Raw genomic sequence first — 144,179 nt, 5'->3', positions numbered from 1 at the left:
ATATAGAAGTGAAAAACCATAATGCAGTATGGCCAATTTCAGGATCAATATAAAAGAGCACATATTATGCTAATTTTCATGTTCATAATTGTATTTTGTGTCTCTACTGTGACATGTCTCCATGCTTTAATGTTCAGAAAGCTATTTATTTTCTCATACTGCCTGTGCTGCAGCACCTCTTTTCACCCTCTGTCTGAAACGGACAGCTGGCCTGCTGTCAGTGCATTCACCAGAATTATTCAGGGAGTGATAATTAATCCACAACCAAAGCCTTTAATCACTGTGAGCATTCCTTAGTGAATGGTCTGCCTCCATGACCAGAAATCATTTCCATTAGTTTATCCACCCTGTTGAATAGCCATAATTAATGATGATATGATCATGCTAGGGGACAGGATGACATATGGTATGAAACACAAACTCTTCATCTCTCTTTTTCTCTGCCTGTGTCTCTTGATGCTAGATCATATAATATCATAATAAAATAGAAACACAGATTTTTGAAGAGGTTACGTGTCTGAAAAACGATGGTTGTTAACAAGTGGCTGAATAGGACTACAGAAGTTGTCCAGGCCGTTTTACGTCATTACACCGAACACGTAAACATTCCCGCTAAGTTTGTTTGCCCTGTTCTGCTTGAAAGCAAGTACCTGCCTCCTGCAAACTGTTCAAACAAACGCTTCAACTTGTACCATTTAGAATCTGTATGTTTGAATATGGATCTTAAGTTGGCGTGACGTTGAAGCAGCGACCCTGCTGTAGTTAGTTTATAGCATAACGTTAGCATTTTGCTTCTGGCGACTAGATTTATGATTTGAAAATTATAAAAGTAGGGTAGACATGTGGATATTATCCGGCTGAACAAAACGTGATCCGTCTCTTAAATGTGTGTCAACCACAGACCTTATTTCGAGCTATTTTCCAAAATCCTATGGAGAAATTGCATTGCGTTTTTGACGAAGGAACCGGAAGGAGTTTACTTCCGGGTTTTAGGACGCGTCACTGCGGTGGGGCAAGCCTCAAACCTGAAGATGAAGAGCTTTGAAGTTGCATTCTTTAAAACGGCCAACAGGGGACCCTTCTGAATCTGAGTCTGGTATCCATAGAAGTCTATGAACTATCAACTTTTTTATAACCTGGGGTAATATTTTGATATACGTATTAGGGATGTGAAAGTGTGTGTTGATGTAATGCTCATTTTAGCCACTACAAATGTTTTTGCTTCCCAATTTTTGTATTCACCTGTTCTGTATTTAAAAACACACTTTTATTTTTTTCATTAACCTTACCGAGCTTCGCATTGACAGAAGGCAAACCAATCATTCACAATATCCTTAGATTTATTTTAGATTAAGAATAAACTATATTCAATAATATAATAATATATGTCTTACATGTTATTCTATAACATTTCCCTGGTTTGTGTGAAAAAAGTCGACCAAGCTGAAACACAACTCAAGACACAGTTAATTACATTTGACAGCAATAATGAAGTCAGTCTTTATTCCTTTAACTGGAAAAAAGGTGTTTTAGATTTAAATTTTCCGTGGCTCTCACAAGTCAGGACTGAAACAACAAAAAACATGCATGAGTACAAAGCAAGAATGTACCGGGCACAGACTGACTAACCCCAGTGTGTTTGTTCCATATCTGGTATTTCCGTAGTAATCTTCCAGCTGTTTTCTTCACTGGGATCAGAAGTCTGTTCAGACTGTGGGAAGATCTGCCTCTAAAAAGTCAAAATCCCATGCAAACTGTGCAAAAACTGAATTTGTATGGACAGGAAATAGGTGCCACAGATACTAATGTTGCCAGTACCATTGAGATCATATGCTAATATATTGTATTTTACAACACAAAGGCACATTGGAGAATTTACAGCTGCGGTCTGGATGAGGTGCATACCTTTAAAACACTAAAAATAGAAATAAACTGCATGTTCTCTCATAACTTCTGGAAAGTGTTCATAGTTATATTTCACATTGTCTGGGGAGAGATGTCTGTTTATTCAAACTGGAAGAGATCGTTGTGCTTCTCTATGACAGTTTAATGGTAGTCTGGGGCTATATAAGTCTGTTCTGTGTTTGAATTACTCTCATCCTTACCTAGAACAGATTGTCCAACTCAGAGAGAATCCAGACTACAACAGTGAAGGATTTAATGTTGTATCTGCAGTGTCATATTTTCCATCTTGTATGATTTTATTTTTGGGTTGGAAATTATTCAATTATTATGTTTTTGTCTTTAAAGAATGGATGAACAAAATATTCATGATGGTAAGCAATTGTAGTTTTGCCAATTGGACTTCTGTTAAAGAGAACAGTGTCGGATACTGCTGGATTATCAGCTCTTTAAAATGTAGTGGTTTATATGCATTATAATTAAGAAATTATTTGTGAATAAATAAGGTGAGCTGAAAAACAAACCTTGTTTCAAGCTGTAAACCTTGTTAAGCTTCATATTCAGGCATGACTTGACTGTATTATTCATTTGTGCATGATTACCTGAAAGTAGATAATGTAGAATAATTTGTTTCTCCCCCTTATAGGAACATTCCTTATCGTATTTAAGTAAGAAGCCTCCCTTGTTTCGGTCCTACAGACTGATTTATGTAGTTTGATGTTATTGCAATCTGAAAACATTCTCCATGTTTTCCTGTTGTCTTGCGAATATAATTAATGTATTTTTCCTGAAATATAATTCAATACAAATTCAATAGTAATAATTGCGCTAAATGCCGAATCCAGAGTTTTCTCTCTCCATTGATTTGACTGAGTCAGACGAGACAGGACGGAGCTGATTGGAGGTGGGACTGCTCGTGTTCTATGGGTGGAATGGATGCGAAACATTGCAGACAGATCCTTAGAAGATGGGAATATTACCTACAGTCAGGCCATTTTGGCTTTATGCACCCACTGAGCAACTTTCGTATCGAGTTCTCTTTATACATTCATGGCCCCAAGGGCTTATCAACCGCAGTATGTAGAGTTGTTTCTGCCACTTTGGATTTAGTCAAATAACCAAACCACAAAATATACACAGATGGCTAACATAACATATAGCGGGAGAAACAAATGATTGTAGGATGGCATTGTTATTTTGACAGGCTCTTAGAATATCCTGTAGTTGTTTTCTTTAATAATGGATGACTGTTAATTTTGCAGTATGTGAAAGGCTGCCCCCTATTTCAGCGCACATGGCCACAAAATTACACATTTTCTTTTAACAATTTACAGCTTCAACACAATTTTTATGGAACAATGCAGTCATTAGGAAACTTCCTACAGTCCAGTCTACATCTTCAAGACGGCGTCACAGATTGCCTGACACTGGGCACTCTGGTAACTGTGACTCAAAACAAACAACCACACTTTCCCCTTCTGACTTTCCCAACCCATGCACCACCTCCAAACAATTCCTGCTTTCCCTTCTTTCGCCATCAATCACACTCCATTTGTTTTTTAAACATTCTTCCCCTCAGTGACTCACAGCACAGGGCTACAGTTCATCCTCAGCCACCTGTCCAACACTTGTAGCTTCAGCATATGATGGGAATCAGTAACATCTCTCTTGACACTGAGAACAATCTCCTCCATGTGATCCAAAGGGCTTGAAAGCAGATGTGGAGCTTCCGTTACACAGTGTCCTATCACACCATCGTGCTATTTGGCCGCGCCAACATATACAATAGACAAACCCTGAAGCTTGATTTACTGCTCTGATGGAAAGAATAAGCTCCTTTATTCACGTTTCTTGATAAATTGATAGTTTTTTTGTTGCATGCCGAAGCAAACACAACTTTTTTTCAGCCAGGACAAACTTTGTTAGGTCTAATTTGCCCGGGTGGATCCAGAATATGCTTCTTGAAGTTATCAGTTGAAAGTAGACGGATCAAAGCTGTAGTCTGTCTGGTAAACTCGATGTAATCACATTGAGCTCAAATGGGACGGGGGAAATGTGGGCTTTCCACACTGCAACTCACTTATGTCTTTCCTGCTCCAAAATCAAGATAGATTTGAAAACCCTCCAAGCACAACAACAATCTTATGCCTAGGATGAAACTGTTCCTCTGGAAAGAAGTCTGGAAGTATTTCCAGTCCAAAATGTCACATTTAGCAGGAACCTTAAAGAGGACATATCCTGCTAATGTTCACGGTCATATTTTTGTATTTTGTTCCTCTACTGTGACATGTCTCCGTGCTTTAATGATCAAAAAGCTCTTTATTGTTCTCATACTGCCTGTGCTGCAGCACCTCTTTTCACCCTCTGTCTGAAACCAGAGCCCAGTCTGCTCTACTTGGTTAGCTGGCCAGCTCTGTTGTGATTGGTCAACAGCTTAGAGATGTCCCGCCCCTTAGCCTATCACGTACAATATCTTGGAGCGCTAGCCAATACAAGTGCCAGTGTTGCATATTGCGATGTCACAAGTGAACAAAGGAGTCCAATAGAGGCGTTTCACAGGATTTTAGCCTTTACAGACCATTTACATGCACACAAACCTGTATAACATTATACAGGAAAGGGAAAACCCCAAAAAGTACACATTTACACATTCTGTATCGCTTATCACATTAAGACGAAAAACTGCTAAGACTACAGTCATATTAAAAACCAGCAGTTTCAACTATGGAATTTAGATTTGAGTGGAAAAAATACAAATAATGATCTAAAAGAGAAAGTCACAAAGCTTGCCATAGCTTTCTGATTGTGAAGTTTGAGAAAAAAGCTGCAGAAAAACAATTGTCTTGTCCAGTTTTTAATATCTTGTTGTCAGATAATGTAGCTGTTGCATTGCCTGGCTTTGTTTGGTAGACACTCCTACAAAACATATTCAAGTGTAGCTAGACTACATGATAAGGTAATTAGATTGTAGTCAAGGTTTACAGGCCCCATCTTACATTAGGACAAAGGAATTTGGGGAGGGGAGACTCTGGGGTTTCTGCCTCCGAAGCTGCTTCCCCTCTGCACAGATTCTGCATTGATCTCCACAGAATATTCTTAGAAAATAACCTAGATCCACAGTTGTTGGGTTTCACATTTTATCAGTTGGGGATCAGGCTAATCTCTGGAGCAGCAAGTGTGAGGTCTTCTGTGTTATTTCAAACAAAAAAATATGCTGAAAAAAAGTCACTAAAAACTAGAAGATTATTGGAATAAAAGGGAATATATATCAGTGTTGACAGACGCAACAGGAAACAACTTACTTACAAGTCAAATGTTTGACTGATAACAGAAAAGATCCCCCATAACACACCACCAACTCCCCCGCTTACCCTTGCATTCACACTCACACACAGTTATCAAATAACCCAACACACACACGTACAAATATACACACACATTCTCCCATTTCCTGGCGTGAACGAAAGGCTGAGGTGTCAGAAGAGAAGAAGGCGTTCTCTCATCTGCTTTCACTTACTTCTCGCCCTCTCCCTGTCAGGACCCTGGCACACAGCTCTGGCTCGGGAACTCACTGCGTGGCTCCCTGTAGAGGTTTTTTAATCTGGAACTCCATGCTCTGTATTTGTCTGTTTCTTACTCTTTTTCGGATTTAGTTTTCCACTTTTTATCTAACCCACATCATGTCTCTTTCTCAATCACCCACCCTTTGACACATTAGCTGTTAGCCTCACAGGTACATACACTTGGTGGTTTATGAAGTAATCTACTGTTTCAGTACTGCACCGTGTGGTTTAAAGGGTGAAATCTGCAGCGATAGGGTCACCCAACCCAGTCTCAGGGCATTTCGTGTTATAGTCACAACATTTAATCTATTGATTCGTGTTCACCAACACGATTTTCCCCTTTTTTTCGTGTCACAAAGAACGATTTTAAAAGCAATGTATTTCTATTGGTATATGTTTCGTGCCTGCAACACGTTTTTTTGTCCGGTCGGGTCGTGGAAGTTCTTACTCAATATCAAACCACGATTATTGTTTTTTATTTTAAATCGTATAATGTCTGACTTTTTTTGCCGTCCGTGAGGAAAATAAATGGGGCTCAGAGCATGGATGTATAATAAGAACTGGATACAGCGTCGGAGACGGGGCCTCGTTCATTCCTATGAGAGTTGCTCATTGGCGCATGAGGACAAAATGGCCCAACTTTTGAGAGAGCTAAAAATCACAGATTACCCATCATGCCTAGCTGTCAGAGCAGAAGAATCCGTATGTGCGCTCACAGAGCATGCGCCCCTTAAGCCCCGCCCCCCGAGCTCCCACTCTCAGTAGGCTCAGTAGAATGAATGGAGACAGAAAATAAATCTAGATTCGGCTTTTAGTGCATTTTACAACTTTAAGGACCTAATGATTCTAATAAAGGCTATAAAGTAGTTCATACTGGGTAGTTTATTTAGTTTAAAAAAAAGTATCCGCTGATTTACAGACGTCTCTTTCCCAATTTTAGTCAATGGGAAAAAGTATTTCCGGGCCCAGCGACTGATACGGAAGTGTAGTACCGCCGTTTGGCCACAACGAATATTTTCCTCAGAGTCCGGCGCACTTCCTGGGGGCTTGGCTCAGAGCCTCAGAATACTGAAATCTGTATTTTTTAAATCTTTTTTTCCTTCTAATTTGTTATTCTTTTCATAATAACACACAATTATCCTTGTTTTTATTTATTTGTTTAATTCTATCATCTCTAGCTTTTTTGGCGTCCGTCAGGAACTGAATTTCAAAATAAAATAACCGGAAACAGATACACACCCACTGAACTGATTACCCAAGATCCTCAGCTATGGTTTAAACGCAGTGATTGGATTGTTTAGCCGCAATGCACGTTGGGACATGGTGTTAATGCGATATGAAATCCGAAAAACATTTAAAAAAAAAATAAAAATAATACTTTATTCCGAGTGTACTTGCTTTTCTCTTTGGAAGTCATCACATAACGGCATTGTAATACACGGTTCGGCTGCATTAAATATTACACATCTGCAATAGTTCTTTATTTATAGAGCCCTGATTAGAAGACTTCTAGACAAACTGGAAGAACTGCCACTGAAACTGAATATGTGACGTGGATCATAAATATATCAGCAATTAAACAACATCTTCAATTTCTTTTCACACAATACGTCTCCTTGCAGTATCAACACTAATTCGGCTGACTTTTATATTTGATCCTATTGGTAGATAGGCTGTATTTACACCATAACGGTGCACAGCTGATAGAAAAGGACTTTTTAAAGATATTACTGATTTTCTTTGAATATAAGAATGTAAATACTGAGTTGAAAGAATAGTCAGGGGTTTTGGGTGATGGGAGACACATCTATGGAATCAGAATTTCAATAAAGTAAAACATGTCAAATAATATAGCAATATCCTGTAAAATTATGTGAAAACATGAATAAAACTACAGATGTTATACATACATAAGTGTCCTACACTAATAATAAAAAGTTATTATGGCATTGCATGCTGTGTGTACCTTGTATGCACCGCCTAGTGGTTAAAGCACGTGACTGATTTTTTTTTTAATATGTTATATTTGATGAAAAAAATATTAAGAGTACATACAAAATAGGGGGAAAGTAGAAGGTCAATGATAAATATAAAATATAAAAAATCAAGAAGATACTGTAGTGATCTCTACAATAAAACAGTTTAGTGCCGGATGTACAAAGATATTAATAGGATGTGCAAAACAGAAAAACGAATTAACCTTTATTAACACATTAAAGAATGCTTTAGGTTAAGGTCTTCTTTTGAATAAGAAAAAAGCTTTGGGGGTATCTACAGATAAATATTATGCCTGACAAAGTACTTCACGTCTAATATATTGCTTTCCTGCAATGTTAACTATGTTGAAGCACTTATTTTAACTGATATTATACATATGAATTATACTCTTATGTATGTAGATAGTATAAGAAATGTGCAGAATTTGACAGTTTAATCGTGGAGGTATACACACATATTGATAGATGTCTTGTAATGCACTGTTGAGGAACCTGTGACCCAAGTTTTTAATTCATTGCATAACTTCAACCTAGTTGTGTATATGATATGTCAATAAACCTTAGGAAATCTTGAAATCTTGAACGGTATGTGCAAAATAGCTATTATATACAGTCTTCAATTAAATATTAGTAGAGAATAACGAGTAATGAATATACTTTATAGGGATCTGCAGATAAATGTTTAGTCTTCTCAAGCACCAACTATCAAATATCTCGCCTGATTGTTGGCACTTGACAATCACCTTCCCTGAATTTTACTCAGGTGTAACTAAAGTCTGATTTAAGGGTTGTTTATATGTCACATCATTAATAAGAATCTGCAAAGTAACTAAAATAAATGTAGTGGAGTAAAAACTGTCAACTTCTAATTTTGGGAAAAACGAAAACGTCTTTTAAAACTACAATTAAAGTAGAGACGTGCCATAGAACATGTTGCGAAACACAATAGCCAGCATGTGTAGTTCTGGGAGGGCTGGGGGCTGGTCCCGTTCGAGTCCAGTTTTGGAAAGTCTGCCGTGGTTTCATTCCATTTCAAAGAGCTGTTTGACGCTCGGCGTCACCTTGGCACACTGCCACTCCAACATCCAATCCCAGAGCTTGAAGATTAATCACGGGGTTTGTCAAGCAAAGGGACTGTAGTCCCAAACGATAGCTGAGGATTATGGGTAGTGTAGTGTCTTCGGCCATCCTAAACTCTGAAATGTTTTTCGGATTTCATATCGCATTAACACCATATCCCAACATGCATTGCGGTTAAAACATCCAATCACCGATCTTAAACCATAGCTGAGGATCTTGGGTAATCAGTTCAGTGGGTGTGTATCGCAATGATGCTCGAAATGTCCCTTATAGGCCGACGTCTGTTTCCAGTTATTTTATTTTGAAATTCAGTTCCTGACGGACGCCAAAAAAGCCAGAGATTATAGAATTAAACAAATAAATAAAAACATGGATAATTGTGTGTTATTGTTGAGTAAATAACAGTGTGTTATTTAGAAAAAAATAACAAATTAGAATGAAAAATATATTTGAAAAATACAGATTTCAGTATTCTGAGGCTCTGAGCCCCATTTATTTTCCTAACGGACGGCAAAAAAAGTCTGACATTATACGATTTGAAATAAAAACAATAATCGTGGCTTGATATTGAGTAAGAACATGTTTTTATGAACCCCACAGCTTCCGGTCTTCCAAGATCTGACCGTACAAAAAGACGTGGTGCAGGCACGAAACATACTACCAATAGAAATACATTGCTTTTAAAATCGTTCTGTGTGACACGAAAAAAAGGGGACAATCGTGTTGGTGAACACGAATCAATAGATTAAATGTCGTGACTATAACACGAAATACCGTGAGACTGGGTTGGGTCACCATGTGACTGCTGTTGGTTCTCACTACAGGCCATTTATTATGTAAGCTACAGGACACACTAAAGAGTGGTGCAGTGAAGACATGATTTAGTGGGCTAACTCAGATGTTAGTATTAAAAGGGCTCCCTCTAAAAAAAGGAATATGATTTTTCCATTGGATTTTGGTTTATTGCCAAAAAAAATGTGGCGGAAAACACATGTTTATACTCACATGTTTGTTCAGCAGGTTAATCTCCACATATTAACACAACTTTTATGATTGTTGAAACAGAAATGCTGTAACTTGAGGTAAAAAGCTAACTTTAGGCTATAAACAAACTACATCATGGTCGCATGACTGTGCATCACCACAGCTAAGCTAAAGGCGGCTAATGTTCAGCAGCATGACGTTAAGTAGTCTCATTTAGTCACTTGTTAAACACTTTTTTTATGACACATAGAAGCTTCAGACATTCCCCAGTGGATTTACTGTAATGTTTTATGTCGTAAAACCTCTTAAGCTTGTATTAACCACAGACCTTATGTCAGTCTTATAATCAAGAACACATTTGAAAAACCCAATCTTGAGAAGAAGTTGTAAAAGGCTAACTCACTCTTCGGTTTTAAGACTCATTCCTGCATAGCTTTATTCATCATTACAGAAGGTACGATACAGGTTGCATTTTTGTAGCATAATCCATAACAATTAACTCTAAAAAAGAGGTATACTTGTCCTGAGATTTGGCTGGCTACTGTCTAACAACATTTCAACATTTCATAACTACAAAAATGAAGGAGTAGATTTAAAAAACACTATACCAATATCAAAAATACTTGTGTAATAATGTGTAAAATATATCTGATTTCAAATTAAACTGCTGTGCCGTTTTTGTGCAGCAATGTTCATAATTGTCCAAGGAACAAGGAAGGAAAGGTGCGCTGACCACTGACATATTCTCATTTGGTCCTTTCCCAACAGGCACGTGTTGTTACAGTTAGCTCAGCTTCTCTCTGAGCAGAACCAGCTGCTCCATGTTGTGGCTCTGAGCACGATGAGGTCATCTGTTTTAACACCAGCCCATTACATAAGGGATGTTGACGTAAATTGTACTTTTCGACATTTCAAACAATGGGATTTCATAAAAGACGTGCTCTGCTGTTAATTTGTGTTCTCCTGGTTGCTATGTCAACCCCTGACAAAACCAGACGTTCTTCATTCGGTTTCCTCTGAAGAATTTGTCTTTAACTGCAGACAACAACAACCACAAACATTTGGCAGATCTGGAAAGCTACCATTAAAGTGATAGTCTTAAAAGGTTACCTTTAAGAATACAGTAAACATGTGAAGAAGCAGAAATTGTGCTGGTGAGTGGTTTTAAAGTTCACATTTTATAATTAGCTTGTTTTTTGGGCTGCTTAAACCCAACATACTATCACTGTGTAAAGCTGATATAGCAAACGTGTTAGTATGAGTCACATATTTACAACCCAGTAGAAATGAGTAGCATTCATTCAAAGCTGAGTTTCTCATGCAATATTCACTTTAATGGGTAGTTCTGTTTTGGACAAAAAAAAAAATGATATATCAATTTTAGCTGCTAAATAGAGTGATGCAGGAATGAGTGCTTAAACCCAGAAAAAAGAGCATTTTGCCACTTCTGGTTTGCTTTGTCCTGAAGTCGATGTTTCTTTGAAGGTGCTTTTTGTTGGATGCTTGAAATAAAGTCGGTGGTGAACGTAAACGTAATAGATTTCCACGTTTTGTTCTATGACATAAAAGTAAATTCCTCACTCGTGAATGTATTGAGCTTCTGTGTCATAAAAACAGCGGTTGCTAATAAGTGACTAAATGACACTGCTAAACGTCCTCACTCCGATGACCACAGATCTTATTTTCTGTAATTCCGCAATCCAATGCAAATTCTCTATTTCTTTTTGTGGCAGGAGCCCTTTGAATGCTAACTTCCAATTCAGCCAACACAAATACATCACTGCACAACTCTATCCTCGACTTTGTTCACAAGCTAACTGCTAACTGTGTCTAATTATAGGTACAGTAGCTTGTAGTAAATGTTTTCATCATTCAACCCATTTTAAATTGGAAAAATATACTACAAAACACAAAATAATTGCATCCATTAAACTTTTACAGGCAGGGTTTAAACATGAAGTGTTCTCTGTGGTCATCAGCGCTGCCTTGAGTGTGTCATTTGTGATAGTGAATACAGAGGAAGGTACAGCCAGGGTTAAAACCTCCTCTGCTAAAAATGGAATCCCCCATTGCGGCCTCAGTGTCTCTGGACAATCCTGTCAGGTCCATTTTCAGCGTTTTATCTCTCTTCAAACTTGTGAAAACAACTGTTACATTACAATGAAATGAAAACAGCAGTTAATCCCTGTCATGCGTTCAGCTTGGTTTCAGCATTTAGGAATGTTTCTGGAATCATTCGTCACAATGAGCTCAAAGACTTCATGCTGAGAATGAGATTGTGTTATTTTATTTTATTTTACTTCTTTTTTTTGGCTGTGACAACAGCCAACAGTATCACCTCAAAATACAAGATATGAAACATTTTCAATCATGCAACAACATTTAAATAGTCCTACAAATACTTTTATTTTATTTCCTTCTTATTTTTGTCTAAGCTCAAGGGAGCCAGAGCAGAGGGCTTAAAGAGCCGCATGCGGCTCGAGAGCCCGACCCCTGGCTTAGTGTCGGGGGACACCTTACTTCTTCCTTCTCTCTGTCTGTACCTGTGTACTCTCATGTTCCGAATAACCCAGCTTCCCCCAAATTTCTTTTTGGTGTCTATCTACGCTGGGATCCTGAGTCGTGGCTGATCCTGAGTCCTGAGTCCTGATCCTGAGTCCTGATCTGAGTCCTGGACTTCGAGTAGTGGCTGAACCTGTCACTGTGGTCCTGCCCGACTCTCATCATACTGCTTCCCTGATGACTCCCACAGGAATGTTGACATCCTCGTGCATTTCCAAACATTTGGTCTACCTATGTTGTAAATGTATTATCTTTTCGATTTACACACGGCATCTATTGCACGTCTGTCTGTCCTGGGAGAGGGATCCCTCCTCTGTTGCTCTCCCTGAGGTTTCTCCCATTTTCCCCTTTAAACTCTGGGGTTTTTCCTTTTTTGGAAGTGTTTCCTTGTACGATGTGAGGGTCTAAGGACAGAGGGTGTCGTATTGTCATACTGATATTCTGTACAAACTGTGAAGTCCACTGAGACAAATGTAACATTTGTGATATTGGGCTATATAAATAAACATTGATTGATTGATTGATTGAACACTGAAGCTTTCCTTGTGTGCACACCACATTTGCACCATATATCAAAACATGTCAAACTGGCCTCAATGAATGGAAATGACCAGAAGATATTATCTGCACTCTCAACATAACAATGACATTTAAAGCTTCCCAGCATAGGGGTCAATGTTTCAATGATTACATTCACTCATAAAAGGCCTGTTCTATCCTTCACTTTACTTTGAGTTGTTTTGTTGTTGCTGGAATACCAGGAATGTGGAATGTGCCAACGATAAAATAAGTTCAGTCAGACAACTCACATGTTTCTTAATATGTTTATTAGAAGCAGCATATAGTTTGAGTTTGGCGTCTAGGCTCGGGCCTCATCACTCCACAGATGTACATAGAACATTGAGTGATGATGAGATAACTATCCCCCGAGTCTACAGGTGGAAGCTGGGATGGAAGCAGGGGTGGTGGGGGGGCAGGCATACAGCAGCAACATGAAACACAGCAGCAGCAGCATGAGCGAGGCAGAGGCAGGAAGACCTGGCAGCTTAAATAGAGCGGCAAGTTTAGGAGAATGTGTTTGGTTGGTTCTAAGAGGGACGAGGCGCATCACGTGTTAATGTAGCATTGGTGCTCGAGGCATGTGGCGCAGTGGACTAGTGCGTTGGTGTTCGGATCAGGGGAGCACAGGTTCAAACCCCACTGCAGTCAGCATGTCGTTGTGTCCCTGAGACACTTCACCCCAAATTGCTCCTGTGGGGATTGCCCACAGTATTGTGTATGTAAGTCGCTTTGGATAAAAGCGTTTAACAAGTAACATGTCATGTGTCACGAGTGTACAAGGAGTGGACCCAAAAGCACGAATGCAGACACAGGATTCAAGTATCAAAAAGAGTCTTTACTTGAAAAGTAGTAGGCTATAGTACAAACATATAATGAATATCAAAAACACAGGATCGGCAGACCCAGAAAAATACATACAAAGGTAAATCTACACTAATGCTTACCTAACAATATACCTAGAAAAATACTACTACCTGATCTTACCTGACTATAACTATATATGTGAACAATGACCGTAACGATAACTAGAGGAATTTGGATAACGCTGGAGAGTTTGGCACAAGACACAAGACAATCTGGCAACAAACAAAGGGAGACAGGACACTATACAAGAGGTAAGTGGACACAGGTGGAAACAATCAGGGGCGGGGCAGACACTGACGATGGCGGGAAAATAACCAAGACAGGAAGAAAAGGGACCAGAAACGAGACAGGGGCCGTTTCTCAATGTCGAGTATACTTGCTGCAGAGCCACTATTTCAAGTATACTACGTCATCGAGTGGCGCAGAAGGACTGTTTAAATGTATGTTAAATGCCCAGCATTCGGCGCCACTTGATGACGTAGTATACTTGAAATAGTGGCTCTGCAGCAGGTATACTCGACATTGAGAAACGGCCAGGGTGAATACAAAATAAAACAGGAAGTGGAACATAAATATCTAAACTAACAAAAAACATTTAACACAGTTGCCGACGCACAACATCATGTCATGAGTTGACTGCCTGAACTAGCTCGCAGGCTTCGCCCCATTTGTGTACAACTTTATAAACAAATATAAGAATGCATCTACAAAGCATGAAAATGCAGGAAAACATATTGCTAACTTTGTTGTTTCATTCAAATAGACAATTAAAAGGATAGCAGCAGGTGCAGATATAAAATACATTTGTGTCACAAACAAAAAATGTAATAGTCAATAAGATTATTATTTATTACAGTGACATGTACCATTCTCAAATTCATATCCTAAGGCTGTAGCTAACAATTATTGTATTATTTTAGTCTTAAAATGTCCAAAAATATATCAAACAACAACAATCTCAATCACATATTCCCAGAGCCCATTAAAATGTCTTCAAGTGGTTTTATCCGACCAAAGACAATGGCGATAAGAAAAACACTCCATGTGGACACTGGCACTTCTTCCAAAGTCCCTGCTTTTATATTGATCTCAACTACACACCTGCAAAGTGTGTATAGTCGTTTTCAAAATGTAGTGCTTTTATCTTGGCCTGCTGTCATCATACACCGATCATCCATAACATTATGACCACTGACAGGTGAAGTGAAGAACATTAATTTTCTCATTACAATGGCACCTGTCAGTGGGTGGGATATGTAAGGCAGCAAGTGAACACTTTGTCCTCAAAGCTGATGTGTTGGAAGCAGGAAAAATGGCCAAGCGCAAGGATGTGAGCGACTTTGACAAGGTCCAAATTATGACGGCTGGACGACTGAATCAGAGCATCTCCAAAACTGCAGCTCTTGTTGGGTGTTCCCGGTCTGCATTGGTTTGTGGTCCAAGGAAGGGAAACCGGTGAACCGGCGACAGGGTCATGGGGGGCCCAGGCTCATTGGTGCGCGTTGGGAGGGAAGGCTGGCCCGTGGTTCGATCCAACAGAAGAGCTACTGTAGCTCAAATTGCTGAAACAGTTAAAGCTGGTTCTGTTAGAAAGGTGTCAAGACACACAGTGCATCGCAGTTTGTTGTGTTTGGGACTCCGAAACCTCAGACCTGTCAGGGTGCCCATGCTGACCCCTGTCCACCGCCCGAAGCGCCTACAATGGGGACGTGAGCATCAGAACTGTGTGAACATCTTGGTGCCAAACACCACAGCACAGCTTAGAGGTTTAGTGGACACCATGCATCGATGGGTCAGGGCTGTTTTGGTCGCAAAACCTGCACAATATTAGGCAGGTGGTCCTAATGTTATGGCTGATCAGTGTAGATTTATAGTAGTGAATCTGAGTTTACAAAGGCTTCTGTATAGGATGCTCTTAGGAATCCTAAAGCCTCCTCCATGAGGTCTTCTTCACTTTTAACTCCGAGCAGCAGCTTAGCAGACAATTGGCCAGCACTTCAGAAGTGAGAATCTATGAAGAGCAACCCCCAACAAAACAGAGGCCCTGTTAAAAATAAACAGGAATCAATCTATCATAGGTTGCCAGCCAATGGGCTTTTGGTAATGCTAGCTCTTGGAACTGAAACCAGATGGGCCAACTGGACACTGTAATGTCTTTAGCTTCATAAATATGTGTTTGTGTTTAATTATATATAATTATATCATGTGAAAATATGATTGCTTAATATGCAAACATAAGGGTGAGTTTTTCATTATGATACATTGGGTGCAGTTATTGAGCTACAAGTTGATACACGGTGCCTGATGAAACCTCACGAGTGGTCCAGTGAGCTTTGATATGATATGTACACAGGGAGGATTACTTGGAATTCTGGGTTGGCTGGTAACATGAAGACTGTACATTTGTTTAATCCAATGTGGAGACATCCCTGCAGAGGAATGCTGTTTGTACGGGTCAACATGTTGAGATACACAAGCATACACACTTAGTCAAGCATTTGAAACAAATGTATGAAATACAACAACGTGTCTAAAGAGAATCTTCTCAGCTGTTTGGTTATTGAACATCAATGTTTTTATCCAAACTACTGTGCTGTGCTATAACGTAAACAGAATAACCCTGAATTCAAAACCCTTTTTAAATTGCATTGCCCTCATACCTCACCGGGTTGTTGAAGGAGATATGCATATGTGGCTTTTTTTTAACAGTATGTTCTAGTAAACAACATTAACTTTAAAAGCAATGGACCTAAAGGACATCTGAATGACTTTGCATTATGGTACATGTGGGGTCCAGTGTTTTGGACCCAAACGAGGGACTACTGTAAATGTCGAACCTTTTTCAGATTCTGGGGCTGTAACTTTGAACATTCTTAGTTGTATCTGTCTCCTCTAACAATGCTGGGCAAATAGTTCCTTGGCACAGACAGGTTAACATCCAAATTAACATAGAAGCAATTCCTTCATAGTTTCATTTTGCATCGCTCACCTTGCATCTCTGTGTAGTCCTTTTTCAGGTCTTTTTAGTTGTTTTGAGTATTTTGCATTAATTGTGTTTTTGCTAGCAAAGTCTTTCTTGTTATCGTGTCTTTTACATGTTTTGTGTGTCCTTTTGGTCTTTACATCTTTTTGTAGTAATTTTTTTATCCTTTTTTATTGTTTTGAGTCTCTTGATGTCATTTTTATTCTCTTTTTTTGGTGATGTTGCTTCTCCTTCTAGTTGCGTTGCATCTTTTTTGGTCATTTTGTATTTTTTGTTGTTGTTTTCTTTGTTTTGATTTGTATATTTTGTGTTTGTAGTCATTTTACATCTATTGTTTTGTGTCTCTTGCTTACTTTTTTTGTATTTTTTGTATATGTTTGTGTTCCCCAGGCGCTGTTCAATCGCTGCTCACTGCTCCTAGTACTAGGATGGGTTAAAAGCAGAGACCACATGTCACTGTGTGCTGTGTGCATGTATGTGTGACATTTAAAAAGGGTTTCTTCATACTTCGATTCTTAATGTACAACATCTTTGTAGTAGTATAGAACCAACCCAACAGCAGGTGGTGCCACAATGCTATCAGAAATCAACCGTTTTTACAATATCAGAGACTTGACAGATATTACTATCAGTCATTTTGTCAGGGGTTTTGATCTAACAATGAGAGGGTTAGCTGTCTGAACCCAAGTTAATAACACACCAGTTTGCTTTTTGGATTTATGAGAAAAAGGGCCACAACCCCCCTCCGACTGAACATCAATCAATCAATCAATCAATCAATCAATCAATCAATCAATGTTTATTTATATAGCCCAATATCACAAATGTTACATTTGTCTCAGTGGACTTCACAGTTTGTACAGAATATCAGTATGACAATACGACACCCTCTGTCCTTAGACCCTCACATCGTACAAGGAAAAACTTCCAGAGAAAAACCCCCACAGTTTAAAGGGGAAAATGGGAGAAACCTCAGGGAGAGCAACAGAGGAGGGATCCCTCTCCCAGGACGGACAGACGTGCAATAGATGCCGTGTGTAAATTGAAGAGATAATACATTTTACAGCATATACCAAATGTTTGGAAATGCATGTGTCTATAATAAGAAGATGAATCCACGAGGATGTCAACAATCCTGTGGGAGCCATCAGGGAAGTAGTATGATGATAGTCAGGCAGGACTGCAGAGACAGGTTCAGCCACTACTCGAAGTCCAGGACTCAAATCCAGAACTCAGGATAGAGGATCCAGGACACAGGACCGCAGCAACAGGATCTGCCACAACTCAGGATCCCAGCGTAGATATAGACACCAAAAAGACATTTGGGGGAAGCTGGGTTATTCGGAACATGAGAGTACACAGGTACAGACAGACAGAAGGAAGAAGTAAGGTGTCCCCCGACAGTCTAAGCCAGGGGTGTCAAACTCAAGGCCCGGGGGCCAAATCCGGCCCGCGACTTCATTTTATGTGGCCCCACAAGAGCTTGCAAAGAATATAATATGTTTATTATACGGTTACATGCTACTTTACAGAAGCACGTTGCCCATAAACGACATGTCCCACAATGCATCTCAAATTTGACTTTTTCTCAGAATTTTACTTTTTTTTTCCAAATATGCCTTTTTTCTTAGAATTAGCCTTTTTCTCATAAATAGATTTTTTTTTCAAAATGTCACTTCTCTTTTTCAAAATGTCACAATCAATGTTTTTCCAGAATGTGGCTTTTCTTTTAAAATCATATTGTGACATTCTTACTGAAGAGACTTGCAATTATTTGCTCTAGACTTCTGCTTTCAGACGTAGTTAATTATGAAGTTATATTAATTAATGATATAGTCTTAAAGTTACAACCGGCCCTTTGAGTGCAACCATAATGCTGATGTGGCCCGTGATGAAATTGAGTTTGACACCCCTGGTCTAAGCCTATAGCAGCAAAACTAGGGGTTGAATCTAATCAGCCCTAACTATAAGCTTTATCAAAAAGGAAGGTCTTAAGCGCACTCTTAAAAACGGATAGGCTGTCTGCCGCCCGAACACAAAATGGAAGCTGATTCCACAAAAGTGGAGCTTGATAAGAAAAGGCTCTGGCTCCCATTGTACTTTTAGAGACTCTAGGAACAACCAACAACCCTGCATTCTTGGAACGCAATGCCCTAGTAGGACAGTAAGGTATAATTCTTTAAGGTCAGATGGCGCCTGCCCATTAAGGGCTTTGTAGGCGAGAAGAAGAATTTTAAATTCTATCCTGTGTTCTATAGGGAGCCAATGTAAGGCAGCCAGATCAGGAGTAATGTGGTCCCTTTTCCTAACTCTGGTTAGTACACGTGCTGCAGCATTTTGAATCAGCTGAAGCGACTTAACTGACTTCTTGGTACACCCTGATAATAAAGAGTTACAATAATCCAGCCTTGAAGTAACAAATGCATGGACACAGTGACATCAGTTACTGTGTCCAGTATTTACTGTGCCTGGACAATTGCAAGGCTGCAACAAATACCATGACCAGCAGAGACTGTAAGGCTTAGAATATTAGACACCAGATGTATTAGACACGAGATGTATTAACAATAATAAAACGTCATATTTTAAATCACCAAATTGAACTGTTTCCTGTATTGGTGTTTTCATCAAATAGTATTAAAGCGATTGATTCTACTACACAATGTTATTGTATAGAGCATTGGTTCCCGGTAGGGGGTACAGGACCCCTAAGTGTATTTGAGGGTATTACAGGGGGTTGTAGAAAGTTTAGGGATTGCAATATAGCCTATTTCCACACAAAAAAACATTTTAAAATCAATTTTCATGGTGTCCTGCCCCAAGAACTATCAAAGTGTCACAACATCAGAACTGTGTGAACATCTTGGTGCCAAACACCACAGCACAGCTTAGAGGTTTAGTGGACACCATGCATCGATGGGTCAGGGCTGTTTTGGTCGCAAAACCTGCACAATATTAGGCAGGTGGTCCTAATGTTATGGCTGATCAGTGTAGATTTATAGTAGTGAATCTGAGTTTACAAAGGCTTCTGTATAGGATGCTCTTAGGAATCCTAAAGCCTCCTCCATGAGGTCTTCTTCACTTTTAACTCCGAGCAGCAGCTTAGCAGACAATTGGCCAGCACTTCAGAAGTGAGAATCTATGAAGAGCAACCCCCAACAAAACAGAGGCCCTGTTAAAAATAAACAGGAATCAATCTATCATAGGTTGCCAGCCAATGGACTTTTGGTAATGCTAGCTCTTGGAACTGAAACCAGATGGGCCAACTGGACACTGTAATGTCTTTAGCTTCATAAATATGTGTTTGTGTTTAATTATATATAATTATATCATGTGAAAATATGATTGCTTAATATGCAAACATAAGGGTGAGATTTTCATTATGATACATTGGGTGCAGTTATTGAGCTACAAGTTGATACACGGTGCCTGATGAAACCTCACGAGTGGTCCAGTGAGCTTTGATATGATATGTACACAGGGAGGATTACTTGGAATTCTGGGTTGGCTGGTAACATGAAGACTGTACATTTGTTTAATCCAATGTGGAGACATCCCTGCAGAGGAATGCTGTTTCTACTGGTCAACATGTTGAGATACACAAGCATTCACACTTAGTCAAGCATTTGAAACAAATGTATGAAATACAACAACGTGTCTAAAGAGAATCTTCTCAGCTGTTTGGTTATTGAACATCAATGTTTTTATCCAAACTACTGTGCTGTGCTATAACGTAAACAGAATAACCCTGAATTCAAAACCCTTTTTAAATTGCATTGCCCTCATACCTCACCGGGTTGTTGAAGGAGATATGCATATGTGGCTTTTTTTTAACAGTATGTTCTAGTAAACAACATTAACTTTAAAAGCAATGGACCTAAAGGACATCTGAATGACTTTGCATTATGGTACATGTGGGGTCCAGTGTTTTGGACCCAAACAAGGGACTACTGTAAATGTTGAACCTTTTTCAGATTCTGGGGCTGTAACTTTGAACATTCTTAGTTGTATCTGTCTCCTCTAACAATGCTGGGCAAATAGTTCCTTGGCACAGACAGGTTAACATCCAAATTAACATAGAAGCAATTCCTTCATAGTTTCATTTTGCATCGCTCACCTTGCATCTCTGTGTAGTCCTTTTTCAGGTCTTTTTAGTTGTTTTGAGTATTTTGCATTAATTGTGTTTTTGCTAGCAAAGTCTTTCTTGTTATCGTGTCTTTTACATGTTTTGTGTGTCCTTTTGGTCTTTACATCTTTTTGTAGTAATTTTTTTATCCTTTTTTATTGTTTTGAGTCTCTTGATGTCATTTTTATTCTCTTTTTTTGGTGATGTTGCTTCTCCTTCTAGTTGCGTTGCATCTTTTTTGGTCATTTTGTATTTTTTATTGTTGTTTTCTTTGTTTTGATTTGTATATTTTGTGTTTGTAGTCATTTTACATCTATTGTTTTGTGTCTCTTGCTTACTTTTTTTGTATTTTTTGTATATGTTTGTGTTCCCCAGGCGCTGTTCAATCGCTGCTCACTGCTCCTAGTACTAGGATGGGTTAAAAGCAGAGACCACATGTCACTGTGTGCTGTGTGCATGTATGTGTGACATTTAAAAAGGGTTTCTTCATACTTCGATTCTTAATGTACAACATCTTTGTAGTAGTATAGAACCAACCCAACAGCAGGTGGTGCCACAATGCTATCAGAAATCAACCGTTTTTACAATATCAGAGACTTGACAGATATTACTATCAGTCATTTTGTCAGGGGTTTTGATCTAACAATGAGAGGGTTAGCTGTCTGAACCCAAGTTAATAACACACCAGTTTGCTTTTTGGATTTATGAGAAAAAGGGCCACAACCCCCCTCCGACTGAACATCAATCAATCAATCAATCAATCAATCAATCAATCAATGTTTATTTATATAGCCCAATATCACAAATGTTACATTTGTCTCAGTGGACTTCACAGTTTGTACAGAATATCAGTATGACAATACGACACCCTCTGTCCTTAGACCCTCACATCGTACAAGGAAAAACTTCCAGAGAAAAACCCCCACAGTTTAAAGGGGAAAATGGGAGAAACCTCAGGGAGAGCAACAGAGGAGGGATCCCTCTCCCAGGACGGACAGACGTGCAATAGATGCCGTGTGTAAATTGAAGAGATAATACATTTTACAGCATATACCAAATGTTTGGAAATGCATGTGTCTATAATAAGAAGATGAATCCACGAGGATGTCAACAATCCTGTGGGAGCCATCAGGGAAGTAGTATGATGAGAGTCAGGCAGGACTGCAGAGACAGGTTCAGCCACTACTCGAAGTCCAGGACTCAAATCCAGAACTCAGGATAGAGGATCCAGGACACAGGACCGCAGCAACAGGATCTGCCACAACTCAGGATCCCAGCGTAGATATAGACACCAAAAAGAAATTTGGGGGAAGCTGGGTTATTCGGAACATGAGAGTACACAGGTACAGACAGACAGAAGGAAGAAGTAAGGTGTCCCCCGACAGTCTAAGCCAGGGGTGTCAAACTCAAGGCCCGGGGGCCAAATCCGGCCCGCGACTTCATTTTATGTGGCCCCACAAGAGCTTGCAAAGAATATAATATGTTTATTATACGGTTACATGCTACTTTACAGAAGCACGTTGCCCATAAACGACATGTCCCACAATGCATCTCAAATTTGACTTTTTCTCAGAATTTTACTTTTTTTTTCCAAATATGCCTTTTTTCTTAGAATTAGCCTTTTTCTCATAAATAGATTTTTTTTTCAAAATGTCACTTCTCTTTTTCAAAATGTCACAATCAATGTTTTTCCAGAATGTGGCTTTTCTTTTAAAATCATATTGTGACATTCTTACTGAAGAGACTTGCAATTATTTGCTCTAGACTTCTGCTTTCAGACGTAGTTAATTATGAAGTTATATTAATTAATGATATAGTCTTAAAGTTACAACCGGCCCTTTGAGTGCAACCATAATGCTGATGTGGCCCGTGATGAAATTGAGTTTGACACCCCTGGTCTAAGCCTATAGCAGCAAAACTAGGGGTTGAATCTAATCAGCCCTAACTATAAGCTTTATCAAAAAGGAAGGTCTTAAGCGCACTCTTAAAAACGGATAGGCTGTCTGCCGCCCGAACACAAAATGGAAGCTGATTCCACAAAAGTGGAGCTTGATAAGAAAAGGCTCTGGCTCCCATTGTACTTTTAGAGACTCTAGGAACAACCAACAACCCTGCATTCTTGGAACGCAATGCCCTAGTAGGACAGTAAGGTATAATTCTTTAAGGTCAGATGGCGCCTGCCCATTAAGGGCTTTGTAGGCGAGAAGAAGAATTTTAAATTCTATCCTGTGTTCTATAGGGAGCCAATGTAAGGCAGCCAGATCAGGAGTAATGTGGTCCCTTTTCCTAACTCTGGTTAGTACACGTGCTGCAGCATTTTGAATCAGCTGAAGCGACTTAACTGACTTCTTGGTACACCCTGATAATAAAGAGTTACAATAATCCAGCCTTGAAGTAACAAATGCATGGACACAGTGACATCAGTTACTGTGTCCAGTATTTACTGTGCCTGGACAATTGCAAGGCTGCAACAAATACCATGACCAGCAGAGACTGTAAGGCTTAGAATATTAGACACCAGATGTATTAGACACGAGATGTATTAACAATAATAAAACGTCATATTTTAAATCACCAAATTGAACTGTTTCCTGTATTGGTGTTTTCATCAAATAGTATTAAAGCGATTGATTCTACTACACAATGTTATTGTATAGAGCATTGGTTCCCGGTAGGGGGTACAGGACCCCTAAGTGTATTTGAGGGTATTACAGGGGGTTGTAGAAAGTTTAGGGATTGCAATATAGCCTATTTCCACACAAAAAAACATTTTAAAATCAATTTTCATGGTGTCCTGCCCCAAGAACTATCAAAGTGTCACAACATATGTTGACACTGCTATAAATGAGTCTTAATATGATTATTTTTCACTTACAATAAGTATATATTCCTGCTCTCTGGTACTTCTACTTTTACTTAAGATCTGAGTACTTCTTCCACCTCTTCCTGCATGTGTATTGTTGTTCTGAGTTTGCATATTTGTGGTTTATTGCACTTATTGTTACTTTTGGGTTAAAGCTTCAGCTAAATGTAATGTAATGTAAACTTAACTTAGATGCAGCAGGGCATCACACAAGTCAAACGAGAAGTGTTTAGGTGCTCTGCTACCACCTAGTGGCTACAATAAAAAACACTACCATTTAGTCATCAACACAGTTCACTGTCTAATATGAATAGAGAAACACAAAGCTTTAATCAACAACATTCTTTATCAGTAAACACTATTGTGTTGTGTGTAATAAATCATACTTCACATCATAAAGAGTTCAGTAATGTGTGGAACATTCCAGATAATATAAGGATCGATGCATCACATTCATGAAATCCTTTTATTTAAAGCAGAGAGTTTCACAGAAGAATTCTCAGCACTGTGTGCCACTGAATCGCAATGACAGGAAAACAATCATATATCATATTTTAGTTGATTTTATTTTTGTATTCCTTTTTAGTTATAATGAATGGCATTCAGAAAGAGTTGTGAGAGCAGGCAATTGCACATTTTGCACGTGTGATGGTAATGGTGTGGGCTTGGCATGTTTCTGTTGCCCTGCAGGAAGCACCTGCACTGGGCTGCAGCTGCTCTGCTAACAGTTAAATGCATCCTAGTTTGACAAGTCATTTCTAACTGAGCTGTGTGAACCAGAAATGTAGCTTTTCAATTCCAATGCCTGTAAATGCAGGTCTCTAAAAAAAGATAATGGATAAAGGTCTATGGCTTTCTAATTCATTTTACCAAGAGAATAGATAATTTAATTTCACAGTTAATAATGGCTACTTATTTAATGTAGTCGCTGTGATGACAGAGGAAGAAGCCAGACTTATTATGAAAAGTAGCAATCATATTCTAAAAAATAGTTACTCTGGAAAAACAAGATTTTGTATTATTATTTTAAGCTTTCCTTTACAGTTGCTTCATAGCAAAACAATCTTTTTCAGGCAATTATGTTGTGTATTGTGTTTATAGAGTTTTATTGTGAAAGGTGGCAGATAGAGTTGGCTTATAGGGAACCAATCCAAATGCTGATGGTTCATTATTCTACAGCCACTATTATTAGTCTACAATGTGCAATCCAGATGTAGCCAAATTCATAATGGTAAATTAAAGCAAAGATGTAATCCAGTGCCACTTAATGTGCAATACTGTAAATGTATTGGCTCTGTCTCTTTATTATGCATGCTTTTCAATGCATGCAACATCCGTCAGAGTTTTAAATGATCTCTGTCAAAGCTGAGCACTGGCTCAAGAGATGCTCAAAGAAGTAGCAGCATAAAATAATTGTGTGTTGGCTCTAACATTGGCTTGATATAATCAACAAAGAGGCTATTATCGTCTGTTTTTAGTTCATGTTAAAAGCTGCCGTGAGTTGCAACCTCTGCCTTTGAAAACATTTTGAAGACAATGCAGCTCCGTGGCTCGAAGTTGAACTGCCCTGTTAAGAAGAAACATGAATCACTTCAACGCAGAAAAACAAAAACAGTCACACGGAAAATAATAATAAAAACTAACAAAACATGAGTTATGATTTGGCCGTGGTCCTTTACTCTCCAACGAGGAAGTGAGAAATATTTTGTCATGTCAGTTTTTGTGTTTTTTAATGACTTTTATGGATAGGGCTTGTAGAAACTAAGAGAATAAATCACAAAACTAAATGACAACCCCTTGCATAGTGTGGAAAAAGGCCCTATAAAGTATAAGCCCTGTGCATTTGTCAGGCTCCATCAACCGTAGCAGTCTCGGTTGATGGAGCCCCCCCCCCATCATGTGAGCCACACATGAAGACTGAAGGCTTCGTACTGCAGCAACACCAACCAAATGTCCATTTTAAAACTCTGCATCATTTTACTGGAATCTGTGCAGGACGCCAGAAGAGTCATATTCTGCGTCTACATTGTGTGTCATAGTTGGTGACACACAATGTAGAGTGAAATAAATTGATGTTCAAGTCTTGTGAGTCTTGTGAGTCTTGTGAGGTGGTGGAATGCAGAGTGTTCCTGGCTGAGACTCAGGGGGCTCCATGAGGAGCCGACAGGACATGACAAACCCCAGCTGCAATGGGACCGGGCCTCTTGGGTATGACTAAAGCCTGGGAAAATCTGAAATAGTGACCAGAAATGCTCATCCCTATAAGGTTGTATTCTATCCCATGGATACATATATTTACAAACCTCCATTACCTTTTTGGAGCAGTTAAAAAAGAATACTTTACAAACAAAATTACCATTTGTATATCAATTACTCACCCCTTGTTAGCTTTTAAGTATTTGTCCTGCATGACTTTATGGTGGACTAAGAATCCAAAACTGAGAAAAGATGATTTAAGAATTGAGATAAATGTTTTCCCTCTTAAACAGCAAAACTAAATTATATAAAAACATCTGTTGACAACAGTTTTTTTTTAATATTTCTTATATTTGTGAATCTTCAAGAATCCAAGGTAACACAGGGGGAGTAATTGATGGACATTTTGAAAGTAAGGTATTATTTTAGGATTGCTGCAGGCATTGTTTCAAGAGTGTTCCACAAAGTTTGCAGCCTGTTTTTAAAGGTTGTGCTATGTGTTTCTTCTCAACACCAATCTCAATCCAATAAATCATTTGCAATTTTATGAGAAAATGGCAACATTAGGAGAGACTTAAAAATCTGCTCTCCATACTTTATCATCTCTGATATTTCATAAAACCTATAAAGATTACACAAAAAAACCGTAGCATATTTTATATGAATATTATGTGTTAAGGAAACAATGCAAACTGCTTTTGTCAAGAAGTCACAAACAAAGAAAATAATAGCATTCAGAATTAAATTCTACATAGCTTCTTCATTCTACATTGCCTAGTTCCAGAGAGATATCATTTAGTTATAGGTATGAATTTGATGTCGACACCTATTACAAACTGCTACAAAACTCCAATGACAGAAATCCAAATAGACACACACAGAACACAGAAAAAGTCCTGGTTCCTCTGCAAGAATCTCAACAATGATATGTCAAAATGAGTTCAATGTGTTATGTATATCTGAAAGATGTTTAGCTAAATACAGTCTGTAGCCATGAGCAACCTGTTGCACTTATTTGGAATTTGGGAGGGGTCATGCTGGGTAAAAATAAACACCAGTCGCAGCGCAAAATGAATATCCATTGTATTTAACAATGTTTAATGGTTTGCAACTGAGAACAGGAAGACAGGAACAGAGAATACAGGCAGCTCACAAAATACCATCCAGGTTGGGGACCAAGGTTATGTGTGTGTTTGTTTGTGGGTATAAGAAAACAATACAAAGAATATAGAAAAAGTGCAATACATAATTGATAGTTAGAATACAAATACTAAAAAGTAATTAAAAAACTGAATTACACAACCTTAAGGTTAAGACATCCAAAATGTTATCGTTAAGGGAATGAATAATACAGAAATAATAGATTTTAGAAAACATTTGATTGGGATATTTTTTTGCATCACCTGTATTTTCTTTTTTACATGCATAGAGGAAATGTAAAGAGGAAGAAGACATGCAAGAAAAACTCCCGGAATACATTTAAATTGGGCATGATGCAGGTTACATGGTATTCCCAACAGAGTATATTTCCCCTTTGATAATTCTGCTGAAAAAAACAGCATAGACCAGCATGGTGTTGACCAGCATAGACCAGCATACAAGTGACCAAAACACAACATATGCTGGTTTTGCTGGTCAACACCATGCTGGTCTATGCTGGTCTTTTCAGCACGGATGTATCTATCTATCACCAGCTTATGTTAGTATTAAATATACAATGTATTCTGGTAACTATCAAAATAAAGACATTATATAGTGTTCATAACAGTATTTTTATTTAATAAATTATACATTAACAATACAATAATATTACAAAAAAAACCTACATCTAAATAAATATATAATCTAAAATGGATGCATTTGATTTAAAAATAAAAATAACAAATATAATTCAAAATTTAAATAGCAACAAAGAAATTATTAAAAGAAATATTAAAGTATTTTTTTTATTTTTCTTGTTAATATCCATTATCTTCTCTGTTATGTATCTTCCGGTCTTTGCCAATCTGGCCAGCATTTCTTGGTCCTCCACGTCTTTCTCGTACAGCCACTGCTTGAAGCAAACTGAAAATAAATGAAAAGATCAGAGTATCAAATATCGTCTAAAAATGTACGGTACTACTACTTTTATCGATACCGCTTATTGATCCGGTCCTTTAACGGTACTCTTATCGGTTCTTTTGAACAAAAAAAAGGTAAATGAACTAAACATATTGTGAACAAAATGAACATTGCTTTTTATTTAAATTAAATAAATAATATTTCACATCAAAAGAAACAACAATGTTTTAACAAATCGTATTAAATAATGTGATGACAGAACTGTAAACAGAGTAGCTGAAACTTTAACAAAATAAATAACTCAGTTACCTCTAATCATTAACCCATGTTTGTATCATTGAGTTAGCTCCGTGTGTTGCTGCTAGCACACATAATACCTGACGTGGAAACTTTACTTGTGGATGGGGCTACAGAGCTACTAGAAAGACAGTCGAACCCGGTGCATTTCTCCGTCTGGATGTGGTGCACTTTTGCTAAATGTTTAGACAAATTGCTCGTGTTACCGCCCTTACATGCTAAATTCTTATTGCATTTTTGGCAACGAGCATTTTCCACCTCAAGACCAAGACCCCAGGAAGTGCGCCGGACTCTGAGGAAAATATTCGTTGTGTCCAAACGGCGGTACTACAATTTCCTTATCAGTCCGTGACGTCGACCGGCTCAGAAATACTTTTTCCCATTGACTAATTGAAAGAGACGTCTGTAAATCGGTGGATAATTTTTTTGAAACTAAATAAACTACCCAGTATGAACTATTTTGTAGCCCTTATTAGAATAATTCGGTCCTTAAAGTTGTAAAATGCACTAAAAGCCGAATCTAGATTTATTTTCTCTCCCCATTCATTCTAGTGAGCCGAGTGTAAGGTGAGATTGTGGTCACCTTCTCCTGATTGTTTTCACCTGTGCCCCATTACCTATTGTGTGTATATATAGCCCTTCTCTCCTTTTGTCTTTTGTCGGTTCGTCTTGTCTAAACACCAAGTCCATGTCTGTATTCCCCCGTGAACTATTGAGCAACCTAGTCGAACCTAGAGAACTTTTGAGTATCCTAGTTGATCCTAGTAATCTTTTACTTTGAAAAGTCTTTTGTAAAATAAAAGATATTTTTGAAGTCAAAACCGAATCGTGCATCCGAGTTCCTGTGAGTCCTTCGTGTCACCGAGAGTGGGTGCTCGGGAGGTGGGGTTTAAGGGGCGCATGCTCTGTGAGCACACATACGGGTTCTTCTGCTCTGACAGCCAGGCATGACGGGTAATCTGTGACGTTTCGCTCTCTCAAAAGTTGGGCCATTTTGACTTCATGCGCCAATGAGCAGCTCTCATAGGAAAGAACGAGACTCGAAAATACATCATAGACGCATTTTGTAGTCTTATTGCATATTAGAAACGGAGTTGGCGACAGTAAGACTGCGATATAATGTTTATGTAGCAATAATACATATGTCTCCAGTACCGATAAAAAGATCGATAACGTTGGACCTTAACGGTACAACGGTCTTTAATAATTCAGCCCCGGGGCCCCGTTAATACCGGGGCTCGGTACCCATCCCTAGTTTTAATTATTACATCATCAATATTACATTTCAAATAACCAAGTACTTGGTATCTCACAAAGAGCAAGTGGCTAGTGCTGCTAAGAACATACCTTTCAAAACCGATAGCTTCTGCGGGGTTAGAGGCTGCCTGGTGGTCTTGGTGGTGGGGCATTCCTTTCCAGTCAGGCTCCTTGCCCCAAAACGCCACAGCCAACTCCTTCACGAACATGGAGTCCCTTGTGTTGTTTTTTATTTTTGCCCAGACCTCTGGACGCACTGGAATCTCCCCTTGCAAGTGAATCTGACAAAAATGAATAGAATATCCCCTCCCATCTTCAGAGCAATCTGACTATTATAACATTAGCGTTAAGAAAGCTTAATTAAATATCTGCCACAACATAAGTAACCGGATCGAAGTAACAGTACAGTCCGCGGCATATCACATCATAATGTATCATATATTTCCTTATTTGAGTCAGCTTCTTGAGCCGTATCTGGCCGTGCAAACACTTACAGTGTCACATACTGTATGCAGAAGTATTATTTTAAGCAACACATTAAGTTGACGAAACACTCGAGTCAAATGTAATTAAAGTCAGATCCACTCGTGTCTTAACGGGGCAGTGATATCATAAACCTGTTAATGTACGCATTCAAAGACTTTTTCTTTTACCAGCTGTATTCACCTTGCAGGTGCAGCTATGTGGCTTTTATCCTGGATAAAGTGTTTAAGTCATGGATGTTTAAAGTTTAACTTCTTCATATGTCTAATATTAAAGTTCACTTTTCATTCAGGAAGTATGACGCGCTGCGCTGTCAGTACGCTTCTCCATGTTTGTGATTGGTCGAATGCTCCAAATACCACCCCTTTCATGTGAACGCGCACCTAACTAGATAGGACACGGCTGGCTTGAGCGATCCACTTGATAACCCGCGTCGTAGGACCGTTTAGCGAGAGCGCGTATGTTTTGGATTAGGCCAACCGGCTAACTCAAACATATCCAGGTTATGTTGAACCGGCTTCGTAGTACAGGCCTCTGGTGTCTCAGATTGTTCTTCTACAGAATGTGAATAAGACACAAAGAAAGGGTAGCAAAAACATTTCAACAATAGTATAAATTCATATGCGTATATCTTGATGGGCTGATTGTTTACACATTTCACTGCCACCTTGCCCTTATTCCACCTAGCTTAGCACTTTCTACTTTTGTTGTTACACAAACATGAAATGTACCTTCTGTATTAACGTCTAAAGATGTTTCAGTGTCATACAAATGAGTTCCTGTTGTAATTTTGTTCACCATTTCTTACTTTTGTTTGTGATGCTTTTCTGCCTGAAGATTCACAAGTTCTTGATCAGGTGTTTGATGTGGGCTGGCATGATCCTTTCTGCAGCGATAAATAAAGAAAACAAAGAAAACAATATTAATAATAGTAATGATGGTAACAACAATAATATTAGTATAACTATTCATATAGCACTTACACAATTGCAAAAATAAAGAACAAAACAATATCATCAATACAAAAACTAAGCATTAAAGAAGTTCAGAGACAAAGAAATTATAAACATTTTGAGAGGCCGACTACAAAAGGTAGACTCAATGGCTCTTGATGACATCAATGAGCAGTCCCAATACATGCTGTTGTATAAAAAGAAATAGAATAGGTCCAGATTTCTTCTATTTTGTGTTGGATGATTTGTTGTATTGATTGCTGATGGATGTTAAGATGTGTTTTACAATTATAACAAAAATATTATTGTAATTGGAATAAAGAAGTTTACAAATCGTAGTTGTAATAAAATCACTAGCAATATAGGATTTATTCAACAGCAGTAAAGCATTAACTTGCTAAATTAACATACACTGAACTGTAAAACTTACCACTATTTAGGAAAGGACCTGATCAGAAGGGTTGACTAGTAGGACAGCAAAGAGGTGGAGGAGGTCTATGTCATCTACAACCATTGGTAGATGTTACACCTGAAAGAAATATAAGGAAATAAGAGAAGACAGGAGGACAAACATTCTCTTAAAGTGGACCTATCATGCTATATTTGAATAATATAGTGTAGGACCATACCTATATAAGGCATATTTATACTTTTTTTTTTTCAAAATACCAAACAGATCATGCATTTTAGCCATGCCTCATTTCGCTCAATTTGACAATTTCTAGCTCTGTTTTTGCAAGGGCTGATTCTGTGAGAACAGCACCATCTACTGGCCTGGCATATGTACTACATCGTCTCCAGCGCTTTCGACCGGCAATGGACGTGGCTGTCTCCTCCTGATTGGTGGAGTTGGCCCAATAGCCGTAGCGCCACTGTCCTGACGTCAGGACAGTGTTCAAATCTGGATCAGTTTTTATCAGATCCGTTGCAGCCCCTTTTTTAGAGATTTGGGTATGGAGGAAAATAGAGAGGGTTGTGTTTTCTGACACTTGGTGAGTTCCCTGGAACACCGGGGACACATATTCATGTATAAAAGACGTACAAAAGTGCATTTTGCATGATAGGTCCCCTAAGTAAAATACCAAATCATGTCAAGCTTTAAATCTTTCAGTCTTTACAATGCGCAGTTGGAAATTACATTCCAAAGGCTAAATTCAAACTCAATACCATAAATAACTGGGTACCAAAGTGCTTTACCTGATAGAACACGTTCCACATGGAGGAGCAACCATCCGGCTGGGCCTTTTGCTGCATATCATCTCCCCCCTTTCCACTGTTTCCAGTAGATCTCTACTGCCTCTGTCCTATAAAACAGAAATGCCCCAAAAAAACATATTTAAAAAGTTAAAAACAATAACTTACTTTTGGCATTAAAATGGATTAGAATCTCACAATTTTCCTGGATGTCAGGAAGGCCAGAAAGTCGTTCCCTTCAAGTCCACAACTAGGGATGGGAACGATTAATCGAATATTCGAAATTATTCAGGTATTCGAATATGAGAATATGAGTTATGAATATATATTTTTTTTAAATAATTTTTTTTGGGTGGGGTGCCTAAGTTGATTACATATTATCAAATGGAATAATTCAATGTATACGACAGTGCCATAGCTAAATGTGTTAGGTCTAAAGGTGTGTTTTGCTCCACTCACCGGTCCCTCACAGCAGGCAGAGCTGCAGGTGCTGATCTCTCTCTCTCGCGTCCGGTTATACTTCACTCGCGTTTATGTCCAAATCCATCAGAAAACCAAGTTATGTTTTAAGCATGAAAGCTCTAGGTCTATAGCTGTCAACTGTTCAAACTGTGATCACCAGTTCAATACATTTGACAAATTCGACTTGGTTTCTATACTTATTTGAACATGTATTTATTTATTTTTCAAAATTAAAATATTTCTTTTTTTTTGTAATTTTTTTCCCACATTTTTTTTTTTTTTATAGGATAGGCTATGTACATTTCGGTTAATCGGTTAACCGTTTTTTTGGGGGTCGAATATTCGAATATACATTTGCTTTCAAATTCCCATCCCTATCCACAACCATTCATAGGAGTCCAAATGCAAAGCCTGAACGATGACAAGAGCGACAGACTTACATTTTACAAGATAAGTAATACCAGAGCAGTGTGTACATAGACATAATCCCCTGACAGACTCACACACTTTGGTGATGTCCTCATTTAATAATGATGTTTAATTTTTTAGCAGCAAAGTAACATTACTCAAAGTATATGTCGGACCCAACTCATGTACAGTATGTTTTGCATCTCCTCAACAATGGTCAGTTTAAAGTAGATTAACAAACATTTGTAAGAAAAGTTTACAATGCACAAAGCCCCTCTTTGTATTAAGCGAGCTGCCACAGAAAGTACAGCTTAACATGCTAACCTTTGGTAGAGTTAGCTAACGTTAGCTAACTTCATGTCCAACACAAAACCTCTAACGTGCATTACATTGACGATTTTTAACAAAACTTAACTCTCTCAACTTGTAAAATAACGTTAATTTAACTTACCCTTAAATAACTACATCACATTTTTCAGGGGCAACACAAACTGCAGAAAACGTTAGCTGCTAACTGTTGTTAGCTAAGACAGCTAGCTCTAACTCAGCCGGACAGAGAAACCCTGGCTTGAGTTACCGAGTTGATAACCAGCGTCGTAGGACCGCGAGCGCGTTTGTTTTGGCTTAGGTAAACCAGCTAAACTAACTCAAACATATCCAGGGTATGTTGAACTGGATTCGTAGTACAGGCCTCGGGTCACCTTCCTGATAATTTATTTGTCATTTCCTTTCTATAACCTTTTATTTAAAAAACAATGGCATTGCACTGTAACTGTTCCTTTCTGCTTTCAACTAGTGCATGCTTTATACTTTATTTAGGAGGTATTTAAAAGTATCTATAACTGCACTGCAATACTAATTGTGTAGGCTACAGGCAAACATAAATTCCATTCAAAGTACAGAATCACAAAAATAAACGTTATCAAATCTAAAACACACTTCCCAGGGTGCTTTTAGCCTAGCTTTTAAAACATTTTAATTGAAAGTATGCAACGGTTTCTCTGACCACCATAATTCACTATAATACACTTATTCACTGTAACTAGGTACACTTTCAGTGAAAATGTTTTTTGTTCTAGGGTTAACAACATGTGTTACCTGCTTTGCTGCAAACCAACCACAAGGGGGCATTAGTGTAACATCATGATATAATTACATTGAGATTTGCAATTGAAATACAACCTTTAGGCTTTATTTGTTGATTAAATGGAAGATGGACACTTATAACAGGACAACAAATTAGGGGATACAATTTAGGGAAATGTTGGAGACTTTTGTAACACATGACATCTCAAGATAATATAGTTTCTGTGCACATAAACAGCTCGAATTCTGTATGTTTGGAAGTCTAGTAAAAGTTTGAAGACTAAATGACAAACACATTTAATTCCCAGCTTCAGAAAGGTGTATCTCTAATGCACATACATTCTGCAGTACTGTTCAGAATGTCCCTGATTATGATTATCACTGTTTTGCTTACTCAATTTCCATAAAGTATAGATAGTTTCTGCCAGACAACACAGGCCACATGATTTGAATAGGGAACTATTTGGTGTTACGGTTTATCTGGGAACACGCACACCCATTTCCACTGTCATGAGCGTGGTTTTGTTATCTGAAGGAAGTTGTCCAGCAGCCTGAGCAACAACAGGCCTGAAGTGGCCCAGGCACAGCAGTCTTTTGGAGCTGAATGCTCAAATTAGCAAGCTAAAAACATTTGAGCAGTCAGTAGGATTTATCCTCTGAGGACCATGAATGACAATATTTCATAGAAATATTTTAAAAAGATGTTGAGATCTCAGACAAGCAAAATAGAAAGTCTGCATTAATGCGTATTATATATATAATACTGTGCATTATAACTCATAATAAACCTGCAAAGGGTTCAAAAGAGAAAAAGGCCTTTGCTAATAGCATCATAAGCCTAGTATGAACTGCTGTATTCAAGCATCTTACGCCTGTGTCATTGTGTCAGTCATGTGATCCAGGAACTCAAATAAAAAAGGTTTATACATCACATTTTATGCCACAATATAACCCAGAGTGATTTTGGAATATTGTCAACAAGGGTCTTTGTCTTAAAAAAAATGCATGGGGTATAAAGAGTACAGTTTTGGAATTTAATTAAGTACATTTGCTCTGTACTGTGTTTAGGTACCTTAAAAGTAACTACAGTTTGTACATGGTTATTTCCATGTAATGCTTTATACTTCTAATCTGCAGAGAATAATGTTGTCCTTTTAACTCCACTTCATTTGTCTGAATGCTTGAGTTACTTTGAAGATTACAATATTTCTTCCCCTTCCTGTCGAGACAAAAACCATCTTGAAATTTGGTGAATGTTTCTGAATTTACCAACAATTAAGTGTTTTCCATGTTGAGAAAATGTTCCTCATTCTTAAGCTAAATATGTTTTTGAAAACCTCTTGGATCAGCAAAGATAAAATCAGGGCTGTCTTTCTGAGAAACTCATGAATACGAAATAATTTTCACCCCGAAGGAAAGTTGTTAGAGATTCTAGACATGGTAAACAATTAAAAGGGCATCTAAATATTTACACATGACTTGCGTACATATACACAGTTTGCATATGTAGGGAGGTAATTTGTTATTCAAATTTATTTTGAAAAGATATATGGTTCTCACAGCACAGTGACACAAATTCTACAAAGATATGATGACATATTGTAAAATTTGAAATACTTTTGTGTCATGAGTCAAATAATGTAGATGTATCTAAACAATGTATAGTAACACAATATAATAACACATGTTCACCAAATTGCTTGCATGGGAATTAGCTTTTTAAGACAGGACAACAGTTTTATTGTCATTGAGCTGTCCCAGACTTTTTTCTATCGTGGTTTTATGACATAATGATGAGACGTTTAGTTTCAGTAGGAAAAACCCATCAGCTCTCTTGTTATGGTGAGTTCCTCAAAAACTGTGATTAGGTAGAAAAAAAAGAATATGGCATGTTTACACAGTTCATATCTTATATCCATCTATTAGATAACAGAGAGATAATGGCGAAAGCTTTCGTCAACTTCTTCTCATTTGGAAGTTATAGAAGAATAATCAAAAAACAACAAAATACCTCACATTGATACCAGTTTTCTCGCTGAAGATTAAAACTTTAAATTCAATTAAAAAAACTGTATAATTGTTAAAAAAGACTGGAATCTAATCCCTGTTGCCATGTTAGACAGGTGATTTATTGAAATTTTGGATACCATTTTTGCTTAATTTAGTAAGCTCTTCGCAATTATTTACCACAAGATTAACGATATCATAGCTATCAGCCTCTAGTTAGAAAACAACATTTGTGAGTTATCTACACTGAATATCTGAATATTATGCATGGTTTGACAAATAACACATGTATTCTTCCACATAACAGTGTCCTATTTAAGCTCAATACAGTCCCAGTATCTGACACCGGTGCAGCAGCTCTAGTTTCATGTCCTGTTTGAAAGTCATTTCACAGGTTTCACGTTTTCTAGTTTCAGGGATGACACCCATCACCCCTTTTGTTATGTGTTTTGGTGAGATTTTAGAAAACAGATTCCAATTCAACCAGTCAAACCTGAACTTGCCTGAAAAAGTCTGTTGACGTAAATAAAGTTTCCGAAACCTCATTTCAAAAACACAAATGCTTTTTTCTTATTTCATTCAACAGTCTAGCTATGGATCCAAACCAAAAATGGTATGTCAATGTCAGGAAATAATAGGCCTAAAAAAGATAATAATAAAAAAAATACACTCATTTTTTATTTCTGCATAAACAAAGTATTTTACTCAAGTACTGTATAGGTAAAATGTGGGTGTAATTGTATACTCGTATTAATTTCCTGGTTCTTTATAATTTTCTACTTCAACACATCGCAGTGGTTAATATTGAACTTGTTACTTTAAGTAATCATACTCAAATTAATAATACAAAATGTATAATTAATCACGTATCATTACAGATTCACATAACTGATCCTTTGTGGAAATTCACAAGATACCTGACAGTATATGCAGTATAGTAAACCTACCTAGATACATGCTGAATTAAATAAATACAAGTATAGATACATATGGAAATAGAAAAGAAAATAAATAAATAAATATACAGTATACACACATATAATTGCTAAAATGAATACTGAAATAAATACAATTATAAATAAATATATGCAAATATGCAGGACAGAACATTAAATAAGTATAAACAAATATGTAAATTAATACAGAAGTAAAACAATAAATACAGAACTAAATGTCTAAATGAATACATACAGAAATAAATGAATAAATACATAAAAAAAAGGAGAAATAAATGTTGAAATAAAAACAGAAATAGAAAAAAATGAAATAAATAAACAAAAGAATAAACGTATGTGGAAATATAGGAGAAAGAAAATGATATTACTGTAAATGAATGCATAGCCAACATTTTGTTATTTAAACATAAAACAAACCACATTTAATACATAGAAAAATACCGGTATAGTTTAAGTGCTTTTTCCCCCTTTGATACTGTGATAGGCTACTGTAGAGTTAGCAAAACAAACATTGTTACATTTTAATGCACGAAATGTAATAGGAGGTTTTCCCACCATCCACTATTCAAATCTGGCTGATTTACATGTCCTCTCGTGTTACACAACCATAGGTAGGACAATGATTCGTTGAGCAGCAGCTCACTCCCCCCCCCGTCGGCTGGGTAGTACACGTCAGCAGTGAATGAAGTTGTACCCAAGATGTATCATGTCCTATCATCCTCTTCCTGGTGTGAGCGTGTTGACACATTACACCTAGTTTGGGTAAGTTAAATGGAGCTAACGCTACTTAGCTTCTACTTTGACGCCGACTTTAAAAACACAACATATACATAACGCTTTGTTCTACTTTTCTACAGGTGGTAAAAACAAGCGACTGCTCTGGCAAATGGCTCGGTTTTGAAGAGGAAATACAGTCATGCGAGAAGAAAAGCAGCCGTCATAAAACGTTTGACATTTAGTTAAAGACACGCATCGTTGGACAGTAATAATAAGAGTTTCTCCGCACGAGGAAAACTGTCGCGAGGAAGTTTACAATGAAGGCGCTCGCGATAAGGTGAATCCAAGCCATTTCTGTTGAAGTCCAAAGTCTGTTTTTACTTTAAGAAAATGAGGTTTCGGGTGCTCAAAAAGAATCTGCTCGCGCTGCTGGGTGTTTCCTTTGTCGTTGTGACTCTGCTTATTTCCACACGTGTGTTATTAGTCAACGATAATGACACAACTGGACCTAATAACGTCGAGCCGGGACACCAGGGAATGCATTCTGGTGACGCGGTAAAGTTTAAGTTTGGCTCGCCTACAGAGTTGACTCAGTCCGTTTACAGTGCCAATTACAAGCAGTGTGTTCACAACGCGGATACGTTTCCAGGGGAGCCTCTGCTGGTGCTGGTAGTTCAGGTCCACAACAGGCCTGAATACCTCAGACTGTTCATCAAGTCACTGGAGAAAGCTGCTGAGGTCCACAGCTTCCTCCTTATTTTTAGCCATGACTACTTTTCAGAGGAAATAAACGCCATTGTGCAAGGGATAACTTTCTGCAAAGTACTGCAGATTTATTTCCCCTTCAGCACTCAGCTGTATCCCAGCGAGTTTCCTGGGAAGGATCCAAGGGACTGCCCTCGAGACATATCCAAGGACAACGCTCGCAAAACAGGATGCCTCAACGCAGAACACCCTGACTCCTATGGACACTACAGGGAGGCCTTCATCACTCAGACTAAACACCACTGGTGGTGGAAACTGCACTTCGTGTGGGAGCGAGTGCCGGCCCTGCAGGGCTACAGCGGCTTTGTGATCTTCCTGGAGGAGGATAACTACATCCTACCTGACTTTTTCCACTACTATAAATCAATGGTGGAATTCAGGAAAAGCAGCTGCCCCGATTGTGACATGCTAGCCTTGGGTAACCACAATGGCCTTACTGATTTCAACAGACTGTCCAATAAGGTGTTGACCACTGGGTGGATGTCCACTAAACACAACATAGGCATGGCCATCTCCAGAGATGTGTACTACAAACTGATGGGCTGCCACGAGGAATACTGCACCTACGACGACTACAACTGGGACTGGACTCTGCAGCACCTCTCGGGAACCTGCATATCAAAGCCCATCAAGGTGCTGGTGGCACATGGCTCCAGGGTCCTCCACACAGGAGACTGTGGCCTTCACAAGAAGGAGAACTGCAGGCCAGAATGGGCCACACAGAAGGTGGAGGAGAGCCTTAAAACGGCCAAGGAGGGTCTCTTTCCTCAATCTCTCGTCCTTCAGGGTGCAGAGGCAGTAGAGCACAAGACACACATGAAGAACGGAGGATGGGGAGACGTTCGGGACCATATTCTATGCAAGAACTACGCCAAACGTCTTTGAACTGTAACTTTTCTTGGGTAAAATGTTATTTGGTATTCTGCAGACGTGCCATTCATACATAACTTTTCAGGGTTTCGGAGGCTGCACTGGGTTGTGTTTTCACTTGGAGTGTTCTCTATTTACAGCAAGGTCTTTCACGGAAATTGGACCAAATCAAGTCCAAAAATGCTGCATGTACACAGCTAGCTTTAACTCTTTTTTTTAATCACCAAAGCTGCACAGTTGCCAAAGATTTTGTTGATATTTGTGTTGTTTTAAATGCAAGCTCGGCTCAATTTCATTTCACCAGGTTTGTTATACTCTGGGTGCCTTACAATCCAAAACATTAGATTTATTGCACAGTGCTGGGTATATCTATATCAGAACTTATTTGCTACTGTGTTGCATTCATGAATCATTTATAAGCATTTTACATGTGCCTTTACGGTACGGGTTTTAAGTGCGACAATAAAAAAGGCACGTGTAATGTACTGTACAGACTCAATCAAATGTGTATGACAATCTTACATATGATGGGGAACTCGTTTATACAACTGTCTTCTTAAAGTTGAATGAGAACATTATTTCATGCACATAATGGTATCTGTGTTACTGAATGTAACCTTCACTGTAACCAGGGGGCTTTTTTTGAGGAGAGGTCAGCTGACACCACTTACTTACTCAGTCTCCCACTCCCCACTGCATTGACCCCTGGCTACAAAAAGAGAGCTTGATTGAAATTGATTTTTTTCCTTCTTCTGTTGTGACTGTATATTTGCTTTCTGATAGGTGAAAGCGACCTTTTGGAGTCTTGTTCAAGGTCTGTCTTCCTGCAAACACGAGTCATCTGGGATTCAGCATTTTCTATATTTGCACCTTTGTTAGAGTTTATTTTGGGATCCTTACATTGGGACCTTATGACAAGGTGTTGCTGTTCCTTTTCATTCAGCTGTTAGGGACATTTAAAAACACATTCACACTAAAGTAACCTTTCTTTACAGTAGAAAACTGAGAAAATTAACTAAATATATTGATGCTATTATAGCCTTAAAGCTGACCAAAAGTGCCTTTGATTGTTACTTTGTGCCTAAACTTGTTTTAAAAGAGATTTTTAATGGTGCACTGCTAACATTGTTGTTCACATTATGCGCCTGTCAGTGCTAGGGACTTGTAGTTCACCTCATAAATATATATATTTTTGGTATTGTCTTTCTTCATGAGATGTTGAGGGAAAAGTGAATGGTAATGTCACAAAAATCTTCATTGTAAAATTATGTTAAATAATTGCATCGCTGTGCCCTTTTGCTCGCAAAAGGTGACAGTGGCTCCACTCAGAGTGGTTTAATCTGATATTGGTGCATGTCAGCGTCCCTAATGGAGATTCCTGGTAAATGAATATGAAGTGAATGTGATAATGAAATAGATAAATCTTATGTTATGTTGAAAAGCACAATGCATTCTTAAGGAACATGTCAAAGATAGCCTTATACACAAAGATGTACTATGTAAAAATGACTCGTATGTTTGTATGTGTGTGGGATGTGTAATGATTCTTTAGTTTGTTGAGAGTGAGTTTTTTTTGCTTGTTTTCTTTTCTTTCTGAGTATCACTTGAAATAGCTGTTTGTGGTTCACCTAATGTTTGCCAAATGAGGAAAAAAATAAAAGGCAGAATTTTCAATGTTTGTCTCTTCATGGAAAACTATGCACACTTTATTTTAAAGCCCACCTTTTTTGAAATACTATAACTTTAATGAAACATAATTATTGTGGAGGTTTGTTTAAAATGTGTACACTTTCACTAGATTCCAGCAACCTGGAGATTTAAGATATTGAAAATAAAGTGAAATTGGTTCCCAAACAAAACAGAATATGGATGTAAATGTTATCAGTCATCCATTTTTAGCAGTCACTCAACAGAACGGCTGCATATTTAACACAACAAACTCAACCTAAATAACTAACACCTTTTAATTAGTAGTAAAATAGCTATCTACAGGAATTATTTGAGGACATAATGAGGAAATTACTGGAAATAAAAGCAGATAACGTGTTATAACTATTCACAGAATAACGTTGTGATCTGATAGGTGACACATTAGTCATGTAAGGAGGTTTGTTCTACTAATCCTGAACAAAAGAGAAGCTGATCTGACTTCTGTGGTATTTTCCGAACACACCTCACATGACTAAACGGCGGGATTCGATTGGTCAGCGTCTTCTCCGTGTTTATTTCCGGAAGTAAGTTGTTGTCAGTGTCAGACTTTCCACTAGGATTATCAAATCTCACATTTACAGCACCAGAACGTCAGGTAAGCAGCGAAACGGATACCTTATTTTACCGAATACAGTTCATTAATTTAACCGTATAATAAGTCAGTTGTCACATCGATTCAGTTATTATTTTGTACATTTCCAGATGTAGCCACTGCCAGCCGTTAGCTGTTGCTCTCCGTAGCTTACGTAATGGACTTTTGTCTACACATAATTGTTGAAAACACGATTTATAATAGCCCCAAGTAACCACAGAGGGTTAGAATCCATTTGTTAAACTTGGGAAGGGGGGATATAGCCTCGTGAGGGTGCTAACACGGCCCAGCGAGTCGTAGCGACGGTAAAATTACGTTAGCTAAGATGACACATGAGCTAGCTAATGCTGCCCACTTAAACACCAGTCTATAATATGTAAACTAGTTGTTAGGCCATTTATTTTAATGTATAAAACGTGTATTAATACCAGAAATACAACACATTCATTCACTGTTTGTCACCCTGTATTTTTCAAGGTGTGTCCTCATCCACAGGATGGCACATTGGTTTCACAGGAACCCCCTGAAGGCAACAGCGCCTGTGTCCTTTAATTTCTATGGAGTGGCAGGAAGCCCCTCTGCCAATAAGATATGCAAGTACGTCTTATCTCTATCTATTACACTGGTTAAGGTGTTATGAAGTTGGACTGACTGTGACCATGAACACTTACTGAATTGTTTTTGTCTATCCTCTCTTATGACGATGTAATGATGACCTATGTTGTGCTCCTGTTACTGTCATTTGATCACATTTTGCCTTAAAAGGGTGCAAAAGGTGTTGGATATAATCACTCATAATACAGGAATGATCATGATTTTTAGAGCATCAATTGAATGCCATTTGTTTGACACACACAGTGACCTGCGGACTAACAGGGCAAGACTGCTGGAGATGTTCACTGATGTCACCTGCAACCCTGAGATCATGAAAAATGCCACAGATGCATACTTCTCCCTCCTCCAAGGTAATATGCAACCCAATCTTTGTTTCATCTTTGTCTTGTAAGGGTGTTTATCTCCTTATATCGGAGGGGTTTGGTCAATCAGTCCAAACGAAATATTCAGTCAAACGTTGTTTAAACCTACAGAAGTGTATTCAATCCTGCTAGAGATCCCCAAATTAGCCAAAATAGCAATTGTGAATTGTGATTTTTGAAGAAATATGCATAACATTATGTTATAAGATCTTAATTATTTCCATTTGATTGAATGGTAAAGCTTTAAAACATTCTCAACAGTCTCATTAAACATTCCTTTCAAAAAGATTCGGAAAGAGAAATGTGTTAATACTCCACATTTGATGGTTGATACCAAGCGTTTCATTGCCTAAAAAACAATTGCATACTTGTAATGTATTGTTAATGTTGTTATTCATATTTCTCTCCTTTTCCTTTCTAACAATGCATTCTGCAATTCTAACAATTGTTACTAGGTGTTGCCTAGCACATAACCAACAGCTTCTTGTTTTTTTAAATATTGGTTTATAATACAATAGGCTTTATCACAGCCCTGGATGGAACAACACAGGAGAACAAGATGAGATTCATTCAGAACTTCAGGTGGACTGACACCTTACAAGGAAACACACCAAGGTATGAACACTGATTGAATACTTCCATTCTCATTGGATGGAAGCATTCTTTTTAGTGTGTATGGTTGCAATTCAAAGAAAAAAGCTTTAAAAACATATGAAGACTACACAGCATTTTGAATCATAGCATTATTGACTTGTGTGATTATAGCAGTGTGAGTAACCACCGTGTCCATGCTCTCCTCCCAGTGCCCAGCAGGATGCAGTCTTTGAACTGGTCTCCATGGCCTTCAATGTAGCCCTGTGGTACACCAAGTTTGCCTCGAGACTAGCAGGGAAAGAAAAGTATGTACTTTTTTTGACTGTATTTATTTATGTTAAATCCGTTGTCTACCCTATATTTTTTATAACTTTCTGACTGCTAACTTTTGTTTTGCGATCTTGTTTTCCTGTTCAATAGCGTGACAGAGGCTGAAGCGAAAGATGTTCACCGGAGCCTGAAAGTTGCTGCTGGCATATTCAAAACTCTCAAGGTAAGCAGCTGCAAACAAGTCAGGCCTTTCTAACCTTTTATAGAGCCATTCAGTCCTACTCTTTGTATTTGTTCATGGCCATTATTTCTATGGTATATTTCTATGGTATATACTTAAGCCTTTGAAAAAACATAATTTGCTTTGATTACTTTCTGTTAATTCAGAGACCAAAGCGTATATCCAGAGAATTCCTGACAGTGAAGTACATTTTATTTAAATCCTCTTTAGTGACGCCAAAATGTTCATTTGCTAACACCCCATTAGTATAATGAGAGGTTTTCAAACTGTAAGGTGGGCGTCTATGCGGTTGAAGCATGTAATGACAATGAGAATCACATGTCAGAACTTGCCTGAGAAAAATCACTTAAAAAAATCACTGACTTTTGCTTTAAGTAGAAGTAAACAGGAACAGATGAAAGCTGATTTGCCCAATTTCCAATGGTGCCAATCTACTTATGTCAACAGATACATACATAACGTTTTAGCCAACACGCACTCCGTGGTTATATGGGATCCCCTTTTTTTAAATATAACTTTTAGCCAACAGCTTATTAGCCGACTTCATGCCAACCTAAGTTAGTAGGGGAATATATGTGGGTATCGGGGGGTGACAGTGTCAGACTTTGAAAACCCCCAGTTTAAAATGAGCATAACGTTTTTGCCACAGACCCTTTGCAAAAACAAAGGAATGCATGATATTGACTTGCTGATTTTTAAATCCACAAATTCTCGGGCATTTTTGCTACAGGAGGTCCACATCCCTCGTCTCATCACCCCGGCTGAAAAGGGCAGAGACCTGGAGCCCAGAGCGATGGATGCATACATCATCCAGTGTCAAGCAGAGGCACAAGAAGGTACAGAAGCCCCTAGAAATCTGCACTAGCAACTATAGTACTTGTACTCTTTAGCCCTGACAGCAGATACTCAGGCAATGATGAACAATACATCGTAATGACTCCTTGTCACATCCGAGATTTATTCATTTTCAATTTATTTCCTTTTTCATAGTGACAATTGCCAGAGCAATTGAACTGAAGCACAACGCAACACTCATCGCAGCGCTGGCATTTGAGACAGCAAACTTTTATCAAAAAGCTGGTATGTATTTTGGCATTACATGGGTTTACAGTTCTCAGGTACAGTTATGGTAACTTTTAAAAAAACAATCTAAGCTAGGGAAAGCCTGTAAAAGTGAAAGAGAAGGGGCCCTAAGATGGAGCCTTGATGAACACAACTTATCATATGTGTCTGCTTAGAAGTGTAATTAGCTGTAGAAACAAAGTAAAGGTTATTTTATGAAGACAAATGCACATAGCCAAGCTTCACATAGGCTTACGTTACGACAAATTGACGGACGCTGATGCGCGCATGGCAAACTGGCAACTCAATCATGCTAATATCAAAACATTAAAAAAAAAAGTTGCCCTTAACAGGCTATTAAAGGTAATTATCTCTGTCCGCAGACCACACGTTGAACACCTTGGAGCCAGAATGCAGTGGCAAATGGAGGAAGTATTTTGAGCTGAAGCAGCACTTCTACATGGCTTATGTAAGTTCATGCTTATCCTGATTCACTTCACCGTACTTTTAGGCACAATAGACTTAGTCCGTGTACGTGCCTTCTATGATACTGTTCTTTACAAAGACAGGAAACAAATTGACTTTTTTTATTGAAATGTTATACTCATTACTTGTGTTTGCAGGCTTATTGCTATAATGGGCAGACGCTGCTGGCGAGTGACAAGTGCGGTGAGGCTATAAGATCCCTCCAGGAGGCAGAAAAGTGTACGTATATCTTTGACTAGCGTTCCACCTTAAAAATGTTTTTAACCACATACTATATACATGTGTTAAAGTAAACTAAGTAACAAGCATTATAATTAGATAGCACCCTTAAACATTATTATATACAAGAATTAAAAAAAGTAATGGAACAACACAAGTATTACAGAGGCCAATTGCACAATTCATTTATCACCTCATCCATAAACATTTAGTAAGTAATTATGCTTCAAGCTCTTTTTATTTTTGTCAAAATTTTTTCCGTTTATCTAATACACTCATTATGTCTTCTTACTAAAGGCACATTATTTAGATAAGGTTAATGTTACATACACACACAGTGTTTTTCCATTATGCACAGTGTATGTATGATATTAATGTGTAGTTGTGAGAAAATGGAGGCAAACAACTTCTATCTTTGACAACACAAGGTGTGTATCGTTTATTTACACAGCTAAAAACACAAGAAACTTTAATCCCAACATTGCACGTTACCATAGTAACACTCTGACACTGTCAACTTTTGCGTCATATTATGAGTCATATAAGATGATTGATGGTGTTTAACCACAGATAATGCTGAATTAATTCCTAAGAGTCTGCTACAAATGCATGTTTTGTTAATTTGTCTTAGTAACATGTAGTTTAAGCATAGTTTTTTTTTAGGTCATTACACTATTATTCCTGTGTTTTGTTTTGTCCATGTACTTTTGGACATAAAATAAGTAGTCATAGATTTGTATTTCTTGCTTCCATTATATTACATTACATTTCATTTAGCTGACACTTTTATCCAAATTGACTTACAATAAGCGTATTTAAAGTGGCCCTATCGTGCACATTTTAGCTTCATATCAGTATTTGGTGTCTCTACTGTGACATGTCTCCATGCTTTAATGTTCAAAAAGCATTATTTTTCTCATACTGCCTGTGCTGCAGAACCTCTTTTCACCCTCTGTCTGAAACCAGAGCCCAGTCTGCTCTGATTGGTTAGCTGGCCCGCTCTGTTGTGATTCGTCAACCGCTTAGAGATGTCCAGCCCCTTACCGTACAATGTGTTGTAGCGCTAGTCAATAGAAGCACACGTGTGATGTCACTATGTTACAGAAGTAAACAAAGGAGTCCAATGGAGGCAGTTCTGGCATTTTAGCCTCTAACACACTACAGGAAAGGGAAAACCACAAAAAACTTAAAAGGGCCTCTTACACCATATAGGTAAAATATGTTATTATTAGCCAAGGTGCAGTTGAAACAGGTGGGTTTTCAGTCAGTTCTGGATTTTGTTGTATTAACATGACCCCTCCCTGTTCAGGTTACTCCCGTGCTGAGGCGCTGTGCAAAGAGTACCGTCAGACCAAAGGGCCGGGCTCCACGGCCAAACCATCAGAGCAGCTGTTCTTCCTCAAACTGGGCGGCCTCATCAAAAACACTCTGGAGAAGTGCCAGAGAGAAAATGGCTTCATGTGAGTCAGTCAGGGCACAAAGACTCACTCACTGTACATACACTGTTGTTCCTACGAGAAAAACATCCAAAAACGCATGCGTAACTAAATGAGATACAGTAAAACTAAAATACTTTAGATTACTGAATAACAATCCATTAAAGAAATCTTACATTTTAATCAAGTTTCATTCAGCTGACCCTTTTTCTATATTTTTTACTTTTAATTTTAACCAAATGAAGGATTTTAGTCTTTAAATATCTGTATTTTTATGGGGAAACTGTTAACTTCAGCTAAACATAATACAACTCTTCTTTAACTTGAAACTGCTTTAATTAGTGTTTGTAAAGGTTGTGGTAGTTCTGGAGAGGAGGAGATTTCTTTTGATAATTCTGTTCCTGGTAAAAAACCTCCTTAAAGGTGCACAAGGGAATACACAGGCAGAATGACTGAAGACAACTCCCATGATCCAATGCCCAAAACTCCAGAGACAGAAAGTCACTTACTGTACTTTTTAAATCTATTCTTAAACACTACAATTGTCTTGGCCTTTTTTGTGAGCAACTTTTTTCAAGCCATTTTCCCTAGATTGTACAAACATACAGATTGAAATTATACAAATGTTAATAAAGAAAAAATAAATAAGGCTACTTTCCCACTTCCACTCTAATCATATATTGTATAAGTTAATCTATTCACACATTTTAACATAGCAATGTATCATTGTGCTTTAAAGGTGGGGTAGGTAATTTTGGAGAAACCAGCTCGAGTGCGCTAGAATTTGAAAATACACAACCGGAAAAAATCTGCCACTTCCTTACAGAGCCCCTCCTCCAACACACACGAACGCGCACATGACCAATGAGGGCACGAGATAAGTTTGTGCACAGATGGAAGGCTGACATCCAGTTACTTTAGCCGGGCCGGCTAAAATGATTGGTCGTGCTTTTTACAGTACTACGGCTTCCACAGATGACATTTTTGTATGGATTTTTTGTCAAAGCACTTAAGATATTCATTGCTATCGGGATGTTAAGAGCATTCCATGGAATATAACAAAAAGTGTATCTCGAGCTGGTTTCTCAAACTTACATACCCCACCTTTAAGTTGATTATGAGCCCTCTCTTATGATTGAAAAGCCTCTACTGATTTTCCTTTATCATTGTTACAGATGTGATTGACAGTTCTGAGACTAATACATAATAAACGAAAGATTACCTATTGATTAATAAATAGTATATATCTGGGAATCGATTGTGTGATAGTAATTTTCTTAGGCTGCATTCAAACTGGCAAAAGCACCTTTTTCTGATGGTTCTGAATTTTGACTTTTGACATTTTTCCTCAGATACTTCCACAAGGTCCCGGCCGAGGCCCCCGACCTGGAGTTGAAGGCCAGTTACGGCCTGGCTGAGCCAATCGCCTTCGAGCTGCCGCCTCTCAGCGAGCAGTGCACTCCTGAAGTCTACGCCACCTTCGACCTGACCAAGGGAGCCAAAAATGACAAGGTACCGCGGCAAGACTGCATCACAGCTTCCGCAAACATAACAAAATAAATACAATTTATCAGTTTTTGTTTACATTTGTGTTACCGTTTTTCTTTCTCCAGGCGAAACCCAAGGAGGCGGAGGTGAAGCCGGTGAAGGAGCCGGACCTGAAGCCTCAGAAGGACACCGGATGCGTCATCTCATAAACTTTCCACACTTTCTATTTTCAGCCTCATGCTTTAATACCATCTATTGTAATGATGGCATCCATATTTCTAACCTCCATAGGAAAAATGTATTTTTTTGTTATAGAAATCCATGGTAGTTTACATATAGGCTAAAACATCTGTATTATATATTTGACAGCCCATTATCCTTGCGTCTAAGCCAGAGACATTCATCAAGTAACATTTAAATCAATATTTCAGGTTATTAGTAGCAATTACATCTTCTAGTAAAACAAACGTACAAAAAGGCCTTATAATTTATAGCAGTCCTATAAATGGTGCCTTTGGCTGTGGGGCAATTTCAACCTCTTATAAAAGTGTCTGTTTTTATTTTTAAAGGGGCCCTACACCCCCCCCCCCCCCCCCCCCCCCGCCTGAAACGCCTTCATTGGACTCCTTTGTCTACTTCCGTAACATAATGACATCACTAAGTAACACTCGCTGTTCTATTGGCTAGCGCTCCAACACATTGTACGTGATACAAGCACAGGCAGTATGAGAAAAATAAAGAGCTTTTTGAACATTAAAGCATGGAGACATCTCACAGGAGAGGCAAATACAAATATGAAAAACCTTTTTTTTTTTTGCATAGTACCATGCACATTTTTGGTCCTTGATTGCTCTGGCCTGATTATAGGAAATAAAGACAAAAGGAAATAGATTTAAACTAAATATACAGTACTGGCATCTAAAAATATATGTTGTAAAGTTCTCACTACAGAATATGATGCAGCCAGCTGGATGTTGGAAATGTCATTCCCACAATCAGAAAACTCACAGAATTGAAACGGGGTCAGACAATATGAACAAACCTGCATTGCTGATACATTTTTTTTTGCTGTTTACAATCAATACTTTTAGATCACATGACGTATGTACTGTAGTTCTTTTTGTACATGATAACTGTTTTTTTGTACTTCTATTCATTTAGGAAATTACTCAATGAGGCTGGATGATTACTTCACATGCTTAGGGATATACATCCTGATAATAGTAGTTCTTAATTTATTTCCGTTGTTATGTAATGATATTTTAGCTGAAAACACTTATACAATCACATGTAGCTCAAATCATATGTTTTGGTGATTTCTATGTTTCAGTGGGCGCTCCGGCTGAAACATACTGTGACATAAAAGCTGTTGTCAATCGTTGACACATGTATGTTCTGTACATTTATTGAGTATTTCCCCCTTCCTTAAAGACAGTGATGGGAGCGTGAGCATGACCACACACGAACATCAGTGTCTAACATTTGCTCCAACTTGTCAAAAGTCTCCCATGGTTAAGGCATAACTATTAATCGCTGAATAAACTGTATCATACTGCCCACATGTATGCCCCCAGAAAAGGAGACAAGTATCCTCACTGATCCATATTTATATATTATATACGTGGAGCAGCACAGAAATCAGACCAGTGCTTTATTCTTTTCCAGGCAACTGTGTGTTAAAGGGTGTTGGGAATACTATTACAATGTACGCTTCTTCTCATTCATGTAAAATGTATTTCTGACAGTATTACATCATCCATAACACTCCACATGCTTATACTGTACATGTACACGATTCATCCTAGCTATTAAAAGGAGAAAGGACCCACCCTGTGTTATCTTGAGTTTGTGAAGGATAAAAAAACAGAAGATCTGATTAACAAAATGTCCTGAGTGATGTCATCAGGTTTATCTCAACTTGGGCTTTGAGAGTGGAGGTGTGACAAAGCTACTTTACACACTAAATGTATACCCTATGCACCACATACTAAAGTATTTATACACTGTTAACAGTAAATATACAATATAATCAGTACAATTTGAAGTACGGTAAATCATATACTTTCTATGTCGTAGTACAACGTTTGAGTGTTGAATGTTACTGCCAGTTATATTTCAAAGCATAATGTGTTTCTGAGGATTTCCACATTTCTGCTTTGCTGACGCGTAAATTAAATACATTTTAGTAAAAATCTGACAACACCTTATGCATCAGGCTGAGTTCAAGGATAACATCCAAAACAATTTGACACAAATGTACGACTTTATTTAAAGGATTCAAAGGCTTTTTTTGTCATATGCAGAATAACTACAGCGTAGTTTTGGCAATGACAATGTCAAGTCCCAGGTTCCTCCACAATGCAGCATACAATATATGCAAACAGAATGTCAAATTAAATACTGAACGGTAGATTAAATAATCTATGATATATATAATACAGTGTCAAGTAGTACAATTAGAAGATTTATAACATGAGGATATGAACCGGCTTGGAGAGTAACAGAATACACAACGGGATTATGTAATAGGGATAAATAAATAAAAAAGTGTATCCCCTTACAGTTAAGAATAATAATACAACAAAATATGTTAGCAGATTACTGGTACATTTAGAAAAAGAAAAATGGGGATTACAATGTAACACTTCATTTTAAAATAAAGAACGATATATTACGAAGCCCATGCGCACACAGTAAAACACACATTCAATATTGAGGTTATCCAAATGTAACAGAAAGGTTACAGCTTATTGTCGTGAGAGTTACTGATTAAAACAAGTAACTGTAACGGAACACACTTTTAAGCCCAACTCTGGATCTTTTTAGGCCACCTAAAGGACAATATTTAAAGCATTAAGGTATCAGGACATTCTACACAGCGTAACAAGCCCAACCCCTTCAGCTTGAGAATGAAACTGATTGCATTACAGACGGCTGTGATAAGGTTTGCTCTGCTGTGTTTGTCCTCTCAGGTGTCAAGAGTCTCGTTGTAATTCTCCACAAAGCAGAGTGAGCGGTCCAGCTGAGACATGAGGAATAACTGACTGCATTGGAGTGAAAGAAAGACTAATGAAGAATGACCAGCAACCAGGAAGTAAGTGTTGTAATAATGGAGCAAGACAAACAGAGATGTTATTGTAAGTTGTGCTCAAGGACAGCAGCGTTAACTTTTAACAGCTCAGTGACTGTAGTTAATCTTTACTCAGGGTGTAGACTGTATGTAAAAGAACCTATGAATTGAGAACATGCTGAACACATAATGTGACAATGTGTAAACACAAACAAAAGCTTCTGTTAAACCTGTTCAATCTGTCAGTCATCTGCGGACATACAGGAAATAGAGTTTGGGAGTCCTGCCCTTTCCAAACAGAGGAGGATCATCTACTTCTCTAGCGGTGAGACCATGGAGGAGGAAGACAGCGAGGAGGAAGAGGAGGAAGAGGAGCGGTCATCAGACAGGCCTCCCTTCAGAGAGCCTGCAGAGAAGGTGGGACACTGTTTACAGCATTAATGACACGTTTACCGACGGCTCAGTTATAGGCTGTGCAACCACTCAAAGCGCTTTATGACAACACAGGTCAGCATTCAAACATCCACACACACTCACACACAAGGCCGGATTAGTACCTCCAGGGGCCCCTGGGCACTGAGCACTCATGGCCCCCCCCCAACCCACGTACCAACAAGTAACACCACGCCTACCCAATCCTACCAACATGACCAATATTTAGAATTTTCAGTCAATCTGGCATGTCAAATCGCACACCTATTTTTCAAAAGCAGCCACATAGTTCAACCAAAGTAGGTCTAGCCTTTTGCCCTTTCAGTCAAAAATCACAAGACAAAGATTCAATGGATAAGATCTCAAGACAGTGTATGGCTCAAGAAGACCTAGGTAATATCACTCAAAACCTCAGAGCAGCACCCCACTTAATGCCAAAATATGACTGGCTGGCTGTACAAGTACACATTATATTAGTCACAAACATTGAGAGTTACAAAAGTACAATATGTAGTGAAATTGTGTGGTTGCTCAAGGGTGGGGCTGTGATTCGGCTATACACCGCCGCCGCGTAGTAATAAAGTTGAGTGCATACATAGTGAGACCTACAGTACAGAGACGGTTTAGAAAATATATTAATTTGACCCTATAGAAAAGCTGTGTTATTTATGGTGAAGATTGAGTGTCATTTAAAACCATGTATGATGAGTGAGGTTGTAGCAAACAAAACACACATTAGCAACTTGCTAATGAGGCACATCCCATAACGCTCAAACACTATTCAGAGACATAGAGATACACCAACACACTGCACACACACACACACACACACACACACACACACACACACACACACACACACACACACACACACACACACACACACACACACACACACACACACACACACACACACACACACACGCACACACACACACACACACACACACACACACACACCATGGCACGTAACACCAAGCAATATTTGTGTTCTGTGGTACTTGACGTTACAAAAAAAAGAAGACAAAAGACATTAGTAAACATGAACCTCCTAAACCCAGGAATTAGAATGCTAAAGCTTTCATTTGCCATCTTATCAAGTATAACGTTTGGCACTGCTCTGTATGTAATGAATTGTAAAAAGTGATACAGATAACACTGAGAACCACAAGGGAAACCTTTTTAGTACATGGGGACATTTAGTCTCTCAGAACTGTTAACAATACAATAGAAAATGCTGAATTAGGTATAAGAAGAAACTGGCTCCTCGAAATTAGCAGACTTTGTACTTGATGACATCACAAGTCTGAGACGTACTTCTCTGGATTTGACTTTGAGAGAGAGTAGCTCATGTTTCTTAAGCCAAGGAAACAACATATTGATCCACAGCTGTCACTTATGGATGTTGATAAAGGGACACTTAAAACATAATGTTTATATGTTATTGCTATGGTATAAGGACCTTTAAACATCAGGGACAGGGAAATGCAAATACTGGCCTGCCAATATTAAACCTCTAGGGCTTTTATTGTGAAAGGTCAGAAGGAAGGAGTTGATCTAGCCATCATTTGCTGTTTGAAGTTCAAATACACGGTCATTATTCCAGGAGAAAATTATGTCTATTTTAGCAAATTCATATTTGTGTTACGTGTGAAACTTGACGTAAAACAAAGCAAAAAAAAAAAACCTCCTGGGGTGTAAGGACGTCAAAAAATATGAGTTGATCAAATGTTCTTGGGCCATTGAAATAACATATTGTAATTGTTATAAAGGTGATGTTCCCCTTCAGGTATGAGTCATGTTACTCATTCTCTTCTGTCTCCTCTCTCAGTCTAGGCTGTCGTTCAGGAATGTGGCTCTTCTGGTTGGGAGGATTTCCCTGCTGAGTACGTATTTAATAATTAAATACATTCATAGCATACAATATAAACAATAGGTCCAATTTTTGCTTTGGAAAAGGTCTCACTATGTTGTTGTTGTTGCCAAAATTAGCTTGTGATTTCCTTGGAGAGAGACTGGCCGGGGCCCTCGGACTGAAAGCAGCCAAATACCAGTACGCCATCGACCAACATCACCGAGACCACAAGGTAGAGTCAGATTAAAGAACAACATACTTTCCTAACAAATTTACTTTGCCACTTTTGGAAAAAACACTGAAGGCCGAAACACCTTTTTAATGCACTGCTCGGTTTTTGGATCCATAACATGTGGAACAAGTGGAAAGAAAATCCAAAATACACATTTAGGTGTTCATTTTAACAACCTATTTGTGTCATTTCACATTTCAATGAACTCACCAAAAAGCTATAGATAAATAGCATATTATAACATCACATTTCAGAAGAACTTGTACTACAACAAATAATTAAGATAAAACAGACCTGACGTCTATGAGTTCAACTTTTTTCCCCTCTTTACAGCGATTTTATAAAAAGGAGTTTTTCCTCATACTCACTTACAAACACTACACTAATATTTGATATTCCTTTCTATTTAGCCTTTACCAAATATTGTCGTTTTGATATTGCAACAGTCACTATTGTGATTTCGATAAAAGTCTGATTAATTGTGCAGCACTATTATAAACTTCTTCTTCAGTAACACTGTAGTTTTTCAGGGCAGGACATGTGTGTTAATATTACACTGACAGGCCTATGGATGGTTATTTCTCTGTTTCTCACCCACTGCTCTTCTTCCTGTATCTCACTCACAGACAAAAAGCAGCGGGGCGTCAGAGGACCTGATGGAGGGAGGGGGGGAGAAGATCTGCCTCTCCACGGGACCGGAGGGGAGTTATTACGGAGCTGCGGGAGAGGAGCGATGCCCGGCTGGTTCTCAGGAGAGATGTGATCAGAAACAAGAGGACACGAGAGAAGGGTGTTACAACAGAGCATATCAAGCAGAGGAGCTTCAACTGAAATAAAACTAAGAAGGGAAAAGCAGAGGGATGATTTGATGTGAAAGCCTTTGTTTAGAGTGCACTGTGTATCAACTAATATAGCCCATAATATAGTATGGACCGCAGACAGATTTTGTAATGTTATAACAAAAACATATGGGAAAAAATAACGTGGTGCAAGCTTTCAATTTTGTTATGTAATAACCAAAAAATAATTAGTTGGTATACCAAAGAGAACGTTTTTAAATGTACTTTGTTACGTTCCACCACTGGCTATTTACAACAAGTGGATAGAAAACATCTAAAATACACATTTTGTTGCTGATTTTATTAAGATTGCCATTTTTGTAAGTATTGTCCTTTTGTGTTTAAGTGTTATACTCAGGGGGTTTGTCTTGTAAATACCCAAAATAATTTGACAACCTTATTTTTAAGGCACAACAGCTGGTATACCAAAGTGAAACCCAATGCTACGGTGGAAGAAGAACTTCCTTTTTTCCTGAAGTAAAATTACCAATACTAAATTGTAAACATTAAAGTAAAATTCCTGCATTCAAAATCTTGATTGAGTAAAATGTCATAAGTAGTAGCATCAGCGTATACTTAAAGTACCACAAGTAAAAGTACTTATTGTGCTTAATAGCCCCTTTCAGAATCATGTAATAAATGACTGTCAGAGATGCACTAATGTGTTCATCACAGCTAGTAAATGTGGAGCAAAACTTAATAACATGATATACTGCTGCTGGATAACATATCATAGTTTATTTACATTTTGAGAGAGCTAACATTCGAAATAAAGTAACTTAGGCGGTCAGATGAATGTACTGGAGTGGAAGTATGAAGTAGCATATCATAAAAATACTGAAGTTAAGTACTTGAGTAAAGTTACACAGCTGTGATGGACTAATTGTCTTTTATTTTTAAACAGAAGGAGGTTCCCCGATCTCTCTCCACTCTTTTTTTGTCAGTTTTCTGCTATTTGTCTATTGAATAATAAAAGAAAAGAAAACTAATCAGTGGCTAGCCAGCTCAGTGTGAGTAAACCCTTTAAGGTCTCTTCAATTTGATTTCGTTTTAGAAAACGTTTATGACCTTTACATATCCACAAACACTTAGCGTGTTAAAGGTGACAAAAATAAAACATCCGACGAGGATGGGATTCGAACCCACGCGTGCAGAGCACAATGGATTATATGCAAACAGAATGTCAAATTAAATACTGAACGGTAGATTAAATAATCTATGATATATATAATACAGTGTCAAGTAGTACAATTAGAAGATGTATAACATGAGGATATGAACCGGCTTGGAGAGTAACAGAATACACAACGGGATTATGTAATAGGGATAAATAAATAAAAAAGTGTATCCCCTTACAGTTAAGAATAATAATACAACAAAATATGTTAGCAGATTACTGGTACATTTAGAAAAAAAAAAATGGGGATTACAATGTAACACTTCATTTTAAAATAAAGAACGATATATTACGAAGCCCATGCGCACACAGTAAAACACACATTCAATATTGAGGTTATCCAAATGTAACAGAAAGGTTACAGTTTATTGTCGTGAGAGTTACTGATTAAAACAAGTAACTGTAACGGAACACACTTTTAAGCCCAACTCTGGATCTTTTTAGGCCACCTAAAGGACAATATTTAAAGCATTAAGGTATCAGGACATTCTACACAGCGTAACAAGCCCAACCCCTTCAGCTTGAGAATGAAACTGATTGCATTACAGACGGCTGTGATAAGGTTTGCTCTGCTGTGTTTGTCCTCTCAGGTGTCAAGAGTCTCGTTGTAATTCTCCACAAAGCAGAGTGAGCGGTCCAGCTGAGACATGAGGAATAACTGACTGCATTGGAGTGAAAGAAAGACTAATGAAGAATGACCAGCAACCAGGAAGTAAGTGTTGTAATAATGGAGCAAGACAAACAGAGATGTTATTGTAAGTTGTGCTCAAGGAGAGCAGCGTTAACTTTTAACAGCTCAGTGACTGTAGTTAATCTTTACTCAGGGTGTAGACTGTATGTAAAAGAACCTATGAATTGAGAACATGCTGAACACATAATGTGACAATGTGTAAACGCAAACAAAAGCTTCTGTTAAACCTGTTCAATCTGTCAGTCATCTGCGGACATATAGGAAATAGAGTTTGGGAGTCCTGCCCTTTCCAAACAGAGGAGGATCATCTACTTCTCCAGCGGTGAGACCATGGAGGAGGAAGACAGCGAGGAGGAAGAGGAGGAAGAGGAGGAAGAGGAGCGGTCATCAGACAGGCCTCCCTTCAGAGAGCCTGCAGAGAAGGTGGGACACTGTTTACAGCATTAATGACACGTTTACCGACGGCTCAGTTATAGGCTGTGCAACCACTCAAAGCGCTTTATGACAACACAGGTCAGCATTCAAACATCCACACACACTCACACACAAGGCCGGATTAGTACCTCCAGGGGCCCCTGGGCACTGAGCACTCATGGCCCCCCCCCCAACCCACGTACCAACAAGTAACACCACGCCTACCCAATCCTACCAACATGACCAATATTTAGAATTTTCAGTCAATCTGGCATGTCAAATCGCACACCTATTTTTCAAAAGCAGCCACATAGTTCAACCAAAGTAGGTCTAGCCTTTTGCCCTTTCAGTCAAAAATCACAAGACAAAGATTCAATGGATAAGATCTCAAGACAGTGTATGGCTCAAGAAGACCTAGGTAATATCACTCAAAACCTCAGAGCAGCACCCCACTTAATGCCAAAATATGACTGGCTGGCTGTACAAGTACACATTATATTAGTCACAAACATTGAGAGTTACAAAAGTACAATATGTAGTGAAATTGTGTGGTTGCTCAAGGGTGGGGCTGTGATTCGGCTATACACCGCCGCCGCGTAGTAATAAAGTTGAGTGCATACATAGTGAGACCTACAGTACAGAGACGGTTTAGAAAATATATTAATTTGACCCTATAGAAAAGCTGTGTTATTTATGGTGAAGATTGAGTGTCATTTAAAACCATGTATGATGAGTGAGGTTGTAGCAAACAAAACACACATTAGCAACTTGCTAATGAGGCACATCCTTTATATATACAGTCTATGGGCACATCCCATAACGCTCAAACACTATTCAGAGACATAGAGATACACCAACACACTGCACACACACACACACACACACACACACACACACACACACACACACACACACACACACACACACACACACACACACACACACACACACACACACACACACACACACACACACACACACACACACACACACACCATGGCACGTAACACCAAGCAATATTTGTGTTCTGTGGTACTTGACGTTACAAAAAAAAGAAGACAAAAGACATTAGTAAACATGAACCTCCTAAACCCAGGAATTAGAATGCTAAAGCTTTCATTTGCCATCTTATCAAGTATAACGTTTGGCACTGCTCTGTATGTAATGAATTGTAAAAAGTGATACAGATAACACTGAGAACCACAAGGGAAACCTTTTTAGTACATGGGGACATTTAGTCTCTCAGAACTGTTAACAATACAATAGAAAATGCTGAATTAGGTATAAGAAGAAACTGGCTCCTCGAAATTAGCAGACTTTGTACTTGATGACATCACAAGTCTGAGACGTACTTCTCTGGATTTGACTTTGAGAGAGAGTAGCTCATGTTTCTTAAGCCAAGGAAACAACATATTGATCCACAGCTGTCACTTATGGATGTTGATAAAGGGACACTTAAAACATAATGTTTATATGTTATTGCTATGGTATAAGGACCTTTAAACATCAGGGACAGGGAAATGCAAATACTGGCCTGCCAATATTAAACCTCTAGGGCTTTTATTGTGAAAGGTCAGAAGGAAGGAGTTGATCTAGCCATCATTTGCTGTTTGAAGTTCAAATACACGGTCATTATACCAGGAGAAAATTATGTCTATTTTAGCAAATTCATATTTGTGTTACGTGTGAAACTTGACGTAAAACAAAGCAAAAAAAACAAACCTCCTGGGGTGTAAGGACGTCAAATAATATGAGTTGATCAAATGTTCTTGGGCCATTGAAATAACATATTGTAATTGTTATAAAGTTGATGTTCCCCTTCAGGTATGAGTCATGTTACTCATTCTCTTCTGTCTCCTCTCTCAGTCTAGGCTGTCGTTCAGGAATGTGGCTCTTCTGGTTGGGAGGATTTCCCTGCTGAGTACGTATTTAATAATTAAATACATTCAAAGCATACAATATAAACAATAGGTCCAATTTTTGCTTTGGAAAAGGTCTCACTATGTTGTTGTTGTTGTTGCCAAAATTAGCTTGTGATTTCCTTGGAGAGAGACTGGCCGGGGCCCTCGGACTGAAAGCAGCCAAATACCAGTACGCCATCGACCAACATCACCGAGACCACAAGGTAGAGTCAGATTAAAGAACAACATACTTTCCTAACAAATTTACTTTGCCACTTTTGGAAAAAACACTGAAGGCCGAAACACCTTTTTAATGCACTGCTCGGTTTTTGGATCCATAACATGTGGAACAAGTGGAAAGAAAATCCAAAATACACATTTAGGTGTTCATTTTAACAACCTATTTGTGTCATTTCACATTTCAATGAACTCACCAAAAAGCTATAGATAAATAGCATATTATAACATCACATTTCAGAAGAACTTGTACTACAACAAATAATTAAGATAAAACAGACCTGACGTCTATGAGTTCAACTTTTTTCCCCTCTTTACAGCGATTTTATAAAAATGAGTTTTTCCTCATACTCACTTACAAACACTACACTAATATTTGATATTCCTTTCTATTTAGCCTTTACCAAATATTGTCGTTTTGATATTGCAAAAGTCACTATTGTGATTTCGATAAAAGTCTGATTAATTGTGCAGCACTATTATAAACTTCTTGTACAGTAACACTGTAGTTTTTCAGGGCAGGACATGTGTGTTAATATTACACTGACAGGCCTATGGATGGTTATTTCTCTGTTTCTCACCCACTGCTCTTCTTCCTGTATCTCACTCACAGACAAAAAGCAGCGGGGCGTCAGAGGACCTGATGGAGGGAGGGGGGGAGAAGATCTGCCTCTCCACAGGACCGGAGGGGAGTTATTATGGAGCTGCGGGAGAGGAGCGATGCCCGGCTGGTTCTCAGGAGAGATGTGATCAGAAACAAGAGGACACGAGAGAAGGGTGTTACAACAGAGCATATCAAGCAGAGGAGCTTCAACTGAAATAAAACTAAGAAGGGAAAAGCAGAGGGATGATTTGATGTGAAAGCCTTTGTTTAGAGTGCACTGTGTATCAACTAATATAGCCCATAATATAGTATGGACCGCAGACAGATTTTGTAATGTTATAACAAAAACATATGTGAAAAAATAACGTGGTGCAAGCTTTCAATTTTGTTATGTAATAACCAAAAAATAATTAGTTGGTATACCAAAGAGAACGTTTTTAAATGTACTTTGTTACGTTCCACCACTGGCTATTTACAACAAGTGGATAGAAAACATCTAAAATACACATTTTGTTGCTGATTTTATTAAGATTGCCATTTTTGTAAGTATTGTCCTTTTGTGTTTAAGTGTTATACTCAGGGGGTTTGTCTTGTAAATACCCAAAATAATTTGACAACCTTATTTTTAAGGCACAACAGCTGGTATACCAAAGTGAAACCCAATGCTACGGTGGAAGAAGTACTTCCTTTTTTCCTGAAGTAAAATTAGCAATACTAAATTGTAAACATTAAAGTAAAATTCCTGCATTCTACTCTTGATTGAGTAAAATGTCATAAGTATTAGCATCAGCGTATACTTAAAGTACCACAAGTAAAAGTACTTATTGTGCTTAATAGCCCCTTTCAGAATCATGTAATAAATGACTGTCAGAGATGCACTAATGTGTTCATCACAGCTAGTAAATGTGGAGCAAAACTTAATAACATGATATACTGCTGCTGGATAACATATCATAGTTTATTTACATTTTGAGAGAGCTAACATTCGAAATAAAGTAACTTAGGCGGTCAGATGAATGTACTGGAGTGGAAGTATGAAGTAGCATATCATAAAAATACTGAAGTTAAGTACTTGAGTAAAGTTACACAGCTGTGATGGACTAATTGTCTTTTATTTTTAAACAGAAGGAGGTTCCCCGATCTCTCTCCACTCATTTTTTGTCAGTTTTCTGCTATTTGTCTATTGAATAATAAAAGAAAAGAAAACTAATCAGTGGCTAGCCAGCTCAGTGTGAGTAAACCCTTTAAGGTCTCTTCAATTTGATTTCGTTTTAGAAAACGTTTATGACCTTTACATATCCACAAACACTTAGCGTGTTAAAGGTGACAAAAATAAAACATCCGACGAGGATGGGATTCGAACCCACGCGTGCAGAGCACAATGGATTAGCAGTCCATCGCCTTAACCACTCGGCCACCTCGTCCGCGGTGCACTACTCCTGTCACGTGGGCTATAAAAACCAATCCAATCACCCATCTATCGGTATGTTAATCATTCTTTTTTCACTTTTACTCGTATTCATGGAGTCATTAATAATAATCTTAGTTAACCTAGCTATGGCAAAGCCGTAGCTTGCTAACATGCTACTAAGCTGTGCTAATGTGCTACATTTTCTAAAGTGTGGAGCAAATGTCTCACTCTTTTATCCTTAACCAAGCACAACATACCTGTCCGGTTACATCGAAGAACGTTGGTATTGCGAGGTGAATAGAGCATAATCTTAAATATTCTGAAACACTGCAAACAAACCTCTACTTTAAATTCAAATGTAGCGTTGGCTAAGCTACCGTGTAAATGTTTACAAAGCACAATCGTTATAGAAATATCTAATGTATGGGCATAGATATGTCTCATAATTATTTGTGTGAACATAACAATTATTTGTGTGTAAATATGTGATTTGGAAATGTAAAACACAATCCACAAATGCATTTAAAAGATTTGCAAACTCACAAATAAATTTGCAAATGTAAAACGGATCTGCAAATACGCTAAATATGTTCACAAATAAAAAACAGATCTGTGAATATCTCTTTAACATTTACAACTTTCGATCAGGCATTTGTGAATCCATTTTGTATTTGTCGACCAAAAATGCGCTTGTGGATCTCAACTCTCTGCTCGTGGATCTCAAATTTCTGCTTGTGGATCGTCTTTTTACACACACGGAATTTTGAGACAAACTTTCCTCTGGTCTCAGCTAAAATCTACTCGTGTAACTCGGTTATTTTCGGAAACCACGTGATGGCCTGCTGATGACGACATTTCCGCATGATTTCAAAGTAAGAGCATGATGGCTTGTTTAATGCTCTGTTTTTTTATTATAATGAACAGCGAAACGTTAGATGCATTCTTCATCACCATCATCATCATGTTATGGTGATACAGTTAGTTTGTGTTAGTTTATTGGTTCAATACAGCATATATCGAGCACTTTCGTAGGCATTGATGTTGAAGTACAGGCTACGCCACTTCGGGTCCCGGGGGAGCAGCTGGCAGCGAAGCAGCCCAGAGGAAACTCTTTCTTTCTTCATCATGTCCTTTCTACTGTATATGCATATATTCCTGTCTATTGCTTTCATTTGTATTTCATGTTATTATGTTTATACTTGTTTCCACACATTTCACAATTTGGGATGAATGAAGTATCTATCTATATATGATATCTATCTATCTATCCATCTATTTATCTGCCTGTCTGTCTGTCTGTCTGTCTGTCTGTCTGTCTGTCTGTCTGTCTGTCGATCTATCTATCGACGAAGCGTTCTAAGCCCCGAGGGTACTACCGCCATCTACTGGCTGCAGTGTTTTTGTGTTATGCATTATTGCATGAGTAAAACTAGAACACTCAGTAGCTATAACCTATCAGCATTTGGTTAAATCAGATGAAAGAATATAATTACTTATATTTATATTGACTGTGCGTGGGCCTGGCAGTGGCAGATTCATTTCAGGCAAAAGTGTGCACAATCAACGGTAGGGCATGTATTTTAATTGTTTGAATAATTTATATGGTTATAAAATATAACATCGAAACACTGACGCAAAGAACACGTATTTAGAATGTGTAAGTAAGTTTACTTGACTACAGTCGAGTTCTGTATCCTACATAATAAAATATGACAATCGTGAATTTCTTTGTCAATTACTTTTATCAAATGAATATCCCACATTTGTTTTAAGCACTTTCAAATTATATGTTAGAAACAAATATTATAGGATTGATATAATATTATGTACAATGTATAAAGTCCTGTACTCTGCAGGTGCAGATAGATAGATAGATAGATAGATAGATAGATAGATAGATAGATAGTAGACAGACAGACAGACAGACAGATAAATAGATGGATATGATAGACAGATATGATAGACAGATAGATAGATATAGACAGACAGATAGATAGATAGATAGATAGATAGATAGATAGATAGATAGATAGATAGATAGATAGATAGATAGATAGATAGATAGATAGATAGATAGATATCATAGATAGATACTTCATTCATCCCAAATTGTGAAATGTGTGGAAACAAGTATAAACATAATAACATGAAACACAAATGAAAGCAATAGACAGGAATATATGCATATAGAAAGGACACGATGAATATTATAACATTTAATGTAGCCTTACTATGAAGGCTGACCTAAATACGGTGCTTTTCTACAGATTACTTTATTACTGCACTGGTAAGGTAAAATTAGGCCGATTAATAAAATGTGAAGTGCTTTGTAACTTTGACTGAATACACAAAAAACAATGAAGAAAGAGTTTTCTCTGGGCTGCTTCGCTGCCAGCTGCTCCCACGGGACCCGAAGTGGCGTAGTCTGTACCAGCCGCGGCGTTATGGGTGGGCCTACTGGGCCTAGGCCCACCCACTCTGTCACTGGGCCCACCCATTCATTGATCAAAAATGACTGGGCGAAAATATAGTTTCCAACATTTTTAATTTTGATTATCAAAACTAACGATTACATAATAAAATAAGAGCAAACATGTGTTTCCCTTTAAAAAAACTTAGAAAATTAAAAGCAACATGAATGAATGTAATCGGGCAACGTAAAATGTGAATTTGGACCGAACTCATAGTGGAAGCGCGGGAGCAAACACATCGTAGAACGTCTCGCGGGCGCGCGCAGATGGAGGACAGTGGACTGGACAGACACAAAAAATATACCGCACTCACTAACGATGTCACAACAATCGATGTTCAGGTTTTCATTTTAAAGAGTAAGAAGAGTCATCCTCACAGCAGGTGCCGCCTTAGAGAGACGAGAGTGTGTTTAATGTTGTGCCCCGCTGAGCTCAGTCCCTCTGCGGGACGTAGCACCCGTTGCAGGTCAACAGAAAATAGCATCCCAGTGCCGGACCTCTCAGCCATAGATGACCCGGCGGCTACACAGCCAAAGCTCATAAAGTACCCTCAGACACTTTTCGGACAAAAGAAAAGGAGCTCTGCTGCCCACTGGTATGACAAGAACACATTATTGGAGTATAGCATTAGCAAGGACAGTGTGTTTTGTAAAATGTGCCGGCATTTTAGTGAGAGGCGGGGCCGGCGGAGAAGATACATTCAGTCGCCATGGTTACAGGGACTGGAAACATATCGACTATGCTCTCAGTAAACACGAATGCAGCGCAGCTCATGCAATAGCTATGGAGAGAAATACAAACTACAGACAGTGCGAGAAGTCTGACCATGGAACCATCCTCCATCAGCTACTCAACCCAGAGGGCCGACAGGGAGAGATCATTGAGAAAAATCGGGAACACGTAAAGTTTTACCGGACATAATTGTCACGTGTGCAAAGCAAGAGATTCCTCATTTCATATTGAGACTAAATATCTAGGGAAATGATTAAGAAACGTAGAGCTAAAATGTGGTGCCATTTGCAACTACCAGAGCGCACCCAGACGCGGCAGGCATTCTCCAGCCCAAATCAGCAAAGCTTATGAGTGTGAAGCAACAGTATCTGCTGCCCAGCTGCTTTAGTATGAAACGTATACTTCAGCTCATGAAAGCTCTGCAGTATCAGAAGGAAGTAGCCTAATGATAAATCTGCAGCCTCTGAAAAGTGTCGCGTCAGAGAACCAGTGCCTTTTACGCACGGCCGCTCACTTCGCTAGATCCGCTAAAGGACAGCAGGCTGCGGTCTAACCACACAGACACACATCAGGTGCTCGGTCATTATTCCATATTCTGCCGTTGTATGCTCTTTGTTTCTAAACGTATCAATGTATTGTGAACCAAAACTAAATAACATGCAGTATAACATTTATTTTTCACTCATTGCAGCGTGCCGCTTAATCATTTAAATAATATTTAAGCTTCTCATAAGTGAAAATGTTTAAAAGAGAAGGGTTTTGAAAAAGTGTCTTTACTATAGGAAATATGCATTACACAGTTGCCTACAATGATATGCAGGCATTTATTTTTATTACATTTTTGTTAACGAGAAACATCTATTAGAACAGGCCCAGCCGAAATTACATTGGCCCACCCACAATTGAAATCCTGGCGCCGCGGCTGGTCTGTACTTCAACATCAATGCCTACGAAAGTGCTCGATATATGCTGTATTGAACCAATAAACTAACACAAACTAACTGTATCACCATAACATGATGATGATGATGATGATGGTGAAAAAGAATGCATCTAACGTTTCGCTGTTCATTATAATAAAAAAACAGAGCATTAAACAAGCCATCATGCTCTTACTTTTAAATCATGCGGAAATGTCGTCATCAGCAGGCCATCACGTGGTTTCCGAAAAATAACCGAGTTACACGAGTAGATTTTAGCTGAGACCAGAGGAAAGTTTGTCTCAAAATTCCGTGTGTGTAAAAAGACGATCCACAAGCAGAAATTTGAGATCCACGAGCAGAGAGTTGAGATCCACAAGCGCATTTTTGGTCGACAAATACAAAATGGATTCACAAATGCCTGATCGAAAGTTGTAAATGTTAGAGATATTCACAGATCTTTTTTTTAATTTGTGAACATATTTAGCGTATTTGCAGATCCGTTTTACATTTGCAAATTTATTTGTGAGTTTGCAAATCTTTTAAATGCATTTGTGGATTGTGTTTTACATTTCCAAATCACATATTTACACACAAATAATTGTTATGTTCACACAAATAATTATGAGACATATCTATGCCCATACTAATGGGTCGATTAAAGTTGATATTATGTTGAGTGCAGTGGCGGCGTCAGGGTATGGCTGGGGTAGGCTACAGCCATACCAAGAAATGGCTTAGCCCCACCTTAGCCCCACCATGAAAAGTAATGCAAATTCAATTAAATAATAAGCAAAATGCTAAATGTTGAGAACACGGATTGCGAAAATATACGGGTCGTGTCCACAGCACACAAACTGATCCTGCTGTAACAACAAGTGCACGTTACTGATGCAATATGGTTGAGACCATTCGGGCTTATGCTAGAAGAGGGGTGCAAGGAATAGTCTAAGTAGTGGGGGAGTTTTATACACTAAAGGTGTGGAAATTCTCTGGCGTTATAATATCAGCGCGGCCGCGGTCAGATCAAAATGCCTCCGAATGCAATTTGAATAGACCTACAGCCAATCAGAGCAACGCAACGTTGGATCTGCGTCATGCCTTATTGATTGAGATCAATCGAAACCGCCATTCAGTATCCCCATTGGATCTTCAACGTGTACTATCATACGTCACGTTCACAGTGATCCCTTTTTATTTACTTCAAGACAAATGTGCCGTTTTATTTCATACAGTTCCATTTTGATTGAGACAGGGAAATAATCTAAACCTCACGCGTGGCGTTTCACTGTCAAGGGGGGCGATATAGCGTGTATGTAATTACATTGCAAATACTGATTTGCGCACCACCACTGTATGGGTTAGCCCTACCATAGATTACCCAACAAAAATGCTCTGGCGCCGCCACTGGTTGAGTGAGATTGGGAGAGAACAAGGAGCTAAATTATTGTTCGCAACCAAGCGGCAAACTCTGGGGAAGAGCCGGGACGCCAATACGGAAGTGCCACAAACTGCAGTTCATATATTGGCCGATAGGCGATGACTGCAGAAAGGAGCAATTTCCATAGACCCCAATGTTAAAATGCCCATTTTCACAGCAGAAAAAAAACGTTTCTAGCCCTGGCTCCATACATTTTATTATGTATATAGTTAGATTCCACCTTCGTGATTATGAATCTGTGAGTGAATTGTTTTCTAACGCGACCCTTTTATTTATATTAGGTCTTAAAGTTTTTGCATAAATTAGGGCGTGGTCACATTGAGTGACAGCTCTGTCAGGTGACTGCTGCTGTTAGCTTTTTGTCTCTCTGCTAGCTGCTCCGTCCGTGAAGCTACAGGGACACTGCCTGCCCAGTTCATCCAGGGAACACAACTTGATTGTGGCCGTGTTTGTTTGTTCTTCATGCTTATATATCGGACTATTGTGACTCGCTCTGCGGTTAAAACAGACGGTGCATGAATGCCGTTTTGCGGTAAGTGAAATTCGAGTACTTTATTTATGTGTTTATGATACGTAATGAATGTTAAGGCTTGGGTTTGCGTGTAAGCGAGTGGTAGCTATGCTCAAGTATGTAGACAAGCTAACGTCGAAGTAGTGTATGTGAAATCAACCTCACAATAAGATGTGTGTATATTACAATTATTAATGTCATATTTTCAAGATGATTACTTAGATATTACAATATGGTTGGTTGAGCTGGAGTTCATTATTGAGTTTACACGTTAACGTCACAGTCATCTGAAGAACGAACCCAAACGTTGTTGTTTTTATTAATTGCATTACCAAATTGGTATCAAATAAACAGTAACACAACAGCATTGGTAACACAACTTCCAAAGTTACAGTAAAATAAAAAGAACCCTGACTCGGACAATACACAATCCAACATGTTCAACAGAAGAGAATAAGTTATATTGTTTGTACACATGGTTCTTTACATATATATCTGTTTGTTTAAAGTTTCCAGGTGATGCAGACAGGATGGACCAGAGAGTGAGAGACAGAACTGGACTCCTCACAGCAGTGAACTTCAGCACAGGTACAAATACTCTTTTTTCATACTGTACAAAGAATCAAGAAAGATATTGGTTTAAATAAATGAAGTATTGACTTTAATACACTGATATACATTCCATTAAACAATACTAAATACTAGATCACCTACACATCAGTGAAGTTGAGGGTTTTTTCCATGCAAAGGGTTACATTTAAATGTTAACAAGCAAGTCAGCTTTCTAATTTAAGGTATTGAAGGCAAAGCTATTAGTGAGAACTGCTATTTATCTCTCAATATTGTCTGTAAAAAACGTGGTAAAAGTTATGATTTCAGTGAGAGAACAGAGCAAGCTTCTACAGTTGCACTAAGTTTTGATAACAGTTCAATATTATTTTGATAATAAAATATATTTCAATGTTGATGAATTTCATACTGTTCATTCATAATCTGATTGTCTTTGTAGCTCACTGTTGAAATAAAATAAAACATTACAATTACAAAATAATTATATCTACAGCCCCTAAACACACAAACACACCTCTTTCATAAATAACACACTTGTTCTGCAATAATATGTTTTATGTTTCCTGTAATTTTTGTTAGGAAAGGACATGCCTGAAAGACACGACTCAACATGTTCTCCTTCTCTGAGGGTCAAGAAGAACATCCAAGAGGAAAATTAAAAGCTGATGTTATGAGATTTTAAGACCAGTACAGGACATTCACTAAGAAACTACTTTTATTGTGAAGTCAGCTGATCGAATGCACCTATTTCCACATCTACACTCCATCAGCTGATTAATTCTATTTGCCTCACTTTATGAGCTTCACAACATATACCTTGTACCGCAGAGTTTGCAACGCAAATAAATGGGGCCAATCTTCAGTCAGATGTGAATGTGTAATCTAACATTTTCAGTAAGAATAATGGACAAAAGGAGTGCAAATACAAATTCAATTTATTGAAATCTGAACCAAAAGTTAATCAAACATGTTTTAAATAAAAAAGCACATATGGACAGAAGGTGTAAACCTATTAAATGTATAAGTAAACACATTTAGTCAAATAAAGTGACAGACTAGGCCTGATCAGGTGGTATCAGCTATGCATGGGCTCCTCCATCAGGTCTGATCCTCCTCACAGAGGAAAGCCCCTCAGTCCTCTCCAAACCAACAGACTGGACGTCCATCACACGGAGGTTTCTCCCTGAAGTCTCTGCAGCTCTCTGGACACCACGCTGTCTCAATCCGTCCACACTGAATATGAGAGGGGAAAATGAAAATAATAAATGCTTTAGACAATAAGAAATATAAAGTTGACTGTTGAGTTGCTCAGTTTTTTTAGATTGTCAATACTATTACTGTATAACTAATATCCCAGGTTAAGAGGCACCTTCAAATAAAGATTGGTCTTTAAATACATTTTGTCTTTTGTATTGTTTGTCTAAAGTCAAGGATCTAGAACTGGTACTTATAGTTTTAATGATACAGTCTGGTTATAATGCGGTTTGGAGGAGGCCTCACAGGTAAGAGCACTAACTAGCTACCATCACATGCACCTTAGCTTAACTTAAATGTATTAAACGTATAATTAAGTGATAGCAAAATATAAATAACTAATGTCATACAAACATATTAATATTTGCTTGATTCCAGTGTTGCATTTAGCACATTGCATACTGGGATTTCATTGTTAAGGGATTTTAAGATTCTGAAGTATTATGCTAAAAACTCAATAACTTAGATTATTATTTATAGTTTTGCTGAATAGTTTCATGTCCGCTTACCTTAGAAACGTAAAATGTGACGGCAGTGTGCTGATGGGGAAGCATGTTAGCTTAGCTTCTTAGCTTGAGCTAGCTCTGTTACTTCCCAGCTGGAGGCAGCAGGTCCCGCCTCGGCTCCGCCTCTTTGCCCTTATTTGGAGCAGGCTGGAGCAGGCGGGAGTTAGACTCAGACGTCACTGTCGAGCCGTTAGTGGCCGACTCCGCCTACTAAGGGCTTCTCGGCAACTCTGCAGAATCCTATGGGTGACGTCACGGACCCTACGTCCATTTATATATACAGTCTATGTTCGCAACACGTTCTTTCAAGAGATTCGTAGTGTGAAAATCAAAGCGACAAAACCACTGAAGCCACCATTTTCAATTGCTCCCTCAAATTTGGGGTCTTTTACGATCTCACCTCCTTATAGCCGATTTCGTTTACAATGTAGACTCAAATTATTACAACCTTTGAATTAACCAAAGACTGTATAAGGAATAAACACAGAATAGTACTTGCCTGGGTATTTGTCGCCATCTAGTGGTTGAATTAGATCATTGCAAAAACACAAGTGATTGCTTCACCTTCACACGACTCTTAACAAAAGTTCCTTACAAACTTGTGAGATTCTTCATAAAACTGCATGCTTTTGGAATGTTGTGGAAAAACATCTGGAGAAAAACGAAGCCAACATTGGAACAGCATCTCTGTTAGCACATACATCATACAAAATAACACATAATCAATAAGGGATTTCAAGGGACCTGTGGGTTGTGTAACAACATCAGATTAGTGCTGGGCGGTATACTGTTTCATACAGAATACAGTGAACTTTATACTGTATGAAATTATTTTTTCATATACCGCAATACCGTTGAAAAAGTGGCAAAGGGCACTCAAGCGGTGCGGCAATGAAAGGAGTCCCCATTCAATCATAAATTATAAAATAAGTATTTAAATGTGCATTCTGCAGTTTCAGGGAAGGGGGAATTGTTTACATTTTCAAACAGTGCTTTTGTTGTTAGTTGTTATGTTACTTTGTGGTACGCAAAGTTTGCACAATTAAATGGTTTACATTTTGCAGTTGTTTCATGCATTCTGATTCCTTCAACACATAAGACTTATGAAGGCCACCACTGATCGGGTGTTTTTTTGTGGGGCCAAAACAGATAAATGTAAATACATTTCCAATCATTGCAAAAATAAATAAATACCGTGATACCATTATAATTTGGAAAAAAAACGTGATATGAATTTTTTTTGTCATACTGCCCAGCCCTGCAACAAATTATAAAATAGATTGAAAGGTGGTGTGAAAAACAAGCATGCCACTGCAGACTTATGTACATGTCCACTTCATAAAGTAACTCACTAATCAGTAACACCGTTAAGTCAAAGTCCTTCAGTTACTCTTTATAACCCACATGTACTTCATCTAGGGCTAAAGGTCTTATCTTGTTAACATGCACATTTAGAGCAGAGCATTTACTTGGTGTCAGTGTGATGATGGAGCGAGTTCTGTTATTGTTCGGACTGGTGGCTCTGGCCACTTCATTCACTGTAAGTATTTATTATAGTAAGCCTAATGTGATCAACTATTAACTTCACTTACACTGGTTTTGATCTTTTATCCAGATACCTGCTGTTTCCCCTGAGGTTCATGGTAGGTCAAAACATGATCATACTGAAAAGAAATACCAGTTGTTGAAAGGTGATGAATAGAATTTGAGGTGTGTTTGTGTTACAGAGGTGTATGAGAATGGCGAGGATGAGAACCCCATCCTGAATAAAGGTGAGCCGCAACACTTTAATTGATCATTTCTCCTGCTCATGTATGTACTCGACTAATGTGTAAAATGATGAGCAAAACTGCATATTTTTTTTGGGTTATTTAAATAAAATGTGTTGTTTGTCTCCCACTGTAGGATCAGACGCCAACCTGTTCGAAGGGGACATTTTCATTCCAGTAAGTTGTATTTTGTTTTTATTTTATGTTATTTGTGAAACATGCTTAATCATTGCTAATAACTCCTTGAGTGTTTTATTGGCAGCTTTCTTCTGTATTACCACATGTTGACTGTTGATCCTTTTCTTGATTTACTACAGTGATATATTTATGTCAGATAACTAGATATGCTTTATTGTGTGTTTTTATTAACCTTGATAAGGTTTATGGACATATGTCAACATAATAATTTATAAAAACCCTTTCATGATACAGGAGGGAAGGAAAGCCTTGATTGAAAAGCGATACAGATGGAAATTTCCAATTCCTTACATCCTGGGTGATGATTTAGGTGAGTTTAGTTTACATTTTGAGTGCACTTTCAACACTGTATTAACTTGACTTTCATATTTGTGTCCTCTTATAATTGTTTCTTACACTTATCAGATCTGAACGCCAAGGGCTGCGTCCACCAGGCGTTTGAGATGTACAGGCTGAAGTCCTGTATCGACTTCAAGCCTTATGAGGGAGAGAAGACATACATCAAGTTTGAAAAGAGAGGAGGGTACGGCTACGTTTCAAAATAAACTGTTGATCGCTGCTGCAGAATAGATACCAGTGTATAGAATTAAACACTTAAAGTGCACCTATCATGCTATTTTTAGGCAATAGCATAGGTCTCAGATATATAGAAATATATAGAAAACATGTCTATGAAGTGTTTTACTCAAAATACCAAACAGATCACCCATTCTAGCCATGCCTCATATCCCTCTATTTCACTTCCTGTTTCAAAAGTGCTGATTTTGGGTATAAAGCTTTAAAAAATAAAGAAATTGATAAAAAAAAAAGGAGGGGTCTGAGCTCATGCGGGACCCGGCAGCTACTGTCTAAACTAAATACTGCCATGATGAAACGCCATATCATGGATTATCAAGGATTATTTCTGAAACAGTAGGAGCTCTTTCTCTCTTGCCGGTTATACCACAAGGTGAGTTCCTTTTTATTTCCTGCTTCTTCACACACATGCTCTCCAGTACAGGTTAGCTCTGAGTGTTTATGATATTACGTCATATTGGACGCAAATCTGGATCAGCTCTGTTGTACCCCCGTTTTTAGAGATTTGGGTACGGAGGAAAAGAGAGAGGGTTTTATTTTTCTGACGCTGCGTGAGTTCCCTGACACACCGGGGACACATATTTATGTATAAAAGACATCAAAAAGTGCATTTTGCATGATAGGTCCCCTTTAAATAGGTTTTGTGTGAAATGTTTATTTTAATATCATGCCGATATTATCCACCTCAAATTGGCCTATTGTCAATCACAGATTATTTTCCCACTTAGTTGCAGAGAAAAATCAGTATCTCCTGCAGTGGAATAAACACATCATCATGCTTATATGATAGCTTTACCTCAATAATTTAGACACTGAATAAAGTATGGATACATACATTACAGGAGCCTATTATGGGGGGCTATTGCTCAGGGGTCTATGCTTAGATCCCAAGCCATAGGTGTCCGTGGGCAAGAAACCCCCAAATTGCTTGCATATGCACGTCTGTATAGAAGAGTGTAGTTGCTTTGGATAAAAGCCACATCGCAATACAATCAATAAAAACCTTTAAAAAGAGGCTTTACAACTTTGCACTGAATCAATGTCGGTGTTTGGTTTCAAAGCCTTTACTGGCTTCTCCCTGTGTGCCGATATCAGCTTTAATGATGGGTCTAAATGCAGCTCACTTTGTTGACTGTCTCTCCTGTCCCAGGTGTTTCTCCAGCGTCGGGGACCAGCAGGACGGTCAGATTCTGTCTCTGGGGTCGGGCTGTGATCACAAGGCGGTGATTGAACACGAGCTGCTGCACGCTCTGGGATTCTACCACGAACAGTCCCGCACCGACCGGGACGACTACGTGGACATCTGGCTGGATCAGGTCACTCCAGGTATGTCTACGAACCTTATGATCCCTCCATTTATTTCTTTTCGCATAATGTAAAATCATTATATGACAATTGTTATTTTAACCCTCTGGCATGACTTTCTGTGTTGGTGGAAAAGAAAAAAATCACAAAATGTTTAGGCAGCTCGGGGGTCCCTGACGATATATATTAATCGCCATAACCAACATTATTTATTTTATTCAGATGTTTAAAAATGATACAAGTTCAATTATACGACATAATGGAGACATGTGAAATGGGACACCCAGATAAGTGAAACGAAGCTTGGGAATAGGGGCCCAGACACTTAACATAAAGTATTTACATTATATTAGGGAGTTCATGTTTTATACAGCCCATATGATAAGTTAAATAATAAAAACATCACGAAAACAAAGTATTTTCCACAATCAAAGAGGTTTCTTTACATACAGTTATATTCTGTATATTCATTTAAAACATGCTAAAAGGGAGGATTTGTCCTGCTAATTGGTGGCACTGTGTCCCCTGCAGCAAAGAGGTCACCCCCACTTCAACCCCTCATTTTGATGAACATACACATGTCTTGGTCAATAATGTAAAAAAGATTAAAATGGCAGGATGACGTGGAAAACTGCAGTTTCTTGCCTGAGAGCTGCAGCTTGCCATAGAGAGGGTTAATAACCAGCAACATGTCTTTATCCCTTTGTGTGGCCTTTCATGTGTCAACATGACATTTCCCACAGGACTTGGACACAACTTCAACAAATACAACGATGACTTCATCACCGATCAGAACACGGCGTACGACTACGAGTCCATCATGCACTACAGACCTTTCTCCTTCAATAAGAACGAATCCATCCCCACCATCACCACCAAAATCCCAGAGTTCTACAACATCATTGGCCAATACCTGGACTTCAGCAAGATGGACACCCTCAGGCTCAACCGGATGTACAACTGCTGTACGTAGATGAGTTTGATTCCTATGTTGATGTGTTTTACGTCAAAGTTAACAATGGACAGAAATTATTCTAGTCTCGGGGAGGTGGGATTTAGTTATTGAGTTATTAAGATAACTGGATACAGCGTCGGAGGCGGGGCCTGTTAATTCCTCTGAAAGCTGCTCAGTGGAGAGCAAAACAAATTGGGCCAATAGAGCATGGCACTTGTGTATTCCTTAAGCCCCGCCTCCAATCTGCTGCCTCACAGAAGGAAAATAACTCTGGATTTCGCTTTTAGCATATTTGACAACTTTTCTAACATGATGATTTGTTGAATAAGAGCCATTCAAGTGTCCGTATTGGGTCGTTAATTTACCTAAAAAAAGGAAAGTCAATGGGCAAACTGTTTTTTTTAAGCATGGAGTGACACGGAAGTTGTAGTAACCGATTGGCTTCAATGCTCGTCTCACTTCCTGGAGGCTTGAATAAAGTATGTGCCCCCCCTTCCCCCCCAGCTGGTACTCTCACCCTGCTGGACCAGTGTTCCTTTGAGTATGCCAGCATCTGTGGAATGATCCAGGCCTCAAACGATGATGCTGACTGGGTCCATACCAAGAGCAGTGTGAGTGAAGAGGATCACACACTCCTGGGGAGATGCAGAGGTCAGTGTCTCTTGAAAATACCAATCATTATTCTCAGTTAAGAAAACATGAAATACATTTGCAAAAGTGAAGTTTTATTGAGGAATGGGAGGGTCCCTTTAAAAATGTATTCCGTTACAATTACACAATACCTGTTAAATGTAATCAGTAACCAAATCTAAGTACCACGATACAAAAGTAAGTTAACCTGATTAGTTTTTGTTGCTTTTGGATGATCAAATGCACTGCTAAATACAAGAACAAAATACATATCAATAAGATGGCTTTCACCTAAGTGTATTATGTAAGTAATGAATAATGGAGCCAGGCCATTAGCTGCCTGTATCCAGATTCATCTAACAAACTCTTTAATGTTTGCCGCAGCGTGAAATGAATGGGTGTAACTTATACTTTTAATATGTCTACAATACTCAAGGCGCATGTCATGTCTGCATATTTTTCTGTAATGCCACAGTAACAGATTCAGTGACAGCCTGTCCACACAGTGAAAGCATTCTTTGAATTAGAGGCCATAATAATGACCTGGAAGATAAACTAAGGTTTCACATGAGACTGGTTTCACCTGCTGTGAGACTCATGGAGTTTTGTAATATGTAAGAGTGGGCTTGGCAATATTTCATTCATCATTTTGAAATGTATTTTATCACTGCAATCATGCCAATAATCCCCATTTTATAAAAAAAAAATCTTATTTTATGTAACTGTAAAGGAACACATGAACCATTTTGTGTATCCTGATCATCCAGTAACATGTAATCCATTACTCCCCCTCCCCAGATGCTGGGTACTTCATGCACTTCAGCACCAGGACTGGGAAGCCTGCAGAGTCGGCTCTGTTGGAGTCCCGCACCCTCTACCCCAAGAGGAAGCTCCAGTGTCTGCAGTTCTTCTACAAGATGACCGGGAGCTCCAAGGACAGGCTGGTGATCTGGGTCAAGAAGGATGATGGCACAGGGGTTGTTCGTAAAATGAAGAAAATACACACCTTTAATGGTATTTGCATGTTTATATCAACACATTTCACAGCAGCATCCTGGAAAAACACAGCTTTGCATCAAGGCAAATAGTAATTTGTCTGTTTTTGATATTCAAATCCAGTTATTTTAACACATCGTAAAACATACTAGTCAAACAGTAACTAAATGCTGAGACAACATTACACACACATAGGCCCAGAGTTAGCGGGATAGTTTTGAAAAATCTATCTCTCTTGCCCAAGGGTTAGATGACACAATTGATAGCACTGTATTCAAATCATGAAGCGACAGCCATGTGGTTAGCATAGCTTTGCATAAAAACTGGAAACAGGTGGGGAGAATAGCCTGGCTGTTTCAAAGTAGGCCAAGGTAACATCACTATCAGATTCAGGGGTGCAGGTTTATGGACATATATATATATATTTATTCTGTTTTGGACAGAGCAGGGCTAGATGTTCCCTTCTACTTCCAATCTTTATGCTAATGCTCTAATTTCATATGAAACGGACATATATGAGTTAATTTTGTTAAACTTTTGGCAATAAAATTAATAGCGTTTTTCCCAGAAGGTCAAACTAGTTATTTGCAGTAAACACTCTTTTCCCTCTGCTCCAGCTGATTCTGACCACACATGGAAGATCGCCCATGTCCCAATGGAGGTGGGGGTCAAATTCCGCTATGCTTTCCAAGCTGTGCGCGGTGAGCCCTCTGCCTCTGCCGGGGGCATCTACATAGACGACATCAGCCTGACGGAGACACGCTGTCCCAACGCCGTGTGGACCATCCGAAACTTCTCCAAGATCATGGAGACGGCCACCAACAACACGTCGATTGACAGCCCTCGTTTCTACAGCCCTGAGGGTTATGGTTACGGCGTCCGTGTGTTTCCTTTGTCCACCTACACAGATTACACAGGGGGCTACACTGGGCTGTACTTCTACCTGGCCAGCGGGGGCAATGATGTGGTGATGCAGTGGCCGGCGGTCAACAGACAGGCCACCTTGGTGGTGATGGACCAAGACCCTGACATTAAGCTACGGATGTCCACTGCACGCAGCCTCACTACGGACATGAGGAAGAGTAAGTGCTCCTTATACACTTCCAGAGGCAATAAAGAGGCCCTATTATGCTTTTGGGCTTTTCCCTTTCCTGTAGTGTGTTATATAGGTTTATGTGCATGTAAGTGGTCTGCAAAGTCTAACATCCCACAGTTCTTCTCCCACACACTCCCTCCTTTCTGAGACGCCTCCATTGTGTCACGACCGAACTCTGAACCCAAATGCACAACTTGTTGACAACAAAGGTTTCAAAAGAAAGTCTTCAAAATATAAACAATGGCAAGGAACTAGAGGCAAAACAATAAGGTTAACCTGTTCTGACTTAACGCTGGTTCTCTAACTCACTAGACAAGACAAACTGGCTCAGGACAAAGGGAGACTAGGACAATATATACTCGAGGTAAGGGGGCACAGGTTGAAACAATCAGGGCGGGGTAGACAATCAACGAAGCGGGTGAAACACGAGGGCTGGAAGCACAGAGATCTGAAACGAGAGGGTTACTTTTCAAAATAAAACAGGAAGGCACGATACAACACAAAGACTGGACAAACACCTATTAAGATAATACAACTTAAAGGTGGGGTATGTAATTTATTTCAGAAACACTTTTTGTTATATTCCATGGAATGCTCTTAACATCCCGATAGCAATGAATATATTAAATGCTTTGACAATAAATACACAAAAAAAAATGTCATCTGTGGAAGCTGTGGCACTGTAAAAAGCACGACCAATCATTTTAGCCGGCCCGGCTAAAATAACTGGATGGCCTACCTACCTGTCAGCCTTCCATCTGTGCACAAACGTATCTCGTGCCCTCATTGGTCATGTGCGTGTTCGTGTGTGTTGGAGGAGGGGCTCTGTAACCCCTAGATTCCACCGGGTCCGTCTGCGCCGCGTTGCGGTTTTGGTCCGGCCTCCTCCGGCGTCATACCCTACCAGGCGCGTTTCAGAAGCATTTCAGAAGCGGAGCGTCTTGCCTGCCGGCTCGCAGTTAAAGTGATTTGGGCATATTTCCTGGACAGGCTACTTTGTACAGACAAAGTTAATAATAACTGTAATATTCCAGTTATAAACGACATGAATCAAAGATGTGTTGCTGTATTTTAGTGGTAAAAAAATGCATTCATCATCATAATTATTCTATATATATAATTTACACAGTGCCTGTAAACCGGAGGAGAACGCTGGCATTTCTCCTCCTACTTGAAAGACTACGGAGGGATAGGGTCTGCAAAATTAGTTTGTGTGTGTGTATATATAGCTCTCAACGTTCCACTTCCTGCCTGCCCGACCTTACGTTACGGCTGCGCCGCGACAAAAATAGGATTCGATCCTAATTTTAGAGGAGCCCTGCGCCGAGCCGCTTCTGGGACGCTTCTGAGCCGTAACGCGCCGTGTGTGGTGGAATAGCACCCATTGACTAGAGTGGCCGCGATCGCCGTGAGCACCGCGGCGCAGACGGACCCGGTGGAATCTAGGGGTAAGGAAGTCTGAAGGAAGAGGCAGATTTGTTCCGGTTGTGTACTTTCAAATTCTAGTGCACTCCAGCTGGTTTCTCCAAAATTACATACCCCACCTTTAACATCTCTTTTGTGACATGACACATTGGACTGAATTATTACTCAACTGACATCACTATGTAACACTCGCACTTCCATTGGCTAGCGCTCAAAAACATCGTGCGTGATAAGCTAAGGGGCGGGACATCTCAAAGGGGTTGACCAATCACAACAGAGCCTGGGGTCTCATCTCAATTTCGCAATGATACATATCATACAAACAATATTTTTACAGAAGTACATCAATAAAATAAATGTGAATTTCTTTGAAAAATGTATTCTTAAAAAATATATTCTGTGAAATGTAGTACTTTTTCCCAGTTATTTTTTTACTTGACAGATCTCAAGAGCTATCCAATACTAAGATCTTGTCTTTTATTGATTATATTGCTATGTTTATATTAGATTATACAACATTCATTTTGAAGGACAGCCTTTTATTAATAAACAACCCTTGTTGTATGATGCCCTGTCAAATTTATAACCATCCAAAGTGCAAACATTGAAATCAATGTCCTTCAAAGAGCCTTCAGAGTTATTAAAAGTGATCCTGAAGGGGAGACATTTTACCCACAACCACAAAAGTCAACCACAGGTAGTGTAGTTAAATCCTCTGACTAACATACAGTATCTTCAAACAAATCCATCCGATAGTTGTTCTGATGCAACCGTTCAACATCCCCTTCCCTAAAATAATCCACCATACCACCACATGACAACAGTACCATTAAAACAGGGTTGGGGTTAAGAATGAAACGCCTACTCACATGGCACCTCTGTCCTTTTGTGTCCTCTAGCATCAGATGGGAAGCTGTTTTGGGACAATCCCTCCAAGGTGGGAACGTATGACCCCTCCTGCGATTGCTACAAAAGTCAGACATGGGGCTGGAGGAACTTTGTCAAGCACTTTGACCTCAAGAGGCGCAATTACCTGAAGAACGATGACCTCATCATCTTCATCGACTTTGAGGGTAAGTGGTCTTCTCTTGTTCAATATTTGTTGTGTATGGTGGGAGGATGCAGGCATGATAAGTCATTATTTTTCCATCCACAGATATAACATCACTGATCAAATCTGAAGTTCCCATTAAACCAGCGGAGGAGGGTCACACAGGATGAACTGGAGGTAGGACATCAGACACAAATAACATCACATGTGTTTGTGAAATTACTTTTTGTTTAATAAAAAAATAGTATTATGCAACATATGCAGGAGGGATGGAAAGAACAACATGACGATGGACAAAGGATGGAAGATACTGCCATGACAAAATCATCATCATCATCATCTTTAGAAAGCTTGAAATTTGAAGATATATTTGGTATCTAATATATATATAAAAGGTGAAATACAGAAGAATAAGCTTTAGAAAATCATTTTGATCACTATATGTGTTCCGCATTGAACTCTTGTCCTAATAAAAGCTATTAAATTAAGCTATCAAAAAACAATCCTGTGGTGTGTTTATTTTGTTTTGCGATGTAAAAATGGTTTCTATGTGAGTTAGAATAAGAGACTATAAAGTTAGAGGAATGTATTGTTCAAGCATAAATCTAAAAAACGTTTACATTTAGTTTTCATTTGTTATTAAAGGATGCTTTACCCTTTTAATTGATTATAGCTTTTAAAGAGGAAGAACACCATAGCTCTGGAGGTAATTAGAGATAAGTAAAGTTGCCCTGCTTAAAATGTTATATTTAATGTAACTGTAAACGTTAGAGCCCTTTTCTGACTTTTTTTTTTTTACAGTGGGATACTTTTTGAAGGCGTTCTTGTCCAACCGCATCATATTTTCTTTAGTAAGAGCAGCATGTCAACGGTTATAAAATAGAGTTCAACAAATTATAAAATAAAAAATAAACATGTACAGTATGTACACCATTTACCTCTGAATTGTAGTGGAGAAGAAGTATAAAGTACAAGTATCTCAAAATTGCACTTAAGTACAGTACTTGAGTAAATGTACTTAGTTACTTTACACCTCTGATTATATTTTGAACTCATGCATAATGCCTGTAAAAATGCTGCTGTGGCAAAAATGTTTTCCAATTGAGGATGAAGAAAGTATATTTCACCTAATCTAAGCTATCACGCCTTGTTGTGGTTGGCTGTTGCAGGGTTGGCAGACTCAGGATGCTTTAAACACATAGATATGACAATTAATAAAAAATTAACTTCTGAATGAAGTCCGGACTCAAAGGGACCCTAAAGGCTTTGCAGACCAGCGTTATTCGAAAATAGGCCAAAGGAGCTACAGTACTGTAGGAGATTACATTTACTTTGTGATTTAATAATGTAACCCGTAGATTCTCTACACAGGTCATCATGGTCCGACAAAATAAATGCTGGCTGCATTATGGAAAAAGTAGGATCCCACTGTCTATGATCAGATCTGTGAATCACAGCCTACAGATTGACCTAATTAAATTATTGTTAGCATATTATATAATGTAAGTGTCCTTAATTATCCTTTTTTTTTAAAAACTCTTTCCCGTCCTAATATTTTAACACCTGAATTACCATACAGTGATCAATAGAGGTTTATTTAATCTTATATTACATAGCAATAATAGCTCTTAAACTGACATATTTCTTTGATCAATGAGACTTTAAGTAACTAAGTAACTACTCCCAGCAACCACAACTGCAGCTGTCATGGCAACCAAGGCCTATTCCGATGGGGTCTGTTTCAGGAGAATGTCTTTGTAAAATACAGATATCCACAGCCACAAAGAGGTCAAACCTGTAAACAACATAACTGCCTGTTTTATTGGATTTAAGATCAGAGTTCATATCAATTTATTGCAAATTCTGTTGCCTTTGTACTGGGTCCATGTTATTATTGCTGTCATAACCTGTGCATGTCAGTTGTATAACAGGTTGTGAGAACACGTGTGAAATTCCTGTTACTTATTATACACTATAACGCTGATCAAAGTCCCCCTCCAGCTGCTGTCTTTATTGGCACTTTAACACTGGAATCAGAGACATACGTTTGTGTCTGCAAAACAATATGGGCTCTGCGGACGGTTTGAGGAAAATTGCTGCACTGATTGGAATATTTGCAGTTTTGAAGGTATGGCATTTTAAAACAATTGAAATGGAATCACGTTGAGAAACAGAAATGAAAGCAAATTTCTCAATCGACATTTAGACACATTTCTTTTTTCTGTGCTAGGTGCAAGCTGTTCCACTTACCGGTTGGTTCCTTCATTTATTATATGCACATAAAACAAGCTTTTCTTTTACTTGTTTCTCTAACAATAAATACATCTTCCAGGTGACAATGCAGATGCTGGTGAACTGAGGGACGACATACTTGAGATCAATAGAGGTATCGTTGTTAAGCCCTGTTGATGCATGTGATTGTATGTCTGTTGCGTGACATTAATATGCATTAAACATGTGTTTTACGAATTCTTAGGGTTAAACCACCTGTTTGAGGGAGACATTGCAGTTGATGTAAGTACTGTATAGTCTGCTTAGTGATGGTGTTTGTAAACACCAGACTAAAAAGCATAATGATAAAAGCTTCAATGTGTCTGGCAGCCCAACAGGAATGCAATCCTCGATCAAACAAGAAGGTGGAAGTTTCCCATCCCCTATATCCTTACGGATTCTTTAGGTACACAAATGGATATATTTCCACCAACAAATTCAATTGAGTAGGTAAATATACGTGTGCTGATTTGGAAATGTCCCTTTTTCTAGATCTGAATGCTAAAGGTGTGATCCTCCAGGCTTTTGAGGAGTACCGTCTGAGGTCCTGTGTGGACTTCAAGCCCTATGAGGGAGAGAGCAGCTATGTCTCCTTCACCAAGCTGGATGGGTGAGCTGCAATGATTCAAGAACTGTTGCACAACTTTATGAGCCATGTTGCCAAGTCATCAAAACCATAGCAGTTGCTAAAATCGGCTACCTTTAGCTTAGCGCTGGTGACGTACAGTCATGTCACTGTGATTAGGATCAATAACATATCTATCTATCTATCTATCTATCTATCTATCTATCTATCTATCTATCTATCTATCTATCTATCTATATATCTATCTATCTATCTATCTATCTATCTATCTATCTATCTATCTATCTAGCCTTAAATCATAAAATGAAGTATCCTGCTGAACAAAAGTATCAGAAAACAAAAGTATCAGAAACAAAAGTATCAGAAATGTGTGTTTGCCACTGATCTTATTTTCTACAATATTCCAGAAATATCCCTTTTGATGGTCAACTACAAGCCATCACTGCACCACTATGTTAAGATCTAGAAAATGTTGATGTGATTAAATGCTATTTAGATCCAATAACTGCTCCTTAGTTTGAATATGTCGTTTGAATTTTCCTTTTTATCAAATCAGATGCTGGTCGTTTGTTGGGGATGATAGAGTAGGCCAGAATGTGTCCATTGGGGCGAGGTGCGACACTAAGGCCATCGTGCAGCACGAGCTCCTCCATGCTCTCGGCTTTTACCATGAGCAGTCTCGCTCAGATAGAGATGACTATGTCAAAATCTGGTGGGACGAAATTGAAGAAGGTGGGTCACAACAATTATTATCTTTGTGTTGTTTAGTGCTGTGACCAGGATTTCGGAAATACGCCATATTTGTCCATCAGAAACCCACCAGTAGTTTTTTGTAACCAAATTAAGACAAAGGGCTGGAGCTGCTAGCATAGCAAATACTTTGTTACCAGCTAACACTAGCTAGCTATCTTGGTAGTAGATCCGTACTAACCAACTAACTGTGATATTAATGGGGATGCTTATTTTTGAAGAAGATCCTTAAAATAATACACGTATACTTACCGAAAAAAAAACAGCTGACTCCCTGGTGTCTTAAGTACAACAGAACACTGAACAACACATTTTTAGGAAGCCAAAATGTTACAATTAACTCTAATTAACTGAAAACACACTGTGAAAGTGAAAAGTTCTAAGAAGCAGAGCATCCAAGAAAGGGAGGAGTTTTAGCATATACATAAGCTATGTGGTAGTGCTGTTTGAAGCAGTTGATATACTGTCTCCTGACTATCTACATGACCTTTCTCCTCACAGGGATGCAGCACAATTTCAACAAGTATGAGGATGACTTCATCACGGATTTGAACACACCATATGATTATGAGTCCATTATGCACTACAGGCCTCTGTCATTCAACAAGAACGAAAGTATCCCCACAATCACCACCAGCATACCGTATTTTAATGAGATCATCGGCCAGCGGCTGGACTTCAGTGCAGTAGACATCACCAGAGTCAACCGCATGTACGACTGTGGTAAGAGTCTCCTTAAATACATCCTAAAGGTTTGAGAAAGGCAACTGGTCAAACATTATTTTTTGTGGCAGGGAAAGAGTCTGTAAGATCCTGGTATGTAAGTACATTATTGATGTAATAGGGTGGGCCATACTATTTTATTTTTGTAAATCGATCGAGAGGGGTGTTCAAATAACGTATTTTGGCGTGTAGAACACAAATCTGAAGACATTTTTCAATTCTGATAAACCTAACCTACATCAATTTGCAGTTGATTATTATCTATTTTTTGATTATTTTGCTATTCTTCTGGAAAAAAGAGACTAAGTTGGGGGGCTTTTATTTTGAAGTCAGGGCTTTTATGTTCCTGTCTGAAGTGAAACTTACTTGTGTATCAGTGTGAACTAGTTGAAATAGCTCAAGTCAAAACAAGGGCAAAATCTACTTCTCATTTGAGTAATCTTGTTGGCACTGGGTGAGAGCTGTTGGTGTCTGAACTGCCAACTGTGAGGGATATCCTGAGGTATGGCATCTACTTGAGGGATCACAGTAAAGACAGGAGCGACCAGCTGGTGGGTGACATCTTCCCTGGTCTGATTGGTCAGTGGAGCAAAGTGAATGCTCTTTTCAAGCCACCTGTTATAAATGAAAAGGTGACCATCATGTCTCAAGGAGGTCTGGAATCAGGCAGTGAAGTGTTCCCTTGGGAAGGGCAAACTTGATGCCAAAGAGAGGTTCAGTGTCAAGTTAGACCAATTATTTGATATTTTGACTTGCAAGTGTCAGATTACCAGTTGTGAGGGCGGAGGCTGTGAGGGCTGCGTGATCCAAACCCACATTAAGTGTTCCTGCAGCAGAGAGAAAATGATTCCTTTAAAAGATCTTGCATACATCAAGGGACAGAAAGAGAAGGTGTGAAGTAAAGGACCCCACCAAATGGGGGCCCCTGATCTGCAGGAGCACAAGATACAGGTGGGGACATTGGAAAACATGTCTGAGGAAAGGAGAAGGAGCAAGGAGGGAAATGCTGCAGCAGCAGACAAGGCAGCCAGGAAGGATGTTAAGAGATTTTTGGCAGATGGTGATGAGGATCTGGAATTGGAGAGTGGTGCTGAAGATGAGTTTGTCCCTGAAGTTGAGCTCTTCCCTGAAACTGAACCTGAGCCTGCAGCTTCAACAAAAGGACAGAAAAACTATGATGATATTCCAAATATTGCGCTTGCTAGTGTAAGGTATGGCATAGGGCTGAGACCAACTGCAGCGATAGCAGCTGCAGCTCTGATTGATGCAGGAATCATCACAGAAGACAACACAACTAAAGTGATTGACAAGAACAAGGTCAAGAGAGCACAGGAAAAGTTGATGAGAGAGCTGGGAGAAGAGTTTGAGGAGAAGTGCAGGGAGATGGGGGGGATCTCCTGCATCCTCTTTGATGGGCGGATTGACCTGACAAATGTGATGATGGAAGCTGAGGGCAGTGACCAATCTTTTCCTGCAAAGATCAAAGAAGAACACTATAGTGTTGCTAGTGAGCGTAGGCACATCCTGTTTCAGCTGGACTGCCTCAAGTCCCAGAGGAAGGAGGTGCTGGACCTTGTGATGCCAACTGTGAGAAGATCTGCTTGGTATGCCCACAGTGAAGCCATCCTCCAAACACGGCTGTGCTCTGAGGATCAGAAGGAGAGAATTGAGGAGAGAATTGAGGGGGTGGAGAGAATCCTGGCCATTAGGGGAGAGGGGGACCCAGACACTCAGCTGGGAGACTCCTCTGTCAGGACCAGAAGGGCACCTGACATCAATTGTGATGCTTCCAGCTTTGGGGACTTGATCAGCTGGTCAGAAGGTGTGTCAGAGCCACCCCTCACCTGCTTCCTAAGCACCTCGGAGGTGAAAAACGTCATCAAAACCCCCATGGAGGTACTCAACTGGCCTTGCTATACTCAAAGCATTGAGAGGGTTTTTAAAATGGTGACCGAGGCTTCTGCTAAGTACTTCTCACAGGAAAAGAGGGATGGAGGGATCAGAGCTCAGGAGACCAGCAGGAGACTGATGTCCAAGAATGAGTCAAAGCAGGACTTGTGCAACCTGGCAAAGTTCAAGAAGTCAGAAGATTGATCTTTGTAATCGTATCCAGTTATATATATGCAGTTCATCTGTTAATAAATATGTAAAAATGATTTGGCTTTGTCAATATAAATGATTTTCCTTATATCTTTTACTATCTTATATAAAGGTTCGAAAGGGTAAAATTGCCAATTTAGAAATACAAAATGATGTAGGTTAGAGTTATACTATTCAAAAAATAAGCTCATATTTGAATTCCCCCCCAAAAAACACATAATTTAGACACCCCTCATGTTAGGATTTCCTTCAGATTCATGTTGGCACCGTAATGTCATACTGGACCTAAAATGCATATAAAGCTGCACTAAAAGTACAACCCCTTACTATTTAGTCCCCCTATCTATTTTGAGCCTTTTCCGCTTCACTATAGTGGCCAAAAACTCATTCATCTTCATTTTGATGTAAAACCCCACTTTGTTGATCAGATATATTTCCTCCTTCTCTGAGCCCTCTGTAGTGCGTTAAGCTTTGTGTATTGACCGTTGATAAATGTTTTCTTCCAGCCAACACTCACACCCTCTTGGACCAGTGCTCCTTTGAGCTGATCAACATCTGTGGAATGATCCAGAACGAAGCAGACAACGCAGACTGGGTCCAGACGCTGAGCAATCCAGCAGATCCAGACCACACCCTGGCAGGGCGCTGTAGAGGTACTGAGCTACATTTCTAGATCATACAACGAAAATATTTGAAGTTAATCTGAATGTGTAATGGTACAGAAAATGCTTTAAAGTCCATGAGGTGAAAAAGTGTTTTCCCACCAGAAACCAACACATTGTTCAACAATGTGACAAGACAAACCTTATTTATGGAAAACCCACATTAGCATATAGCCTCAATGCTCAGCAGCAGACTGTTTTACTTACTTTTTAATTGATTTTCTTTTGTCATAATAAATAAATCTTCTTAGCTTTTTAGACATATGGTTAAATGGTGTTATAACAAAACATAACTTCTTTAACATAATGATAACCTCAACAAACACATATTGGCATATGAATGCAGAATCTGTTGGCAACGAGTCACAATTTTGGTATTGGAAGCCTTCTGTACACTTTGTATTTTGAGTACACTGGTAGCAAAAAGGAGGCCACACAAGGAAAATCTGGATTCACACAAACCACACCAGGGAAACATGGACGCAAACTGACAGGGAACATCAGAAAGCCAGGCATATATAATTACAAGACTAACAAAGACAAGACACAGCTGGAGAAGGCAGGAAAATACACCAGGGCTGCAGTCGAATTGTCAGTTTAGCTTAGGAACCTTCCTAACGGAGTGAAATGACCCGGAAGTACTTCAGTGGCAGCCGTTCGAATTCTCTAGATGAAAGGAAAGGTGGTTTCAAACTTCCTTTATAACCTCCTTTAGCTTAGGAACCACCGGACCTCCCTTTACGAAAGGAGAGGAGAAAATGCTGCCCCACAATGCCTTGCGGCCGCAGCAATTACGGCGAGGGAATATTCGGCCGTTCACGGAAACAACCGATTATGACTGAGAAATGATATCATGAAAGTTACGGTGCTTATTAAGCATTTTAAAACGTATGTGGTAAGTTGCCAAAGTGCTTTGTTTTGAACGTTCATCAGTATTATAATCAAAAAGAGAAATATGAATGTTAGTTTTTACTGAAATGATCAAATAAAGTCAACATTTCAGTCTTTACTGAGCTGTGTGGGGTTTGTTCAACTTTTAAAAGATGTTTGAATGGTGATATACACAGTGATAGATGTTAAAGACTAACGTTTATAATAAATACATTTGTATTGATTTTAAGATCTTTTCATACAATCATACAATCAATCATACGTATTGGGATCATTTGTATTAATGTGGACCGGAGGGAGAGGGTGACGAGCACAAGTTTCACTTTCCTTTTTTATTTTAATTCCAACTTTGGTCATGAAGAATATGTTTCTCTGTTGTCCCCGTTCATAAAGCATAAAACAACAGCATCAGAGCGTGGTGCAGAGTCTCTAGATGAGTTTACAGTAGTCCCTCGTTCTTATTAAACATCCATGTTGTAGTCTGCTTTATAGAGATCTGTAGTCCCCACAGCAGACGCATATTCATGACGTCCGCTGGCGCATCATAAACACGTCGGATAGTGAAAGTGCAGTCGGATTCTCTAAAGTACCGCAGCCTCTTCTCCTAAATCCTTTTGAATTCTCCTATCCACTATTTCTTAACCCCGTGACGTTTCACACAGAGGTCAAGGAATAGACGATAAGGTTAGATGTTAGGAGCTGGTTTTTGGACTATTCGACTGCAGCCCCTGGCAGCAGGTGAACACAATCAGACACAGGTGGAAATAATCAGGGCATTTACAAAGGCGGGAACAAATCACAGGAAGTAAAACAAACAGGCATAAGTAGAAAATACTTTTCAAAATAAAACAGGAAACCCAAACCACGATCATGACAGAATATCTGTTATTTACATGGGAACCCAATAAATGCTTAGAGACTTATCGTCATCAGAACAATTTCCAATGGGTTCTTAGACTGAGACATGATCACATTATGCTTTAGTCCCACTTCTTATTATAATTCAGTTAACACGATGTTCGCTTCTTCCTTTAGATTCCGGCTACTTCATGAAGTTTGACACATCTTCCGGCGCAATTGGAAACAGTGCCATGCTAGAGTCACGTATCCTCTACCCAAAGAGAGACGAGCAGTGCCTGCAGTTCTTCTACAAGATGAGTGGAGTAGCCGGGGACAAACTGGTGATATGGATAAGGACTGATGACGGGACAGGGACCGTACAAAATGGCAGGAGGATCCACACCATTACAGGTATTTTATTTATGTTTACTAAGCAGCACAGAAGTTGTCTCTTTCAAATCTTTTGAAATGGAAAAGCCTTTCTATCGATGCAGTGTTGGAAGACTTTACTCCTTGTAAATTGAGTGGTGATAATGCTTTTTATACGTGTACAAATAAATCCTAATCAATTTAAAATGAATTCCCTGCTTTTTGTCTTTCAGGTGATGGAGATGCTGCCTGGAAAATAGCCCACGTGAATCTGAAGGTGACAGAGAAGTTCCGTTATTTCTTCCAGGGCATTAGAGGATCATCCGTCTCCTCGGGGGCCATCTTGATCGATGACATCACTCTTACTGAGTCCATTTGCCCCAGTGCTGTCTGGCAGATCCATAAGTTCTCCAACGTTCTCGCCACCACCCCTCTTGGCACCCCGGTGAAAAGCAATTGCTTCTACAACTCGGAGGGCTACTCATTCGGCATCAATGTTTACCCCAGTGGAAAAGACAGTGCCTACCCAGACTATGTTGGCATGACCTTCTTCCTGTGCAGCGGGGAAAATGATGCAGTGATGGAGTGGCCAGCCAAAAACAGACAGGCGACCATCGTTGCTATGGACCAGGACCCTGATGTAAGACTGAGGATGTCTTCTACAAGAAGCTTCACCACAGGTACGCATAGGTCACTGGCATTAAGAAAAAAGAGGGGTTTCTATCAATGGAAGGGTTATTGTAGCTGAATTATTTACAAAAAGTTTGGCTTTTTAAAATATCTGCTTTAGAAATCAATCCATAACACTGTTTTTCTTGACTCTTAGATACTGATCCCCGCTGGAACAAACCAACAGCTACTTCAGGTCAAGAATTTGGCTGGAGCACATTTATTTCCATCCAGCATCTGCAGAGGAGGAGCTTCCTCAAAAACGATGACCTCATCATTACGGCTGACTTCAACGGTGAGAATCTGAAATATCAGCTCCATACTGGACCAACAAATATTCTGCCAGTTAACACATATTTGTAATTAATAACGCGTTAACGCAAAAAAAAATTAACGCCACTAATTATTTTAACGCGATTAACGCATGTGTATTTTTTGTCCTCGGCCGCCCCGTAGTTTCAGAGCGCATCGAGTTTAAAATATCATCTACAAGCTGATGCTGACAGCCTCGCTCCTGCCGCTCGCTTGTGGCAGACCACACTTCCACGCTCACCGGCAGGCCCGGACTGGCCATCGATCGGGAGGACCGGGAGGGTGTGTGTATGTGTGGCGCGAGCGAGGCACACCTTACGTGTTGTTGTTGTTGTTGTTGTTAGCATCTGGTGCTAGCTAGCTGCGCTAACGGATATAAGGAGCTGTTTCAATGAAAACAGAGGAGCGACATTTCGCCGACAACTGCGCCGAGCACTTGACTTTATGCAGGTTGCCAGACAGTGGGACATTGTACGAAAAGTCAGCACAGTCAGCACGGATAGTGCGCGCAACATGATTGCAGCGTCCAGGCAGCTCCCGTTCGAGCATATATGCCTTGAGCTGCACATAGCTCCAACGATCCATCACAGTGTTTCCATATTCATTCACACACACACACACACACACACACACACACACACACACACACACACACACACACACACACACATACACACACACACACACACACACACACACACACACACACACACACACACACACACACACACACACACACACACACACACACACACACACACACACAGTATTGTATGAGAGAGGTTCTAGGTTGAATTGAGGCGAATATTTGTAATGTTCAGAGGTTGTTGTGTTTAATATTCATGAGAATATTTGTCATTGTTCAAATGATAATAAACAAACATATAAAGCATATTTGTCCACTCATATGTTGATAAGAGTATTAAAAACTTGAAAAATATCCCTCTAAGGTACATTTAGAACAGATAACAAATGTGCGATTAATTTGCGATTAATCGCGATTAACTATTTTAATCAGACAGCCCTAATATTTTTATAATTTCTTCTTCAGCTTCCAGGATTCTTTTGACATTGCCATTAAATCCAACTTGTTTCATTAGATTTGACCCACCTGATCAAGACTGAGGTGCCTGTCAAACCGGCCGCACCAAGTAACGAAATTCCAGAGGAGAAGCCAGTCAGCGAGCTGAAAATGAGACCGGAGACCCCGAAACACAGAGAAGCACGCGCTGCCAACCTGTGTGGCCCCAACCACTGCATAAACGGAGGCGTGTGTGTGGAGAGTAAAGGGGAAGCCTCATGCAGGTGTGTGTTTGTTTGGATTTACAGCATGTGCCTATTTGCCAGAGGTGGGGACTCGAGTCACATGACTTGACTCGAGTCAGACTCGAGTCGCATATTTTTTGACTTGAGACTTGCTTGACTAACATTGATAAAAGACTTGACTTGACTTTGACTTGGTATTCATGACTTGAGACTTGACTTAAGCTTGAGACAGATGACTTGAAAGGACTTGACTGTTTACAATTCAATATTTGCGTTTGTTTTTGTATTGAGATATTACATTTAGTTTTTTCGAAAAACGTGATTGGGTGATTATAGCGCCGTGCGCGCAAACCTGGCAACCCACTAGAAGGCAGGAGTGTCAGTTAACATGGCAGCGGCTAGCGTTACTCCACAAATAGTGAAGTTTGGATTCAAGGATTATGTTGTCGATGACGCTAATAAGAAGAGAACAGCGGTATGCAGGGTCTGCAGCATAAAGATCAGTGACACGACCACCACAACATCCAACTTCATTCGTCACTACAAAAAAACCCACAGAGAAAGGTGCGTGAATGTGTTGTGTTAGCTAGAAAGCTAACGTTAAGTTTAAGCTACGTTAGACTTGGTTTCAAATCGATTAAACATTGCAAAGAGAAGACAAAACGGTAAATGAACACTAGAACCTCCAAGGGATTCATTTTGACTAACCCTGATACTGACAGGCTGTCAGGAGAGGGAGAGAGAGAGAGGAAAAGAGATGCCTCGTTTATTTCCCCTGTGTTATCAGAAGTTACTGTAAACTTTGAATAATGTAGTTCATCTACTTTTAGTAGTTTGTTTAAATGTTTTAATTATGTTGTTTTTGTTTGTAGAAGTGCATCATTCCTTGATTTATTGTAAAATGAATCTGAACTTTTTGATCTGTTATGATGATAAACTGAAGCCATTTCAAAATTAACCCAATTAAGTGAGTTTTAAATCGTCCTACTTAGTTTATAAGGAAATTATGAAGAGGAACAAATTAAATGATTTGAAAATTATATCTATGTAGGTGCTGACGCTGTTGGTGGTTCTAGTGTTAACAGAAATTTAAATTAAATATGTGTAATGGCAAATGCCATATATGATTTTCTTACCTGGAATTCTGCCTTTTTGAACAGACTTTTTGATTGAGTCCTAGCTATATTGTCTGCAGTTCTAGGGTTAATATGAATCTAATATGATTGTCATCGGTCTAAATTAGATTTCAAATGATTAACTGTGTATGTAATGAAGATCATAGTGTGGGTTAAATCCATTTTCATAACCACTGTCTTTTAACTGATTTAAATGCGGAAACTGCTTATTCATCAGAATTTCGTATGACTTGACTTGACTTGCTTGACCTGAGCAATGACTTGCTTGACTCTCACCACAGTGATTTAGGACTTGCTTGATACTTGTAGGTCAAGACTTGAGACTTGCTCATGACTTGCACATGTAGGACTTACTCCCACCTCTGCTATTTGCATTGCTTAAAGGTCTCCTATCATGCAAAATGCACGTTTTGATGTCTTTTATACATAAAAATGTGTCCCCGGTGTGTCAGGAGACTCACAAAGTGTCAGAAAACAAAACCCTCTCTCTCTTCCTCCGTACCCAAATCTGTAAAAACGGAGGTACAACTGAGCTGATCCAGATTTCCTGCCGATATGACGTAATATCTGAAATGTGGGCTGGCTTTACACCCTATCAGATATGTCGCTATCAGAAACAATGCCCGACGTGTTTTGGAAGTAATATGGTCTTTGTTTACATTAGCAAGCTCACCTCACCTTGTTGTAAACCCGCAAGATAAAAAGCATTTGAGCTCCATACTGAAATAACCCTTGATGTGGTTTGCAATATGATATGGCGTTTAATCACGGCAGCATTTAGCTGTATCTGGGTAGAATGCCCCTGATCAGATACTCAGCATAAGCTCCCCTCTCTCTCTTTTAAAAAAAAAAAAGCTTTAGACCCAGAATCAGCACTTCTCTAACAGGGCTAAAATAGAGGGATATGATATGGGATATTTGTTTTTGAGCAAAACACTTCATAGACATGTTTTTCATATATTTTTATATATCTGAGACCTATAATATATGCCTAAAAATAGTATAATAGGAGACCTTTAAGATGATAATTTTTGTACATTTTACCTCTAGAGTTATCTCATTTGACGATGCCTATGTAACTCTTGCAAGCCAGATGACACAGCCATCAGAAAAATGCAGTTATTGTGCATCACAAAATCATTTAATGTGCGCTTTTCTCCAGGTGTGCATCTAGCCAGACCACCTACTACACTGGTAAGAGGTGTGAGAAAACAAACATACACAGAGGCATTCTGGGCGCTCTGATTGGTGGCGCAGCAGGGACCGTTGTGCTGACACTGGCCATCTTCACCGTCATCAGGAGAGCTCAGTGACACATCTTCCAGGGGGGTAATATATCCTCTGCATTCACCCAGCAGTGAAATCACAGCAAGCTGGTGACAAGGCTGAAGTGAGAAGTGTTCGTAAAATCTGATAAGCTAATTATTAACACTGAATTATATTTTGTGTACGCTTCTAAATAAATTTTTGTATTTCTTAGAATGAGCCTTGAAATCTCCCGAACTTATCCATTAACTTTGTTTGGTATGATACAAATAATCACATGCAGTCCGCTTGTCCGCAAATTACATTTGTCATGGAAAATGCAAAGCTTGGATTTAAACTTCATTGGGTAATGATAACAATAAAATACATTATATTCCTTGTCTTTATTTCAATACATATTTTTGGATACATACACTGGTTAGACACACAGGTTATAGTTTAAATCAAGTAATGTACATATACAGATTCAAGCAAAATTATCAAACCATGCCAAACTTGTTAAAGGGGCCCTATCATGCTAATTTCCAGGTTCATATGTATAAGTTGTGCCTCTACTGTTCACCCTCTGTCTGAAACCAGAGCCCAGTCTGTTCTGATTGGTTAGCTGGCCAGCTCTGTTGTGATATGTGAAACGCTTAGAAACCCTTAGCCTATCACGTAGCATGTGTTGGAGCGCTAGCCAATGGAAGAGTTATTGTTACTCACTATGTTAAAGAGTTAAACAAAGGAGTCCAATGGCGTTTCAGGCAGAGGGGGTGTATGTCTGGAGGGAACACAGGGATTTTAGCCTTTGTAGACCATTTACATGCGCTAAAACCTATATAACACACTACAGGAAAGGCAAAACCCCTAATAATCATAGGGCTCCTAGAAAACCAAGCGATATCCTATATACAGTCAGCTCAAACTCCATGTACAGAATGCAGAACATCAAGATACACAAGCTTCCTCTTAAAGCTATAGAGTGTAATGTGTCTAACTTCTTTAGCACATAAAAACGAATGGAAATAGACTGTATCAACTTTACCCTTAAAATATAAAATGGCATCAAAATGTATGCATTAGCTATATTCTTATCTTAAATTCTTTCCTGGAGCAGAATATGATTTCATGGATGATAACCATAAGTGTAAGAGCTACAAATAATAATAATGTTCAGTGCTATCAAATGAAATAAAATAAACCTAGTTTTTGAACATTACTCTATAGTTCTATAACTATCTATACACAAAGCAGTATCAGAGGAGCTGCATCCAAGAGTTGCTGTTTCCGTGTCTGCAATCTGAAATGTAGATATGGACAAGTGTTAAGAGTATTCATAGATTTTCACATTCAAAATGTGCCAAACTAAAGCCGATAGAGAACATTTGGTTATTTGATTGAAGTAAAAACTAAAAACAGATAAACATCCAACCACAGGTTTTAATATTCTATTCTATAAGGCAGCAGCCATATATCCCAAGGATGACCTATTTATAATAACGTGAGTGATCCCTTAACTCTCAATATAACGTCATCATCAGATCAAAGAAGTAAGTCTAATACTTTGATTTATGACTTTAAGGAGCGATCTTTTGGTTTGAGTTGTTAACTTAATTACTGCTTTGATAAGTGCAGAAGGTAAGTATTTTTAATATGACAAGTTAGTTCAAATGTAATGCTTTTTGAATGTATGTCAATGAAGATGTAGCAAATGCATGGACACAGGTTAAAATGCAACAACTAATCACGTGATCTAGCACTGACCTCGGTCCTCATTTGTCTCTTGTGTAGTTGGTTGAGGTCAAATTCTTCATGCTCTCACTTTTTCCTTTTGACTTTGCCTGCAGGTAGAAAAAAAAACGGTTATGATGAATGTCAATATTACTTTACTTTTGTCATTCTGGATACTTCATTGGTTAACTTACCATTATGAGCTTTATCATTTCTTCTCGAACCTGTTAGGTTATAAAACAAATAGCTTTAAAATAAATACCGAACAACATAATTGTTGGCAACTTTTGGGCCCCATTAATCAAACCCAGGCTTCCTATGGCCCAGGAAGAATGCTCTACTACAACCACAAGACATTAGGGAGATTACAAAAAATCTATTTATATATTGATGCTGAAAGGGAATGAGAGACAAGTTGGCAAACCTACCTTCTGCTCTGCGAAAACACATGTAATCAAAATGAATATGCCCTGCAAGAAATCAAATTTAGTGAATTTAAAACGTGTGACTTTTTGGCAGACATTCTTGTGGAAATAATATTGTGGTATTGAATAGCACATTTTGTGTGTATTATGAGAGGCTAATGTGACGTGAAGTGGAGGAGTAGGTGAAAAATAATTAATTTTTATCAGATTTGACACATCTCCCTCAAGAAGAAAATAGGCTTTATGCAACTTATTTTTTAACTTCCAAAGTGGAATATCTCAAAACTTTAGACTTCCCAGAGGTAACATTTAGGAAAAAGGGTACACTAGTATCAGGTTGGGAATTGGTATCGTTACCTGATTGGACCTATTGGAAAAAAGTTGGATTGATGCCTCACAAATTTCAACAGTTCGTTTTGTGTGTGAAATGCTTTCAAATTACCTGGAAGGAGTTGAGGATGGTGAAACTGTAAATGGCTATAATATGCAGGGGAGTGTTTTCTTCCAACATGAGCAGAGCAAAGCCAATAATCCATGTCAGTCCAAAGACAGGCGTTAGAAAGACCACCACTTTGAGGATGCTTTTGGCTGTCTCCTTGTCGTCTGCCTTGCTGCCCTCAGGGACATTGGATTTCACTAGAGTAAGAATGACGACCACCATGGAAAACAGATTTGTCAAAATAACAGTTCCCACAGGAAGGAGGAAAGCATGAAGGGAGCCCTCCAAGACACTTTCATAAACTAGCCAGCATGTTTTCTTTTCATAGTAGGGCTTTTCGGTGTATTTGCAATACGTATAGCTTGATCCCACTATGAAGATTGGGAAAACATAGCCAACGATGCCGGAGAAGAACATGAAGACTCTTTTCCTCAGGGGGGTGAAGACGAAGATGAGCTGGTGGACAAGCATGACACTCATGCACATCATCCAGTTGAACATGGCCAAATAAAACAGGTGCTTGCATATTGTCAAAACTAGGCACCAGTTGTCACTGAGACTCTCGGGATTGCTGGAAGCCAAGAAACTACAGTTACCGAGCAAGAGGAACACAGCAATGTTCACTATAGCTGTGTGACGGAAATGTGAAAGGTTGGATTTGACCACAGCCGACCACACTAGATACTCGACGATGAGGAAGATCAGCAGGCAGCAGACGGACACACCCAGGCCGACATTTGTAATCATATCCAGGTCCGGTGTAGATACATCACTCTTGGACATCATGACAGCGAATGAAGTCAGGTGGTTGCAGTCGCAAACTGTGCGATTGCCCGGAATAGTTTTCGCACTGCATCCTGCTTCTGACCATTTGTTCATCTTGGTGCGCCAGAAAACACACATACGTTTGTTGCGACTCGGATTCTCTTGGGGGAACACCAGTCTAATTTCTGATGAACTATTCTTCTCCAGTGTGACCGATACTAAGATGCTGTCAGGCTTCGAATCGTCGATGTTGTTTTTTAATCTACGCATTAGATTTTTCACAGCAACAGTTTTCCCTGTTCCGTTGGTCTTGTTCATATTAACGGCAATGTCAAACACAGTCATATTGCAGTCATCTGAACAGAATTTGAGGTCTAGATTTGGACTGTTCACTCCATTGCTTTGATTGACCTTAATATTCTTCACCAGATCTTCCACAGACTGAAGATATTTTGATGACATATCATGAACAATAGTTGTGTTGACACCAGACCAGGTGTTGTTCAACATATTGCTTGCAGCATGTACAAATTTCTGAAACAGAAGATTAAAAAAGGGACATTTTATCTTGGGATGTCCGGCGTTCACATTGTAACTAATTGATCAGTATAACTTATATATAACTTATCAGTATAAGCTCAAATAAAGCAGTTCAAAACTTTCTATGGCTTCTGATCTACTCGTAATTCTATCGACTAGTGTCAGCGATCAATAAAGCTGATCGAAATCCAATCCCTACTTTACCGTGATATGATTTGTCCACCTCACATTATTTCAGTGCAAAAATGAGCCATATAGGCTTAAAAACCCACATGTATTTCAGTAAGCAAAGAAATAATTATCAACGGGGGCTTACAGGAAAGACACTGTCTTCCAAGACAATGAACTCTGATGCCTTCGACATCAAATTTAGAACCTCGATGGAAGCGATAACGTCGGCCGTAGAGTCATTGGAATCAGTGTCGGTTGTAGAGCTGTTAAAAAGTCCTGAAAAAATCTCCATGGCAACCTCCTGGGTGGCTCCTAGTCCCTTCGCAAAGTTCTAGAAACAAAATTAAACAAGGATCTCAATGAAACGATGTACACACAAATTACTGTAAATCCCCAAAACAATGACATTGTTGCAAAGCACAACAAAATGTCAACATATTTGTTTCAACATTATATAAATGTACTCGTTGAGTGAAAGGAGTTAGAGGATATTTAGAGCTAGCATCATTACAATCTTTTGAAATTAGCTAGCTAGAAACATGAATTTATCTCAGATTCCTACATGTAAAAAATTGGCCTCCATTGCAGTAATCTCTGAAGCAGTCAGTCACTTATTGTCATACTTTTAAAACAATTATTGTAAGGTCCTAGCCAGCATGTTGATGTTTTTGTTATTATTCCTGTTTCTATTTTGTTTCTCTCATTTCAGTGTCAGCATTTCCTGCCCTTAATTGAACTCCACCTGCTTCCCATCCCTAATTAGCCTCACCTGTGCCCCATTATCACCCCTCCCCCTGTCTATTTAGGCCCCATTTACATGGGAACGGAAACGAAAATGAACCGAATTCGATATCAAAAAAGTCTTCCGTTCACAGGCAATCAGCTCAATAAACGTGTCCGTTCACACGAGACCGCTTGACCCGCTGGAGACGCTGTAGTACATATGCCGGGCCTGTAACTGGCGCTGTACTTCCGCCACAAAATACACCAAAAGCAGCGAAGAAGACTTCCCGAGCATGGTTGCCATGGTTGCCCTTCTGTTTATTCTCCGCGGTGGATTTAGCAGCAGAGGTGGGGAGAGGCAGGGCTCTGGCTCTTTTTCTCCCTCCCAGAGGCAAGCGTGTGCTCCTGCTGTAAATCTCTCCGGTAGTCCACCAGCAGATAAAAAACACCCACCTCTCCGCCACTTCCAAGGGACGAGGGAACCGTGTGGCAGAGTTTCTGTTAGAATTTTTTTTCGCCGGTCAACATGTCCGTTAAAGTTGAAATCTTCCGGACAAAATTTGAAAAGTGCCGGTCAAAGGTCTTCTTTGTTATTTATTGAGCTTTAAAACAAATTAATAACGACTCTATATAATAATATACAGTTGTTGTTGGCGAAACACATCAGCAATGACGCGGTGACATGGGGGTGAGCAGGAGAGGTGGGTAGAGGCGGGGCTATGGCGTATAGGGCATAAACACGGAGCCGTTTGACCCCCCAGAGCGTTCCGTCCACAGATCTATCCACCTTGGGACCCGTTATCGTTTGAGGGGTCCGTTTCCGCGGTTCCGTTACGGCCGCGTGTGAACGAACGGGCTATACGAAAGAGAAAAGTAGCAGATACAACCCGTTTTGTTCCTGTGTAAACAGCGCCTGAGTCTGCGGCCAGTTCGTCTTAGTTCATCCTAGCGTTCCAGCAGTGTTTATTCCCAGTAGCCTATCTATTCCACGTGTACCTGACCCAGCTTCGTGTCCTGACTCTGTTCCTTCCTAATCCTCGTCTGTTTTGGTTGCCTTACTGACTGATCTCCCGTGTACCGAACCTCTGCATTTAATCTATAAAGACGTTTTTGCAACCTAAGCCTCTGTCCCTGAGTCGTGCTATTGAGTCCTCTACTGGTGTTCATTCAGTCGTTACAATTATGCATGGTACCTTATGTTAAAAAAGACGCTATTCCTCAAGTTGAAAAACATTCTCCAAATGTGGTTGGCATTTGTATTAGCGGCATTCAAAATGATTTTGATGAAGCCATGCAATTTATGTAAAATGTTATGATATTGTAAGCAGGTAGAACATTATAAAACAATGTTTTTGGAAGATGAAAATACCTTTGTCTCGTCAAATTTTTGTTCCAAAAATGTATAAAAGCCAATATCAACTTACTCGAAAACTTCCCCCGAGTATAAGTAATCTTTTACAGAAAAACATTGGATATAACTTTTAGGGTTCCAGCTGTAAAGCCACACTCACGTCTGCAGCATTTAGAACTTTGTTCAGCTCTGCGTTAACGCAGTTGGAGAACACATCGTCCCATTGACGGCCTCTGCAAGTGCGGGACTTATAGCCCACCCTGCCCTCTGCACATTGATCAATAATCAATGTCTTTCCAGCTGGGGTGTTTGGCCAAAGCACACCAAATCTATCTATCTCTGCCTTGCAAAACGTTGCACCCGCTAGAAGAAAAATATAGGACATCATTAGTTAAAGTAAGAGACATTGCAAATACATGTAAATATAAACAAAATAATACATTATGAACATACATATTATACCATAAAATAGATCTCAAATAACAGATTCAATATGATCAGTTACCATAAATTACTGGAACATCCACTGTCGCAGTTTTGACTTGTTTCTCTGAGTTCGTAAAAGTGACACTGATAGTATGTGGCTCTAGTATTTTCATGCAACTGACAGTTGCATGAAACTTATAAATAAGGTTTCCTCCAACAGCTGTAAAATAAAGAGTAATATTAGTTTCAGGGTTAAGTTTATGGTTTGTGGAAATGAAAGCCTTTTTCAGAACTATTGTGAATGTTAATTGTGTAGATGTAATCAATTACATTAGTGTGTAATGCTAGAACAAACCAGAGGAAAATAGGACAGCTAGTTTTGAGAGATACTGAAGGTTTGCCTTACATGTGTTGACAGCTGGTTCCTTTACTTCCTGGTAGCTCCACAAAACTTTAAAGGGCTCTGTGCTGACTGGGATGGTGGCAGTGGCCGTCACCTTACGGTTTGAATTCACCGAACAGTCCACCGTCAGAGGATCAATCTTCAGGGTGACCACGTCAGGCAGGAGTGCAACACTCAGTTCTGTGCTGGCTGTGTGCCGGACTGACCCTATCTGGAATCCACACTCGTATCTACCTGCAGGGAACAAGTCAACAGCAGACTGAAAATAAACAACTGCTGTCGTGTTTGGGTCAAATCTGACCGATTTACTACTCTCATCAATCATAAATATTGTGCTTTACATTTGATTGCCTCATGGCCTTATGATATCCTCCACAGAAGGTATTTGAACATATAAAATGGCTTATTACCACTTTCATTGAATTTGTATGTGGTTTAGTCAACTTTGTTTCACCTATGATGTTCCTGGTCAAAAATGACCACCATAGGAAATCAATGGGTAACCCCAGATTACGTACATTCATCAGATAGTACACACCCACAAATTGGAATACATTTTCAGTGTCTCTTCTTGCAGTTATTCAGGTAAACCAGTATTCTGAGACATTGATTACAGCTTAAACGGGTGTTTAATAAAATGTTGTGATGATTAAAGGTGTTAGTGTTAATGTAAGAGCAGTTAAAACAATGTGGTGGTCAAATTTGATCGGGAACACCAAAGTAAGGGGGGGGGAACTAACACGACAGGAGGGCTAATAAAAAGTATTAATAGTAGAAGTAGTGTCTCTTCAGAGAACTGTCCTCTGATACTGATACTATTATGTTTGACAAAATTAGATTGTGAGCACATGCAGTAATCTGTAAGTATAGCACTTTACTGTAGTGGCTCAAGGTGGGGCTACATGTACTACACTAAATATAGTTAGCTAGTTTTGGGGTTAGTTATCTTGCCCAAGGACACACCGACAGTTTGACTGCAGGGGCTGGGGATCAAACTATTGACCTTTTGATTGGTTGACAACAGCGCTACCTCCTGAGCCACAGCCAAGGGGAAATGTTCCCTTACATTGACATTTGAAATGGAATGAGAGCCCGAAACCAGATTTTGCATATACATGTATGTAATACTGTGCTTCAAGGACCCTAATCATTTGATACGTTTGCTTAAGTATAGGACTATTATATTAAGAGCCCTACAGCAGTGCCTGGGGACAGAAAACCCCCTTTGACAATTTGTCACAATAGCCCATGTCATATTAATTAATCACAGAACTGGGTTGTCTTTTTAAGCTTCCTGTAAAGAGCTGAAGAACATTGGATCCTTAGTTCTCACGATGTGTTTTATATGGGGAACATAGGATCTGGGAGTAGGATGACCACGCTCTGGCAAATTGTGTTTGTTAGAATAACAGAAGGGAAAGAGGTATAGGTAGCTGTCTCACATTCAAGGCTTGAGATGCCGTGATGGAAAATGACCAGACAATCTGCACATTGATTTGAGGTTCATTTATAATTATCCAGTATAACTTCCAGTCAGAACCAAAAAAGACATGCCCCTTCGGACTATTGTCATGTAGATTCAGCCACATGTTTGAAGAGGACATATTATGCAGATCTTTGGGGTATTTTGTGCTTCTACTGTGACATGTCTCCATGCTTTAAAGATCTCCTAATATACTATTTTTAGGCATATATTATAGGTCTCAGATATATAAAAACATGTCTCTGATGTGTTTTGCTCAAAATACCAAACAGATCACCCATTCTAGCCATGCGTCATACCCCTCTATTTCAGCCCTGTTAGAGAAGTGCTGATTCTGGGTCTGTAGCTTTACAAATAAATAAAGATAAAGATTGAAAACATTTTTTTAAAAGGACGGAGAGCTTTTGCATGCTCATGCAGGATAATTCTACCCCATACAGCTAAATGCTGCCATGATTAAACGCCATATCATGTTCAAATCCACATCAAGGATTATTTCTGAAACAGTATGGAGCTCAAATGCTTTTTCTCTTGTGGGTTTACCAGAAGGTGAGTTCCTTTTTTATATCCTGCTTTTGTACACATACTCTCTCCAGTACAGCATTAGCTCTGAGTGTTAGTGATGCTTGCTAATGTAAACAAAGACCATATTTCATCCAAAACACGTCACGAATTGTTTCTGATAGCGACGTTTCTGATAGGGCCGTTGCTTTTGCATGATAGGAGACCTTTAATGTTCAAAAAGCTCTTTATTTTTCTCATACTGCCTGTGCTGCAGCACCTCTTTTCACCCTCTGTCTGAAACCAGAGCTCAGTCTGCTCTGATTGGTTAGCTGGCCGGCTCTGTTGTGATTGATCAACCTCTTAGAGATGTGTCGGAAATGTCCTGACCCTTAGCATATCACGTACAATGTGTTGGAGCGCTAGCCAAGAGAAGTGCAAGTGTTACATAGTGATGTCATTATGCCAAGGAAGTAAACAAAGGAGTCCAATGCAGGCGTTTCAGACAGTGGGGGAGTGTGTGGGAGAGAAACTCCCAGCTGTGTACTTGCCTGACCAGATGCCTGTCACCTTTTGAAGTGTGAGTTGAGCACACAAACCCGATGTGTTACAGGGAAGAGTAAGATTCACCACAGTGCCGGTGTTGAGCTGAAAGCGTTTGCCATCCTTCCCAAAAAAGTTCCAGCCATTACTGTCCATCTTAATATTTGTCTCCACAAATGTGCAATTCATCACTGGCACAGACTCATAGCACACTTTCCCTGGGGAGTATATCTCGACCATTCCTGTGTGAAGAAGGAAATACAAATACATAGCAATATAGTAGTTATGATTAGGTTGGAAGTATGAGGTACAACCTTACACCTTACCAATTCATAAAATATTCTTTTAAGTTTTAAAAACAGTACAAAAGGACAGTACCAGGGAACATGTAGGGAAATAGGGGACATGTAGCACTACAGTGATCAGTGATAACATGATTTCTGAATAATTGGCATTAATTCAAAGAATCTCTCAAAACTCACTTAATCCCTCTAGCTTTCAAACTCTTATCAACAACCCCCCACCCCCCCACCCTGCCCTCCCAAGTTTACTCCGCACTTGGATTAGGAATATTGTTTATGTTTTGTTTGTATTGTTCTGTTCTGATTTTATGTAAAGCGTCTTTGAGCATTCGGAAAAGCGCTATACAAATCCCATGTATTATTATTATTAAGCCAGAGAATTGTTTTTAAAACTTACTGTAGCTAAATCATCGACAATGCGGCTGTCAGGGAGAGCCGCATTGTCGATGCTTTAGCATAATGTATAATAATATATACAGTATGTGTGGCCTACACAGGGCATATTATCTTTGACACTATTATATTGTGATATATAATATTATCTGTTCCTACAGTGGTGACCCTGTACGATATGTCCCACTCCTGTGCAACTTCACAAAACTGGAGCATGATTCAGCTCAATGCCTTTCCTCCATTTTCAACATCCACGCTTGTAGTACAGGAGCAACCTTTGGTCAAACTTAGCGATGTGATTATAATGCGTTAATTATTTTTTAATCGACTAAGGTTTCTATATTAAACACAAGCATCTTAACATTGACAGCTCTAGTTTACATCAAATAAATGATCAGGTCACGATTTTAATATGGTTTCTTTCTCCAGAAATCATACTCCTTTCCTACGATAAGGTTATTGATTTACAGAGACTTGAGGTAACCATGGTTTTAATTTTCTTACTGAAAAGCAGCCTTCTTGTACCTGCATAAATGTAATTGAATATACAGTATATAAATAGTTGCTGATCCGTCACCCATAGCTTTCTGAAGTGAAGCCATTGCCATGTTGGCCTAACTTCAAACTAATCTAAAATATGTGCCTCTTAGGTGGAGTGTCCAACACCTGTTTTTGTACCATGCTGTAAATATGTTTACAGTATATCCTCTTCAAATGTTGGCCTTTTAACAAGGGGATCTATGGAGATTGACTTGCTTTTGCAGACAGCATCACTTAGCCATTTGAGAAAATTAAAATATACCTCCAAAAGTCAAATAATTATCTAATCATTATAGTATAGTTAAAATAATCAATAAACAGTTGAACAGATATTCATCGATCAAGAGCACACACTTCAAGTAGTTGAGCAATATTGTTTCAGAGTAAACATGATATAAATGAATGACAAAACAAACACTTATATACTGACCTACAGTGTCAACAGAAATGACAGCCTTCAAATTCCTTTGTGCTTCATCCACAACACCTTGAAGTTTTGGAGTCGACATTTCTACGCTGACAGCTGCCTCAAAGTCAGCAACTGCAAAGTCATCTTTGTCAATGGTTTGGGTTCTAAGGTGCGGAAAGAATACAAGGCACATTTCAAAGGTTTAATTGGGGGCGTTTTTCCTTATGAGCTGTGAGGGTCCAAGAACTGAGGGTGCTGTGTGATAGACTGTAGAGATTGTAGAGCTCACTGAGACAAATTTGATATGAGGCTATTTAAATAAAACATTGACTTGATTTGACCTCAATTTATACACGCAAACTTGACTGCAGGAATGATTTTTGACAAAACCATGGATGTATAAAGAGAACTGGATACAGCGTTGGATGCTCAGTGGCGCATAAAGCTCAAAATGGAGCGCCTGTAGATTTCAAAAGGCACCCATGGTGGGCCCATGGAGCATGCTCACTTGAGTTTTCTGTAAGCCCTGCCTCAGATCTCCTGCCCTCTTCTCAGAGTCAAATGAAAGGTGAGGGAAGATAACCCTGGGTTTGGCTTTTAGCGCTTTATACAACTTTTAGATGCTAATGATTCAAATAAGGGCTATAAAAGTGTTCGTACTGGGTAGTTTATTTAGTTAAAATGATCATATGCTGATTAACTTTATTTATCAAATAGTTATCACCGCAATAAACCGTATTTAATTTTGTCTTTATGTACAATATTTAAATTCACATTCTGTTCTTGTTTGTATCATATTCTATTTAAATGTATACAGACTTCTAGCACAATTTTAATTTTAATTATTTTAAAATTGTATTTAATTTATTTATATTTATTTTTAATTTTTAATTGTATTTTAGTATTTTATTATATATGTTGCATCGTTGGAGGAGCTCGGGTCATAAGAATTTCATTGCCATTTCTACACTGTAGCTTATGTTCATATGACAATAACACTTTTGAATTTCAATTGAATTAACAGACGACTCTTTCCCAATGTCAAGTCAATGTGAAAATGTATTTTTGGCCCAGTGCTCTTCCTGGGGGCTTGGACAAAACAGCTAGTGTACCAACTGTACTGCCATTAGCAGTAGCAGTGAGTTAGCTAGGTACTCCTTGACCCTGGATGTATACAAATCATTTGATATTGCATGAAAGGCAGGGACACGTTCATTCCTATTCATTTTGCTCAGTGCGTATGAAGCCAAAATGGCCTGACTCGTATAAAGATACCGGTGTCTGGGCTCATAGAATGTGCGTTTTCCTGCAGGGTCATGACTGGTCTCGGCTCAGTTAAACGAATGGAGAGCGAAATTACTCTGGATTCAGTTTTTAGGCTGTTTTACATCTTTTAGCACCTAATAGTTTAAATAAGGACTTTTCTAATGTTCGTACTGGTTAGTTGATTTAGCAAAAATAAATAGGCTGATTTCAACTTTGGTAAGGTAAAAGGTAACACACATTAATACAAAATCATTTTCCTTCATTTCATAAAAAGTAAAAGACACTTAAAGTATTTGCAAAGTAAAATACCTTTGACCAGTTACATTCAGGAACTCAAAGCCATTCAGCACCTTAAATGCATCTGTAAGCTTTAAAAAGAAAGAACATTATATTATTTATATTTTAATGATGTATTACAGTGACAAACATTTTGATGAATGTATACATTTGTGATAAGAGCGAGATATACCTGACAAGTTTTTACCTGAGTTTCTTTATTGCTCCCCCATGTTTCGGCAGTATTCAATGTCACTGATCCTTTGATGCGAACTGTGAGAATTGCAAGAAGGAACATTTTGTGATATCAACATGCACATTTGTCCATATGGAAAACAAATGAAAGAGCATTAACACAATCTAGAAACACACTAGTGTGAAAGAACACTCTACAGAGACCCTTATTCCATTAAGTCAGTTTGTCAACAGCACTCTCTTACCATTGACTTTGGCGATGCAGAGTGGCGTGCTGTCGGACACGTTCTGAGCGCAAGTCGTTTCCCTACAACAGTTGTAGTTGTAGCACACTGGGTTGCTCCATACGTACCCGGTGGAGCAGTTGCAAGAGGTATCATCTCCAATAAGCAGGCACTCTAAAAAGAAAAGCCCAACTTCAAATCATTTAAGTCCTAGAAAGTATTTCTATAAAAGAAAACATCTCATCTGTGTTATCTCTTAGTAAAAGACATCCTGAGAGACAATACATTGGTGAAAGAAAATGTGGCCTCATCAATGTATATCATATTATAGAAGTGCATTTGAAGATGATATCTATTGTTTTTTTCTAAATAATAAATGCAAAACCGTTTTGATCAGGATTAAAGATCAAAACATGTGTCAGCGCCACCTCCTGACCAATCAGATGAAGAATGCATCTGATGTTCATTTTGGTATTTAGTTACTGTCTTATATTCAGCTGAATGGCTGCATGGTATTTCTTGCACTTTGCTCCACTTTTGCAACGTTTGCCTCACTGAACCAACACTTTTTACAGAGAGGTAATCCATCATTTTATATCAACCTAATTTTACAAAATTAAAGGGCATGCTCATCAATACCAGTTTTATAATGGCAGGTTACTGGCTTTTCAAAACCCTAACAGTTAGAATCCATTTCCCAGTCATTGATTTGTTTCACTTTTTCACACTCATTGCCAAATCGTCCAATTGCACTGACAATGTTTCAATTTGGACACCATTTGTTTTTTTCTCCTTCACTGCCTTCAGATGTGTATAAGATAAGATAAAATATACTTGGGAAATGTTTTGGTCACAGCAGCATGTAAACAAGGCATTGCGCACAATGTGAACATGAAAAAGGAGTACTGAATAAACAGACATAAACATAAACATCTCAAAATAGAAAATAAAAACAGAACTTCAAAGTAAAAATATATACATAATGAAGATGTGCATTTTAGCACAAATATAGCAGACATGGAGCAACATTAACAAATCATTTGAAAATGGTGTTTCTGGCCACAAAACACATTTTAGTTTGAATATACAAATCTGTCTTAATCTGTTTGAAAGGAAAACATCCAAAATACATATTTAAGTGTTTATTTTACTAACTTGATCTATTTACTTATGTAGATTTCTCCTAAATTCACCTTGAGTAAGCACTTGTAAATATATGTATATATATAAACAGTAAATGTAAGGAAGAATAATTGTTTTAGTGAAGTTGTCAACTGTGTCTTTCTATTTTGTCTTTTTATTGAAATGTCCCATTCACTGTCTTAAAGAAGAACCATTTGGAATAATAATGAAAGAAAGAGGAAAGAGCTTCATACCTGCCACCACTTCACTTCTTATGAGGATCACTTTTTGTGCATTCACTTCCACGTCTGTATAATTCAAAGCCAGCAGGATGCTGTTGGCCTCCAGTGTGACATTACTTCCCACCGTCAGCTCAGCAGTGAAGACATCTTCTAGAGCAACATGCAATATTTTAATAAGCTGCAGATTTATTACGGTGGACAACAGGTGCAAACGCGCTGCACTTTCAAAACAGTGCAAATACAAAAACATAAATGTGCCAAAACACATGCAAATGAAGAAACGTCTTCACCAACTTGACAACACATGCGCAGCGTTTACTTAAAGCGCTGCATAAATGAAACGCATAATGCAAATATAACACGCTACAACAACAACAAAAAACGCTGCGAGAGGCTCAAAACACAGAAAGTGATGCGCACTGCTGGGAGCGAAGCACTTGTTGATGTGCTTGAGGATTAGAAAGTTGGCCAACTGTCACTGGAAATGTACCTCAAATGTAAGTTTTATTGGCTTATTTTAATAATATTATCATATGATTCCTTCAGATATTATTGCAGATCTGCTGTTAGCTAGCTAGCTAACGTAACTATAGTCATTTCAAATACAGTATACTGACAAAAAACACACAATTACGAAACAGACTAACTCTGCCTGACATTTGGCCAACTTTATAATCCCCCAATGAAAACAAGCGCTCCGGTCCCAGCTGTGTGCAAAAAAACACATTTTATAACTTGTATACCCTAATAATTTAAATAACGGCTATAAAAGGGTTCGTATTGGGTAGTATATATAACTTAAACAAGTGTACGCTGTTTTATAGGCGTATCTTTCCGAATGTATGTCAATGGGAAGAAGTATTTGCTTCAACGGCTGCCCCACTTCCTCAGGGCTTAGTTAGCAAACCTACCAATCAAAAAATACTATTTGGCCTCAGCCCAGTTCTTTAATCCTGGCCCAATATGTTTACGTTTATCGAGGTATTTTACTGAATCTCCTTTATGGCAGGTTATTATGTAGATAAGAAACTCACCTGCTACGATGACCTGCAATGGAAAAAAGGGCGAAAACAGAATTAGTCTTTTTGTCAAAATAATTATAAAACTGTCTAATTTTTACATGCTAAATAACACAGATTTATATTCAAAGTTGATTTTTGTTATTGGAAGTGTTTGTCATTTATACATGCAGCACTCTTCGCTATTGATATCAAAATCAGTTAAAATATAATAAATATTAAATTAAACTACAAAACGAACTTAGTCAGCAGCTTCAGGTTCCTCGGTGTCCACATCACTGAGGACCTGACATGGACTCATCACACTAACACCATCACAAAGAAAGCTTGACAGCGGCTCTTCTTCCTCCGCAGGCTGAGGAGGTTCAACATGGACTCCAGGATACTCTGCAACTTCTACAGGTGCACCATATAGAGGATCCTGACCTTCTACAGGTGCACCATAGAGAGGATCCTGACCTTCTACAGGTGCACCATAGAGAGGATCCTGACCTTCTACAGGCGCACCATAGAGAGCATCCTGACCTTCTACAGGTGCACCATAGAGAGCATCCTGACCTTCTACAGGTGCACCATAGAGAGGATCCTGACCTTCTACAGGTGCACCATAGAGAGGATCCTGACCTTCTACAGGTGCACCATAGAGAGCATCCTGACCTTCTACAGGTGCACCATAGAGAGCATCCTGACCTTCTACAGGTGCACCATAGAGAGCATCCTGACCTTCTACAGGTGCACCATAGAGAGGATCCTGACCTTCTACAGGTGCACCATAGAGAGGATCCTGACCTTCTACAGGTGCACCATAGAGAGCATCCTGACCTTCTACAGGTGCACCATAGAGAGCATCCTGACCTTCTACAGGTGCACCATAGAGAGGATCCTGACCTTCTACAGGTGCACCATAGAGAGCATCCTGACCTTCTACAGGTGCACCATAGAGAGGATCCTGACCTTCTACAGGTGCACCATAGAGAGGATCCTGACCTTCTACAGGTGCACCATAGAGAGCATCCTGACCTCCTACAGGTGCACCATAGAGAGCATCCTGACCTTCTACAGGTGCACCATAGAGAGCATCCTGACCTCCTACAGGTGCACCATAGAGAGCATCCTGACTGGCTGCATCACGGCCTGGTACGCCAGCTGCACCGCCCTCAACCGTAAGGCTTTACAGAGGGTGGTGAAAACTGCACAGACCATCACCAGGACGGAGCTGCCATCCATGGAGGACCTTTACTCCCAGCGGCTCGGGAAGAAAGCCAACCGGATTGTTGTAATATGTCTTGTATATATCTATAATGCACTGTTGAGGAACCTGTGACCCAGCTCAACTACACTTAGTTGTGTAAATGACATTAAACCTTTGAAATCTTAGTTTGAGTGCTGGCCAGAAAATGTATATCATATTAAAATACGATGCATTTGTACCTGAGCGTAGAGGTACACAGCTCCAATCAGAAAAAGATAAGCCCTGGAACACATTGTCCCTCTGGTGTAGAAAAAAAGACAAGTATAACGACATTAGCAGCAATTAAAGAAAGTTAAAATGTATTAACAAATGTACATACACATACAGGAACAACACAAACATATTCATTAAAGTCAACAAATATTTTATGTAGCACAAAACTCTCTCTCTTATTCCTGATTTTCCTTACGGGGAACAATAAAGGTTTATCTTATCTTTATTATCAGAATGATCACTGATTATTAATGAGTTTGAACTGTTGTAACAAATTGTACATCCACAAGTCTTTAATAAGGGCCTGTGTATGATCTTTTTTCTAAACATTGTACCATAGACATCAAACAAAGCTTTTCATGTTCCCCTGAGGATGATTCCTTTTCTTTTTGGTGACGCACTAAGTTTTTTCTCAAATGCCTTCTCCAGGCAAAAACATATTTAATGCCAAAACAACGTTTACATTTGGACATCCATTAGTTTCTACCCTCAGAATGTAAGACGTACAGAATAGCTCTTTTTGGATCTTCGACAACTTCAAGGAAAACATGTGGCTCTTTAACTATAGAGCTAAATTCTAATCTATGCTAATCCGCTAGCGGTGGAACGAAAACAAAATGCACATTTAGGTGATTAGTTTACTCATTTTATATATTTGTGTCTGTAGATTTATCAAAGATTCAAATAGTTTGCATTGGACAATGCATTATTAACACATTCAAACTGAAAATTACAGAAAACTTGTCATTCAGAACAAATATTTTAATGTAAGTAATCAACTTGGGAAGTCCAACAATTTATAAAATCTAACAATATGGGCTGTTTAATTATTACAAGTATTTTTGTCCACATAGTGAGAAATCCCTACACTGACAGAACACACACCAATCTTTCAATTTTTCATTCCAATCTATATTCTGAAGGTTTTTAATGAGGGGTGTGTTCATATATAATTCAGCCTGATTGATGTATTTGTGTCGTAAAAATAGGGCAAAAATGCATTTGCTTTTTTTTAAATGACCTGTCGACTGTATGTTTTTATTTATTTATGGAGTGATTAAAAGAGATGTTAAAAGTTCCCTACGTAAAACACTTTTTATTTTAACCCGGCTATATCCAATTTTCCAATTTCTTTTCAGAATATGTATGCACATTTAGTTAGAAGGTGCCTAATTTGCATATTTAAAACATACAATTTCAGGAACATTGGAGTAAAAGAACAATTGCCATCCTTAAAGTTATGATCTTGTGAAATAAATACAATGACTAAAAGGGCCTGGAAAAAGCAATACAGATCAAGTCATTCTCCAGCAATCTAAATATATACACAATATATTACATGACACTTATTCACTTTTCTGTCAGGAGCAGTTGGGGTGAAGTGCCTTGCCCAGGGACACAACGACATGCTGACTGCAGTGGGGATTGAACCAGTGCTCCCCTGATCCAAAGATATGCGCACTAATCCACTGTGCCACAGTTTCAAAATTACACAATGTAAGCCGTTCCTTTAAATTTAAATGAACATTTCTGACATATTGGTGTATAATCTGATCATTAACATGTTTGTATTAAAACTTGCTTGTCACTCTTATCATCAGCCATCAGTTTTTTGGCTTGCGTTTCAGCTTCTCAGGCTTGTTTGCATGACTTTGAATATGGACTATGAATGCAAACAATGAGTCGATGGTTTTGCCTGCTTCCTGTAACAGTGCACTGCCATCTGACATCAGAGGCTGGAGGTCACCTGTGTGGTCGGGGGCCTGTTAATGCGGTACAGGTGATGGCCACCTCATTTTCATGTTGGGTTAGGATATGGCTGCCTTTTAGCCATTATTACACCCTGGTTATATAACTGCGGACCATATATATACAATTATAAACTGAAAAGTTGACTTGAAGTTGATTAACTGTATTATGTCAACAGATTTCACATAACTGTATTAGGTCAGTTAAAAACAATAATATTACATTTAAATAAAAAATATTAGGTCCAACTTAATATTATTGGTTCAACTAACCTAATACAGTTTTGTGAAATTTCATTCATTAGTCAACGTTTCAGTTTTTTCAGTGTACACTTGCACAATGGCATGTGCAAATATGAGTGGGACCAGAACTATAAATGCATCTATAAAAAACTATTTTGGTAAATGGAGGTTACTTAAGGTATCTTTTTAAATTGTCACACACACAGCTCCACACACAGTGACATTTAGACTGTGCATTTAACCCATCTTATTAGGAGCAGTGGGTAGCTATGGAACAGGAACACATTAATGTTCTTACCATTATAAGTATTAAACATGTGGTCATAATAATGGAAACTAATACTTTGGTATCTTACAATGTCAATTCTTGTAAGCGTGAAATATGTTAAGGGAGGCAAAGATCCCAAAAGTAGCATTCCAATCTTTTATATTTTTGATAAAGTCTGCAGAGAATTCATCATCCAACACATGAAATGTTTGAAGATGAAGTTTCCAGAAAGATACAACTATTTTCACACCTCCTGTGCAGAACTCTTTTCCCCTGTATTAAAGCAAATCCCCTCGTATTCTTCGCAGCAGTCTCCTATTCATGTAAGTCGAGAAATCTCCATTCAGTCCAACTTTACAATATCAAAAAAATAAAGGTAAACATGTGGCCTGTGAAAGAGTAAACTTTCTGTTAACATGATCTGTTCCTTATGATTCATTGCAAGAACAACGTGAGTATTTTTACTCTGAATGGTAAAGCGTTTAAATGTGACTTTCAAAAAGGCTTATTGCAACAACAAGGAGAGCCCGTGGATTCAAACAAAAGTGACTTTTTAGACTAAAGAACACTCTGAGGATGGGTTCAAGGATTGGTTGTTACATCAGACCAAACTTCTATTTACACGTTTCAAGGAACGATTGTGGTATCGGTTCAAATCTGAATGGGAATGGGTATTAGCAATTATACAGTCTAAAATACAGTGTTATACTTTTTTTCTGGCCTCTGTGCCGATCTCATCTTCTCACAAATAAAATAATACATTCATAAAAAGCTCTTACCTTGGTTTAGACTTGCATTCATACAGAAAGCAAATGCCTAACACGTCAAAGTAGCCGCACTTAGCAAACAGAAAATCGTCCGTACTCCATCTATGAGGCTCACATCAGAAATAAAGTCAAAGTGAGTGCATGTGTCAGAAAGACTGGTTTAAGCTGGAAAGTGTGTGTGTGTGCGTGTGTGTACGTGTTTTCGGGGCGGTCTTTACACACTTATATTATCATTTTGTGCTGGAGGACCATTTGCATTGATGGCATATCTCCATGCCAGCTGGACTCGTCAACAAACACACAGCCTTTCAGCTTTCCATGGATATTTGTCTACCAAATCCAACATTCTCCTTCAGGAGGTCACACGCAGCCGCCTGACTAGCACAAGTTGTGTTTGTGCTGTAATTCAGTAAACTGGTGTGGTGGAAATTCTTGATATTAACTAGTCAAAGAGATGTCTTTCTAGTTCTTTAATCTTTTGCAAAAGAGGCAAACAACATGAAGAGCAATGTCTCCACAGCCGAGTGCAACTACTCAAACTGAAGAGAGAGCTTTTATACAGTTACAATGAATACATGCTTAGTCATGAGATAACTAACCCATGACCCTATCAGAGTACAAGAGACCCATGACCAGATCACTGATCCCCCACTGTGTGGTCACATGACACCTAGCGACTGATCACCTTCCTGAGTGCTGAGACCTACTGTCTCTCGACATGTAAGGCTTACAGAATTGTATTATTTATATGTTAAATATAACATCATAGCATTCAATTCACTGATAATCATAATTTCCATTACATTAAATGTTTCTAAATTAAAAAAGCTCTACAGCCTTACAAACACCTAAATTCCAGAATTACCTTTTTTTTAATATATATATATATAAATTGTTTTTCATTCATTTTTTTGTTGTTGTATAATGTCCTCAGTTTAATTTCAATATATAAACATGGATTGGATGTGCCTTTTTTTATATTGTTGTTGAACCTGTATTTCATTAAAGTTTATTTTTGTTAAAGCATTCAACCAAATCCATCATGGAAAGTCTGTATATTTCATTTCTTTTTTTGTAAACAAAGGCAATTTATTGGGCATATGGGCTTAAATATGTGCTTCAGTTGTGCATATGCTTTAATTGTGCTCATGTGTTTTTTCTGTGCTTATGTGCTCTTGTATGCTTCCTTTAATGCCATCAACTGGCAAGGGACTGCAGATTAAAATTAGCCTTAGCATATGTACATGTTGGGTTCAAAGTACTTATGCTAATTTACATGAATTGTCCCTTTTTAAATAAATAATTACAAAAGCCTGTATTTGAATATAGTGACATATGATGCAGAAGTAAGCAACTTTAGACCCACCAGCCTACTACTTGTTGTGAACCTATAATGGGCATCGGGTGTTGTTTCTCGGTCACTGACACAACATTTGATGTCATTTTGGAATGAGGACTTTGGTCAACTCAGAACTTGAGTTAACTCTACACAGTGTATTTAACTCTTTATCTTTAAAGACAACACTAAACATTAACCTTCTCTTGTTTAATTTTTAAATAATCTTTAATATATGTTGGCAAACTAACACAGGCTTGGTATTTGCATAGCAGCAAAAAGGATGCAATGATCCATAGACTTGAGGTTTGCCTTTATTAACTTGCCAATTCAACTGTAATGGCATATCATTTAAATATTTATGACAATCCTTCAGAAATGTTAAAAGCATGCAAGCAGGAAATGCTATTTACTTGCACTGTGACCGTGATTAATTTATAATAAAATCATAGCTACCTGCTTTATAATTTTTCTAGAAAGTTGTTATGACATTATCAACTGCAACTATGTTTGATTGTTTGGATTAAATAAAAAAATGTAAGTCAACTCGACATGAACCCCATGTGAAGGCGGCTAGGAGTTAGCACAAATGTAGCTACCGCTAACCCCAGCTCAGCTGCTCCGAATTCTGTTGGACTTCACCGGGTCTGATGTTTCACAGGTTCCCACCAGTCCGGGTGGCCTCCTGTTGCTAGGGTTTCCTCCGAAAAGCCCCCCAAAACTCGCAAACTACGGCTTTCAGAGTATCTGCAGTGAAGTTTGGCCCAAATTAAGCATACTTATGCCGTACTTATAGTTATCTAGATGGATCAATTCAGGGCCGAATTCACCATATACATTAGGGGGGGACACATCCCCCCCAATATTCAGATACGCTCAAAATGTCCCCCCCAATATATAGCCTAAAAATTAAAATTAAATTGCTATTCTATAACTTTTTTTATTTTGGCTATTTGTATACTTGAAAATCTTTATTTTCTTCACCAAAATGATATATTCTTTTCATATGTAAATTGGGTCCGCCTTTCTCTGTTTATGCATACCTTTATTTTGAACCCGGGGGGTGTATTTCGCTGTCGCACGTCCGAGTCCAGCTTCAGTTAGCGTTGATGCTCCAAGCACGTCAGTCATGTTTTAATTTTCCCTCCATCAGTTCTGGTATCTTTTTCTAGTTAGCCCTAAACTATATTATTTTATTTCGTAATGGTAATGTTAATGAACCCTCCGGTTTAGCTTCTTTGTGTAAATAACTTGTATTTCTGATGTTAAAACCGAACTTTTCAGGAATAGTAGTAAAGGGGAGTGATTTGTAAAATATGTATAAAGAAAAGGTAAATCTGTTCAGTTCTGTTTCATATGGATGTTGAGAGATGTATCCATAGATTTAGTCCCTAATGTTGCTCTCAAAGTGCACCAGATTGATGCATTTAACTTCAATATTTAAAAAAAAATCTTCCCGGGGGAGCATGCCCCCGGACCCCCCCTAGAGGAGGTTAGGTCCACCACCTGCCCACACCCCCCGTCAAATTGTCCCACCCACATTGAGGATGCTTCCTACGCCCATGCCTGAGACACAGTTTCGTGAATATTGTTGTTTTTTGCCCCCATGGGCGGGGGCATGGGGTTTAACAGGTTTTAAAGTATCCCATGTGTTAGTGAATTTTTATATATTTCTCTTTAGAATGGCAGGAAATTAGTATTCAAATTTGTATTTAATTTTTGGTCCCCCCCAATGTAGACTCCATGGTTACGGCCTTGGATCAATTGATAAATATACTTTATTTATTTAAAACGTAGAAGGTTTTGTAATACAGCAGCAGGTTATTCAGGCATTGCAATGGAGTAAAAAACACCGTAAATATACACTTCAACACAATGAAAGATATTTTTTATGTAGATAATACATTAAGAATAGCTTAGAAAAACATAACTACAGTACCTATACACCTGACTACTTGAACTAAAATGTAAACGGAAAATAACATACTAGATAACGTTTTTTTAAAGTAACTGATAAATACAGATAAAAACTGTAAATGTAGATCGTAAGAAGGATGCTAATTTAGCTTAGCACAAATGCTGTTACCAGGTAGCTGCTAGCCTGGTTCTGAACTTCTGTCTGAAAGCATAAAAGCCTTACACCACTTATTTGTACAAAACGTAGCATCATACCTAATAGTAACCCACTCACATACACAATATCATTAAGAGGATATATGTCGATGTGGAGAACCAGCATGTAAGTGTAGGAAAACTATTAAAATAGCTTTATGTCAGCCAACATGTTGTGGACATATTAGTGAGGCTGAAAGTTCCACAGTGTACCAGGTTTGGAAGCAGTACAATATGAGGCTATGCAAATCACTCAACAGAGGACAAACAAGACAGAAATAACCACAGGCTGAGTAGGACAGCTTCAGTAATTTGCTTAAAAGAATAGAAAGATACTTATTTATATAAGGAGTATGTCTTTGAGAATCAAGTTCCTACACACTTTTTTTGACGTCTTATATTGCACTAGGACATCCAGTGTGCAAATGCTCAGATACTGCAAAAACCAGTTAAAGTAAACCAAACTGGACAGTGTTCTGTGTTGAATGGCCTGTGTGAACCCTAAAAACTAACCGAAAGAGGATTGAGGCCCGATCAGAGCTGAAGTTTACATGCATATCGAGACTCCATATTAAAAAAAAAGCTCTTAATATGTTATCTTGGTAATTCCTGGCACTCTCTAGACCTGTTTGGAATTACATTTGACTGATAGTCCTGTCCGAGTCCATTAGTCATTGTGATGCCACACCTTGAATAAACAAGTTCACTGATCTGTGTACGACAGACTTGCATAGTCTAACTGATTTAAATGGCAAAGTAAACCAAGACCTATTTTGCATCTAATTTGTGGACATTTTGTTGTTTGAAAAAGGATGTGATGAAAACTTTCAAATGTCAAAACAAAGCATTTTGTGTAATCTTTTTACGTAATAAGCCCAACACAAACACACATATATACACACACACAATAAAGTGCAACTCTGTTCACCTTTACAAGATCTCCAAATTAAAATGTATCCTATCCATGGGCAAAGTATATCTGATGATATTCCTTCCGTGTGCCTCTATGAGCTATTTTAACACAATCTTTTAATGTATTAGTTATGCTCACAGTTGTGATGACCTGTCTACGTGACGTGTGTGTTAATCAAAATTAAACAAACAAAAGAGGCAAAACTCGGTAAACTGTTCCGGACAAAAAAACAAACATATGAACTCCCCTTTGGGTCTGATTAACACTTCATGAAGACAACAAAGTCAGAACATAGTCACATAAAACCATGATGCAAGGGGAATCGTTCCATAGAGGCTTAATAATACTTTTACACCTAAGAAAACTTCTGGCTTGATATTCAGTGAATAAACACCATAGAAAACTTCTTGTTTGTTTCTTGTACTTCATTAAAGTGTGTGTGTGTGTGTGTGTGTGTGTGTGTGTGTGTGTGTGTGTGTGTGTGTGTGTGTGTGTGTGTGTGTGTGTGTGTGTGTGTGTGTGTGTGTGTGTGTGTGTGTGTGTGTGTGTGTGTGTGTGTGTGTTTCTCGGTGGCTCAGGGACCTACAAAAACATCATACATTCACACCTTTAATTGAAGGCTGTTGCTTCCTATCTCTGTAGACACAATTATGAAGACACTTCTTTAAGCATTTGGATCAACATACAACATACACTTTTGTATAAACACTTTAATACAGATTAAATAAAAACAAACTTTTTAAGATGGAATTTATTACCAAATGACCTTTGAAGTTTCGGCCCTTCCCACTATTGTAGCTTTTCCTCCCTGAAAAACAAGAGAAATAGAGACATTTGTTTGGGTGCTGGATATTAAGTGTTGTGTAAAATACAAGTGTTGTGCACGCATAAAACAACACATTAAAGGTAGGGTTGGTAAGTTTGAGAAACCGGCTCGAGATCGCTAGAATTTGAAAATACACAACCGGAGAAAATCTGCCACTTCCTTATAGAGCCCCTCCTCCAACACACACGAACGCGCACATGACCAATGAGGGCACGAGATAAGTTTGTGCACAGATGGAAGGCTGACAGGCAGGTAGGCCATCCAGTTATTTTAGCCGGGGCGGCTAAAATAACTGGTCGTACTTTTTAGAGTACGGCTTCCACAGATGACATTTTTTTATGGATTTTTTCTCGAGCCGGTTCCTCAAACTTACCTACCCTACCTTCAATATTCATTATTATTTTCCATGTCACCTGTAACCATGTCAACATTGTAATTTACAGTTGATCCATTGTGACTCCAGCTTCATTTGGTAATGTGAATGAACTGTTGCTGTGAAATTATGATTTTTATTTCAGAAACTTTGGGAAGTCTAGACACACCGGGGACTCATTTTCCGTTTGTGTGTGGATGTATATTTTATTTATGCTTAAAACCCATGAAAAGTACGTTATGCATAATTGTGGACCTTTAAGCTAAAATATTTTACTTTACATAATGATAGTTACTGAGCCACAATTTGGAATATAAAAAGGTCTTCAAAGTGTGCAGTCAATTTCTACGTATTTATTCAAATGAATCATGAACAATTAAACCAACTATATCTAGACATGGTTACACACACAGGATATTGTTCTCCCTTTGTCACTTGCATACATAAAGCCGATGGAAACAGACACTCATACAAACCCACACAAGTCCTACATGCATGCCAGTTTAAATTAAACATGTGGACAACATACAGTAGATCAAATTGGTGAATTCATGTAAAGAAGCCGCATATGAACATGCATGCAAAAAATATTAAAGACAATACAAATAGGAGAATGATTTCATACGATGAGGTCGCATCAAACAAGGTGAAGATGAGCGCCTTTATTGAGTCTTTTACAGCAGACACATATTCCATCTACAATCTCACCTTGTGTCGTTCAGTGATGTAAGCTGAGCTTTATCACTTCCAAATCCCTCAGAGTAGGCTTGAATGCAAAATGTGTCCCTGTTTGTGCAAAGAAGGTCTACAGACTCTGAATGTTGAAAAATAAAATTATTTGGGATTTGCCTGACAGGTATCTACCAAAACCAGGTTCAATTTGGATGACGATAGCCAATGGGTGATCCTCGAGCCGTTATGGATGAACATTAACATGACGGCTGCCCCATCCTAACTTAAATTCACAAATCAGATAATTAATGTGATCTGATTATTATTTCCAGGCCATCTGCATATGATGATGTTTTTAGAACAATTCATTTTCATTGTCAGGGATGGAAGGTTGGAGAGGGGATTTAACCTTGAAGGCTTGTTGCACTTTGAATATCATTTACATAGCCCCAAAAGTGTTCACAGTTTGCTGAGCTCTCCCTCTTATCATGTCCTTATATAGGAAACTCCTGTTTGCCAAGATGAACTGGAGTCTGTCCCAGCCGAGCAGGGGGAACAAGAGACTGAGTCAGCTCGGAAGGAGGAACTGGGTTCTGCCATATCTCAATGGGAGGAACAGGGCTTTGTCAGAGCGTGACCCTAGACCTATGGTTGTTTAGCAGGAGGCTGATAGACTGGCATCAGGGGTATTCAAAAAGTCTCTTAGCCAATGAGCTCTATAAACAGGGCATTGTTGCCCCTTCATGATGTGCCATCCTCAATGCAATTATTATCACATTGCAAGACATAGCTGGAGAGGGCAAGCAAAAACAGCAGGCTGCTTACACACAGGTAGATAGAATCAGGGTGAGGCAAACAATGACAAAAGGTGTGAAAAAACAAAGACAGGAGTGAAACATGACAAGCCATAAGGAGAGTCTTTTAACATATTAAAACTAAATAACAAAAATAATATAGGCTGCAATGAAAATGATACTACCAAACAAAAAACTAACGTTTATGAAATGTTTACTGCGTCTGAAAGTGACTTAAAGGTCCGATGTCACTGATCATAATTCCATTGTACATAATTATGTATTTGTACGGCGACCTTGAGAGCCTTGAAAGGCGCCTATATAAAATAAATGTATTATTATTATTATTATTATTGTTGAGGTATACTAAAATAGATTGATATTGTGCAATTTTCCAAAATCACATGGTTTCTCATACAGCATCTCTGTATAGTATGTGTATTCACTCTCTGTCCTAAACGGCTTGTTGGAGCTCCTGCCCCCCCCCCCCCCCTATGAGCCCAGTGGCCGTCTGTGAGACAGCGAGACACAGCGAAACCCAGCCCGAAACCAGCCCGAACACACACACCCGCAGCCTGGCTGGGAGTTTGTGTGTGTGCTCACACACCGACTCACAGCCTCGCCGCGTCCCGCCGTCTCAGGGAGGAGAAATCGGCGGAGCTGCAGCTGAGAAAAGATTAAGTGTGTGTGTGTGTGTGTGTGTGTGTGTGTGTGTGTGTGTGTGTGTGTGTGTGTGTGTGTGTGTGTGTGTGTGTGTGTGTGTGTGACGTAACGGCTCCGCGGACGTAACGTAACGGCTCCACGGATTGGTCCATTTGGGTATGGGCACGTCACCATACCCAGGAAGAAAACAATGGAAATAGAGAAATCCCCAACGAGGCGTTCTGGGGCAGCATAGACAGGTATTTTCTGTGTTAGAGTTTTACTCGCTACAGGGTGTTCTTTGAGGGTTTGTGACTCTGCAGACCGTTTACATGCATAAAAACCTTCATAACACACAAGGGGATGGGTAATAACCGGAAAAGCATGACATGGGACCTTTAAGAATGCAGCTGCATGAGCTTCTTGTCATGAATAAGTGAACTTCAAAACAATAATTTCATAAATTCCCATGTAAGGAGAAATAAAGCTCACATCCTTTATTGAGATGAAACCTGATTAAAACGTATGCCATCAAGCCATTAGGCGCTTTCACACTGGAGTACTTTTCCCAGGAATAGTTCCGATAGTTCCTGGGATTTTGCGTTCACACCAAAAAGATCTGGAACTAGAACTTTTTTTTGCGAACCTTTTCACCCCTTTTTAGTCCCTGCTAGAGAGCAGGGACTTTCCTGGGGAGAAAAAGGTTCACATTTCTGATTGGCTGGGCGAATTGCAAACCACGCCCCGTAAAACTCTGAAAAGTTTTTGTGAAGCCGCCATTTTATTTGCTCGCATTAGCATTATTAGCATTAGCATTAGCCCAGCGCACCAACGGAGAGAGACTAACTTATGGCAACACAAAAGAAAACATGGGAGCGGTGGAGTGATGAGGAGGTCTCGGCGCTTCTGGCGAGTTACTCGGAAGGCTTCTACTGAAGCCAGTCCCCAACTCCGGGGACTTCCGGCCGGGGACTTCGGGTGGCAGTATACGCCGTGAAGTTGTTTGCGGCCTGCCAGTAAACCCGAAGAAGAAGAAGAAGAAGAAGAAGAAGAAGAAGAAGAAGAAGAAGAAGAAGAAGAAGAAGAAGAAGAAGAAGAATCAAATCAAATCAGGTTTTATTTATATAGCACATTTAAAAGCGATTTTTGGTCGAGCCAAAGTGCTGTACATGTAATAAAAACACATTACTACAAATCACAATAAACGACAATAAATTACAACAGATATATCTTAAAAAACAAAATAAAAATAAAACACACGGAAAAGTCAGGAGTCGTGCTCCGCTCTAACTAGAAAGCCAGAGAGAAGAAGTGTGTTTTTAGTTTTGATTTAAAAACCCCTAGGGTCTGGGCCGACCTCACATGGAGGGGCAGAGTGTTCCAGAGCCTAGGGCCAGCTGCTGCGAAGGCTCGGTGCCCTCTGGTTTTTAGCCTGGTCTTGGGCACTACCAGCAGCAGCTGGTCAGCAGACCTTAAAGCTCTGGCTGGGGTGTAGCGCTGGAGCAGTTCAGCTATATTGGCCGGAGCCAGCCCATTTAGTGCTTTAAAAACAAATAAAAGGATTTTAAAATCAATTCTGAACCTAACTGGAAGCCAGTGTAGTGAGGCCAGAATAGGGGTGATGTGGTCGCGCTTTTTGTGGCCAGTCAGCAAACGTGCAGCAGCGTTTTGGACTAGCTGTAAGCGTTTGATTGAGGCCTGGTCCATACCCACATACAGAGCGTCACAATAGTCCAGTCTCGAGGTTACAAAGGCGTTAATAACCCTTTCTAAGTCTTTAAAAGATAAATACGACTTGGTTTTCGCCAATAGTCTTATTTTAAAAAAAGCAGGATTTTACTACGGTGCTGACCTGCTTGTCGAATTTAAAAGTGCTGGTGAAGGTCACTCCAAGGTTCATGACCGAGGGGAGGATGTTTTTTTTGATAGAGCCCAGAATATCAACCGGAGAGGCTGGAGGTTGCGGTCCAAAAAAGATGACCTCGGTCTTGCTCTCGTTCAGGTTGAGGAAGTTTTTGCTCAGCCAGGATTTTATCTCTGCTAAGCAGTCCATCAGCTGCTGTAGCGAGTGTGTGACATTTGCTTTGAGAGGCAGATATATCTGTACATCGTCGGCGTAGCAGTGGAAGGGAATGTTATGTTTTGTGAGTATTGAACCTAGGGGCAGTATGTACAGTAGAAAAAGGATGGGGCCCAGAATCGAGCCTTGGGGAACCCCACAGGTAAGAGGGGCTTTGGCAGAGGAGAAGGCACCTAGCTGCACTGAGAAGCTACGGTCTGTCAGGTAGGACCTGAACCATGCAAGGGCAGAGCCTGTGATGCCAGCGGACTGTTCAAGCCGTGACAGCAGGATGCTATGGTCCACAGTGTCAAAGGCAGCTGTCAGGTCTAACAGCACCAAGACAGCTGGGCTACCTGAGTCGGCGGCTAGGAGCAGATCATTAAAAACTCTTAAAAGGGCTGTTTCAGTGCTGTGCATGGGTTTGAAGCCAGACTGAAACTTTTCATGGATTCCATGCGTGGTTAAAAAAGACTGCAGCTGGGCGTAGACTACTCGCTCCAGGGCTTTTGATAAAAAGGGTAGCTGGGAGATGGGCCTAACATTTGCGAGAATGGAGGGGTCGAGATTTTTCTTTTTAAGGAGTGGCTTAACCACGGCATGTTTGAAGGCAGCTGGGACACATCCTGAGGTAAGAGAGGTGTTTAAAAGTAATAAAATACTTGCTCCAACTGAATCAAAAACATCTCTGAGAAGGCGAGAGGGAATGCTGTCTGAGGTGCAGTTTGTCGGCCGCAGGTGCTTGACTACATCCGAGAGAGAAGAGAGGGATACAGGCTCAAAGTGGTCGAGGACAGCAGGGCACAGAAAAGGAGCAGGATCTGGGGTAGCACTAGTGTGGGCTAGCCTAAGAGCAGATACCTTTTCAATAAAAAATGTAAGAAACTTATCACAGAGAGTAGTCGATGGGACAATAGAAGAAACATCACAGGGATTAATGATAGAGTTGAGGACATTAAAAAGAACCTGAGGTTTATGGCTGTTTTTGGAGATTAACAGAGAAATGTGCTCTGTTTTGGCTGCTTTGACTGCCGTCTGGTAGTCAGAAAGGCAAGCACGAAGGATTTCTAGGGAGACATGGAGTTTATCCTTTTTCCATTTTCTCTCTGCACGCCTGCAAGCGCGTCTGAGAGCACGAGTACAGTCATTGAGCCACGGCTCTGATAGAACTTTGGTGCGTCTAAGCGTAAAAGGAGCAACAGAATCCAGTATTAGTGTGCAGGTCGAATCAAACATGGAGATAAGCTCATCAGCATTAAAAGCACAGTTCACATCTAATTTACAGATCGGAGAAGCATTAAAAACATCAGAGAACTGTGAGGCAGTCAAGGGGTTAATCGAACGCAGACGACGCGCCGGGGCACGTGATTCGACTCCTGCGGAAGGGATGTAGGTTGTAAACAGAACCGGTAAATGGTCTGAGATACGCGTTGCTGCACATATTTCATCCACAGATACAGACAGTCCAAACGATAATACTAAGTCCAAAGTGTGTCCTTTTTCGTGTGTTGGGCCAGCCACGGACTGAACGAGACCAAAGGAATCAAGGAGATTTAAAAAGTCCCTAACCAGAGGTTTGGACTCGCAACACACATGGACATTGAAGTCTCCGGAGATCAAAACACGATCATATTTCACCATGATCCCGGACAGAAAGTCAGAAAAGTCATTTATGAAATCCTTATTACACTTTGGCGGACGATACACGACTGCGCAGAGTATAGGCGAGGCCGGGTTCAGTTCAAAAAGCTGCAACTCAAAGCTGGCATAGCTAGATACAGGGTGAAGCAATCGGCATTGGAGGTTAGCTCTAAACACTGATGCTATGCCCCCACCATGGCCAGTGGCACGGGGGGAGCTGAAGAATGTACAGTCAGGGGGAAGAAGTTCAGAGAACGGTGTATACTCGCCAGCGTGGGCCCAGGTTTCCGTCAGGAACATAACATCCAGTTCACGAGAGGTGAAGAAGTCGTTTAGCAGGAACGTTTTGTTTGCTATCGACCTAGCATTTAGCAAAGCCATGCAAAGTTTTCGCTCCGGGCTTGCCGAAGGTGTAGTGCGTCTCAGCTGACGAAGATGTGCGTGTTGAACGCCGCGCGGGCCGGGAGCAGTCAGTCGGGCAGGAGGAGCTGCCAGCGGGCCCCTCAGAGTCCGGAGCTCCGGAAAAACGGGGCGAATCCACCGATCCCTCACTTGGCGTGCAGCGGGAGGGCCATGACATCTGAGGCGTGGATAATTCACAGAAGAAGCCGTCAGGTATGCCTTAAGATGGACCAGTGCACCACCACGCTTTCCCCGTCGTCGAAAGCGCTTTCGGCGAGGCAGGATGCAGTGTGACCGGCGTAGGTAAGTGGGGATATCCGACAGTAGAGGGGGGGGGGACGATTTATGGTTGCCAGATGTAGGTTTGGGCAGCAATATCAACTCCAGTGAGGGTCTGAGGTGGAGGAGAGCTTGGCGATCATAGACGAGCAGAGCAGAGACATTCTGACAAACATGAAACAAAAACAGGACAGCTAAAGGTAGAGAGCTAAGCGAGCGGCGAGCCGACACAGGCGCCATCTTGAATCACGCCCCGTAAAACTCTGAAAAGTTTTTGTGAAGCCGCCATTTTATTTGCTCGCATTAGCATTATTAGCATTAGCATTAGCCCAGCGCACCAACGGAGAGAGACTAACTTATGGCAACACAAAAGAAAACATGGGAGCGGTGGAGTGATGAGGAGGTCTCGGCGCTTCTGGCGAGTTACTCGGAAGGCTTCTACTGAAGCCAGTCCCCAACTCCGGGGACTTCCGGCCGGGGATTTCGGGTGGCAGTATACGCCGTGAAGTTGTTTGCGGCCTGCCAGTAAACCCGAAGAAGAAGAAGTAGTAGTAGTAGTAGTAGTGACGTCAGCGGCTCCCTCAGGGACTTATTCCGGTGTGAACGCGATTTACTAGATAGTTCCAGGAAATAAAAGTTCCGGGAACTATTCCTGGGAAAATTACTTGGTGTGAAAGCGCCTATTGATAGGAGAGGTTATTTGACCCAAGGTCAGATTCATGCTGAAAATGGAGTATGTTGTGTAATAAAACTGCACACACATCTTTGTTGTTGGTTCGTTTCTAGGACACCGTATCCCACTTTTGATTGGACATTGGAGATTTGTATTACTTAGAGTAATGACATGGGGTTATAAGTAAAGAAGGGCCACAGTAGGACAAGGAAATCCATACTAAAGGGTTGACTAGGTAAGTCATGAAAATGTATGAAGAGCTACGATGAAAAGAATGTTTGAATTGTGCATTAATACTGAACTTAATATTTTGTTCATCCTGTATCTACTGATAACTGAATTACAGGGGCGCTTAAGCATGGAAACAGCAAGCAGCCTCAACTGGACTGATGTTCTCACTGAGATACATCCCTGCTATAAAATAGATGTCTCGTACGTGCTGAGAAACAACCCTTCTGCAATCTGTGTATTGTTTCATGTTTTTCTTGGCTCATTATCTGTTGTAACTGTAGGTGGAAACCTGCTTGTAATAATCTCAATCATTTACTTCAAACAGCTCCACACTCCTACTAACTCTCTCATTCTCTCTCTTGCTTTGGCTGATCTGCTTGTTGGAGTAATAGTATTTCCTCTCACCATGGAATTCTCTATAACCTATTGTCTGTACCATAAAGCTTTATTTTGCAAAGTACGGAGCACCTTTGATGTAACGCTGTGCACATCTTCTATTCTAAATTTGTGTTGTATTTCTATTGACAGATATTATGCAGTGTGTCAGCCTCTGACCTATAGAACTAAAATCTCTGATCCTGTTGTTGTGATTATGATCTTGGTGAGCTGGGGGATTTCTGTCTTTATTGGTATTGGTTTCGTAATTTTAGGAACTAACCAGGAAATTCGGTTGATTGATGCTATAATGGCAAACATTTTCGGACTTGTTTTCTCATTTTACCTCCCAGTGATTGTGATGCTGTGTATCTACCTGAAGATTTACGTTGTGGCACAGAAACAGGCACGCAACATCCACAACACAACCACAAAGTCTGGGGCAACTGTCAGTAAGACCACTGTTCTTTCTTTCAGTCATGTCTTCATGCCACTTCCTTTTATTGAATTACTTAATTGGCTTGCACTGTCAAATTCAATGCTCAACCCACTTATTTATGCTTTCTTTTACAGATGGTTTAGAACAGCTTTCAGAATGATAATTTCTGGGAAAATAATTTCTGGGGATTTCACTAACTCAAAACTGCTCTGATTCATTGTTAAATTGTGCTGAAATTGGTATCGTTTAGACATGTCATGATTCAAACATACAACATTCTATACGATGTTCTTTTTCCAAAACAAATGTAAATGTTTCCAAGATTTTCTTTGCAAATATTAAAAAAAATGTGGAGAACAGAATCCTGTCGTTTACTTATGGGTATTTCATGACACAAGGTCAGGATTTTAAAGATTGTATTCATATTTGGTTGCCAATTTAGACAATATTTCATAAAGAGCAGTAATATCCTGCAGCTTTGACCATAATCTACTTTACAAGGAAGACAACAAAATAAATCTGTATATGAATGCCATCATTTAGTTATACTGAGAATCCTGAACAACTACAGATATTATGTGCTTTTGGAGAATCTCAAAAATATAAATATTTCTCAAGTATTACAATCCTTCAGTTTCTCAAACAATGCTTTAACATTTTAAGATAGGGTTGATTATTTGATACCAGTTTAAATTAAGCAGTGATCTTAAACAATCAAATACTCAACATCATTTCAGAAAAGGCTTGTGATGTTGAGTAAAGAGGGTCCAGCTTGAGAGTGTGAGAAATCAGGTTACCATAATTGTCACTATGGCTAAGGAAGACATTTTCAGTGAGAACAATCTTATAATGTAGAAAACATCATAAGAAGCTTTGGAAGTGCCCTCAGAAATTGTGCATGCATGTATAATGATATATCCGATCGTAGTCCTCTGGTATTAGAGCTCAGTGTCCCAAATCAGAACTCTGTTCATTCATGGGGGCTTAACACTCTCTTGCTATCTAATGAAGGATTTATGCAGTACATTTTGAAACAGATTGACTCTTTTCTGAAAACAAACATAACTACTGATGTAAAAATGTAAACTTTCTGTTTACTTACAACCCTCAGGCAATCAAAACATTGGTAGAATACAACTTGCCCCCAACCATTGGGTGGGGTTATCTGACCCAAGGTTAAATACAGGCTTACAGTTGAGCCTGCCTATCCACAGACCTTTTGGTTAATGGATAAGAATAAAATACATGATGACGTATTTTGTATTTATCCTTTTCACCATATGTTTCGCCGTAAGCAGTATTGCTATTTCTTTGCGTAACGTTGCCAGCCTTACCAACCTTAACCTGCCAAAGAAACAGTTTTAAGCTTTTGAATTAAATGTTATTCAGTTATAACCATTTTTCAGGGAAGAAACTAACTATTTAGATTTACAATATGTGATTACTTTATCCTAAACATTTTTATTTGAGTATTTACAGCAATGTTTGTAGCTGTTGGGAGCTGCTGGCTTTCGGAGAGTAACCGTTCTGCTTAAAGGGGACCTATCATGCAAAATGCACTTTTGTACGTCTTTTATACATGAATATGTGTCCCCGGTATTCCAGGGAATTCACCAAGTGTCAGAAAACACAACCCTCTCTATTTTCCTCCATACCCAAATCTCAAAAAAAGGGGCTGCAACGGATCTGATAAAAACTGATCCAGATTTGAACACTGTCCTGACGTCAGGACGGTGGCGCTACGGCTATTGGGCCAACTCCACCAATCAGGAGGAGACAGCCATGGCCATTGCCGTTCGAAAGCGCTGGAGACGCTGTAGTACATATGCCAGGCCTGTAGGTGGTGCTGTTCTCACAGAATCAGCCCTTGCAAAAACAGGGCTACAAAAGTGCAAATTGAGCAAAATGAGGCATGGCTAAAATGCATGATCTGTTTGGTATTTTGAACAAAAAAAAGTATAAATATGCCTTACATAGGTATGGTCCTACACTATATTATTCAAATATAGCATGATAGGTCCACTTTAAAGAAAAGAAACATGTCAATAATCTTTTTATAATCAGACCTACACCTGCCTGAACGATAGACACAGGTCCGCAGTGCAAATCTCACCATACGGTGTTAGATAACAATTCCAATTTAAATTAAGAGAGCCACACATTTGCTGTTTACTAGCTAGATAGCTAACATTTGCTAACTAGCTTGTTAGATGGGTGGCTAAATTAAGCTAGCTAACAAACTAGTTAGATGGATAGCAAATAGCTTTATATACAGATAGAAAGAAAGAAAGATAGATAGATAGATAACGTTAGCTTGAGAGGTTAATTAAGTTTGTTCGTTAACTTGTTTTATAAATGTCAACACTGGTACTTTCTCTAACCTTTTGGCAGTGAGTAATTATAACAAATTCAACATTAGCTTGACTATGGAGTCTAACCCGCTGATATGTTTTGGTACTTTTTCGTAGCTCCTCATCAAGGGGGGCACGTATGCCACGAGACACTACAGAGTTATTCAAATCATATAAGATTTTTGGCCATTGTCATATATCATCCTGACAGCTTGTTAAAATGGTAGCTAAGGTAAGCTAGCTAACTAGGTGTGGATAGCAAACTGTAAGTAGCTTGATTTACAGACAGACTCCATCCATCCATCCATCCATCTTCTCCCGCTTATCCGTGGTCGGGTCGCGGAGGTAGCAGTTCCAGCAGAGAGCCCCAAACTTTCCTTTCCCTGGCCACTTCAACCAGCTCTGACTGGGGGATTCCAAGGCGCTCCCAGGCCAGCGAAGAGATATAATCCTTCCACCTGGTCCTAGGTCTACCCCTCGGTCTCTTCCCAGCTGGACGTACCTGGAACACCTCCCTAGGGAGGCGCCCAGGTGGCATCCTTACTAGGTGCCCGAACCACCTCAACTTGCTCATTTCGACGCGAAGGAGGAGCAGTTCAACTCCGAGTCCCTCCCGGATGACTGAACTTCTCACCTTATCCTTAAGGGAGACGCCCGCCACCCTGCGGAGAAAACCCATCTCGGCCGCTTGTTTCCGCGACCTCGTTCTTTCGGTCATGACCCATCCTTCATGACCATAGGTGAGGGTAGGAACGAAAATGGCCCGGTAGACAGAGAGCTTTGCCTTCTGGCTCAGCTCCATTTTCGTCACAGCGGTGCGGTAAAGCGACTGCAGTACCGCTCCCGCTGCTCCGATTCTACGGCCCATCTCACACTCCATTGTTCCCTCACTCGAGAACAAGACCCTGAGATACTTGAACTCCTTCACTTGGGGTAAGGACTCATTCCCTACTTGGAGTGGACAGTCCATCGGTTTCCTGCTGAGAACCATGGCCTCAGATTTGGAGGTGCTGATCCTCATCCCAGCCGCTTCACATTCGGTTGCGAACCGATCCAGTGAGTGCTGAAGGTCGCAGACCGATGAAGCCATTAGAACCACATCATCTGCAAAAAGCAGTGGTGCAATTCTTAGTCCACCGAACTGCAGACCCCCTCCCCCACGACTACGCCTCAAAACCCATCCATGAATATTACAAACAGGATTGGTGACAAAGCGCAGCCCTGGCGGAGGCCAACCCTCACCGGAAATGGGTCCGACTTACTGCCGAGGACCCGGACACAGCTCTCGCTTTGGGAGTACAGAGATTGGATGGCCCTGAGTAGAGACCCCTCACCCCATACTCCTGCAGCACCGCCCACAGTAACTCCCTGGGAACCCGGTCATACGCCTTCTCCAAATCTACAAAACACATGTAGACCGGATAAGCGTACTCCCAGGCCCCCTCCAGGATCCTTGCGAGAGTAAAGAGCTGATCCGTCGTTCCACGACCAGGACGGAATCCGCATTGTTCCCCCTCAATCTGAGGTTCGACAATCGGCCTGACCCTCCTTTCAAGTACCTTAGAGTAAACTTTCCCGGGGAGGCTGAGTAGTGTGATGCCTCTATAATTGGCACACACCCTCTGATCCCCCTTTTTGAAAAGGGGAACCACCACCCCGGTCTGCCACTCCTTCGGTACTGTTTCCGACTTCCACACAACGTTGATGAGACGTGTCAACCATGACAGTCCCTCAACACCCAGAGCCTTCAGCATTTCTGGGCGGATCTCGTCCACCCCTGGGGCTTTGCCACTGTGGAGCTGACTACCTCAGTGACCTCCCCCCGGGAGATTGGTGTTGATCCCCCGTCATACTCCAGCTCTGCCTCTACCATAGAGGGCGGAGTTGTCGGGTTCAGGAGTTCCTCAAAGTGTTCCTTCCAACGCCCTAACACTCTATCAGTTGAGGTCAACAGCGTCCCATCCTTACTGTACACAGCTTGGATGGTTCCCTGCTTCCCCCTCCTGAGGTGTCGGACAGTTTTCCAGAACAACTTTGGTGCCACCCGAATGTCCTTTTCCATGGCTTCTCCGAACTTCTCCCACACCCGCTGCTTTGCCTCGGCCACGGCTGAGGCTGCTGCCCTTCGGGCCTGTCGGTACCTTGCAACTGCCTCGGGAGTCCCCCGGGATAACATATCCCTGAAGGCCTCCTTCTTCAGTCGGACGGCTTCCCTGACCATGTGTCCACCAGGAGGTTCGAGGGTTACCGCTCCTTGAGGCACCTGAGACCACAGCTCCCCGCCGCAGCTTCGGTAATAGAGGCTTTGAACACCGCCCACTCTGGTTCAATGTCCCCAGCCTCCACAGGGATGCCCGAAAAGCTCCGCCGGAGGTGTGAGTTGAAGGCCTCCTGAACTTGGGCCTCCTCCAGACGTTCCCAGTTCACCCACACTACACAGACAGACTGACGGATTGAAACAAAGATAGATAACGTTTGCTAGCTAAATAGCTAATGTTCGCTTGCTCAATATGGCTCAACTGGCTGATATGTTTTGGTATTTTCAGTAGCTCCTCATAGCAAGACACTACAGACTTATCAAAAAGATTGGGCCAATGTCATCACCCTGCAAGTCACAAACAGAGGATGTGTGTGGTACTTTGAAACCATCTGATCACAAGTGTAGCTGTAAATGAGTTTTAATACAATTAATTGGTAATACTGCTGCTAGTGCTAAATCTGACACATAAGCGTTTGAACCAGAAGTTTGGAAAAGAGACGCGGCTACATAAGGTGAATAATTAATTATTTTAGCACTCTAGACAAAATAACCAACAAGTCCTCCAACTCATTCGACCAAATAGGTCGATTGTTCAAGTGCTTATTACGACCAAATAGGTCGATTGTTCAAGCGCTTATTACGACCTATAATCACGTTTTAAAGTTATTGACCTCTAGTGCTCCCGTTGACTGCAAACGCTTCGGTGGGTCGTGTTATTCACAAATAACCCTCTCTGGAAAATCCTAAATTGTAGGATAGTTAGGCCATTAAAATGCTTTTTGATTAGATTTCTAGCGAGAAGTGTATATTTTACTTTTAGAATCTACGTCCAGTGGATGTGTGGGATCTATAGTTTGATAGATATTACGAAGATTATTTGAGGTCTCGCCAGGAGAACGTGTATATACTACGTCTTTCCCCTATTCATTTTTATTGACGCCAGCGTCCATGTAAAGTTAGCATCAACCCCCCTCACGGGGTGAAAACAGTATTTCCGGTCTCAAAGTTTTCATAATAAAACCGTATTCCCCTCACTGTCAAATTATTTTACAGTGATATATGCATTACTCATCAACTAAAAAACATCAGTTTATCCTTGTTAATTACACACCATTGATTGGTTTAAATTGTGTTCAATGCTTTTGTGTTTTTCCCATAGGGTTTTCCCTTTCGATTCTGAGAGACACATTTCTTTTTTCAGAGGTTTTGATAGGCTAAAACATATAACTACCCATAATCCTCAGATATCGTTCAAGCTCAGTGATTGGATGTTTTAGCCGCAATGCACATTGGGATATGGTGTTTATGCGATATGAAATTCGAAAACATAAAAAAGAAAACAATACTTTAATCCGAGTGTGCTTGCTTTTCTCTTTGAAAGTCATCACATAACGGCATTGTAATACACAGTTCGGCCGCATTCAATATTACACATCGGTAACACTTAAGGTACACAAATTAACCATCAACTAGTTGTTAATTAACATGCATATTAGCAGTATATTGGCTCTTTATTAGTCATTATAAAACACTTATTAATGCCTTATTCTACATGACCATATTCTACAAGTAATAAGCCATTAGTTGAGAGGTTTTCCTCAATAACCCTCTAATTAGTGCTTATTTATTGCAAGTAAGGACGTTGTTGTACATGAGTTTTGGTCTCAATATGCTCTGCTCAATATGGGCCTAATAAGGCAGTAGTACCACAAGAATAGTAATTCTCCCATAATAACACTTAACAAATATGATCTATTCTTAGGTAACAAGACATGAAACTATAAGTGTTAATGGTGTCTAAATAACTCAAAATTAGGTATTTATATCTAAGAATATGTTTCCTATTTTAAAGTGAAGTCTTGTTCATAACCAATAAGCTAGTACTTTGACTCTAATTAGGAGGTATTTCTATCTAAGAATATGTTCCCTATTTTAAAGTGAAGTCTTGTTCATAACCAATAAACTAGTAATTTGACCTGAACAGGTTCCCTATTCTAAAGTTGCCTCCTCTTCACACTTTGTAAATACATTATAGCACACAACTACTGAAATTAACCTCAACAGTACATGAACAAAGTAGGCACACGTTGAAATATCTGTTTTATTATGGAACCACTAAAGAGAGGTTCAGACACACCAAAACATGTCAAGTTTCACCAAGGCTGAGAACACATATGCAGCCTGTACTTTTTAATAAAAACAGATTTTTAACAGATTTTATGTATTTGTGATCATACTGTGTGACCTGCTTGTATGTACTTACACAATAGGTGTACTGTTCTCTCTGTGTTGTACTGTCTCAGTGTGAACATAGATTAAAACAGCCAGCCAAACACTTTTGAGAGCCAGGGAATGCGCAGCCATGCTCCTTTATTGACTTATTTGTAGTCCACTGACATTCAAACGGAGTGAAACTATAAGAAAATAAGTTACAAGGTACTTCATGTAAGTGTAAGGCTTACACTTACACTTACAGTCATTGCTTTCTGACGGACTTGACCCTTTTACTCTTCAGGTTGCATAGGGAAAATGAGTCGACTGCCATGCTATTCAGTTCACTTTCTCCTACTTCCTGTACCCGGTTTCCTGTCTAACCTTCGGTACACATTTTATGTGGGGGATGTGTCTACAGAAGGTCCAGTTGGTTCGCCACTGTGACAGATATGCAGTGTGTCAGCCTCTGACCTATAAAACAAAAATCTCTGATCCTGTTGTTGTGGTTATGATCTTGGTGAGCTGGGGGATTTCTGTCTTTAATAGGGCCTGAGCACGAAGTGTGCGAAGACCTATTGTTATTCGTCGTAGAATTATTATTCTTCTGCTTCTTGTTCTGCACATTAAACCTGTTTTTGAGGGCTTTACGACGCCATTCATGTAGCAACATTTTGCACAGCCGGCAGGACGGGTGAAACATTTTACATTCTGGAGTCGATAGGTTCAAAATGTCCAACATGCTCGCTGGCGCCACCTATGAAAATTCCGTTTTTCGAAAAATGTACAGAGTCGCAGCGTAAGTCCGATGGACCTGACATTTTGCACACTTATCCGGGTGGACCTGCTCTACATATTATAATCTTGAACCTCTAAGCTCCGCCTACTTTGATTTTGTTTAATTAGCATAATGTAAAAAACAGTGAAATATTAACTTAAATGTAAATCTTTTGTTTTTCAACACCAAACTTAGTGTACAGCATCAGTGGAGGGTCAGACACATTACCATAGGAAATGAGCACGATGTGTCGAAAAATGTGGCCGACATCAATCAAAACGTATTAGCAAAAAGGTGTGGCTTAGACATAAATGCTCATAATTCATCAACAATGTATCCAAATTTCACAGATTTTGGTGGATAGGTTCAGTCTGTCTTGGGGAATAAGCACAACAAAGCATGTTCATTTTGGACTATAAGGAGCGCCAAAAACACAACAAATGTATACCTCAAGAACGGATGGACGAAATATATATATTTTGTAATAGATATACTGGGAGGGTGAGTATAAACTGAGATTTAAAGTGTCGCAACCAATGACGAATGTGGGCGTGCCCTACACAGTTTTTTCTCAAAATTGAAGGGTTAACGGACACATAACTTTGTGTTAAAATGAGCTACGGACGCAACACTTGGAACACACGTCACAGCCCACGACCTTTTCCAGACTGTACAAAGAAATCGTACGTTTTTTCCAAAACGGCTCAGTAGCGCCCCCTATTGTGCGGTAGTCACATATAGTTTCTCCGAACTACCCGAATCTTGGCACAGACATTCCTCATGGAATTGCGGACATATTTCAAAATGGCTTCCATTAGCCCCGCCCCCCATAAAGTTGGCCATTTTGAAAAATGTGCGAAAAACACATTTTCGCGAACTCCTCCTAGGGAAATGATCGGAGAAATTCCAATCCAGGACAAGTTCAGCCCATTTCCAATGTGATGCTAAATTGCGAAGGAATAATCGACCGCTCAAATGGGGAGCTCGCAGGCTAGAAAGTACCACTTTTTGATCATGTACATGTCAGATAAGCTACTCACATGCCTGTCTGCCTGCCATCAACTCTCTCACACACACACACACACACACACACAACCACACACACACACACGCACACACACACACACACACACACACACACACACACACACACACACACACACACACAAAGACATTCACATTCACACACTGCTGGCAATGATATTGACTGTTAGTCCAGCAGCGCCCTCTGCTGGCTGCATATGCAATAACAACAGACACATATACACTCCACAACACATAAATACAGCTCTTAAAGCATATCATATATATCAGGCTAGATTCCTTGTATATGTTATGATACAGTATGAAGCACAATTTGGTTTATTTGTAGATATCTAATAAAGGATACAATTGAAGTGTGTAATGTAGGCCTGTTACATATGTGACCCGCTCTATCGAAATCAGTCGGAAGTCGCAACGGCTCATTTCAAAATAAACGTGGATTTGCGTAAAAAACTAGTTTTTCGGGGTTCGGGTGTTTTGTTTGATTTTAAATAAACAAAGTCTTGGCTTTCAGAATATGACACTTTTATTTCCAAAATCACACGATAAATACATTTTTGAAGCTTGTAAAGGGAAGAAGACAGGCACCTCTCACTCGCAATCTGCTCTTCCGTAGCGCCGCCCCCCCCCCCTGGCTGAAATTATGAATGTAAGGCGTATAGTAATCATAGATAACACAGCAGGGTCCGTTACAGTTTGTTTTCATCTGATTTCAAATAAACAAAGTCTTGGCTTTCAGAATATTAAACTTGTTTCGGCAAATTTAGATGATAAATACAACTTTGAAGCTTGTAACGGCATAATTACAAGCGGAGAACGGAGTAACTTTACGTCACAGCAGGCATAACAGCCGGTGTTTCTCGTGAGTGTTTTCCCCGGGAAACAAACACAATAGGCCTACACACCAGTGGCGAGCCGTGAGCTTTATACCTAGGCCCTCTGACCCCCACCAATTCCCTCGAAAAAAAGAAAAAAAAATAGTTATTACGTCACAGCGTATACTTCAGCGGAATATCAAAACAACGGCCCAGGGTGCAAAACGCATCAATGACAGCGACCCTCTACCACACAAAACAACACCTGTGAACCCAATTTGTGTTCTTTGACATTGAAAATGATATTGCATTGTGTTTGTTACTTTCGTTGCAGTTGTATGTCTTAAGTGTAATTTGGCATGCTTTTATTTTGAAGGCGAGTTCACGCTGTTGACAGGAAGTTGTTGTTGCTATGGAAACAAGAAAAGTTTCACAGCGGGCGGAACTTGTCATAAAGTCCGCGATAATAAAACCCACCCATTTAGAGGGAAGATATGATTGGTCAATTAGTACTGTCATTTGACATTACTCTCTCGTTCAGTTACTATAGCGGGCCCTCTGTGAATCGCAGAGAGGGCCAGACGAGCTTCTTTCATGTAACCCTTCACATTCAACAGAGACTGAACAGGCAGATTCGAAGGATTTATTTCTTTGGAAATGTTATTTTAAATACAATTAAATCAAGTTTTTTTTCGGTAAAACTAATGAAAAATATAACCAATAATATTAAAAAAATATATATGTAAAAAATATATATTTTTTTTTAAATGTTTTTAAATATTCTTTTTTAGAATATCTTAGGCCCTCACAGAGGGCCTAGAGGGCCCTGACGGCTCGCCACTGTTCAACAAAAATAACATTATTCAACAAAAATAATTCAATAACGTGCTTTAACCCCTAGGCGGTGCACACAAGGTACACACAGCATACTAATAATAACTTTGTATTATTAGTGTAGGACACTTATGTATGTATAACATCTGAAGATGTGTAGTTTTATTCATGTTTTTACATAATTTTACAGGATATTGCTATACTATTTCTCATGTTTTACTTCCACACATTAATATCTGATTTGTAAAACATCACAGACAGAAAGGTATATCCGTCATTTAATGGTAAGCTATTGAAATTGTGATTCCATAGATGTGTCTCCCATCACCCAAATCCCCTGACTATTCTCTCAACTCAGTATTTACATTCTTATATTCAAAGAAAATCAGTAATATCTTTAAAAACTACAAGTCCTTTTCTATCAGCTGTGCACCGTTATGGTGTAAATATAACCTATCTACCAATTGGATCAAATATAAAAGTCAGCCGAATTACTATTGATACTGCAAGGAGACGTATTTTGTGAAAATAAATGTAAGATATTGTGTAATTGTTGATATATTTATGATCCACGTCACGTATTCAGTTTCGGCGGCACTTCTTCCTGTTTGTCCAGAAGTCTTCTCATCAGGGCTCTATAAATAAAGAACTACGGCAGATGTGTAATATTTAATTCAGCCGAACCGTGTATTACAATGCCGTTATGTGATGACTTCCAAAGAGAAAAGCAAGAACACTCGGAATAAAGTATTATTTTATTTTTAAATGTTTTCGGATTTCACATCGCATAAACACCATCTCCCAACGTGCATTGCGGCTAAAACATCCAATCAGCGAGCTGAGGATCCTTCCTACATCTGTTTCCGGTATTGTTCCTGTAATGAGAGTTCACATTTATGCTACATTGAAGGGTGGAATTGACTACACATCTTCAGAAACATAATTTGTATACTGTATATATACTGTAACTCATAGCAATATTGTAACCATTAAGAAAAGCCAACTGCATTAAAAACCCAGTTAACAAACACTAGGTAAAGTATTTTTCCTTCAGTAATGAAGATGTAATTCCAATGTAGACACACCTGGGGTCGATGTTCAGTCTGTTACGCTGAGCCATGCATTGTCTGGAACGTAAAAGGGACGAAGAAGACAAAGTGAAGTGACGTACTTCCGGTTCCACATGAAAACATTCCCAGTGCAAAAACAAATCGCTAAATAAAAACATAAAACACTGGCATGTAATTTACGTTAGAATAAATAGAATGGTTTTGAATAATAGATGAGAGTAAAATCAACGTCACTTTACAGCCCCACCCACTTTTGGGGAAACCAACGCTGTCATTTGAACGGCGATCAAGCCTGAAGCCACAGAGCTCTTCTGTTACTGTCCTTTCTTACAGAAACACGTAACTCTGGATTTGTTTTAATGTTTGAGGTGCAATAAACGACACAGCAGCTTTTTGGCATGTTAAAACTATTATTTTCTGCCTCGCTCATGAGAGTAATAGCTGGCGAAATTACAGCCTCGCCTACTGATTTTAATTTAACCATATATCGAGCCCGATCGTCGATTTACAATGTGTGCTCTAAAATGATATTTATAAATGACTATTATCATTATTATAAGCAAGACAATAAATGGCAAAGATATGTAGAAAATAAACGTATTTAAGATACATATTTAAGATACGTTCATAACAAACGTAACGTGGGAGAAAATATGTTTCTAGAAGATATGTAGAAAATAAACGTATTTGAGATATGTTCATAACAAACGTAACGTGGGAGAAAATAAGTTTCTCGCTAAACGTAATTGAGAATGCAGTTTAGTTCTGTGGGAACGTAATTTTTAGGAGACAGGGTTGAAAATGAATACAATGCACCTTTCTATATTGTGAGGAAAATGTTTTGACCTCTGAAGGTTTTCCAAGGTTTCTATTTCATTTTTATACTAACAATTAAAATAAATTAGAACAAAAGGCCAGTGATAAGTATGGTTACTTCATGATACACAAGGTCTGGTATAAAAATATTTTTTATATTTTAGTAAATTATAGTTTGGAAAGACCTTTATGTTTAGTTTTTTTCATGAGCCTTAAGGTCTCGTCTTTATTTATCCGTTCTGAGACTAATTCATGGTTAAATCGATTCATTTTATTTATGGAAAAAATGCCCATTGTTAACAGCCAACTCCATGTCTCTTGTCCTGCTGCCTATCACTGTCTCTGTTGGGTGTTCTCCCCCCCTAAGCAGAACAACCCTTGCATCAGTAGCGGCTGGTGGAAAATATTTTAGGTGGGGCTGTGGAAATGGTGATCAAACAATACTAGGGGGGTCCGGGGGGATGCTCCCCCGGTAAAATTTGTTGAGAAAAGACCCCTTAAATTATGACTTCTGGTGATGTTAGAGGGGGGGGGGGGAGGACAATTTGAGGCTTAAAAATATGAGAAGACTGATCAATACCTCCATAACTTCAGTGTGGTTAGCTATGAATCTTCCAAAACTTCCAAACACCTTGTCCTGGACATAGTTTCTACAGCATAAACTGTGCAACAGTACAGTAGGCCCACACAAACTGCAGAACACAGGGGCTTTGGGAACACTGATTTAATTCCCATTTAACCTGTTAAAATGTAATAAACTATTCATGTGTCCTACTCAGAGGAAACGCATCTAACTGATGATATGAACCATGTTTACCGAAACAACACACAAGTCTCACAAGAAGCGTCTAAATGAGCCCTGAGCGAAAAAATGCTAACGCACTCTAGGTATAAATCAATCGATATACTTATCGGATATGCACAAACAAGCTTACAAGCTGAGATTCCACATATTCTAGAAATATAAGTATCATCACTGAGCGATCAGAACTCGCGACAGGGGAAGCAAATACAGACATCACACAACGTAGCTTTAGGTAGCAAAACACGGAGATATGCTCACCTTTAGCAGAATAACAATTCTGATCAAAAATGAGAAAAACGCAGCTGAAGGTTAATCCATAGGTTAATCCAATGTGTCTGTCACTTTGAAAAATGATTGATGATCCATAATTCAATTTTTATGTCAAAAACTGAGTTTTCATTAGCTGCTAATGGTAGCTTCCAGAGTGTATGACAGCTTCCTGTTTTGTCTCCTTGGATACGAGTCCAAACAACTCACAGACTGCACCGGGCGCTCACGTAGGAGCCCTGTGACCATCAGATTTGACGACGCTGATTGGCTGAAATTATGTTTCGGCGGCATAGTTTAAAGATAGCAACAGTTGGCTTCTGCTGCACTTGCTGCCCTCTCGTCTGGGCGCTGTGTATAGCGCCCAGACGAGAGGGAGTAATGATAGGGCAAGGCCAGGCAGGAAACATGTGACTTATCAGTAACTTTAGACATCGTAACACAATTTTAAACGAGATTTTATTGTAGATTATACATTTTACTGATACCAATTATATAATATTTACCTTGTTTATTAAAAATAAAAATAAAAATAAAAAATATATTTTTTAAATATATATTTTTAAATGTTTTACATTTTTAATGTGGGAAGAGGCGGGGCGGCGCCCCTATGGGCCGGCCGCCACTGCCTTGCATGTGTTGCAAAATGACTTAATAATCAAAATGAACAAATGCTGTTAATAAAATTAAACCCAGTATCCAATGTCAATGCTCTGTTTGGAAACATGAATGTTTCTTTAGCCACATTTATGGCATGGAGCTTTGCTTGTCTGGCACGGATTTGCATCATGTCACTTTAAACGTGTGTAGTTGAGAGCACATTCATCATAATAACAATTGTTAATCTGTAACTCTATACCTATGTGAATTATGTTACTGACTTTTAAATAATTGGAGAAACAAATGTTACTTTTTTACCAGTTATATTAACATTAATTCCCACAACATTTTAATGTCTGATTCTATATCAAAAGGCCCACATATTTTCAGAATGCTGGTTGGCCAGGTCCCTTGTTTTATCAGAGGAAAAGATCATTTTTGTTTTTGTTAACCCATGATATTGGAGATATAATATTATTTGCATGACAATAATTATAGTAGAAAAGCCTTCTTAATCAAAATATCCTTTCTTTACACTACAGTATTGGATTAAATAATACATGTATTAGTAGATGGCTCTAAAAGCAGAAGTCTAGAGAAAATAACTGCATGCAGACATTCATATTCACAATACTGTATATTTAAAAAAGATAGCCTGGTAACATAAATACATGATTGTGCATCAATATATGTGCATGTGCACAGACAAAAACATACTGTATGTGGGCACACACTCACATTCCTCTGTGTTTATGATAACATAGATCCGATTAATGTATTAGAATATGAAACCCTCATCATGACACATCCATCAAAAGTTAAAAATGTCAGGTGAAAAAAACAGTAATTTTTTTTCAATCACACAAATATTAACAAGCACAATTCATGTGCTTTATTTAACATCTGAATAATGCACATACATTTTGAACACTATAAGAAGTACTACCTATCATCTGTCAGTGGGTGATGCTAGAGAGCCAGCCACAACATAGTGTTTCCATTACCATGCTCATGATGTGTGTTCAATACAATATAGTGCTGCCCCTGCAGGCTCACTGTAATCTTGGAGGAGACAGAGCAGGGGGTGTAACGTAGGGGAGCCATCAGCCTGGAGGGAGCGATCGAAGACTTTCCTTAAATAGACAATGGTTGATTTGACTCGGCCGCTTCAGCTGGTGCATGGATAATAGGTGCATTGGATTAGTGTCATTACAGTAAACATCTGTCTGATTGAACCCCGCCCAGAAGGCCTGTTGTGAGACCAGCATCTCATCCCAGAAGCTCTAGTTCCTTAACCTTGAAGGCTTTGAGTCGTAGCTGTAGTAAGATATACCGGTAATACTGTTGCATGTATAAGGAGTAATGTAATAATGCTCATGTTTTCATACTTTAGGATTTACTGTTGATTGTATTTATTCGACCAAGTGAAAAGAAACCGTTGTTAAAAAAAACTCAGACTTTCTGAAAAAAAATCTGTTTTCTAAAAAGAACATGCCACAATTATTCTAGTCAGTGTTTTCATTGATTAAGGCTGTTGTGTAAAACAATCCAGTTTCTAATTCTAGCAAATTTTGATGTAAGTATTTTGTGTAATACACTTATGTTTAAGCTCAATGGAGGAGTTATTTGAATAAAAGGTTTGTAAAAACACATATTACGAAGCAAAATTATTTTGAAAAGATTATTGCAACAAACCATTACAAGGTGGCACAACACAAGATGAAACTGCCCCCAAATAGCCTCCAACTATCTAAGAATGGAAGTCACAACAGTAATCACCTCAAAACTGACCTCTTCATGCACAAGCTCACCAGCGTTTGGTGCGATAGCTGAATAGAAACTAATAAAGTGGAGAAGGAATAAGTGCTAAAACCTGGAAATGAGTTTCCTAATTTCAAACTCTAAGTTTTTTCAAAACTATTTTTCGTTTGATAGATTAATAGATAGATAAGTACTTTATTGATCCCAATTTGGGAAATTCTGGACGCCTGAAATAAGATACCATATTTTCCAGACTATAGTCGCACCTGAGTACAAGTCGCTCTTATCAAAAAACGTGTCGTTAAGAGAAAAAAAACATATATAAGTCGCTTCGGTGTATAAGTCACATTTATCCACTGAAGTCCTCATCCTCTGTGTCGCTGTTAAACACTTCCGCCAACTCCGGAGGAAGTGTTTAACAGCGACACAGAGGAGGAAGTGTTTCACAGCGACACAGAGGTGTCGATGAAGCAGCATGTCCTGCTCCGGGCTCTGCTCAGACTCTCCAGCAGAATCAGCTCCGACTAGACCTTTCTGAATCCCGACAGGATGTTGTCGGTCGTCACTGAAGCCCATGCTGTGTCGATTCATCCCACAACATCCTGGAAAGTTTGCATCCTCCCAGTTGCCGTGACTTTTTTCTTCTTCGATGGTACAGTAGTTTTCAGTTGTCACGATTGTAAACAGTGCCATCTATTGGCCGGAATTTGAACGCAGTCAGACAAAATTCAATATATATGTTGCTTCGGAGTATAAGTCGCAGGACCAGCCAGACATTATAGTCCGGAAAATACGGTATGTGGCAAACACAAGCTGAAGAGATTTTCACACTTTGTTCTACGACATGAAATATGTCAGGAAATAGCCCACTGGTAGAATTCAGAAGCTTCAATGTGTCATAAAACAAGTGACTAAAGGAGACTGCTAAATGTCATCAAGCCGAACACAGGTTCACCTTCAGCTTAGCAGTGGTGTAGTGCAACCATGTGATGTAGTTGGTATATTCCGTTAGCTTTTTACCTGCTGCGATTGCATTTATGCAAACAAATAATAATATGTGTGTTGGAGTATGTGGAGATTAACCTTATGAACAAATTATACAAATATCAATAATAATAATAACTTTGTCATCTTGTGCAATATTCTAAAATCCAACGGAAAAATCACATCGCATTTTCAATGAGCCACTCTGTATCCCCCTTGGATGGCCTCATAATCACTCCTGCCATCTCAGTGCGATCAAAAACTTTGGAGCAGCTCCAAAATACATATTAATGACACTGCAGGATCCTAATCAGCCAACTTCTGACATGTTGTTGCTTGGCTTAAGCACTTGCATGTGCATCCATACCTCCTACAGCAGCTGTTTATTGACAGTCAACTTTGGGAGACACTGCAAACGTTGGGCTCCTCTATAAAAACGCCATCTGATCACTATAAGCTTTGATGTGATGGC

General features: G+C 39.2%; 8 protein-coding genes and 1 non-coding gene across 15 annotated transcripts; 7 read left to right on the top strand and 2 right to left on the bottom strand.

The window, feature by feature from the left end:
• Positions 1-37,501: 37,501 nt before the first annotated feature.
• On the top strand, positions 37,502-40,871 carry LOC117498421 (alpha-1,6-mannosyl-glycoprotein 2-beta-N-acetylglucosaminyltransferase). Its single transcript, XM_034150510.1, has 2 exons — positions 37,502-37,607; positions 37,703-40,871. The coding sequence occupies exon 2, from the start codon at positions 37,953-37,955 to the stop codon at positions 39,210-39,212; it is 1,260 nt and encodes a 419-aa protein (XP_034006401.1). The 5' UTR covers positions 37,502-37,607; positions 37,703-37,952; the 3' UTR covers positions 39,213-40,871.
• A 524-nt stretch (positions 40,872-41,395) lies between these two features.
• Positions 41,396-48,840, top strand: brox (BRO1 domain and CAAX motif containing). Of its 3 annotated transcripts, none has more exons than XM_034150641.1 (13): positions 41,396-41,502; positions 41,977-42,096; positions 42,358-42,464; positions 42,995-43,091; positions 43,280-43,375; positions 43,491-43,563; positions 44,312-44,417; positions 44,572-44,661; positions 45,027-45,112; positions 45,267-45,348; positions 46,658-46,808; positions 48,137-48,296; positions 48,398-48,840. In XM_034150641.1, the coding sequence occupies exons 2-13, from the start codon at positions 41,996-41,998 to the stop codon at positions 48,479-48,481; spliced, it is 1,233 nt and encodes a 410-aa protein (XP_034006532.1). In that variant the 5' UTR covers positions 41,396-41,502; positions 41,977-41,995; the 3' UTR covers positions 48,482-48,840. The 3 variants fall into 3 exon arrangements, with proteins under 3 accessions (XP_034006532.1, XP_034006533.1, XP_034006534.1); XM_034150642.1 differs by having other exon boundaries at positions 41,413-41,502; positions 41,995-42,096; XM_034150643.1 differs by lacking the exon at positions 41,396-41,502 and having other exon boundaries at positions 42,020-42,092.
• A 2,068-nt stretch (positions 48,841-50,908) lies between these two features.
• On the top strand, positions 50,909-55,225 carry LOC117498427 (protein FAM177A1-like). Its single transcript, XM_034150521.1, has 5 exons — positions 50,909-51,366; positions 51,589-51,759; positions 53,606-53,660; positions 53,767-53,861; positions 54,488-55,225. Exons 1-5 carry the CDS (start codon positions 51,349-51,351, stop codon positions 54,695-54,697), a joined length of 549 nt encoding a protein of 182 aa, XP_034006412.1. The 5' UTR covers positions 50,909-51,348; the 3' UTR covers positions 54,698-55,225.
• A 274-nt stretch (positions 55,226-55,499) lies between these two features.
• LOC117498428 (protein FAM177B-like) lies at positions 55,500-60,471 on the top strand. Of its 2 annotated transcripts, none has more exons than XM_034150522.1 (5): positions 55,500-56,589; positions 56,830-56,991; positions 58,849-58,903; positions 59,013-59,107; positions 59,734-60,471. In XM_034150522.1, the coding sequence occupies exons 1-5, from the start codon at positions 56,572-56,574 to the stop codon at positions 59,941-59,943; spliced, it is 540 nt and encodes a 179-aa protein (XP_034006413.1). In that variant the 5' UTR covers positions 55,500-56,571; the 3' UTR covers positions 59,944-60,471. The 2 variants fall into 2 exon arrangements, with proteins under 2 accessions (XP_034006413.1, XP_034006414.1); XM_034150523.1 differs by having other exon boundaries at positions 56,440-56,589; positions 56,812-56,991.
• A 595-nt stretch (positions 60,472-61,066) lies between these two features.
• Positions 61,067-61,148, bottom strand: trnas-gcu. The gene has a single exon. It is a non-coding gene; the product is annotated as a tRNA-Ser (tRNA).
• A 9,848-nt stretch (positions 61,149-70,996) lies between these two features.
• Positions 70,997-80,044, top strand: mep1a.1 (meprin A, alpha (PABA peptide hydrolase), tandem duplicate 1). Of its 3 annotated transcripts, none has more exons than XM_034150519.1 (14): positions 70,997-71,080; positions 71,156-71,183; positions 71,268-71,312; positions 71,446-71,486; positions 71,742-71,817; positions 71,913-72,030; positions 73,234-73,409; positions 74,132-74,353; positions 74,848-74,994; positions 75,772-75,987; positions 76,587-77,051; positions 79,390-79,563; positions 79,647-79,718; positions 79,806-80,044. In XM_034150519.1, exons 1-13 carry the CDS (start codon positions 71,024-71,026, stop codon positions 79,709-79,711), a joined length of 1,830 nt encoding a protein of 609 aa, XP_034006410.1. In that variant the 5' UTR covers positions 70,997-71,023; the 3' UTR covers positions 79,712-79,718; positions 79,806-80,044. The 3 variants fall into 3 exon arrangements, with proteins under 3 accessions (XP_034006410.1, XP_034006411.1, XP_034006409.1); XM_034150520.1 differs by having other exon boundaries at positions 79,802-80,044; XM_034150518.1 differs by having other exon boundaries at positions 79,787-80,044.
• A 1,511-nt stretch (positions 80,045-81,555) lies between these two features.
• mep1a.2 (meprin A, alpha (PABA peptide hydrolase), tandem duplicate 2) lies at positions 81,556-93,768 on the top strand. The gene is made up of 14 exons (XM_034150504.1): positions 81,556-81,669; positions 81,772-81,793; positions 81,874-81,927; positions 82,018-82,055; positions 82,143-82,218; positions 82,305-82,422; positions 82,955-83,130; positions 83,650-83,871; positions 86,478-86,624; positions 88,560-88,775; positions 88,967-89,413; positions 89,560-89,697; positions 90,815-91,019; positions 93,279-93,768. The coding sequence occupies exons 1-14, from the start codon at positions 81,607-81,609 to the stop codon at positions 93,427-93,429; spliced, it is 2,073 nt and encodes a 690-aa protein (XP_034006395.1). The 5' UTR covers positions 81,556-81,606; the 3' UTR covers positions 93,430-93,768.
• adgrf3b (adhesion G protein-coupled receptor F3b) lies at positions 93,747-113,490 on the bottom strand. 2 transcript variants are annotated; one of them, XM_034150501.1, is made up of 18 exons: positions 113,357-113,490; positions 110,285-110,345; positions 108,869-108,881; positions 107,847-107,984; positions 106,492-106,644; positions 106,260-106,324; positions 106,085-106,143; positions 104,531-104,673; positions 102,874-103,107; positions 100,342-100,572; positions 100,015-100,155; positions 99,670-99,872; positions 97,581-97,766; positions 95,963-97,258; positions 95,524-95,565; positions 95,290-95,319; positions 95,129-95,205; positions 93,747-94,664 (listed from the first exon to the last, which is right to left on the bottom strand). In XM_034150501.1, the coding sequence occupies exons 2-17, from the start codon at positions 110,336-110,338 to the stop codon at positions 95,137-95,139; spliced, it is 3,057 nt and encodes a 1,018-aa protein (XP_034006392.1). In that variant the 5' UTR covers positions 110,339-110,345; positions 113,357-113,490; the 3' UTR covers positions 93,747-94,664; positions 95,129-95,136. The 2 variants fall into 2 exon arrangements, with proteins under 2 accessions (XP_034006392.1, XP_034006394.1); XM_034150503.1 differs by having other exon boundaries at positions 107,847-107,981.
• Positions 113,491-126,424: 12,934 nt separating this feature from the next.
• On the top strand, positions 126,425-127,324 carry LOC117498609 (trace amine-associated receptor 1-like). The gene has a single exon (XM_034150806.1). The coding sequence runs from the start codon at positions 126,425-126,427 to the stop codon at positions 127,322-127,324; it is 900 nt and encodes a 299-aa protein (XP_034006697.1).
• The last annotated feature ends 16,855 nt before the right edge of the window (positions 127,325-144,179 follow it).

The sequence above is a fragment of the Trematomus bernacchii genome, unplaced genomic scaffold, assembly GCF_902827165.1.
Source record: "Trematomus bernacchii unplaced genomic scaffold, fTreBer1.1, whole genome shotgun sequence".
In the NCBI taxonomy this organism is placed as follows: Eukaryota; Metazoa; Chordata; class Actinopteri; order Perciformes; family Nototheniidae; genus Trematomus; species Trematomus bernacchii.
Note: the sequence above shows the minus strand (reverse complement) of the source record. Positions and strands in the feature narration are given on the sequence as shown.

Bases quoted from the DNA above. Each gene is read 5' to 3' on its own strand.
- mep1a.1 (XM_034150519.1), top strand. From the start codon at position 71,024: ATGATGGAGCGAGTTCTGTTATTGTTCGGACTGGTGGCTCTGGCCACT. The intron at 71,487-71,741 runs GTAAGTTGTATT...TTCATGATACAG, and splicing joins AAGGGGACATTTTCATTCCA to GAGGGAAGGAAAGCCTTGAT. The intron at 72,031-73,233 runs GTACGGCTACGT...CTCCTGTCCCAG, and splicing joins AAGTTTGAAAAGAGAGGAGG to GTGTTTCTCCAGCGTCGGGG.
- LOC117498609 (XM_034150806.1), top strand. From the start codon at position 126,425: ATGGAAACAGCAAGCAGCCTCAACTGGACTGATGTTCTCACTGAGATA.
- LOC117498421 (XM_034150510.1), top strand. From the start codon at position 37,953: ATGAGGTTTCGGGTGCTCAAAAAGAATCTGCTCGCGCTGCTGGGTGTT.
- LOC117498428 (XM_034150522.1), top strand. The intron at 56,992-58,848 runs GTGGGACACTGT...CTCCTCTCTCAG, and splicing joins TCAGAGAGCCTGCAGAGAAG to TCTAGGCTGTCGTTCAGGAA. The intron at 59,108-59,733 runs GTAGAGTCAGAT...TCTCACTCACAG, and splicing joins AACATCACCGAGACCACAAG to ACAAAAAGCAGCGGGGCGTC.
- brox (XM_034150641.1), top strand. From the start codon at position 41,996: ATGGCACATTGGTTTCACAGGAACCCCCTGAAGGCAACAGCGCCTGTG. The intron at 42,465-42,994 runs GTAATATGCAAC...ATAATACAATAG, and splicing joins ATACTTCTCCCTCCTCCAAG to GCTTTATCACAGCCCTGGAT. The intron at 43,092-43,279 runs GTATGAACACTG...CTCTCCTCCCAG, and splicing joins TTACAAGGAAACACACCAAG to TGCCCAGCAGGATGCAGTCT.
- LOC117498427 (XM_034150521.1), top strand. The intron at 51,760-53,605 runs GTGGGACACTGT...CTCCTCTCTCAG, and splicing joins TCAGAGAGCCTGCAGAGAAG to TCTAGGCTGTCGTTCAGGAA. The intron at 53,862-54,487 runs GTAGAGTCAGAT...TCTCACTCACAG, and splicing joins AACATCACCGAGACCACAAG to ACAAAAAGCAGCGGGGCGTC.
- adgrf3b (XM_034150501.1), bottom strand. From the start codon at position 110,338: ATGTGTTCCAGGGCTTATCTTTTTCTGATTGGAGCTGTGTACCTCTAC. The intron at 104,674-106,084 runs GTATTTTACTTT...TCCGCACCTTAG, and splicing joins CTGAATGTAACTGGTCAAAG to AACCCAAACCATTGACAAAG. The intron at 97,259-97,580 runs GTAAGCCCCCGT...CTTCTGTTTCAG, and splicing joins TGGAAGACAGTGTCTTTCCT to AAATTTGTACATGCTGCAAG.
- mep1a.2 (XM_034150504.1), top strand. From the start codon at position 81,607: ATGGGCTCTGCGGACGGTTTGAGGAAAATTGCTGCACTGATTGGAATA. The intron at 86,625-88,559 runs GTACTGAGCTAC...TTCTTCCTTTAG, and splicing joins CCTGGCAGGGCGCTGTAGAG to ATTCCGGCTACTTCATGAAG. The intron at 91,020-93,278 runs GTGTGTGTTTGT...GCTTTTCTCCAG, and splicing joins AAAGGGGAAGCCTCATGCAG to GTGTGCATCTAGCCAGACCA.